We start from the raw sequence: 144,179 nt of genomic DNA on the forward strand, positions 1-144,179 counted from the left end.
TTCACCCTCAGTCGCCCTATAATATGTTCGCATGGCATTTTTATTTTGGTCTACTGACCATCTCATGCGAGTCTTTCTGTTTCCACCAGTAGCGGACTCCACATTTTTTTTTTTATTTTTTTATTTTTATTAACAATAGGCAGAGGTTTGGCCACAATCCCACCTGATGGGAAGCGGTGATGTGGCCTACTTGGTTGCACGTCTGCCTAGAAGGAGCCTATTCACCCTGGCTTTGAAGAGGTCCAAGTTGTATTGTTTAGGAAAAATGGTGTTAGGGAGTGAATTCCATTGCTTAGCTGTTTTTATGATGAAGGAAGACTCGAAGCGGCGAGTTCGAATATTGGGGATATCCACAATAAAAGGATGATATCCTTCGGAGCGCCTCGAGGTACGATTATGTAATGGAGATGGAGGAATTAAATTGTGTAATCCATACGCACATTCTCCGAAATGCAATCTGTAGAGCACCGAAAGACATGCCACCTCACGACGATGCTCAAGACTCAAGAGCCGAGCTTCAACTAAGGAAGGGTTGTTGATGATACGTTTGGCACGTCTTTCAATTGAATCCAAAGCCCCTAGGTGGCATTTAGCGGCGCCAGCCCACAAGTGACTGCAGTACTCCACACACGAACGGACTTGAGCTTGGTAAAGGTTAAGAAGCTGTCCCGGTGTGAAGTACTGCTTGACCTTGTTCAGAATTCCGAGCTTTTTTGCGGCCAGATGGGCCTTGGATTCAATAAACTGCCCAAAGTTGAGTGTAGACGAAAGGGAGACACCAAGCAACTCCAGACAGTCGGCTATTACTAGTGGCACATTTCGGAAGGTCGGAGTAGTTGATATAGAACTCCGTTTTGCGGAAAACAAACACGCTTGAGTTTTCGCTGCATTAAACCCAACAAGATTGGCATCGCCCCAATCGGACACAGCCTGAAGTGTAAGGTTTAAGCGATCGATCATTTCCTCCCGAAGACATTCAATTTCAACCTTTGAAGTACGGGCACTGGATTTATATCTCTCGACAATAGTGCTGTCATCTGCATAACTAAACATGTTGGGAGCAATCATGTCGTTAATGTGCAGAAGAAACAGTGTTGCCGAGAGAACGGACCCCTGCGGAACGCCGGCATTGATCGACATTGGCTCGGAGGAGCATCCGTCAACAACAACTCGTATAGACCGGTCCTGCAGAAAATCAGCGATCCAAGTGCAAAGGTCTCTTGGAATTCCATAAGAGGGGAGCTTGTTTAAGAGGCTATCGTGCCAAACCCTATCGAAAGCCTTTGAGATATCCAAAGAGACCGCAAGGGCCTCCCCGAATTCCTCAACGGCTTCTCCTAAAAGATGAGTCACATGCACCAAAAGATCGCCAGTTGATCTATTACGTCGAAAGCCGTATTGGCGGTCATTCAGCAGGTCGTTGGGTCATGCTGGGTCGTTGCCGGCCCTGCTGTCGTCAAGCTAACTGGTGGGGATGGTGGGTTCGACCGACCAGGTGGTCGGGTCGGTCGACCCCCAGGAAGCGGCCCTGATCGTATTCTGTTGTCTGCCATCCATTAACCAGGCTTTATACACTCGAGGGTCGCCCACTTCCCCGAGGAAACCGTTAATTGCATATATTTTTAGTACCCTATGTACTCCCCAGCTGAAGCACGGTTTGCACACTTGCTGGGAATGGGTACTGACTGGCTGCACGGGTTGGATAACTACTGTCACACAGTTATCCAGCCCGTGGGCGGTGGGGTCGTCACATCCCTACGCCTCTTATTATTATTGAAAAACTCTTATTTTATTATTATTTATTAATCATTTTTTACTTATTGAAAAACTCTATACCAATAAATAGTGATACCCACATAATATGAATCGAGGCTGCACCTTGTTTATAATGGCTAGAACGAAGTTTAATCGGGAGACATTGGTTAAACCTAGGTGGCCTTACAAAATTTGATGTTTACTAGCAAAATGCGTGTTAAAAAGCGCGGTTGATTTTATATTTCATCCAAACAATAAAAAACTATCGACAAATTTAAAGTGGATGAAATAATATTTTTATAACACATGTGAGGTAACACTTTGCAGATAAAACTGACAGAAATTAAATGTTAGCTATTAAAATGTCTCAATTTTAATAAAAACACTTAAGTTTAACCAATGACCATCAATTCAGATTTAACCAGCTATTGTGTTGGTATTTATAATAGGTAACATAAGCTATTTAATAACTAAGATACGCGGGTCATTTGAATTTGTTTAAACCTATATTTACATATCTACATACGAAATCACATTTCGAATCTTATAAGTAATCTATATTTACACAAATCTTTTCGTGTGCCCATATGTGATAATTATTAAATATAATACCCTTATATCGCCCAATAAATACATTTGTAGCTTGTGGTATCTACATTGTTTTGTACTAAAATTGTATGACATACATTCTAATCGTCATGGGGTCGTCCGTTATTTCATTAGACCCCCAAACCCCCTACCATCCCTATAATATAATCTTGATGATTTTAAATTATGGGTATAAAGTCCTAAGGTAATAAAATCGTGGAAAAGGTTATAAGAACTGTTTGTCTAAAGGCATCAAATATCAGAAAAGATTTGAAATTAAACACAATAATAAAAGAGTATAGATGAAAAGTTGGTAACTACATAAATACTTTCTTATTAGATGTTTGATATCATAGGTAATATTAGGTCAAATGAAAATTTTGAAATATTTTTGTTAAGTTTGAATTTTCGAAAGTGACCTAACTCAAAATTTTGCAAAAATGAGTTATACTCATAAAATGACTCAGAATAAGGTATTCTATCATTTAATAAATCAAAAACTATCCTATGTCACCTAGAAACCGAAAAACACGTATGTTGCGTCTCTTTATAATTTGCGTATTTTAAACGTCCCTCCGCTAAAATAGTGACCGTTTTAGTATTATGTCGGCACGGTGATTACATTTCTTAGTTTTAAAGTGATTTAATCCTGATTGCGGCGTTTATTTACCGAAAGGTAAGTAAATATTATGTCAATGTTCTAATCCTAACAAGACCTTTATTCGTATTAGGTCACTTTTGTACTAAAATGCAGTTTTTGAATTGTGACTTAAATCATATTAAGTCATTTTTGTATTATCAACTATTCTAAAGGTAACGACATATTTCTCGTTATGCCTGTACTTTATTAAATGCTTTCTTTGTTTAAGTGTATTATGTATAAATAGGCCGTTTTAATAATATTTTGATAAGTTAATTTTATGGCGTATTAAAGTTTATGTCATTGTTTCAATAATAATTTGTTTAAATATTTATGTTTAGGTCATTATTATGAAGAGATTAAAGATGATTTTATATTACAAATGGTTCAAGAAAATGAAAAAGAAAACGAAAAATTCATACCCAAAAAGTTATCATGAAATACAAGAGTTTCCTCGCTGAGTGATCATCATCATCTGAGGCTCTACAGCTGCTAGTGGGCCTTGGCCTGGTCCAGTATTTTCTTCCAGATCTCTCGGTCCTTTGTCTGAGTTCTCCAGATTTTCACAGCAATCATTAGATGCCATCCAACCATCGGAGCTTCGGCCCATCTGGTTTTCCATAGAGAAGACGCAGAGGTGCCTTCTTGTCGTCCATACGTGCCTCGTATCCGGCCCAGCGTAAACGGCCTAGTTTTATGGTCTATAAGACATTCGGCTCCTCGTACATTTCATAAAGCTCATGGTTATACCGCGTTCTCCAATGTCTATTTTCCAGCACAGCACCGAAAATCCGTCTGAGGATTTTTCGCTAGAACACCAGCAGGCAATCCTCATTTTTTTGCTCAGGACCCAACTTTCGGACCCGTATGTTAGTACTGGTCTTAGTAGGGTCTTTTATAGCAGTACCTTTATGTTTCGGCATAGCAGTTTCGATCAAAAATATCTTAGAAGGCCGAATCAGCCATAATTCGTTTAAATATTTCTGCAGATATTTCGTTCTGGTTTGTTATTAATTATGCCAGGTACACAAAGTCACGTACAGCCACGAACTTGACTTGTAGACCGAGCTTTTGGGCAGTTTGGTCTATAGTAATATATGCGTTAACAGCAGTAGAGGATCACTGCTGGTAGCGTCCTCCCGATCCAGGTCTATATCATCCGCGTATCTCAGTATTTGTATCTATTCGAAAAATAAAGTGCCCGATGTCTCAATTTCTGGAATCTCGGATGCATTTTTCTAAGGCTATGTTAATCAGAAGGCTGGAGAGCGCATCACCCTGCCTAAGGCCTTCCATTGCCCTAAAAGGTTGCAAGATACTGAATGGATCCGAACGACGCTTTTTTATTTTTTTAACGTCATTGCTGTAAGTGACGACACCAATTGTGGTGGAATGCCGATCTCAGTCAACGCTTGGTACAGGAAATTTCGGTGAACATTGTCGTATGCAGCCTTAAAATTCACGAAAATAATATGGTGTGTTATGACATTGAACTCAAGTGTTTTAAAATCTGATCAGTAGTCGAACGGTTAGGGCCCCAAGCGTACTGGTAGTCGCCTAGTTTGTCTTCTGTGTATGGAGATATTCTATTGAAAAGGACATAGGCGAAGATTTTATATGCCGTGTTTAAAAGAGATATACCGTGATAATTCTGGCAATCAAATATGTCACCTTTCTTGTGCTGTACACACCGCTGTAATATATACCCTATGTTACTGCGATGTTCCACTCATCGGGCGTATTAGATTATATTAGAAAAACTTAACTATAATTATTTTTCTTATGTCATTGTTGTGGCAACCCTGTACTTAGTCTGTGGTTCATGTACCTATGCAATGTGTAAGGCAATGTGCTTTTAGAAAGAATAAAGAAAAGTTAACAGGGCGTCGTTTCAGACTACTACACCTGGACTATCAGCTCATAAAATTTCTCCTTAAAGCTAGTTTCAGCATATTTAAGCAATTCCACAGAGATGTAATCAGTTCCTGGTGGCTTATGATTTTTGAGTTTCCTAATGGCCAATCTAACTTCGTCTATTTGTAGGCAGTGAGATATCTGGGATGTTAGTATAATTTTGTATGGCAGAAGGTGTTTCAGCAGTTTCTGTGCTATTTAGCAGTTCTTGGAAGTACTAATTCCATCTTTTAATAATATCGTTCTTACTATTTAGTAGCTCACTATCTTTACTTTTACAAGCTGAGGTTCTAGGTTTGAAATCTTTCCTACCTCTATTAGTTTGGCTGTAAAAGTTTCTCGAGTCCTTCGTTGAGAAACTTTTAGCAATCTCTTCAAGTTAGTTGACATCAACACATTTCTTCTTCTTTCTCTTGTGTAGTTATTTTTTTTCCTTCGTCGCGCTTTATGCTCTCTCTCGTCTGCAAGTGTAAGTCTGCTGTAACGATAGGTATGCTTCATTCTTTTCGTTAGTAACCTTTTGGCATTCGGCCACTTGTTTCTGCATCGTATCTCATTACCTAGATTTTCACTCGCAGCTGTTAGTAGAATTTTACTTAGTACTTCCCAGGATCTTACTTGCGTTTTGTTCGCTATTTATCTATCTGCTCTGAGCCAAAATTTTTAGATAAACTTTCACTTTAAGAGGTGCGAAATAAATCTACACTACATAGTATAAAACAAAGTCGCTTTTTCTGTTCCTATGTCCCTTTGTATGCTTAAATCTTTAAAACTACGGAACGGATTTTGATGCGGTTTTTTTTAATTCATAGAGTGATTAAATAGGAAGGTTTTAGTGTATAATTTATTAGGTTTGAAACAAAGTAGGCGAAGCCGCGGGCGGTAAGCTAGTAGGGGAGACCGGGTACAAAAGTAACACTTTGTACTTGTACCTTGATTTCTGACTGGGTGTAACTGTTATCACTAAATTAATATAACCATGTATAAATTTAGTTTATATTCTTTACACTAGCAACTCAATTTATTATATTATTTAGTGTTTTATATTAATAAATTAAATTAAAAAAAAAATCGTAAGTTGTTACTTTCGACCCCGTAAGCAGGTCGAAAGTAACACGTCGTGGGTCGAAAGTAACAAGACAAAGGGGTTGGTAATTAATACAATATTATGATGGTAAATCAACAAATTATTTGTTTAAAGACTTTGTATTAATAACACATATCAACTTTTGTATTTTAAATATAATACTTACAAATATAATAAAAAATATTCGAAGTTCAAGTAATGAGATTAATTAAGGGAATCATTCTTTTTATAATTAAAAATTCTGCATCCTGCATCCATCCACTAGCATTCCCAGCTCCAGAACAACCAACAAGACCCTCGGCAATACGAAAAAAGCGGAATGTGTTCTCCTAGAGCATTAATGGCAACAGCAACAGTTAGTAATTTTCCAGGCTCTGCTAAGGTTATGGCACCTACTTGTTTAACCCCTTTTTAATCTACAATTTTGCTAGGTTTTTGGACAGTGGTCACCCCTGTCTCGTCCATATTCCAAATATCTTTTGACTCAAATTGGTACCTTTCCCAATACCTCAGCAAGGTTATCAAAAAAATTATTCACATTATGCTAGTCGATGGAGATAACTGAAAAAAAACTGCAGAGCACTCGATTAAATAGTCGCGTAGATTACTTTACTTGTATTAGTAAATCTCGATCGACGCAAGGTAGCTGCACTAGTATTACCGGCTTTTATTTTTTTTATAAATCTATATAATGTTACATGGCAAATATTATTATATTTTTGCAAGGCCTCTAATTGTTGCACCATCTTTCAAAATGGTGCAACAATTAGAGGCCGTGTCGGTAATTCCTCGATCAGTAGTTCTAATGCGTTGTCGCGGCATTCTGTTGAAGTAAAGATGTACATAAAAATATACATAATCATAATGGGACAAAAATATCATGTTACTTTTGTACCCATAGGGCTATGTTACTTTTGTACCCGTCTATATTTTTGCCAAGACGTGCAACAAAACTTTAAAACGGAACGTGCTACATAAATATGATTATGAGCAATGTACAATTACTCTAATCAAGAATTGATATGCAAACATTCAGATTTCTATCATCCTTTTAAGACTACGTAAACGTTTAATAAAAAAATGTCGAAAATCTTACTTTTGATTCGTGAAAACACGTAGCGTCCTGTCACACAGCCTAACAGCGCGTTGCGCACGCGGCGAATGAATACAATTAAGGGGGACGTTCTCGGCTATCGCCTGACAGAGGCTAAGCGGTGTTCGCCCATTGGATAAATCTAGAGAGCATTTGTTACTTTCGACCCACCGTTACTTTTGTACCCGGTCTCCCCTAATATTATAAAGAGGAAAGGTTTGTATGTATGTATGGTTTTCACGCATAAACTACTGAACCGATTTTGATGAAATTTGGCACAGATAATCTTTAGACATTGAGAAAGAACATAGACTACCTTTTATTGTGAAATATGTACCACGGGCGGAGCCGGGGCGGACCGCTAGTTCCTAACTAAAACTGCACTTTTGTATTACTTTTTTTAATTAATTATACTGAAGTATAATTTTTTGTTGATTAATAATACCAATATTAGAGTTGATTGCCCATAGGTATTAAGTAAATAGTAAAAATGAGTCTTGAAACAAACAATAAATATAATTTCTTAGTTAACATTTGGTTTCATTAGACTACTTCCCATTAATATTTTAATACTAAGTTGACATAATTCAGGTTACGTCCAAATGCATGCATAGAACAAAAATACTAAAGTGACTCATTCCCAAACTAGTCAAAGATGAGTTACAAGTTTTCAGTACTAAAGTGACGCAATATCTAATGGTAATTTTTAAAAAAAGATAAAAAATATTTAAATTTAATTTAATTTATTTTTTATGGATTGTATGGGTGGATAATATCCTCTAAAATGATATCAGACTTTAATATCTTATATAACTTTGCATTCGAACAAATTATGACATGATTTGTAAATAGTTCTGTAAATTACGAACACTTTTTTGATGATTCCCAAAAAACACGAATTTCGTATTAGGTCACTTTCGTTCTCAGCGTGCGAATTATGATGTTAGACTATATTTTTACATATGAACACATGTTGTAACAACCCCAGAAATATACTTTTTTCGTGTTTTTTTGTAGTTGTGGCCTTATGAACGAGTACTTCATGGAATAACTCAATGTATTCACATAATTTTTTTTTTACTCTTTGCAATATAACGACTTATGCCCTTATGCACTATGTTCATAATCGCACAACACGACTTATATTATTGCCAGTTTTGGTTTTATAGAAATGATGTGACTTATTATGCTTGAAATTTGTGTACTTTATGACTCAATTGAGGCTTTTTAGTGGAAAAACTATGCACGTAGCTTGAAAAACGAATGAAATCAACGGGTTTTTTTTATCGTTATTAGATAATAAAAACAAAACATCATTTAGGTATTTATGCATTTAACCCTAGAAGTCCAATCTACGTAAATTTGACGTATGAACTCTTCTATATTTACCATCGAATCGCTGCAAAATCCAGAACCAACTTATTAGCCGTCGAGACCTAGCAGTACATAGTTGGCTCATCCATGTAAATTCCGCCATTTGGTTGTAAAGAGGATGTTGTGCGTCATTTTGACGTATAATTGGGCTTTTCGTAACTTTTAAAATTGTTTCAAATTTTTATTTTGTGATTTATTTGAATGATTTTTTTCCAAGTCACGTTTCACATGATATCTATAGTATTATACTATAGATTGAGTATAAAATGGGATCCAGACAACTTTAATACTAGGACGAAAAACCTTCAATTTTAGTAAATGACGATTATTGTCCTCCGCTGGATTTGGACTTCAAGCAAAGGGAGTGGGTGGCTGAAGATGTTGTCCGGAGTAAAACCGAATATGTTATGGGGTTTTGTTACCCATGTATAATGAAAGTCGTAGATTGTAAAATAAACCTTTAATCGATCTTTCAATAATACAGTACTATGTTGTTAATGCTATACAATGTTTCACCAGTCACCACAATGAGTCTAGTCTGTACAGGTTAGCAGGAGACAATCATTGAGTATTGTCCTAGTGAATCATTTTCACTATCGTCGAATCAATTTAAAATTCGATCAAGTGCGTTCCGTTTCGGAACGCCACAGATAATAAAATATAGATAATAAAAGTGGCAACGCCACAATGTCATGGTGGTATACATTGAGGATACAAGCACTATAAAGAGATAAGAGAAGCCCGAAAACCATATTCCTGTATGTTCAGTTAATACAGGAAAAGTTATAGGTGGTCAGTGGCGATATTTTACGGCATGATATAGAATTTTAACAATTTCTATATCATATAATATCAAAATAATGTAGATAAATGCTAATGCTTCCTTCTAGGGAAGCGCGCTCCATCATAGGCCACATCTCAGCTTACCATTAGGCGAGATCGTGGTCAAGCGCTTCCCTATCACACAATAAAAAATAAAAAAAATAAATAAATAAAATACAATGAGCCGCAAAGATTTTATGAAAAAATTAAGCACAGATTTGAAGGTGCCTTGGATGCAAATACGACTTGTGGCACGCACTTTGAAGAGACTCTACGTGACAATAGCCCAATTTTTTCAAAATATGTGGTACCAGAGTATCCATAAAATGTTTACGAAAATGCAGGACCAAAGAAGTATCGATATTGCGGATTTTTTTCCCATAAAAAAGGCAAATTACCAAAGCACAGTGGCTAAAACGCTCATAAATTGTCAAGACTGGTTATAAATACTTTTTTTTTATGCGACTATTATAGACTATAGTATTATTGTCTTGATTATTGTAGTTAGATAATTTTTTTGAAAAAAGATTAAAAACGAGTTATTTTTTAAAAACTTACCCAATTATAAGAAGAAAATATAAGTTTAACATTTTTTGTTGGCTTTTTTTAGATGATTCAATTATCGTTCTGTATTTATATAAACAAAGAGTATAATATCATTAAATGCACTTTATGTGTTAACTGTATTTTTAATATCTATTGCAAAAAATAGTTAATTTCCATAGAAATATATTAGTATCCCAAGTTAACTGATAAATACCTTTTTTTAAAAATATAAAGATTTGTTGTTGCAGATTTATTGAAAAAAAACGATTTAAAAATAATAAGGAATAGTGTGTGTTGTTTCCGTGCAGTATTCAATTAATAGACCAATAGCAACACGGCATTAATGCCAAACTGTCTCATGTCGTCACTTGAACCAATGACACTAAAAGAGTTGTTCCTTTATGCTCATGAAACTGTATATAATATTATGTAGTATTTAATAAACTATAATATTATGCTTTTAAAAATATACGTGTTTGTGAAAAAGTAAATTCTAGCCTATGTTCAAATAAAAATAGTAGGTAGCGTTTATTTCCCTCTGAGTAAGTAGTGTGTATTGTGTATCAAAAGTTAATTTTGTTAATTTTATTTAAAGTTAATTGTTAAAAGTTAATTGTGTTAATTTTATTTATTACGGATTCAACATCAAACAACTCTACGGTAAGTATCAAGGTGCGTATTAACTATAGAGCTATTATTTATTACCTTACCTAATACCTATAGGTATGTTATAGCTAATTGCTGCTGGGCGCTGGCTGCGATTTCGTCCATGTATCTACTGAAAGGTTTCATAACATAATATGAGCACAGGGGAATAAAATAAAAATACCAGTATGTACATCCAAAAATATTTATTTCAATTATTACAAATTATCCTTAATCTAATTTTGAAAATCTAACACTGAATTAGATTCCTTACAATAATATTATTCAAATTAATAACAAAATAACGTATTTTACGGCTAAATTAATATTGAACTAATTATCTAGTTAAAACACGAAAGCGCATTACCTTGTTATACCAAAAATTTTATATGATACAATATTTTCAACTGATATCGAAATGTACGAAAATAGTAATAATGTAATTGAACTGAGAACATAATGTATCTACTGAAAGGTTTCATGACATAATATGAGCACAGGGGAATAAAATAAAAATACCAGTATGTACATCCAAAAATATTTATTTCAATTATTACAAATTATCCTTAATCTAATTTTGAAAATCTAACACTGAATTAGATTCCTTACAATAATATTATTCAAATTAATAACAAAATAACGTATTTTACGGCTAAATTAATATTGAACTAATTATGTAGTTAAAACACGAAAGCGCATTACCTTGTTATACCAAAAATTTTATATGATACAATATTTTCAACTGATATCGAAATGTACGAAAATAGTAATAATGTAATTGAACTGAGAACATAATATTTTAATATTCAGACAAAGCTGTATTGTTTCGATATACGTAGTTTTTATTGTAAACTGCACATAATATTTTCATAGAAAAATACTGTAAAACAACAGATGATGAAATTTTCAAATAATTTGGAAAATCCAAAAGTGCACGCCTCATAATTTTTTTTTAATAAATATTTATTAATTATTATTTTTGTTTATTTAATAACAATTAAACCACATCGAATCAGACCCTGAAAAATGAAAGGGTTCTATTCCTGAGCATACTCAAGCGTAAGAGAAAAAAAAAGACTCGATTAGTAAAGTATTTCGGTCGCTATCGTGCTAACAAGAAAAAGGATCCGCACATACAGACACACGGACGTCCAAGACAGAACTTTTTTAAACTGTTTTTTAACTAGTTTAAATAACAAAAATGAACCGCTTGACAAATAGCAATTAATTGCTACACAAAGACAGCCTTATTGCTATTCGATTAAAAACGAAAAGTAATGCCTTAACTAGTGCATTTGAGGTTTAAAAAAAAACTTTTCGTAGGTTTTATTTAAGGTGATATTTGAGGTAATTTCTTAAAATAAAGTTGTGAACAATTCACAGTATACAGTTTTACGATATGAAGTTTTATGAAATGTTGCAGATTTAGTTTTATCGAATAAAAGGTAAATCGAGGCATTTAGTTTTGAATTTTTACAGAGAATTTATTGGGTCCTTATTTAGGCAGTTCATAATACAATGTCACAGATAATTAGCGTGTGTTCAAATAAACATCTAGCGTAAGATAAATCTTTGGAATCTACATTTGGTTTTAGTACATTAGATTGCTTTAAAATTAAGAACTATCCCATCAACGTTAGGGTACGTTAAATGTTAAGATATTAAGACTTTAAAAAAAAAAAACTGGAAATAATCTTAAGGTTAATAGCGCCTTTACAGTTTACATACTGTCGTCAGATAATGTCTGTTTAATTGAATAGAGAAAAGAAAAACCCATCCAGGTTTTCTGAAAGTTTTTGAAGTGAAACTTCTTTATCGGGGTTGGACAAAAATTTAGTGTAACATTTTTGCGTTACGCCGTAAGCGTGACATTTTTGCGTTACGCCGTACGCGTGACATTTTTGCGTTACGCCATACTCGTGACATTTTTAAGGTCATAAAGAAGTTTCACTTCTTACGTGTGTACTCTAGTACACGCATACATTTTTTTTCTTATCCCTATCACGCGTGATTTGATATATTTCTGTAAAGTTGCATATTGTAAATTATTTTTTGAAAAAATAAGGTCAAAAAGAAGTTTCATTTCTTACGTGTGTACACGTACGCGTAGCACACGCACACATTTTTTTTGGTTTTTAGCTTCAAATAAGTCCTAAACGTGGAGTATTCGATAGTACCTAATCGATTTACATTGTGTGCATTTAATGTAATTTCTTGATAATAGTTTTTGTGACTAGCTGCAGTTTGACATCAACTGAATACATCAATTAGGTAGTTGTACAGTAGTTGTTGAGCAGTTCATTCTTATTACGTTGAAACTAAAATTTAGCTCAGCCCTATTGCCGTTCGATATTAGATTCACAGATGAGTTTAAGCCTACACTTAATAATTGTTTTAAGTTGAGTTTTCAAATTTGCCGATAAAAAAAAAATTTGAAGGGTTTCTCGCGATTTTTTTGTAGGCAGATATGTTATCACATGATTACTTTAAATTCAAGTTGGTAAATATTCAGTTGAGAATAAGCTTTCACCACTTTGAGTGTTTTCTGCGGTTCAGTTACGAATTATTCGTTTTAAACTTTTTAAGATGTTATTTTTGTGCTGTTGTCACATTTGTTTGTCAATGATCATAACAACAAAATAAAACTGCTGTTAAAATTTGAGCAAGCTGCACAGGCTATCACTATGATAGACTTGGGAGGTATAATTCAGTAGAGTTGTAGTGGAGTATAGTTGTAGCATACTGATGGTTGTGTTGTCTCGTACGTTGTGAAGTAAATGTGTGTTGCGTGAAATAATATTGTGATGGTAATGTAGTTCGTCGAAGGATTGTGGTGTTCAATCTGGCATGAAGTCCAGGATAGTAGATGTGTTCTGACCGGTCAGGAGGACTGGGGCAGTATGGTAACCCTGTAAGGTCAGTGTGGGCCGAGGCAGGATAGTAGCTATTTTGGTATCCCGAGATGAATTACCGTAGTAATGTAGTGTGAGAAATGGCGTACGAGGACGCATGATTGTCGGTATGGCTGTATAGGAGATAACTTGAGTTTATTAAAATGAAAAACGATTAAGAATATTGATTCTGTTGGATGAGTAATAGTTCAGTTCAGGTTTCACTTTTTTTTACTGTTGAGCTATTGAATCCTGTAAACACCAATAATCACTTTGAAAAGACAGATTTTGTTTATACTATGTTCGGGTAACTTCACCTTGTTAATATATTGAGGATGCCTGAGGGCCAAGTACCACTTGAAGTTGGTTAGTGTTTGAAATTTGAGTTTGAGTTGAGTGGTAGCGATGAATCTTAGTTCGTTTGGTCAGAGAGTGCCAGTAGTCATTTCGTAGCCGTAGTCCGTTGAAATCGGTGTCTGCTATTAGGAGCTATGGCTGCTTATAGTGAACCGTGGATACGCGGTATTACCGTAGTCCGTTTGAAACCGGCGTCTGCTATTAGGAGTACAGATAGCTGCTTATAGTAAACCGTGGATACGCGGTGCGCGGGTGACGCTGGCGGAGGTTGGGTCTTGTAGAGACCATTGGAATATGGGAGTCCGTGGGACTCGGCATTCGGAGGAATGCGTGTGGAACAAACATGAGGTTTGTTGTGGGGCTTAGTGAAAAGCCAGAGTTTGCATTCGGAGGAATGCGTGTGTGTTGTTGGGCTTATTTTTTACTTTTTGTCAAGGTGTACAAGTTTATAATATTATTCTAAAACGTTAGAAGTGAATTGTAAATCCTTTGAAATAAATGTATCTAAATCTAATTTACTTTTTGGTTCTTATTTGATTAACTTTTCATCTGGGATTGTTAATATATTATATAATATAAAAATTTGTGTGATTTATTGGTAGGTATACTATCTGCACACCTTACTCTTTCAAATAAAGAAATAAGTAATTACTTATGTATTCAAATTCACATTGGCGTCCATATATTCTGTGCCTCCAGTGAATAAGGGATTCTAATTCAACCAACTACTACTAGCTACTCCGTATGTCTTTTGGGTAGACGGAGGCAAATAGGATTTTTATTCCAACTTTATCATTTGATATTTTGAAAATGTACGTTCGTGTACGGTACATTTTCATACCGTCAGAGTCATTTTGCAGATTATAGTGGTGCAGCACTGAACACTGTCTATTAGGTGGCTGGTGCTGCTGACCGGGCCTTCAGTTCCGCTTTCCAGAATACCTTCACCCTTCTAGGTGCTACTACTACTGAAATAGCGGTACTCTATCGCGTCGTTCAGGTCTCTAACTGACAGGATTTCTCATATTATCGTAACAACCTCGCTCGTTCTAACGAGAACAAATTATCGCCAAGGAATTCTGCTGCAGGATAATGGCAAGAGAGATTTTAAGCTTAACTATGCATTATTATGTTCAGGAATATGGTGGATTTTGAATACTATCGTCGTCTGAAAGTATCTCCTTTCGATTAACTTAATTAAGGATGCAGATCTGATCCCATCTTTGTTCCGTAGGAATGCTACGACAGTCTAAACGTTACACTGTACAAAGAAAATTGCCCTAAATATAGTCGGTTGTTCCAACATCCGTAATATGGCTAGCCTGCCTTGCTAGCCCTTGATTGTAACTGCTACCAATGGAGGCATTGCTCTTGTGTTGTCCACAGTTGTGCGAGTGCAAAAATGAAGAACTGAGCTCGTGGGGAGCTATGTCGAATGAATCTGTGTTAAGATTATGACAGTATAGGACAGTTAGCTGTGGATGCGAAGACAGGACATTACTTTATTCATCCGTAAACACGCGAGGCAGCCACGGACAGCGATATAGCAAGAACTAAACTAGCAAAGTTTAGTTCGCTTACCAGACTTTGTCATGTTTTAAATGCAGTATATCCTCTGTATAGCATTGCATTTATGACTATTGATAAACTTAATTCACCCGTAAACACGAGAAGCAGGCACGGATAGCGATATAGCAAGAACTAAACCAGCAAAGTTTAGTTCGCTTACCAGACTTATATTTTAAAAGCCGTATAGTCTGTACATTTCATTTATTGCCCCCCCCCCCCCCCTAAAAGCAAAGAAATGAGAAGTCATTTGGCAGAGCTTTCTCGTAAAGGGTAGGGGTTCCAAGTTTAAAGCAGATACGAATCTAACGCATTCTCATTTCAGTCACCTGTCGCGCCCACTGCACTCACACCTTACGCTGGCTGCAGCGAGGCTCTCCGCGAAGCCTTCTTACGGAGAAACATCCCATCGGAAGCTGTCGAACTAATGTTGGCATCGCTTTCCAGTAACACTAAGAATCAATATAACGTAACTTATAAACTATGGTGGCAATTTTGTCTAGATAGAAATATTTCCAATTTTGAAAGTACAGTAGCGACAGTTATATCGTTTTTAACAAATGAGTTTAACAAAGGGGCTTCATATGGTACTTTAAACTCGCACAGGTCTGCCTTGTCTTTAATCTTAGGAAATAATATCGGGTCGGATGAATGCATAAAACGACTCCTAAAGGGAGCATTCAAATTGAAACCCAGTAATCCTAAATACAATTATTCTTGGGACCCACAATTAGTTTTGAACCATATCTCAAGCTGGTTTCCTAATATAAACATTAATTTGGAGCAGTTGACTAAAAAATTAGTAATTTTACTTGCGCTGTGTACAGCACAGCGGTTCCAAACTTTATCCCTTATCAATCTTAATAATATTTATTTCTCAGACAGTGGAGCTAAGATTTTCATAACAGACTTGATAAAAACTTCGGCTCCGGGTAGAGATCAACCCCTTCTTATACTTCCATACTTTAAAGAAAATATAAGTATTTGTCCCGCTACTGCACTTTCTGATTATATCAATGTCACAAAACATTTGAGGAATGAGGAGGACAATAGATTAATACTAACTTTTAAAAAACCTAATAAACCCGCCACAACTCAAACAATCAGTCGTTGGATCAAAAACGTTTTATCGGAAAGTGGTGTCAACATTTCAATATTTAGTTCACATAGCACAAGACACGCTTCAACATCTACTGCTTGTGCTAGTGGTGTATGCGTTGATAATATACGTAAAACTGCTGGCTGGACTAAACATTCCGAAACCTTTGCAAGGTTCTATAAACTTAATGTAGTTAATGAAAACGAATTTGCAGAATCAATTTTGCAAGAATAATGTTTGATTATATTTTTGTTAATATACAAAATAAAACTAATAATATCTATATATGTTTTATTCTAAACTTGCACCCAAAATGATTCTTACAAAACTTTTATCTCTTAACATCTACATAGTAAATAATATCTGAAGAATGAAGCGATGAAATATAATATATGATCAAACGAACTTCAGAGTGAAGTTCGATCATTATTATATGAATCGCTTCATTCGAAGATATTAACACCCACCACACCCTAACCCAAAGTTTTGTAAGATTACAGACTCTAAAAATAACGAATATCGTACAAAGCGAGCAAATACTTGTCAGGTCGTAATACCCACAATTAAAAAAAAAATAAAATCTAAAGGCGTGCGTAGTTGCTAGCATTGAAAAAGGGAACTACATAGTAAATAATATCTTCGAATGAAACGATTCATATAATAATGATCAAACTTCACTCTGAAGTTCGTTTGATCATACATTAGTACATTTCGCATTCAAATCATTCAAAATTATTGTAAAATACACGATGAAATTCGAAAATTTAGTTAAAAACATACTTTGTATAGAACGAATTGTAAAAATGCGTTCACTCGACCTAAGTAAGTATCTAATATGATATCAATAAACTAATCTGAATTATTACTGACTCTACAATTCCTATTTTCATTAAGTATTCCAATTATCTTAATATTAGATACCCAATCTCGATTAAACGCGTTTCTATCTGTGCTTTTCCGTAAATCGTTGTTTCATTTTCGAATGTCACTTTTAAAGTAACAAAACACGGCTGACCTACCGTGTTTCGAACAAAATGCATGAAAACTTTCATTAGTAGATAGTTAAGTCTTGTATTTTAAAAGCATGCAATAATTTGTATTTCATTCAAAAACATAATTCGTTTATCGAAACGTTTTTTGCTTAAAACGGTTTCACAATGCATTTTTCTAATTATTATTTTCATTTCAATAATTAGTTACCAAGCCAAATTATTACAAACAATATTTTCGCTCCAACTCCAAGGTATCGTATTACGAGTAGGTACGAGTTAATTGTGTCTTTATGAAGTATAGTAATAAAAAAAAACAAAATAAATCTCGTGTAGAGCCATTTAAATCTCGATAATTATTTCTATTAATATTACCTATAGGTACAAACTTTTAGAACTGTCAATGAATGTCAATTGCGCGGCAAATTTGTATTTTTTTTTCTTTTGCACGCCTCATAAGCGAAGCGTTGAGGTGGGTACTACTGTCACTTCGCGAAAAACATCTGATTTTTCAAACTTAAAATGTCTTTATGTATCATACATTGCACTTGTAAGATAATACATACACACACATATTAAGAAAAAATACTATTTTTAACGTTCATGATATTTTTGATGTCATTTTTGTTATTTAAACTAGTTAAAAAACAGTTTAAAAAAGTTCTGTCTTGGACGTCCGTGTGTCTGTATGTGCGGATCCTTTTTCTTGTTAACACGATAGCGACCGAAATACTTTACTAATCGAGTCTTTTTTTTTCTCTTACGCTTGAGTATGCTCAGGAATAGAACCCTTTCATTTTTCAGGGTCTGATTCGATGTGGTTTAATTGTTATTAAATAAACAAAAATAATAATTAATAAATATTTATTAAAAAAAAATTATGAGGCGTGCACTTTTGGATTTTCCAAATTATTTGAAAATTTCATCATCTGTTGTTTTACAGTATTTTTCTATGAAAATATTATGTGCAGTTTACAATAAAAACTACGTATATCGAAACAATACAGCTTTGTCTGAATATTAAAATATTATGTTCTCAGTTCAATTACATTATTACTATTTTCGTACATTTCGATATCAGTTGAAAATATTGTATCATATAAAATTTTTGGTTAATGCAGCTGGTATAACAAGGTAATGCGCTTTCGTGTTTTAACTACATAATTAGTTCAATATTAATTTAGCCGTAAAATACGTTATTTTGTTATTAATTTGAATAATATTATTGTAAGGAATCTAATTCAGTGTTAGATTTTCAAAATTAGATTAAGGATAATTTGTAATAATTGAAATAAATATTTTTGGATGTACATACTGGTATTTTTATTTTATTCCCCTGTGCTCATATTATGTCATGAAACCTTTCAGTAGATACATGGACGAAATCGCAGCCAGCGCCCAGCAGCAATTAGCTATAACATACCTATAGGTATTAGGTAAGGTAATAAATAATAGCTCTATAGTTAATACGCACCTTGATACTTACCGTAGAGTTGTTTGATGTTGAATCCGTAATAAATAAAATTAACACAATACATAATTGAATGTTACTTTTGATACACAATACACACTACTTACTCAGAGGGAAATAAACGCTACCTACTATTTTTATTTGAACATAGGCTAGAATTTACTTTTTCACAAACACGTATATTTAGTTTATTAAATACTACATAATATTATATACAGTTTCATGAGCATAAAGGAACAACTCTTTTAGTGTCATTGGTTCAAGTGACGACATGAGACAGTTTGGCATTAATGCCGTGTTGCTATTGGTCTATTAATTGAATACTGCACGGAAACAACACACACTATTCCTTATTATTTTTAAATCGTTTTTTTCAATAAATCTGCAACAACAAATCTTTATATTTTTAAAAATAATTTGGAAAATCCAAAAGTGCACGCCTCATAATTTTTTTTTAATAAATATTTATTAATTATTATTTTTGTTTATTTAATAACAATTAAACCACATCGAATCAGACCCTGAAAAATGAAAGGGTTCTATTCCTGAGCATACTCAAGCGTAAGAGAAAAAAAAAGACTTGATTAGTAAAGTATTTCGGTCGCTATCGTGTTAACAAGAAAAAGGATCCGCACATACAGACACACGGACGTCCAAGACAGAACTTTTTTAAACTGTTTTTTAACTAGTTTAAATAACAAAAATGACATCAAAAATATCATGAACGTTAAAAATAGTGTTTTTTCTTAATATGTGTGTGTATGTATTATCTTACAAGTGCAATGTATGATACATAAAGACATTTTAAGTTTGAAAAATCAGATGTTTTGCGCGAAGTGACAGTAGTACCCACCTCAACGCTTCGCTTATGAGGCGTGCAAAAGGTATTTATCAGTTAACTTGGGATACTAATATATTTCTATGGAAATTAACTATTTTTTGCAATAGATATTAAAAATACAGTTAACACATTAAGTGCATTTAATGATATTATACTCTTTGTTTATATAAATACAGAACGATAATTGAATCATCTAAAAAAAGCCAACAAAAAATGTTAAACTTATATTTTCTTCTTATAATTGGGTAAGTTTTTAAAAAATAACTCGTTTTTAATCTTTTTTCAAAAAAATTATCTAACTACAATAATCAAGACAATAATACTATAGTCTATAATAGTCGCATAAAAAAAAAGTATTTATAACCAGTCTTGACAATTTATGAGCGTTTTAGCCACTGTGCTTTGGTAATTTGCCTTTTTATGGGAAAAAAATCCGCAATATCGATACTTCTTTGGTCCTGCATTTTCGTAAACATTTTATGGATACTCTGGTACCACATATTTTGAAAAAATTGGGCTATTGTCACGTAGAGTCTCTTCAAAGTGCGTGCCACAAGTCGTATTTGCATCCAAGGCACCTTCAAATCTGTGCTTAATTTTTTCATAAAATCTTTGCGGCTCATTGTATTTTATTTATTTATTTTTTTTATTTTTTATTGTGTGATAGGGAAGCGCTTGACCACGATCTCGCCTAATGGTAAGCTGAGATGTGGCCTATGATGGAGCGCGCTTCCCTAGAAGGAAGCATTAGCATTTATCTACATTATTTTGATATTATATGATATAGAAATTGTTAAAATTCTATATCATGCCGTAAAATATCGCCACTGACCACCTATAACTTTTCCTGTATTAACTGAACATACAGGAATATGGTTTTCGGGCTTCTCTTATCTCTTTATAGTGCTTGTATCCTCAATGTATACCACCATGACATTGTGGCGTTGCCACTTTTATTATCTATATTTTATTATGTGTGGCGTTCCGAAACGGAACGCACTTGATCGAATTTTAAATTGATTCGACGATAGTGAAAATGATTCACTAGGACAATAGTTAATACGCAAAACGCAATACGCAGTTGATACGTATTTAATACCAATACTCAATGATTGTCTCCTGCTAACCTGTACAGACTAGACTCATTGTGGTGACTGGTGAAACATTGTATAGCATTAACAACATAGTACTGTATTATTGAAAGATCGATTAAAGGTTTATTTTACAATCTACGGCTTTCATTATACATGGGTAACAAAACCCCATAACATATTCGGTTTTACTCCGGACAACATCTTCAGCCACCCAATCCCTTTGCTTGAAGTCCAAATCCAGCGGAGGACAATAATCGTCATTTACTAAAATTGAAGGTTTTTCGTCCTAGTATAAAAGTTGTCTGGATCCCATTTTATACTCAATCTATAGTATAATACTATAGATATCATGTGAAACGTGACTTGGAAAAAAATCATTCAAATAAATCACAAAATAAAAATTTGAAACAATTTTAAAAGTTACGAAAAGCCCAATTATACCTACGTCAAAATGACGCACAACATCCTCTTTACAACCAAATGGCGGAATTTACATGGATGAGCCAACTATGTACTGCTAGGTCTCGACGGCTAATGAGTTGGTTCTGGATTTTGCAGCGATTCGATGGTAAATATAGAAGAGTTCATACGTCAAATTTACGTAGATTGGACTTCTAGGGTTAAATGCATAAATACCTAAATGATGTTTTGTTTTTATTATCTAATAACGATAAAAAAACCCGTTGATTTCATTCGTTTTTCAAGCTACGTGCATAGTTTTTCCACTAAAAAGCCTCAATTGAGTCATAAAGTACACAAAAACACAAATTTCAAGCATAATAAGTCACATCATTTCTATAAAACCAAAACTGGCAATAATATAAGTCGTGTTGTGCGATTATGAACATAGTGCATAAGGGCATAAGTCGTTATATAGCTAACTTAATTGTCTTACCATTTAACAATACCTCAGTCATGAACCACAGATCCTCGCACTCCGATTCCCAATTTTGAATGCGATACGATGGAGTGTCGCGTGATATTGCAAAAAGTATTGTTATCGAGGGTACTTATAAAATTACTTAAAATTAATTAAGTTTAGGTAAGTTGATATTCAACTAATAATCCATCGTGCTATTATCTCGAATAGCCTCCTGGATAAGCAGGTAATTATTAAATAATTAAATAAACAATTATATACCAATAAAATAACCATTGTGACCTATTTATTTACAATTATGTATATGTAATGAAGTAACATTTAATAAACTACTTATATGCTTTTAAAATTCCGTAAAATTATCATAATTACATATATAAACTTCGGAGATCATAATTATATCTCTGGACTACTGGGTTTTTCTACTGCATTTAATTCTACTGATTCTTTGTCAATAGTATCAGATTTCGGGGCATCACACCCTCTTCGATCTGCCGATATAATTTCCTTCATTTTTTTCTCTAACTCCTGATAAAACTCTTCTGGGTCATCGTCATCTTTTCTTTTAGGTACCACTTCAATATTTAGCTCTGGTAAAGATTCACTCGAGTCAGTACTGCTGCGTCGCTCTCGCGATTCTGATGAGGGAGATAACCCTGAAAGTAAATGAACAATGATTTAGTTATTATACCTTTTCTTTATTTTTCCGATCGCATTGGAATCACTACATAGTATAAAACAAAGTCGCTTTCTCTGTCCCTATGTCCCTTTGTACGCTTAAATCTTTGAAACTACGCAACGGATTTTGATGCGGTTTTTTTAATAGATAGAGTGATTCAAGAGGAAGGTGTATATGTATAATAATTAAATTAAATAGTGGAGAAGTACTGTTATTTTTGAGGTTTCTAATGTGATGCCGTAAATAATTACATTTTTTCCTCTTACCTACATTGCAAACGCAGGCTAAACCCTACGAGTTTTATCAAAATAATGTACTAAGTATTGAAAAGGTCTACAGAAAAGTCCGTGATGGTATATATTATGTCTATCTCTTATGGATAACCCACAATAACTTTCTTTTGTCATTTACTTTAAAAATTGCGGGACGTAGCGTTTGCGGCGGTACCGGCCGGCCGCCATTGCACCCGTGCGAAGCCGGGGCGGGTAGCTAGTTTATATAATATAAAGAATAGTTTATGAGCAAACATAAACTACAAGTATCTTTTGCACATGATATCCCTCATAGAAGTGGACTTCATCACAGGGCCGTAGCTAGTCGAATTTGAGGTAGGGCAGCGGTTCATCATCATTATCTCCAGCAAAATTAGCCATAAGAGGTTAAAAAATACTAATAGCAGTACAGGCTTCTATTTTGATAAAATAAATATTGTCTCAACTTACTTGGTTCCTCCTCAAAATATTCTTCATTACTTAAGCGCGACATATTTAATTAATAGAGTTTTGTTTGATTTAACAATTAAATGAGATTATCGTGTTTAAAAAAATACTCTTGAAGAGGGTAGACGTGAATTAAAAGAATTCTAATTACGATGATCTGGGATCAGGAGTTGCCATTTGAAAAAAAAAGAAGAAGAAGAAGAATTACGATGATAGTCATGCCTAAACTGTGAACACGAAATGAAATGAGATAACTAAATAAACATTTAATTAAGTGTACAAATTGTATTTATCCATATAAAAATTCGCCAGTGTGATTCGTTTTTGGTTCAAGCAGTCACAAAATTCATCGATTTACCTATACTTTATATAATTATCTGTGTTCAGAGTATTCGGCCTGATTACCGGCTGTATGCCTATTTACCTAATATCGCTCATTTGCTTCTATAACGTGACAAAGTCAAAATCTCAATTGTTGGGAAAACGCATTTGAAAGTTTAAAATTCCTGTAACTTTTTAATTATTATGCTTAGACTATTCAGCTCAATATAACATATTAAAACGTTCTCGTTTTTTTGAATCAAATTATATTCAGAACTTTATTAGTAATTCGAGAATCAGTATGATCTTTTAATTTTTCTAGCATAAGTGAATTTTCATTATTTCCTGGGACAAGATTTACAATCTTCCTTCATTTCTTCATCAGACCTTCAGACCTTTCATCTGAAAAATAAATTAAGTAATCAGACAACATTTTTATCATTTATAATGCAACATTGTAGTGTATTCGTTGTAAAAATGTATTATTTTTCATGAAAAATGTGTTAACTTGAGATAACCAACATAAAGACAAAACATTTTGTACTTTTATTATCAACTGTAACGGAACATATTAAATTAACCAACAAAAAACATTGTTCATTTCAGCAACAACGGGACATTCCTATGTAAACCGTAGCATGCGAATACTATTTTTACTACAATAATGACCCACATGCAAATGTCCCGTTATAGTTGAAAATATAAATCACTAAAAAAACAAAAAGCTGTACTTACCTTTCAGCAAAACCGTGACACAATAAGCTGTTACGATTTTACCGCAATCGGGCAGCAGTTTCCTTCTCAAGGGAGTAGCAACAACTGACATGAACCGTTCTTGCATTAAATTCAAGAGCCTAAAGAGATTTCGCTAAACCGATAGTCGCCGACCTTTTCCCTCATAACTCGGTCATTTTTGGAGCTAGAAATATCGCGTTTTAGCAGAAAGTAGAGCGCGATGCGCCGGATTCTACTGTGTCATTATTCCATAACGATACATATGCTCGTTAACACGTTCTTGTCGCAAATTTTTTTATTTTATTTTATTTTATTAGTTTCCAAACAGCTTATACAACAATATAACAAACAAATTATTCAAGTACAATTAATAACGTTCTATGTATAAGCCTATTCTATGGATACACAAATGTTTAGAGTGTGAAAGATGTAAAAACAATTAAAAATACTGTTACCACAACAATAAAAAAAAAAAAAAAATACAATAAAAGATATACTTATAGGCTAACAAGATTCGACATAAATCCGTATGCTTCAGGTGCTACGCAGAGCAGTAAGTACTAGGCGACGAAAACTGGTTAGACTATTTGAAAAAATGTCAATAGTGTTATCTTTATTAACTATTTCGTTATATAGTCGGCATAACCTATATACTGGGTTATTATAAGAAATATATAAGCGAGTGGCGGGTATATAGAAGGGTTTAGCGTTCCGAGTGACACGAGCGTTACAATATAAAGAGAATTTACAAAGTATATCGGTGTGAATTAGGTTATTGATAATTTTATACATATAGGTTAAATCAATGAATTTACGTCGCATTTCAAGTGAATCCAAATTGAAATATTTAAGTCGAATGTCATAGGTGGGCAAGGATCTTCTAAGGTGTTCACGATTGCATAGAGAACGTAAAAATCGTTTTTGTACCGATTCGAGCTTGTCGATATGTGTTTTGTAGAATGGAGACCACACTGAGGAGCCATATTCAAGGGTGCTACGGACCAGAGATTTATAAAGAATTAGGACACTATTTTTATTTTTAAAAGATCTGGACATTCGTAATATAAAGCCTAAATTTTGATTGGCTTTTTTGACAGTAGATTCGACATGATCGATAAATGATAAACTTTTATCGAATGTCACCCCTAGATCTCGTATGAATTCTTTACGACCTAAGATAATATTTGAAATTTGATACGAAAAGTTAATACTGTTTACTTTATTAGTAAATGTGACAACATGACACTTAGAGGTATTTAATTTCATTAAATTTCTCTTACACCAGGCATGAAGAGCAATTAAGTCTTCTTGAAGCAACTGACAGTCAGCAATATTATCGACTTTTCTATATAGTTTCAGATCATCCGCATAAAGTAGACATTTACTACCTATATTAAATCGTAAGGGTGCATCATTTATAAAAACCGCGAACAAAAGAGGGCCAAGATGGGAACCTTGGGGAACACCGGAAGGAACAGAATAGGGTTCAGATAGGTAGCCGTTGAGAGCAACTATTTGAGTGCGGTTTTTAATGTACGAGATGATCCAACGCAATAAGTTCCCATGTATGCCACAAATCATCAGCTTTTTAATCAGGAGCTCATGGTTGACTTTATCGAACGCCTTCTGAAAGTCGGTGTAAATGACATCCACTTGTCCTTTGTTGTCCAAAGTTTCTAGGAGATAGTCAGCATATTCAGTTAAATTAGATGTTGTTGATTTACGCGCGACAAATCCATGTTGTTCAGAAATAAGTAAAGGTTTAACAAAATTATAAATTTGATTGTAAATAACACGTTCAAATATTTTAGCAAAGCAATTTAGTATGCAGATAGGTCTGTAATTACAACAGTCCGATCTATCGCCGGATTTGAATATTGGAATTACGTGAGCGATCTTCCAAAAGTCAGGAAAGATGCCTGTAGATAGAGATCTATTAAAAATTATATAAAGTGGTAAGGTGAGTTCGTTATAGCAAGATTTAACAAAATGAGATGGAATACCGTCCGGTCCAGGACCCTTGTTCGGATCCAATTGTTTAAGAAGTTTTTTAACATCATGCGCTTCAATTACTACTTTGTTAAGACAATTAGACCAATTGTTGTGGAAGGGATCCTCAACAATGGCATTATTTTCATATACAGAATGGAAATATTTAGCAAATGTTTGACAGATATCACTACCCTTAGTAGCAACAATGTTATTATATTTAACTAGTTGGGGAAAACTTGAACATTTATTTTTACTCTTTACGTAATTCCAGAATAATTTAATGTTACCTTTATGTAGACACGATTCAACATCTTTTAAATAATTGTTATAACACTCCTTCATCATCTTTTTAGACCTTTTACGCAAAAGAGAGAAAGTGTCATAATCACGTGGGTTTTTATACATTTTAAATTTATGATGAAATTTCTCTTTTTCCCGTAGGCATTTGATTAGAGAGTTACTAAACCAAATAGGTATTGATGAATTTCTTTGTTGCTTATAAGGTGTATTATTTTTAATGATGAGATTTAGAGTGTCATAAAACTGTGTTAGATTTTCATTTATATCCGCGGAGGAAAGGAGAACCTTCCTCAATATTCCTAAGTTCATCTTTACATTTATTTATATCACATTTTCTAAAATTTAAGATTTTATTATTCTTACATGGTTCGAGGGACGGGACGTGAATGTCATTCACACACACTTCAAAAGGTGGATGATGAACGTCCATTTTACTAAGTGCGATTGAGGGTTCAAGTGATACCGGAATCAAACGGGCAAAAAATAAATCCAGAGTGCGATTATTGTCATTTTTGATAAAGTTGTACTGGTTAAGGTTGCCATAAGTCATCAAGTCTAAAATTAAGTTGACTTTAACGTCATTAAACAAAGGTCTAGGAGTAGCAGTTTTCGTCGCGTTACAATTAATCCAATCTAAATTAGGAGTATTGAAATCCCCCAGTAAAATAAAAGAATCATCGGATCCTGACAAAATCTCAGTAGTATTATTATAGAAAGCTTTCAGTTTATCAATGGAAAGATCCGGTGGTAAGTACACTAGACATATTTTTATAATTTTGCTAATGTGTTTATTTTTAAAGTTAATTAAGCTTAGCCAAATACATTCCACATTAGTTTCCCATTCGAAAACTCTATTAACTATGTAATCTTTTTTTACTGCAATTAAAACACCTCCACCAGAAATTTTATGACTAGTGCACTTATCCCGATCTCTCCTGAAAATTCTATAGCGATTATCCAATATTTCACTATCTTTAATTGAAGGATCGAGATTAGTTTCTGTTAAACAGATAATATCGTAATTGCAGTTTAATACATTTAAAAAGAAATCCTGAAGCTTACTTCTAATTCTGTTTACATTCTGGTAAAAAATTAGCATAATGCAGCGGTTAAAAAAATAATAATAATAAAAATTAAATGTAGATGCAGATAATTATGTAAAGACTATGGCAGATTTTTAATCTTATCTAGACTATTAATGATTACAGCTGGAGAATGTTCGTTTTTTCTCATATAGACCTTCCCAAACTTAACCCACACGAACTTGTAATCAAGTGTCTTAGAAGCTTGTCTAGCCTCCATGAAAATATGTCTCATTTCTGGTGTGAGATTTTCAGCTACATAAACTTGTTTAACTTCACCTACAACACCGAGGTCAAGCGAGTTCAATACATTCCTGGAGTTAGATTTGTTGTAGCGATGCACTGCTGATAATATCATATCGCGATGCCTAGGAGTCATCAATGTAACCAAAATAGTGCGCGGGCGGTCGGTACTTTTCACCCGTTTGGCCACACGATAGCAAGAAATAACAGCATCGTTGGGAAGCGAGACAGATATTTTATCCAACAAGTTAGACACAATTGAACTTAAGTTCTCATCCTTTTTTTCAGGTACGCCATGTAATTCAAAATTATGTCTTCTGGATATTTGTTCCAATTGGTTAACCTTATTTTGAAGAGTTTTCAAATTATTGTCAATAGTAGAAGTACTGACTTTTAATTCAGTTGTAGTTAATGTCTGTGACGAGGAATCAGCTTGCATATCGTCGAACTTCTTCGAGAGAAATTCTAGTGAGCTTTCGTGTTCAACTAGTTTGTTTTTAATGTCCACAATTGAGTTCTTCGTACACTTCAGAGCGGCCTCATTACGATTGCTTATATCTTTTAATTTACTGGAGCATTCCACTACAGAGTCTAGATCGGTGCGAAGTGACTGAAAGCACTTTTTCATTTCGATTATTTCAGATTGTAAACAATCAAGAGCCCCACTGAAAGTGTCTATCTTCTCTTCTTGTTTGTCTAATCTCAATTGCATATCACTACGGAATGATTTGAGCTCCGACAAGATGGTAGAAAAATTCGCGGAGTCACCAATGGAGGAAGCAGCCACAGGGGACGTCACTGCACGAGGAGAAGGCCTAATAGGTGTGTTTGTGTTGTCACCACCCCTTCGAGAAGCAGCAACACAAGCGGGACATATCCAATTAGTACGGGCCACTTGTGAAGAATTGGTTGATAGAACGCATTCCGTATGATAAAGTGCACCACATTTAGTGCATTTGATTCTCTTATGCGTCACTAATACGTTCAAATTACATGCCAAACATTCTCCAGCCATAATTAATCAATGATCGTGTAGACACAGCATTAGCAGAAAATATTCATATAATTTTTTTATCTATGGCAACTTTTGTGTGAATTGGCAGTTGACACTTGACAGTGAGTTATGACAGTTGCAGATGTTATTGTTATTTTGTTGTTGAAAAACTAGGTTGTTCAAAATGAGCGATATGTAGTATAAAAAATTGTCCCTGGAGTAGCATAAATGGCGAAAAATCGCCTACGTTGGCAACACTGATTAAAAACAAAAATTAGCATCAAACTTGTGTTTAGCTATCGGTTTAAATGTGTGGGTTTGGCGACAGTGGTTTTCATATTAATAATTATGACACTATAGCACTTCTATTTGTTTTAATTGCTCCGAGGTTTTTACTGTTCTGTGCCCGAGACCAGTGTTGCCAGCAAGACTAACATAAAATTTGCTAAATGGCTGTTAAAATTTTGCCAAAATTTTGCTAAAGGATTTATAATTAAGCTAAATATTTTGCTAAAAATTTTTAATGTCAAATAAAACGACATTTTACTTAAAATTTTATATATCCAACACATTTATTTACACATAATATGTAAATAATGACATCATAAATAATAACATCTCTTATTCGAGTGTGTTATTATCAAATAAAATATTAATATCTTGGTCTTCATCCGCAGCCGATAATGTTGACGTAGACGTGGAAGCCTCATTGCCAAGACTATATATTTCCTTGGTGCCTATAGAGCGCAGTACATTATCCGGAACTGTGTAAGAGTAGCAGCATTTTCCTGCCCTCTTTAGGTCGAATCTTATGTATAAAATGGCATTTAAAGTTTTTACCGACAAACGGTTGCGAAGCTTAGTTTTGACGACATTCATTTGGCTAAAAACACGTTCTATTTCCGCGTTGGAATGTGGTAGTGATAATAATGATATTGCCAGCTGTGATAAATCTGCAAAAGGGTTATTACCAGCTGCGTCTTTATAATCCATTACTTCATTCCAGAATTCCAAGGTGGAAGTTGTGCATGTCCATGAAATGTCGACTAAATTTACGTATGCAAGGTAGCAAAACTGTAGTTGGTTGGTTTAACTATCTCATCGACGTTTGGGTCCGTTCAATGTAAAGATATTAAGATTTAAGACTGTTGAAAATAATCTTAAGGTTAATAGCGCCTTTACAGTTTACATACTATCGTCAGATAATGTCTGTTTAATTGCATAGAGAAAAGAAAAACCCATCCAGGTTTTCTGAAGGTTTTTGAAGTGAAACTTCTTTATCGGGGTTGAAAAAAAATTTAGCGTGACATTTTTCCGTTACGCACCATTTTTTTTCTTATCCCTATCACGCGTGATTCGACATATTTCTGTAAAGTTGCATATAGTAAATTATTTTTTTTGAAAAAATAAGGTCATAAAGAAGTTTCATTTCGTGCGTAGTACACGCACATATTCACACCTCGATCTAGAAATAAATGCATTAAAACAACACGTGCGCTATATGGAACAGCAGCGTCTGGATACCGTCATAGAAGTTGCCAACATTCCGTCTCGTCCTAATGAAGACCTTAATGACTTATGTAACAAGTTAGCTGATAACCTAAATCTAACCAAAGAAGGAATCTCCAACGTGAAGCGCCTGGAAGGAAGAAACGGACAGGATGGATGTATTCAACTGGAGTTCAAACAGGAGGAATTATGTAATATGTGGGTACGTGCTTCCAGACGCAGAGAGGTACTTGTGGGACAGGTGGTATGTGATGAAGCAGTACCAGCAGCTAAAACCAAAGTGATAGTACGCAAAGCCCTAACTAAAGCGAATAAAACCCTGCTGTGGCAAGCTAAGCAAAAATTAACACCAAATTATAAATATGTGTGGTTCCAGAATGGGAATATATTAATCCGTAAATCAGAGAATAATAAACCTATTGTGATCAGAAGCGAAACAGACATTGAAAATCTCCTCAACCAGGCAGCACCAGCACATCATCGGCGGTAATAGATATAGTATTTTATGTAGGTCACCATAGTTCAGTCGAATATCCCAAGCAATAATTTAGAACTTTTTAATTGTAGTACATATAACTCATTTTGTAAAAATGTTCCATCGTTAGCGAAATCTCAATTTAAGTTAAATTTAGTCCATATAAATGTAAGATCACTAATTAAAAATTTTTGTTATGTTTTAGAATTAATAAACAGTTCATGTTCACCAATAGATATTCTCATATTAACTGAAGTAAACATTAAAGATAATATCGCAAATATGTTCAATGTAAATGGCTATATAATGCACAAAAAGTTACGTAAGAATAAAAAAGGTGGCGGTATTATAATATACATACGGAACGTTCACGTATTTACATTCAAACATCACACTTTAAATCACTGTGAATCAATCATAGGTCATTTAACGACTAATCACAAATACGTTGCAACAATTTGTGCAATATATAGGCCACCCAACGAAAGTAAATACTTGTTCGTAAGGGAGATAAAGGATCTTTTATCTAGTAAACCTTTTAAACACTTAGATATTTTTGTTTTAGGAGACATGAACATAGATATAAAAATAAAGGGTAACATTCAAGATTTTTACATAAATAGCATGGCCGAGTGCGGTCTAACAAGTGTTATAACCGATTATACAAGAATTGAAATAAGAAACCAAATAATAACGCGTAGCGTAATCGATCACATTTTTGTAAGGACGCAATTGTTAGACCTGTACTCGGGCGCGCTCGGCACTGCAATGGCTGATCACCGTATGATCGTATTGTCGTGCATTGGACAATCATTAGCACATGTACAGGGTGACGTTAAAGTCATTCGAAAAATAGATAACAATAAACTTAATAATTTGCTTGATCATGTTAGCTGGGATGATTTTACGAATACAGAGTGTCCATATAAATTATATGATAACTTAAAAAATACCATCCAAAATTGTTATAATCAATCACAATTTGAACAAATAATTTCAACATCAAGTAAAAGAAACAAAGATCCTTGGATTACTAGCACCATAAAAACTATGTGTGAAAAAAAAGATTTATCTTTTATTGACTGGAAAAATGACCCGACTAATAAAATACTTCGATTAAAATACAATAAATTACGTAATAAAACGCGTAAATTCATAGAAAAATCAAGAAATAATTACTATCATAATCAAATAATTAATCAAAACTACAACAATAGTCACGCTTTATGGCAAATTTTGAATTCATTAACAGGTCGCTGCAAAAATTCAATAGACAACTGTATCTTAAAAGCATTTCATAAAAATAACATAGACATTAAAACAATTGCTAATAATTTTGCACAAGAATTTTATTATAGTATTAAAAAAATCATTCCTAAATGCAATAAGCGTCTATTATGTGAAAATGATTATTATTATCCACAAAATAAATCAATGCTACTTAAAAAAGCTAACAGAGATAAAGTATGTAATATAATTAAAAAACTTAATATCAATAAAGCTCCCGGATTCGACAACATTCGATGTATTGACATAAAAAATATATGCACTAAAATCGTAGATATTATAGTTAAATTTATTAATGCATCTATTGTTAATGCTAAATATCCTTTAGAGTTAAAAACTGGAATAATCCGACCTATTCACAAAAAGGGTACGCGAAGTGAGTATGAAAATTATCGCCCGATTACCATTCTTCCGGTATTAGACAAAATCGTGGAAAAATTTATAGCCGAACAAATGCAGAATTTCTATGCCGAAAATAAAATTTTATCTGTCTCTCAATTTGGATTTCAACCGTGTAAGTCAACTTCACAACTTTTGTCAAAATTTACAGATGAAGTAAACTCATGTCTCGATAACAAAAAACATGTACTGCTATTATTTATCGATTATAGTAGGGCATTCGATACACTCAGGCATGACACTCTTATACACAAACTAGACAACTCCGGTATCCGTGGACCTCTTCTGGGATGGTTTGTTATTCGCAAGGAAGACAAAAGAAGTGACTACATAAACCGGTTCCTTATCTATTCATGACATACAAATACAGGGTGTTCATTACAATGTTGTTTATTATGTTTATTTTATTGTTTTAATTAATTCGAGAAAATATCTTTTGTATATTATTTTGTAGTTTTTAATATTAACATCCTTCTTGACTTTTTGTGGCATAGAATTAAGTATAGTGGGTAATAAGAAATTAGCCGTACGCTTCCCATAAAGATTGTGTACTTTAGGAATAATTAATTTTTTATTAGTTATTTGTCTGGTAGCAAACTGATGCGAAATGGGATTTTGAAAGTTTATGTTATGAAATTGTTCTATGAGAAAAATCTTTTGAAACATTTGTCTTATTGGCAGTACATTACAATAGCTAAATAGTTCGAGAGGTTTATCTTTAAACTTGTTTTTAATATTAATAGGTACAATTTTTTTTATTAGTCTTAGTTGTAAATTTGTGATTCTATCAATGTAAGTATTAAATGTACGTCCATAACTTGTGATACCGTATTGTATTATTGATTCTGCCAATGATCTATAGATACCGAGAAGAATTTTGTATGGTACTTTATTTCTGATGATATATAATTTTGAGAGTATGGCCCTAAGTTTATCACACAGATGGTCTATATGATGGTTCCAATTAAATCTGTTATCAACAATCAGTCCTAAGTAAGTATAATAAGGCACTTGGTCCACACATTCACACGAGCAGTCCGGGTTATAATATGTAGCTTTGTGAAGACATACGTGATTGTGTGCCGTGATTTTAAAATTATTAAAGTTTTTCAAATGACTCGAGTGTACATGTACTATTTTTGTTTTCTTAACATTTATGACAAGACCCGCATCGTGCGACCACATTAGGATACGCGTAAAATCTTCCTGTAACTGTTGAGCTGCAGTATTAATATTTTTGTCTGAGGCTATTAGACAGGTGTCATCAGCATATTGATAGATAGAACAATGGTTGATGACATGTTCCATATCATTTACATACGCCAAGTACAATAAAGGTCCTAACACCGAGCCCTGTGCTGTACCCTCGGTGATGGTCATTTCATTGCTCATTTCATCGCCTACTTTAACACGAAATTTTCTATTAGCAAGATAATCTTTAAACCATCCCAGAAGAGGTCCACGGATACCGGAGTTGTCTAGTTTGTGTATAAGAGTGTCATGCCTGAGTGTATCGAATGCCCTACTATAATCGATAAATAATAGCAGTACATGTTTTTTGTTATCGAGACATGAGTTTACTTCATCTGTAAATTTTGACAAAAGTTGTGAAGTTGACTTACACGGTTGAAATCCAAATTGAGAGACAGATAAAATTTTATTTTCGGCATAGAAATTCTGCATTTGTTCGGCTATAAATTTTTCCACGATTTTGTCTAATACCGGAAGAATGGTAATCGGGCGATAATTTTCATACTCACTTCGCGTACCCTTTTTGTGAATAGGTCGGATTATTCCAGTTTTTAACTCTAAAGGATATTTAGCATTAACAATAGATGCATTAATAAATTTAACTATAATATCTACGATTTTAGTGCATATATTTTTTATGTCAATACATCGAATGTTGTCGAATGCGGGAGCTTTATTGATATTAAGTTTTTTAATTATATTACATACTTTATCTCTGTTAGCTTTTTTAAGTAGCATTGATTTATTTTGTGGATAATAATAATCATTTTCACATAATAGACGCTTATTGCATTTAGGAATGATTTTTTTAATACTATAATAAAATTCTTGTGCAAAATTATTAGCAATTGTTTTAATGTCTATGTTATTTTTATGAAATGCTTTTAAGATACAGTTGTCTATTGAATTTTTGCAGCGACCTGTTAATGAATTCAAAATTTGCCATAAAGCGTGACTATTGTTGTAGTTTTGATTAATTATTTGATTATGATAGTAATTATTTCTTGATTTTTCTATGAATTTACGCGTTTTATTACGTAATTTATTGTATTTTAATCGAAGTATTTTATTAGTCGGGTCATTTTTCCAGTCAATAAAAGATAAATCTTTTTTTTCACACATAGTTTTTATGGTGCTAGTAATCCAAGGATCTTTGTTTCTTTTACTTGATGTTGAAATTATTTGTTCAAATTGTGATTGATTATAACAATTTTGGATGGTATTTTTTAAGTTATCATATAATTTATATGGACACTCTGTATTCGTAAAATCATCCCAGCTAACATGATCAAGCAAATTATTAAGTTTATTGTTATCTATTTTTCGAATGACTTTAACGTCACCCTGTACATGTGCTAATGATTGTCCAATGCACGACAATACGATCATACGGTGATCAGCCATTGCAGTGCCGAGCGCGCCCGAGTACAGGTCTAACAATTGCGTCCTTACAAAAATGTGATCGATTACGCTACGCGTTATTATTTGGTTTCTTATTTCAATTCTTGTATAATCGGTTATAACACTTGTTAGACCGCACTCGGCCATGCTATTTATGTAAAAATCTTGAATGTTACCCTTTATTTTTATATCTATGTTCATGTCTCCTAAAACAAAAATATCTAAGTGTTTAAAAGGTTTACTAGATAAAAGATCCTTTATCTCCCTTACGAACAAGTATTTACTTTCGTTGGGTGGCCTATATATTGCACAAATTGTTGCAACGTATTTGTGATTAGTCGTTAAATGACCTATGATTGATTCACAGTGATTTAAAGTGTGATGTTTGAATGTAAATACGTGAACGTTCCGTATGTATATTATAATACCGGCACCTTTTTTATTCTTACGTAACTTTTTGTGCATTATATAGCCATTTACATTGAACATATTTGCGATATTATCTTTAATGTTTACTTCAGTTAATATGAGAATATCTATTGGTGAACATGAACTGTTTATTAATTCTAAAACATAACAAAAATTTTTAATTAGTGATCTTACATTTATATGGACTAAATTTAACTTAAATTGAGATTTCGCTAACGATGGAACATTTTTACAAAATGAGTTATATGTACTACAATTAAAAAGTTCTAAATTATTGCTTGGGATATTCGACTGAACTATGGTGACCTACATAAAATACTATATCTATTACCGCCGATGATGTGCTGGTGCTGCCTGGTTGAGGAGATTTTCAATGTCTGTTTCGCTTCTGATCACAATAGGTTTATTATTCTCTGATTTACGGATTAATATATTCCCATTCTGGAACCACACATATTTATAATTTGGTGTTAATTTTTGCTTAGCTTGCCACAGCAGGGTTTTATTCGCTTTAGTTAGGGCTTTGCGTACTATCACTTTGGTTTTAGCTGCTGGTACTGCTTCATCACATACCACCTGTCCCACAAGTACCTCTCTGCGTCTGGAAGCACGTACCCACATATTACATAATTCCTCCTGTTTGAACTCCAGTTGAATACATCCATCCTGTCCGTTTCTTCCTTCCAGGCGCTTCACGTTGGAGATTCCTTCTTTGGTTAGATTTAGGTTATCAGCTAACTTGTTACATAAGTCATTAAGGTCTTCATTAGGACGAGACGGAATGTTGGCAACTTCTATGACGGTATCCAGACGCTGCTGTTCCATATAGCGCACGTGTTGTTTTAATGCATTTATTTCTAGATCGAGGTGTGAATATGTGCGTGTACTACGCACGAAATGAAACTTCTTTATGACCTTATTTTTTCAAAAAAAATAATTTACTATATGCAACTTTACAGAAATATGTCGAATCACGCGTGATAGGGATAAGAAAAAAAATGGTGCGTAACGGAAAAATGTCACGCTAAATTTTTTTTCAACCCCGATAAAGAACTTTCACTTCAAAAACCTTCAGAAAACCTGGATGGGTTTTTCTTTTCTCTATGCAATTAAACAGACATTATCTGACGATAGTATGTAAACTGTAAAGGCGCTATTAACCTTAAGATTATTTTCAACAGTCTTAAATCTTAATATCTTTACATTGAACGGACCCAAACGTCGATGAGATAGTTAAAATAATTTTAAAGCAATCAAGTTACGTACTCAAACTAAATCTAGACCCGTATTCCAATCATAACATTTATCTTAGGCCAGCTGTTTATTTGAACACGCTAATTATCTGCGACATTGTATTATGAACTGCCTAAATAAGGACCTAATAAATTCTCCCAAGTAAAAATTCAAAACTAAATGCCTCGATTTACCTTTTATTCGATCAAAGTAAATCTGTAACATTTCATAAAACTTCATATCGTAAAACTGTATACTGTGAATTGTTCACAACTTTATTTTAAGAAATTACCTCAAATATCACCTTAAATAAAACCTACGAAAAGTTTTTTTTTTAAACCTCTAATGCACTAGTTAAGGCATTACTTTTCGTTTTTAATCGAATAGCAATAAGGCTGTCTTTGTGTAGCAATTAATTGTTATTTGTCAAGGGTTATAGCCTAAATAAAAACTAACGCAGGTAGTTTAAGAAATTAATGCGGGTAGTCAAGAAACTAACGCGGGTAGTTAAGAAACTAATTTGAAAGTAATTCGCATACTGTTTTTGTTCTGATACACGGACAAGTGAATGTTTATTGTTTACGTTCGATTGAAGGATCTGGATGCAGTGTACCAATTAATGTGCTTTCTTTGTTAGTGTTAGCTCACAAAATAACAAACATTAAAGCAATTCGTTACTTAATTTATCTTGATGGCAGTGCTTACGCCACAAAGTATTTTTTAAAATTACGTGAATTACCTACTAAAGTGAACCCGTCCCTGAATAAGTGAAATAGGTACTGTTAATTTATCACTGCGTAACTAAGATGGGCTGAATGTAATGGAATAAGTTTTAACTAACTACAAAACCGTAAAGCAATATCGCACGACCTAATAACAACAACACTGCGTAAATAAGTTGAGTTAAATGTAATGCAATACGATTTAACTATACACTGGTCTGTAGGCTACAACTTTTAACAAAATCTAATCGTTACATTCGGTACAACCTGTAAATCAGCACTGTTTTTAACCGACTTCAAAAAAAAGGAGGAGGTTATCAATTCGGCCGGTATGTTTTTTTTTTTTTTTTTATGTATGTACACCGATTACTCAGAGGTTTCTGAACCGATTTACGTGATTCTTTTTTTGTTCGATGCGGGATGGTGTCGAATTGGTCCCATAAAAATTTTATTCGGATAGGCCCCGTAGTTTTATTTTATGAGCATTTTTGTCTGTATTTGTAAATGTTGCAAGTGCAAGTTTGAAGTCGGTTGTTTTTAACGCAGTTATTGACTTGTTGTGCAGCATTTTGCCGCGGCTGTGACCATTTTCCTCAATTAATTTATAATAAATTTTGTAACTAATGTTTTTGGCAATAAATTTCTTTTTCTTTCGAATAAGTTACTTGAAGTTAACTACATTTTGAAAACCTACTTTCTTTATCTTACTGTACACTCAAAGTGGAATGTTATCTACTGACCGGTTTTGTATGAGATTGAAGGATAGTTGCACGACACGTCGACACGTCGCTCTGGTTCCGGTGATCTCAGGCTCGACGTGTTGATGGTAGTGATGGTAGCGCGACGCCCGGCGTGATATTGCGGTGCCTGGCGTGGATGCGCAACGCCTGGCGTGGTGTCGCGGAGCCCAGCTTGGTGCCGCGGCGCACAGTATGGATGCAGCACCACATGGCGCCACGCATGACGCTCGACGCTCGACGCATGATGCTCGACGCATGATGCTCGACGATCGACGCATGATGCTCGAAGCCGGACGCTCGACGCAATGGCACGGTGCACGACATGATGACACGGCGCTGCTCTCGATGATACGGCTTCCGACGCGGTGATGCGAGCGGCAGTGTCATCCGTGCAGCGCGAGGCGAAGTTGCCACCCTGCCCGCACATAACGAGCTCTCCCTTTGTCTCCGGCTGCTCAGTGACACGTATGCTCGTAGATCTGTAGGATGCTTCTTCCCGTTGAAACTGGATCGAAGTGCCACGTGGTTGCGGCGCTTTGACTTTTAATCAGGTTATCGTATATCGTATCGAGGTTATCGCCACGTGTTTTCTCATTTGCTCGATTTGATCCCAATTCTGATGTCGGAGCAAGGTGTAGATTGTGAATCTATTTTCAAGCTGTGGGCGTTGCGTTGGGTAATCGAGCAAAGAAACACCTCAAACTCAATCATTTCTTTATTTACCACCGATTCGGAAAGCAGTATCTACAGAGAAGAACCGGCAAGAAACTCCATAGTTGCTCTTTTAATCATGTCAGTTTTACAATACAGTCATTTTAAATACAATCACTTTAAATACAATCAATTTTAATAACCGTTACGTTACACATTTAAATTAAACACTAGCAGAGAAATGGTTAACAGTTCCTAGTAGTGGAAGATCCGAACTCTTCGATGTTCGAATGTGAAGTGCCGTCCCGAGGGCGAGCCTTCACGGGCTCGACCCGGTACAAGCATGAAGTAAGCCGCCAACTTCACTGTGCTGCCACCTCCCTGGAACTCGTGCTTAGAGTCGTTTTACATCCGCGCTATTGACCGTCTCCGACACGGCCATCCTGCGCTGAACACGTCCTCGTGTTTGTGGGTGCTGTAACACAGAAAACATCTCGCACAGTACATGCTCTTCGGCCAATCCTGACAAATTTTTACAATTAAACTCTGATATTTAATTTTTAGGCTTTTAAACCACAAAACTGAAAAACTAAATCCTTATGATCACTTAGTTGTCCGTAAGTCTATCAGTCTATCTATCAAGACCTTTGAAATTCATATCGCATACCATCGTCCCGTTAAGCTTTGAAAAGTTATAACAGTCGATCAAAAGATAGCAGTTTTCGACATTCGCAGCGGACACATGGAATCGATACCTTCAGGATATTTCTTGTGAACACAGAATCATGAAATTTGTACAAGAAACGTCTTATAGCAAAGAATCTCATAAAACAAAATTTAAGTTCATATGAAAACACTAAACAGGTTTTTTTCTTAATTTGAATATCCTAAAATAATTTCCAACTTCAACCCTTTGAAATTAACCATTTTGATTAAAATAATGAAACATTGAATTCTGATCATTTCAATTAAATTTATGAACTACTACTAAAAGAAAATAACGCATAAGCGACCAAACACCACTTTCACTGCTATTGTCATCAGAAGATCATTATTAAAGTATCACAAAAAAACTAGAGCATGAATCTTATCCGAGGCCTGTGGCTTTTCACTAAGCCCATCATCACACACGCATTCCACCGAATGCCAACTCTGGCTTTTCACTAAGCCCATCATCACACACGCATTCCACCGAATGCCAACTATGGCTTTTCACTAAGCCCAACAACACACACGCATTCCTCCGAATGCAAACTCTGGCTTTTCACTAAGCCCCACAACAAACCTCATGTTTGTTCCACACGCATTCCTCCGAATGCCGAGTCCCACGGACTCCATATTCCATATCTAATGGTCTCTACAAGACCCAACCTCCGCCAGCGTCACCCGCGCACCGCGCATCCACGGTTTACTATAAGCAGCTATCTGTACTCCTAATAGCAGACGCCGGCTTCAACGGACTACGGTAATACCGCGCATCCACGGTTTACTATAAGCAGCCATAATCCCCTTATAGCAGACACCGACTTCAACGGACTACGGCTACGAAATGACTACTGGCACACTGACCAATCGAACTAAGATTCACCGCTATCACTCAACTCAAACTCAAGTTTCAAACATTAATCAACTTCAAGTGGTACTTGGCCCTCAGGCATTCTCAATATATTGACAAAGTGAAGTTACCCGAACATTGTATAAACAACATCTTTCTTTTCAAAGTGATTATTGGTGTTTATAGGATTCAATAGCTCAACAGTTAAAAAAAATGAAATCTTATCTGAACTGAATATTACTCATCCAACAGTATATTAAAACTCAAGTTATCTCCTATACAGCCATACTGACAATCATGTGTCCCCGTACGCCATTTCTCACACTACATTACTACGGTAATTCATCTCGGGATACCAAAATAACTACCATCCTGCCTCAGCCCACACTGACCTTACAGGGTTACCATACTGCCCCGGTCCTCCTGACCGGTCAGAACACACATCTACTATCCTGGACCTCATGCCAGATAGAACACCACCATCCTTCGATGAACTACATTACCATCACAATATTATTTCACGCAACACACATTTACTTCACAACGTACGAGACAACACAACCATCAGTATGCTACAACTATATATCGTCGATGTACGTACGACTATGTATTTGGGCTTAGTGAAATCACATATAAATCACACATGTATTGTGTTAATTTTATTTATTACGGATTCAACATCAAACAACTCTACGGTAAGTATCAAGGTGCGTATTAACTATAGAGCTATTATTTATTACCTTACCTAATACCTATAGGTATGTTATAGCTAATTGCTGCTGGGCGCTGGCTGCGATTTCGTCCATGTATCTACTGAAAGGTTTCATGACATAATATGAGCACAGGGGAATAAAATAAAAATACCAGTATGTACATCCAAAAATATTTATTTCAATTATTACAAATTATCCTTAATCTAATTTTGAAAATCTAACACTGAATTAGATTCCTTACAATAATATTATTCAAATTAATAACAAAATAACGTATTTTACGGCTAAATTAATATTGAACTAATTATGTAGTTAAAACACGAAAGCGCATTACCTTGTTATACCAAAAATTTTATATGATACAATATTTTCAACTGATATCGAAATGTACGAAAATAGTAATAATGTAATTGAACTGAGAACATAATATTTTAATATTCAGACAAAGCTGTATTGTTTCGATATACGTAGTTTTTATTGTAAACTGCACATATTTTCATAGAAAAATACTGTAAAACAACAGATGATGAAATTTTCAAAGAGAATAAAAAAATACAAATTTGCCGCGCAATTGACATTAATTGACAGTTTTAAAAGTTTGTACCTATAGGTAATATTAATAGAAATAATTATCGAGATTTAAATGGCTCTACACGAGATTTATTTTGTTTTTTTTATTACTATACTTCATAAAGACACAATTAACTCGTACCTACTCGTAATACGATACCTTGGAGTTGGAGCGAAAATATTGTTTGTAATAATTTGGCTAGGTAACTAATTATTGAAATGAAAATAATAATTAGAAAAATGCATTGTGAAACCGTTTTAAGCAAAAAACGTTTCGATAAACGAATTATGTTTTTGAATGAAATACAAATTATTGCATGCTTTTAAAATACAAGACTTAACTATCTACTAATGAAAGTTTTCATGCATTTTGTTCGAAACACGGTAGGTCAGCCGTGTTTTGTTACTTTAAAAGTGATGTAGGGGCTTGTTATGTGCGGGTGTAATAAAAGATGTAATAACTACGCAAAGGTTATATTTCGTTAACTACATATATATATTCGTATGTAATTAATATTCGACCTAATGCGACCAACCCGCGTCCCGACAAGCCCTTAACTAACTGTGCATAACGCACAAACTGTTTATATACGAGTTACCGTGTGAACCTATGGTGGGAACTTTCTTAGTAGGTACTACACTTGAAATATTTCGGTAACTCGTAAATTGGCTTGTCGTCGCTACATCATTCCCCCCTTAACCCGCGAGCACTCGCGCTATGAGCATTTTGCTCACAGTAAATTTAAAACATCCGCCATTTTGTCAAAATTATTCGTACGTACATCGTTCATTTGGTAGCTGAGTTTTGTTCCGTCCCCCACCCCTGTATGCAGTTCACTTCTCGAAAGTGTGCGCCAGTCACTTGGACGAGGTGGTTTGTTGCGCCGTGTACCATCAGGCGGCGTTTTGCTCATCGCGCGGGTATCGACGCAAGTACTTTTTTTTACTCATGACTTTATTTTTTTTCATCTTAGCGACTGTTTTACTGCTACTTTTATGTAATATTATGATTTTACATTACTGAAATAGTAATCTATTATGAATTTCTGTTATAGATGGATCGTGATCGAAGGGATGAACAAATTTTATTTTATTTTAGACCAAAACCTAGTAGTATCTTTGGTTTTCATAAGAGCAAGGTTCTGGTATCTTACGTACCAAACAAGAAGAATAAAAAAATGTTCTTATGATAAGTACACTTCATAACGACGACCAAATCGATCCAACAACTGGAACTACCGCGAAACCAGAAATTATCACCTTTTATAATAAACCGAAAGGAGGTGTTGATGTTGTGGATCGACTAAAAGAAGAGTATTCTGTGGCAAGAGTGGCATGTAGATGGCCGCTGAGATTATTTTTCACGATCCTAAACATAGCCGGAATCAACAGTCAAATCATTTACAAAGAAAATACGGGTATAATCATCACGCGCAAAGACTACTTGAAACAACTAGCTTTTCAACTAACACAGCCACATATCCAAAGAAGAAGCACCTTCCAAAATATTTCATATCCTCTTCAGCAAGTGTTGAATCGTTTTTTTACCAGAATCTGAGTTACCAGAAGAAGAAAAACCAAATGGTATCTGCGCGGTTTGCCCAAGACGCAAAAATCGCAAGACCAAAAAGAGCTGCATTTACTGCCAAAAATTTTTATGTACCGAGCATAGTCGTACAGTATGTGATATGTGTAAAGCTCGCGTATACGACGAAGATTAGTTATTTATATTTAGTTAAGTTTTTTTTTTGAAAAGTTTTTTTTGTCGAATTTTTTCCGTAAGACTGCCTTACAAGACTGGCAAATTAGTTTCTATGATTGTCAATTAAAATAAAAAAGATTAATATTGTTAACTCTTTGAATATATATTTTGTAGAATAAATAATGTGTATTTTATTGAATAAAATGTTTTTTTATTCATATTTTTTGGTAAAACATGCATTTATTGACATTCATAAACGTGAGCAAAATGCTCTACACGCGAGTGCTGATGTAATTTCTTGAGGCGCGAGTGCTGGCGGGTTAAAATAAAAAGGGTATACAAGTAAAAAAATCTTACAATAAAATTAAACAATAAACAAAGGGGTATATATAAAGTGTCGCTATATAAGATTACAAAATGTTTACAATATAAAGTATAAAAAATGTTCACAATATAAATCAATCATAACGTATACAAGTGGTTACAGTTAACACCTAATTTCGTTAAACTATTTATGTTATTACAAAAACTCGGTTGGGTCTTCTAAGTGGCGTGCGATTATTGTTACACGTCAATTAACACTTAGTAACGTCAACATTTCAAATCTCAATACGTTCTTTACACTTGTATCGTTTAATATTACAAAGGCTATTACTATACACTCATAAGCCATAAATCAAAAGTACTTAAATTTCTAAGTAGTAAACATTTCAATCAAAACTCAACACAAACATAAATTTGAAATACCATACTTAAAACGTTAAACAATGAACTCGTTTCAAAATTACTTAAGTTCTATTATTTATTAAATACGATGTGTTGATTAGTAAGTATTTATTATACATTTCTAAGAAGACTTAATAATACTTATAATCATCGTAATTCTAATAAATATAAAATAGTTGAAAAAATTACAAATACAATACTATTACCTAAATCGTACTGGTAATCGTATAGCTCTTCCACTACGCGTGGTATGTGTATTAGGCAATTCGCTACTTGGAATTTGTAACGGAACCTCAGTATCTGCCCCAGATGTCGTATCACTATCATCATTCAAATAATATGCAGGTTTTAGACGGTCTACAGATATACTAACTTTCCTGCCAGTCATTTGAATATAAAATACCTTTTCCTCTCGACTCAACACACGATAAGGACCGTCGTATGTTGGTTGTAAAGGCTTACGTACTGCGTCGTTTCTTACAAAAACATAATCGCACTTTTGCAAATCGGGGTGAATAAATATGTTCCGTCTTTCATTCTGCCTAATAGCTACTGACTGATATTTCCTAATAGAGTCTCGTAATTTACTTACATACTCAAGACTGCTATCTATTTCAAAACTCGATTTTTTATCGTAATAATCACCTGGTAATCGTAAAGTTGTTCCGTACGTTATTTCTGCTGCGCTTATGCCGGTATCACTTCTTACTGCTGTTCTAAGTCCTAGCAACACAGTTGGTAATTCCGTAACCCAAGAAGATGATATATTGCATAAGCGAGCCGTTAATGCCGCTTTAAGCGACCTATGCCAACGCTCTACCGCCCCGTTACTCTGTGGGTGGTAAGGTGTCGTACGCAACTTATTAATACCTAATAACTTCATTAGTGTAGCAAATAATTGACTTTCGAATTGGCGTCCTTGATCGCTTATTAGCTTTTTCGGACAACCGAAACGAGAGATCCATCCTTCATATATTACACGCGAAATCGTTTCAGCAGTTATATCTCTCGTAGGAAAACATTCTGGCCATCGCGTCCCCCTATCACTATGGTTAGGCAATACGTCCTAAAACCTTCGGGTGAAGTGGGTAAAGGTCCAATTAAATCAACATGAATATGTTCAAACCTATCGCACTGCAGAAACGATCCTAAACCTGACATTGTATGTCGATTAACCTTCGATCGTTGACATTCAATGCATGTTTTAACTTTTAACCCATTGGCCAACGTGACGAATCATATTTGGCCAATAAAAACGATTTTGAATCAATTTGCGTGTAGTCCTTATTCCGGGATGACATAAATTATGTACACTATCAAAGGCAATACGTCGAAATTTATCAGTCAAGTAGGGTCTAATTTTATCATTATCTAAATTACAATAAATAAATGTACCACTTTCAGGTAACATTATTTTCTTTAACCTATTATTAGCGTCTTTCAAATTAGATAATTGTAACATATAAGAATCTTGTTGTTGATCCTTAGCAAGTTCTGCATAATCTATTACAGTGGGACAACTTATTGTTGCGACTCGTGATAACGAATCTGCAATGACATTATCTTGCCCACTTACGTGCCTCAAATCCGTTGTGAACTCACTAATGAATATCAAGTGTCGTGTACGTCTGGGTAACTCTTTCTCGCTATTTACTTTAGAAAATGCATAAATTAACGGTTTGTGATCCGTATACACCGTTAACTGTCGTCCTTCGACCATATTCCGAAAATGACGAATAGCTAAGTAAATTGCTAATAACTCCCTATCATACGTACTATACTTGCGTTCAGTCTTAGATAGATTCTTAGAAAAATAACCTACATGAGTATCCGATGCGTCCGTCATAAGTGCGAGCGATGCATCGGCCTTAGGGTGCTAAAAAAATCTGCACTTTATAAACAAAAATATAAGTTGAGTTACCTTGGCGATAATAAATAACCATTTATACGGTCGCCGTAAACTAAGATCTAAAGTCATTAACTTAGTACCAAATGTCTTAATTACACTAAACTACACTTTATAATCACTACACAGTACACTCACTCGCGGATTGGTTATTTTTCGACACTGGTAAAATTATTAAAAGTCGGCTCTCCTGCTGCTTCTGCCACGCACAAGGTTGACGATAGTACAATCTGGCGATATGCTTAAAGCAGTAATGAAAAAACATAGCCAATTGGGATTTTTCTGTTTTGATATCCCTGCACGATCGCGACTTCGGGATGCGGAGCGATGCGCGCGATTCCCATACCTTCGACCACTAAACGATCTGCCTCTCGAGCCTGCACATTCCAGCTGGTTTACCCGCTGCTTTAATTGTGCTAACTGCTCGAGAAGGTTTAACTGTACCGACGAAACTGCTCTAACTGGAACTGCCGGATTCATTTTGAATTAAATTTTTATTTAATCAATAAATTAAATAATCACACAAACGAAATCTATGCAATTCACTATAATAATGTTCACTTTTCGTCGGGGGTCACCAATGTAGGGGCTTGTTATGTGCGGGTGTAATAAAAGATGTAATAACTACGCAAAGGTTAACTACATATATATATTCGTATGTAATTAATATTCGACCTAATGCGACCAACCCGCGTCCCGACAAGCCCTTAACTAACTGTGCATAACGCACAAACTGTTTATATACGAGTTACCGTGTGAACCTATGGTGGGAACTTTCTTAGTAGGTACTACACTTGAGTCTTATACGCGCCGCTACGCTGACCGGTTCTGCTGTGCAATACATCTCGTGCAATAATTACAATGTCAAAGTGTGATAACTGTAACAAGGGCCTAACGAAAAGAACACCAGGATTGGAATGCAGCAAGTGCGGAAAGGTTGTTCATGCAACCCAATCATGTACTGGACTGTCCTCCAAACAGCTCTCCGCCTTGCGTGGCGCCGGGAGCCTGGAATGGACCTGTGACGATTGTCAAATTAACTCGCCTCACAAAAAATCATCTTTTATAATACCTTTAGAGGAGGAAGAAGATGATACTATTTCAGAAGGGAACCAAGGTACAAGTTGTATAGATACTAACAAATTCCTAAAAGATATTACTTTAGAAATGAAAAGAATACTTAAGAAGGAGCTTCAGCCCATCGAAACATCGTTAAGCTTCTGCTGTGACAAAATCGACGAACTAACAAGAACTGTTGAAGCCCAAAATAAACAAATAAAAGAGCTAGAGAAAAAATATACTAACCTCAAAAACGAAAAATCACACCTCGATCTAGAAATAAATGCATTAAAACAACACGTGCGCTATATGGAACAGCAGCGTCTGGATACCGTCATAGAAGTTGCCAACATTCCGTCTCGTCCTAATGAAGACCTTAATGACTTATGTAACAAGTTAGCTGATAACCTAAATCTAACCAAAGAAGGAATCTCCAACGTGAAGCGCCTGGAAGGAAGAAACGGACAGGATGGATGTATTCAACTGGAGTTCAAACAGGAGGAATTATGTAATATGTGGGTACGTGCTTCCAGACGCAGAGAGGTACTTGTGGGACAGGTGGTATGTGATGAAGCAGTACCAGCAGCTAAAACCAAAGTGATAGTACGCAAAGCCCTAACTAAAGCGAATAAAACCCTGCTGTGGCAAGCTAAGCAAAAATTAACACCAAATTATAAATATGTGTGGTTCCAGAATGGGAATATATTAATCCGTAAATCAGAGAATAATAAACCTATTGTGATCAGAAGCGAAACAGACATTGAAAATCTCCTCAACCAGGCAGCACCAGCACATCATCGGCGGTAATAGATGTAGTATTTTATGTAGGTCACCATAGTTCAGTCGAATATCCCAAGCAATAATTTAGAACTTTTTAATTGTAGTACATATAACTCATTTTGTAAAAATGTTCCATCGTTAGCGAAATCTCAATTTAAGTTAAATTTAGTCCATATAAATGTAAGATCACTAATTAAAAATTTTTGTTATGTTTTAGAATTAATAAACAGTTCATGTTCACCAATAGATATTCTCATATTAACTGAAGTAAACATTAAAGATAATATCGCAAATATGTTCAATGTAAATGGCTATATAATGCACAAAAAGTTACGTAAGAATAAAAAAGGTGGCGGTATTATAATATACATACGGAACGTTCACGTATTTACATTCAAACATCACACTTTAAATCACTGTGAATCAATCATAGGTCATTTAACGACTAATCACAAATACGTTGCAACAATTTGTGCAATATATAGGCCACCCAACGAAAGTAAATACTTGTTCGTAAGGGAGATAAAGGATCTTTTATCTAGTAAACCTTTTAAACACTTAGATATTTTTGTTTTAGGAGACATGAACATAGATATAAAAATAAAGGGTAACATTCAAGATTTTTACATAAATAGCATGGCCGAGTGCGGTCTAACAAGTGTTATAACCGATTATACAAGAATTGAAATAAGAAACCAAATAATAACGCGTAGCGTAATCGATCACATTTTTGTAAGGACGCAATTGTTAGACCTGTACTCGGGCGCGCTCGGCACTGCAATGGCTGATCACCGTATGATCGTATTGTCGTGCATTGGACAATCATTAGCACATGTACAGGGTGACGTTAAAGTCATTCGAAAAATAGATAACAATAAACTTAATAATTTGCTTGATCATGTTAGCTGGGATGATTTTACGAATACAGAGTGTCCATATAAATTATATGATAACTTAAAAAATACCATCCAAAATTGTTATAATCAATCACAATTTGAACAAATAATTTCAACATCAAGTAAAAGAAACAAAGATCCTTGGATTACTAGCACCATAAAAACTATGTGTGAAAAAAAAGATTTATCTTTTATTGACTGGAAAAATGACCCGACTAATAAAATACTTCGATTAAAATACAATAAATTACGTAATAAAACGCGTAAATTCATAGAAAAATCAAGAAATAATTACTATCATAATCAAATTAATCAAAACTACAACAATAGTCACGCTTTATGGCAAATTTTGAATTCATTAACAGGTCGCTGCAAAAATTCAATAGACAACTGTATCTTAAAAGCATTTCATAAAAATAACATAGACATTAAAACAATTGCTAATAATTTTGCACAAGAATTTTATTATAGTATTAAAAAAATCATTCCTAAATGCAATAAGCGTCTATTATGTGAAAATGATTATTATTATCCACAAAATAAATCAATGCTACTTAAAAAAGCTAACAACAAAAAACTTAATATCAATAAAGCTCCCGGATTCGACAACATTCGATGTATTGACATAAAAAATATATGCACTAAAATCGTAGATATTATAGTTAAATTTATTAATGCATCTATTGTTAATGCTAAATATCCTTTAGAGTTAAAAACTGGAATAATCCGACCTATTCACAAAAAGGGTACGCGAAGTGAGTATGAAAATTATCGCCCGATTACCATTCTTCCGGTATTAGACAAAATCGTGGAAAAATTTATAGCCGAACAAATGCAGAATTTCTATGCCGAAAATAAAATTTTATCTGTCTCTCAATTTGGATTTCAACCGTGTAAGTCAACTTCACAACTTTTGTCAAAATTTACAGATGAAGTAAACTCATGTCTCGATAACAAAAAACATGTACTGCTATTATTTATCGATTATAGTAGGGCATTCGATACACTCAGGCATGACACTCTTATACACAAACTAGACAACTCCGGTATCCGTGGACCTCTTCTGGGATGGTTTAAAGATTATCTTGCTAATAGAAAATTTCGTGTTAAAGTAGGCGATGAAATGAGCAATGAAATGACCATCACCGAGGGTACAGCACAGGGCTCGGTGTTAGGACCTTTATTGTACTTGGCGTATGTAAATGATATGGAACATGTCATCAACCACTGTTCTATCTATCAATATGCTGATGACACCTGTCTAATAGCCTCAGACAAAAATATTAATACTGCAGCTCAACAGTTACAGGAAGATTTTACGCGTATCCTAATGTGGTCGCACGATGCGGGTCTTGTCATAAATGTTAAGAAAACAAAAATAGTACATGTACACTCGAGTCATTTGAAAAACTTTAATAATTTTAAAATCACGGCACACAATCACGTATGTCTTCACAAAGCTACATATTATAACCCGGACTGCTCGTGTGAATGTGTGGACCAAGTGCCTTATTATACTTACTTAGGACTGATTGTTGATAACAGATTTAATTGGAACCATCATATAGACCATCTGTGTGATAAACTTAGGGCCATACTCTCAAAATTATATATCATCAGAAATAAAGTACCATACAAAATTCTTCTCGGTATCTATAGATCATTGGCAGAATCAATAATACAATACGGTATCACAAGTTATGGACGTACATTTAATACTTACATTGATAGAATCATAAATTTACAACTAAGACTAATAAAAAAAATTGTACCTATTAATATTAAAAACAAGTTTAAAGATAAACCTCTCGAACTATTTAGCTATTGTAATGTACTGCCAATAAGACAAATGTTTCAAAAGATTTTTCTCATAGAACAATTTCATAACATAAACTTTCAAAATCCCATTTCGCATCAGTTTGCTACCAGACAAATAACTAATAAAAAATTAATTATTCCTAAAGTACACAATCTTTATGGGAAGCGTACGGCTAATTTCTTATTACCCACTATACTTAATTCTATGCCACAAAAAGTCAAGAAGGATGTTAATATTAAAAACTACAAAATAATATACAAAAGATATTTTCTCGACTTTGGTCCTGCATTTTCGTAAACATTTTATGGATACTCTGGTACCACATATTTTGAAAAAATTGGGCTATTGTCACGTAGAGTCTCTTCAAAGTGCGTGCCACAAGTCGTATTTGCATCCAAGGCACCTTCAAATCTGTGCTTAATTTTTTCATAAAATCTTTGCGGCTCATTGTATTTTATTTATTTATTTTTTTTATTTTTTATTGTGTGATAGGGAAGCGCTTGACCACGATCTCGCCTAATGGTAAGCTGAGATGTGGCCTATGATGGAGCGCGCTTCCCTAGAAGGAAGCATTAGCATTTATCTACATTATTTTGATATTATATGATATAGAAATTGTTAAAATTCTATATCATGCCGTAAAATATCGCCACTGACCACCTATAACTTTTCCTGTATTAACTGAACATACAGGAATATGGTTTTCGGGCTTCTCTTATCTCTTTGTATCCTCAATGTATACCACCATGACATTGTGGCGTTGCCACTTTTATTATCTATATTTTATTATCTGTGGCGTTCCGAAACGGAACGCACTTGATCGAATTTTAAATTGATTCGACGATAGTGAAAATGATTCACTAGGACAATAGTTATAGATATCATGTGAAACGTGACTTGGAAAAAAATCATTCAAATAAATCACAAAATAAAAATTTGAAACAATTTTAAAAGTTACGAAAAGCCCAATTATACGTCAAAATGACGCACAACATCCTCTTTACAACCAAATGGCGGAATTTACATGGATGAGCCAACTATGTACTGCTAGGTCTCGACGGCTAATGAGTTGATTCTGGATTTTGCAGCGATTCGATGGTAAATATAGAAGAGTTCATACGTCAAATTTACGTAGATTGGACTTCTAGGGTTAAATGCATAAATACCTAAATGATGTTTTGTTTTTATTATCTAATAACGATAAAAAAACCCGTTGATTTCATTCGTTTTTCAAGCTACGTGCATAGTTTTTCCACTAAAAAGCCTCAATTGAGTCATAAAGTACACAAATTTCAAGCATAATAAGTCACATCATTTCTATAAAACCAAAACTGGCAATAATATAAGTCGTGTTGTGCGATTATGAACATAGTGCATAAGGGCATAAGTCGTTATATTATATATAAATAGCTAACTTAATTGTCTTACCATTTAACAATACCTCAGTCATGACCCACAGATCCTCGCACTCCGATTCCCAATTTTGAATGCGATACGATGGAGTGTCGCGTGATATTGCAAAAAGTATTGTTATCGAGGGTACTTATAAAATTACTTACGTTTATCGAAACGTTTTTTGCTTAAAACGGTTTCACAATGCATTTTTCTAATTATTATTTTCATTTCAATAATTAGTTACCTAGCCAAATTATTACAAACAATATTTTCACTCCAACTCCAAGGTATCGTATTACGAGTAGGTACGAGTTAATTGTGTCTTTATGAAGTATAGTAATAAAAAAAACAAAATAAATCTCGTGTAGAGCCATTTAAATCTCGATAATTATTTCTATTAATATTACCTATAGGTACAAACTTTTAGAACTGTCAATTAATGTCGATTGCGCGGCAAATTTGTATTTTTTTTTCTTTTTGAAAATTTCATCATCTGTTGTTTTACAGTATTTTTTTAATCATAATGATTAAAAGTATTAGAACTTATGAGATTGGTTCAAGTGTACCTTAGTTAACCTTTTGGGCTTGAAAAGTTAAAGTTACTACAATTTCCACTATCTTTAGCGTAAATCTGCGAAAGCGCCAGTAACGACTTTCAATTACGCATTTAGATGTTACTTACAAAATGAAGCAACAGCTGATCCCGACGAGGCAAAAATACCTCAAACTCAAACCTTTATTTATTCAATTAGAACTCTGCAGAAGCACAATTGAACCATCTTAACATAGAATTGCCACCTGTCTCAACTCACACAGTATTAACCCAACCGGACAAGAAGAGACCTTGGTCCTTACTTTTGGGGTCAGAAATAAATTTAAAAGGTCACCCCTTGAATAAGGCAATAAAATATCAAAACAGGTAAACGGTTTTAATTATAATACAGATTTTTAACATCCAACCAAACCGTGCGGTATCTATTAATGTTTAGAGCCAACGCCACCAATCATAATCTAAACATGGCTAGTACTTTCAGTACAATGCATGAATTATTTATTTAAAACTGATAGGTCATAAACTCTGTACTGGAAACAAATATACTGAACTCAAGAGACTAAAATGATAAGGAGCTTATCTGTGTCCCAAAACTGCAATTACTACAGCCAAGTACGTTACTTTTAATCAATTCGGTTTTAAAATATAATTATGATTTACATCAGAACTTATATACCGAAAGCCTCGGGCTGACTTATTTATAATAATTGAGTATTTGAATGAAAAATTTTTTTGTGATAAATGGAAAGATCATATATTAGTTTTATAACAAAACTGTTTTTATTTTTATTTTTTTTGCAATAATTCAAAAGTTATTTCAAAATAAAAATTAGTCTTTGAATCCAGTACCGAAGACACGCCGACAACTCCCGAAGCGTCACCCGAATGCGTGTGACGTCATAATGTTAGTTTTCACTCATTGCAGTTGATAGAAAAATAAATATGTATTGTAGTTTGAAAAACTAAACAGGATAATAAGATAAATTCATGAAATTATTGTATTGTTACCGGGTTTTTATAAGTATACAAAATTTAAATTAAATCCGTCGGTTTATAGTGGGTCTAAATCGAATCGAAAGGAGAATTGGTTACTTACAAACATATGTTTTAAGCTGATCCTGGCGATCCTTATCAGTATAAAAGGATAAATTTATGATATTATTGTATTGTCATCGGACCTTGATAGAACAAAACCCGTCGGTTTTAAGTGGGTCAAAATCGGGTCGAAACTTCGAAAGGAGTCGGTTACATACAAACATACAGATGAAGCTAATAAAAGCGTGTTAATAATAAATACAGGGTTTTGATCTATTTAATTTTGTTGTCATTATTAAATTACATATTAATTATATTAATTTTAATTATATTATTTAAATTTATATTAAAAATGGCGAACCTCAAAAGTTATCGTTTTGTACCATTATGTACGAATACTACAAAGGCAACTCCTGACAAAAATCGGTGATCATAAATATATCAACATCAAGAATATTATTTTCGTAACTAACTAACTAATTCGGAACCAACAAACAAATCGTATCTTAGCAATAAATCAATATTATTGTAATAGCCGTAAACGTTATAACATTATGACGTCACAACTATATGGTGACCAGTCATGGCGCGTTTGTAGTCACGTGATTCTAATTTAAATTTCATCAATTTTTAATTGCTTATAATTAACGGAAAAAAATGTTTTTGAAGTTATTTGTATTAAATATCAATATTATTAATAATAAAGTTTCAAAATACATAAAAAAAATCAATAATTTTTTTTTATTCAAATACTCAATTGTGTTTGTGCATAACACTAGGCAGTCAACAGCTATATGAACGTCAGATAGGAAAAGAGCCAAATTTATCCAGTCAGTAACAAAGGATTTTAACTATAGGTACTTTATTCTAATTCAACCAACTACTGCTAGCTACTCCGTATGTCTTTTGGGTAGACGGAGGCAAATAGGATTTTTATTCCAACTATATCATTTGATATTTTGAAAATGTACGTTCGTGTACGGTAGGTACATTTTCATACCGTCAGAGTCATTTTGCAGATTATAGTGGTGCAGCACTGAACACTGTCTATTAGGTGGCTGGTGCTGCCGACCGGGCCTTCAGTTCCGCTTTCCAGAATACCTTCACCCTTCTAGGTGCTACTACTACTGAAATAGCGGTACTCTATCGCGTCGTTCAGGTCTCTAACTGACAGGATTTCTCATATTATCGTAACAACCTCGCTCGTTCTAACGAGAACAAATTATCGCCAAGGAATTCTGCTGCAGGATAATGGCAAGAGAGATTATAAGCTTAACTATGCATTATTATGTTCAGGAATATGGTGGATTTTGAATACTATCGTCGTCTGAAAGTATCTCCTTTCGATAAACTTCATTAAGGATGCAGATCTGATCCCATCTTTGTTCCGTAGGAATGCTACGACAGTCTAAACGTTACACTGTACAAAGAAAATTGCCCTAAATATAGTCGGTTGTTCCAACATCCGTAATATGGCTAGCCTGCCTTGCTAGCCCTTGATTGTAACTGCTACCAATGGAGGCATTGCTCTTGTGTTGTCCACAGTTGTGCGAGTGCAAAAATGAAGAACTGAGCTCGTGGGGAGCTATGTCGAATGAATCTGTGTTAAGATTATGACAGTATAGGACAGTTAGCTGTGGATGCGAAGACAGGACATTACTTTATTCATCCGTAAACACGCGAGGCAGCCACGGACAGCGATATAGCAAGAACTAAACTAGCAAAGTTTAGTTCGCTTACCAGACTTTGTCATGTTTTAAATGCAGTATATCCTCTGTATAGCATTGCATTTATGACTATTGATAAACTTAATTCACCCGTAAACACGAGAAGCAGGCACGGATAGCGATATAGCAAGAACTAAACCAGCAAAGTTTAGTTCGCTTACCAGACTTATATTTTAAAAGCCGTATAGTCTGTACATTTCATTTATTGCCCCCCCCCCCCCCCCTAAAAGCAAAGAAATGAGAAGTCATTTGGCGGAGCTTTCTCGTAAAGGGTAGGGGTTCCAAGTTTAAAGCAGATACGAATCTAACGCATTCTCATTTCAGTCACCTGTCGCACCCACTGCACTCACACCTTACGCTGGCTGCAGCGAGGCTCTCCGCGAAGCCTTCTTACGGAGAAACATCCCATCGGAAGCTGTCGAACTAATGTTGGCATCGCTTTCCAGTAACACTAAGAAGCAATATAACGTAACTTATAAACTATGGTGGCAATTTTGTCTAGATAGAAATATTTCCAATTTTGAAAGTACAGTAGCGACAGTTATATCGTTTTTAACAAATGAGTTTAACAAAGGGGCTTCATATGGTACTTTAAACTCGCACAGGTCTGCCTTGTCTTTAATCTTAGGAAATAATATCGGGTCGGATGAATGCATAAAACGACTCCTAAAGGGAGCATTCAAATTGAAACCCAGTAATCCTAAATACAATAATTATTCTTGGGACCCACAATTAGTTTTGAACCATATCTCAAGCTGGTTTCCTAATATAAACATTAATTTGGAGCAGTTGACTAAAAAAATAGTAATTTTACTTGCGCTGTGTACAGCACAGCGGGTCCAAACTTTATCCCTTATCAATCTTAATAATATTTATTTCTCAGACAGTGGAGCTAAGATTTTCATAACAGACTTGATAAAAACTTCGGCTCCGGGTAGAGATCAACCCCTTCTTATACTTCCATACTTTAAAGAAAATATAAGTATTTGTCCCGCTACTGCACTTTCTGATTATATCAATGTCACAAAACATTTGAGGAATGAGGAGGACAATAGATTAATACTAACTTTTAAAAAACCTAATAAACCCGCCACAACTCAAACAATCAGTCTTTGGATCAAAAACGTGTTATCGGAAAGTGGTGTGTTGTGTTTTTTATTTCATTCCCACTTCTGTTCCTAAATTCAGAAGAGGGATAGTGATTCTCACGCGTCCTTAACCGTTTGCTTTCTGAAAATGGCAGTTTGACTCTTCAAACGAATTAGTTCATTACACTTTTAAATTACCCTCAATAATACTTTATAAACTTTTCATTGTTTCGTTTAAGTGAAATTAAAATAGTAGTTGTGTGGCTAAGTATATAACGCAAAATTTTGGTGAGTATATTCCGATCATTTGCTATCTAAGGAGAAGCGAGCTTCTTATCAATTTATAGCTTAAAGCAGCTTTGGTATAGTAATTGAAGCATTTATTTAAACCTTTTGTGATTTATGTGTTTTGTTTAACAAAATTACAGCATATGATTTAATTACGCTTATTTCACCTTTGTATAGTACGATACGTATTCTTTTTTAAATGTACCCGCAACTTAGTTTTTTTCTTTACGTTAACGAAATATTAAGTTAATAGTTTTTTTTTCTTCATATTTAATTTTTATCGTTTCCTTGTATCGACATTTTCCTCCATTGTAAAAAAAAAAAAAAATTACGTACGAGATGCCTAATAAGAAGCACAAAGACCGAAGCCGTTCTAGGAATCGTAGTGCTACACCTCCTATACGCAGCCGACGACGGTATAGTCCTTTCAACGATGCATTAACACAACAAATGCAACAAATTTCAGATAGACTAAAGTCGTTAGAAGAACGTCACTCTTCTCCGTCACGACGAGGATCCAACACTGGCGGTGTGACAACAACGCCGCCGAGGTCACGGATCGTCGAGCCCGTCGCTGTGCATCCGGAGCCTGCGGCGCACTCAGGGTCGGCGGTCCCTTCTTCACCGGGACATTCCGGGAGCGCCACAGTCGGCTGCGATCGTAACGCTACTAATCGTATTGTTGATGCTATACGATCAATCAATACGACGGTGAGGTTGAGCCAATCTTATTACATTTCAAATTTTGATCCGAGTATAAACGATATAGAAACCTGGTGTGAGGAGGTCGATTGCGCTAAGGTTATAAATCAATGGAATGATAATGAGTGTCTATCTCGTATAGGTAATTGTTTAAAGGGAGATGCTAGGACCTGGCTCAATGAATGGGTAACATCAGACCGTAGTTGGAGCAATTTTAAAAAAGAATTTAAACCTTTGTGTCCTAAGAAACCTGATATCGCGAATATTTTATATGACGTTATGAGTACCAATTCTGATAAATACCTAACGTATGCAGACTATGCTCGTCGCTCTCTTCTAAGGTTGCGTGTTGTTAGGGGGTTAAGTGACGAACTTATATCTGCAATAATAATACGAGGGATTACGGATCCGCAGATTCGCGCTGCAGCCATTAATGCAAAGCTAACGACAAATGAATTGGTTGAATTCTTTTCAATTTACGTTAAATCCAATTCCTCCTCAAACAGACATTTTGATCACAGGTCGCGCTATGATCGTTCTTTAAAATCTGAACATGTAGTTAATAATCGTAAACGACGATTTAACGAACAGAAATGTTTCTTGTGCGGTCAACATGGTCATACACAATCAAATTGTTCTAAAAAAGCTAAGTCGATTCTTTCTAATCAAAGTAATGACCATAAATATTTTTCTATTAATAATTCGAATAAATCTGTATTGTGTGATTTCTGCAAAAAGCCCGGCCATAAAACTGAGGCGTGTTTTGCAAAATTAAAGTCGGGAGGCACGTAATACAAACAATGTTAATTTTTGCGAAGAAAACCCGGACAGTAAGAATAAAGATTGTTGTAGCTGTCATCCAGGGAATCCCAGTCGATGTCTTAATCGATAGCGGCTCTAGTATATCATTATTTTCCTTATCATTATTAAAGCATTTGAAATGTGCGCGAATGCCTGCATTTAGGATCTTGCGTGGTATTGGTGGGCAGGAAATTGAATCGACTTATTTTGTCACTTTACCAATAGAGTTTAATGAAATTACTTTAGAAGTAGATTTACACGTAGTTAGTTCAAAATTGATGAATACACCAATCATCATTGGCACCGATATATTAAATCGTGAAGCCCTAGTTTACGTCGATGATGTCCTCATTATGAGCGGTACGGTTGAGGAGGGTTTGTCGATTTTACGTAGAGTTCTTAAAACTCTTACAAGCGCGGAGTTTTCCATAAATTTAAAGAAATGCTCTTTTCTATCTACTTAAATCGAATATTTGGGACGTACGATTAGTCAGGGTCAGGTACGACCGAGTGGTCAAAAGATTAAAGCTTTGGTCGAAGCACCGATTCCAAAGACCGTTAAACAAACCAGACAGTTCAAGTTATTTTCGACGTTACATAGCTGGCTTTGCTATAAAGGCTGTGCCTATTACAAAGTTGACGAAAAAAGGGGTACCTTTTATTTGGAGTAGTGAACAAGAAGAAGCACGCCAAGTAATTATTTCTCATCTTACCAGTGAACCTGTGTTAGCTATGTATGATCCGGCTTTACCTATTGAAGTTCATATAGATGCCAGCTGTATAGGATATGGTGCAGTGCTTCTTCAGGTTCATGAAAAGGGGCATAAGCGGGTGGTGAGTTACTTCAGTAAACAAACTCAAGGTGCTGAGCCAAGGTATCATTCCTATGAGCTGGAAACTTGAAACTTTAGCCGTTGTAAAGGCCTTGCAAAATTATAGACACTATCTGGTTGGTGTTATTATTTGTAAAAAAAAATACATTGACCATTGTTTGATATGTATAGCACATAAAAACGCACATTTTTCCAAATACTGTCTTTTGTAATTTGTATCCTATGTTTGGTCAAGATTCCACTGAATTAAAAATATTTTTTTATAATGTTATCTCTTTGTTTGGGACCTCTAAAATTATTTGTGGCAGATCGGGGTCGAATGTTTCAGAGTTCAGAAATAACAAAACTTTTTACTGACTTGGGCATTGACATGCATCTCATAACACCAGAGATGCATAATTCAAACGGGCAGGTTGAACGTTATTGTCGAACCTTACTCAACATGGTTCGTATAGAATGCAATCACCGACAAAATGATTGGTCTGATGTCATATGGCGACTACAGCTGGTTCTGAACATTACAAAACAGAAAACTACAAGCTTTTCACCTCTGAATCTATTGGTGGGTATTAAAGCTGCGTGACCTGTTTTACGTTACCTCATTGGTGACATCGCACTAGAAGGCTCTCGTCCCAATCGCGACGCATTACGAGAAATGCGTAGACAACGTGTTTCTGAGCGTTTAAAAAAAATATAACCAACGTTGGCAAGACAAAACTGTGAATGCTAGCCGAAAGGCATCACGGTTATTTGAAATTAATTCTTTGCTTTTTGTTATAAAACAGGCTCAAACAACTGGCAAACTCGACTCGGGTATGCGCGGCCCATATCGCGTGGTCAAAACGCTTCCCCACGGTCGATACGAGCTGCAGTTACTGGAGGGCTCTTATGGCAAATCGACGCAAGCTGCGACAGAATTCATGGTGCCGTGGCGTGGGGAGTGGACTCCTGAGACATGTGCTGCGTTTTTTGAGGGTGAGCTGATCCCTAATTTGTGATAAGCGAACGACGTGCCTATGTCACAAATTATAGTTTTCCCATGATAAGCTAACGTCGTGCCTATGTCATGTGGTTGTTTTATTTTCTATGTGTAACGTATAGTATGCTAACGTCGTGCCTATGCTATACAATTGTCTTGGACTCATGATAAGCTAACGTCGTGCCTATGTCATGTGGTTGTTTTATTTTCTATGTGTAACGTATAGTATGCTAACGTCGTGCCTATGCTATACAATTGCCTTGGACTCATGATAAGCTAACGTCGTGCCTATGTCATGTGGTTGTTTTATTTTCTATGTGTAACGTATAGTATGCTAACGTCGTGCCTATGCTATACAATTGTCTTGGACTCATGATAAGCTAACGTCGTGCCTATGTCATGTGGTCGTTTTATTTTATATGCGTAATGTATAATATGCTAACGTCGTGCCTATGTTATACATTTGTCTTGGACTCATGATATGCTAACGTCGTGCCTATGTCATGTGGTCGTTTTATTTTATATGCGTAACGTATAATATGCTAACGTCGTGCCTATGTTATACGTCATTTGTTTTGGACTCATGATATGCTAACGTCGTGCCTATGTCATATGGTCGTTTTATTTTATATGCGTAAAGTATAATACGCGAACGTTGTGCCCATGTTATACTGTCATTGGTGTCAGAGATAGCGAACGTAGTGCTTCCTCTCTGTGTATTGCGCTTACCTGTTATAAGGGGAGTGTAATGTTTATTAGTTGCTAATACCTTATCATTAATCCTTCCCAGATGCTGCCAGTATTGAAGATGAGGAGTCCACAAATGACCCAGTCGTTGTTGTTGAACCTGCATCAGGCACTTCGAGAGGAGCCTGTACTTCTCCGCATAAAACAAAGGAGAACGAGGACGTCCTCCAGTCAGGAGAGGCCGTGTTAGACAAAAACTAAAACAGCGCCAATAGAGGGGATGACAAGTGGTGGCGGATTGCAGATAAAAGCGCTGGCGCGCTCATTCGCGGCACCATTCGTCGCGAGTCAATTGACATACTACAACTCTGCCCGTTTGTGAAGTCAACTGCCTAGTTATTTTCCTTTGTATAAGATTTTTTTTACTGTAATGTTTAAAGAAATTATTGTGGAATTAGTGTAAAATTATTTTATAATTTTGTATTTTGTATTTCGTGTTCTTGGTTTTAAATTTAAATGGTATTAGTGTTAATAAAGTTATTAACGAGTTTTGTAAATAATTGTAACGTTGTGTTTTTTATTTCATTCCCACTTCTGTTCCTAAATATACAATATTTTCAACTGATATCGAAATGTACGAAAATAGTAATAATGTAATTGAACTGAGAACATAATATTTTAATATTCAGACAAAGCTGTATTGTTTCGATATACGTAGTTTTTATTGTAAACTGCACATATTTTCATAGAAAAATACTGTAAAACAACAGATGATGAAATTTTCAAAAAGAAAAAAAAAATACAAATTTGCCGCGCAATTGACATTAATTGACAGTTTTAAAAGTCGTATTTGCATCCAAGGCACCTTCAAATCTGTGCTTAATTTTTTCATAAAATCTTTGCGGCTCATTGTATTTTATTTATTTATTTATTTTTTTATTTTTTATTGTGTGATAGGGAAGCGCTTGACCACGATCTCGCCTAATGGTAAGCTGAGATGTGGCCTATGATGGAGCGCGCTTCCCTAGAAGGAAGCATTAGCATTTATCTACATTATTTTGATATTATATGATATAGAAATTGTTAAAATTCTATATCATGCCGTAAAATATCGCCACTGACCACCTATAACTTTTCCTGTATTAACTGAACATACAGGAATATGGTTTTCGGGCTTCTCTTATCTCTTTATAGTGCTTGTATCCTCAATGTATACCACCATGACATTGTGGCGTTGCCACTTTTATTATCTATATTTTATTATCTGTGGCGTTCCGAAACGGAACGCACTTGATCGAATTTTAAATTGATTCGACGATAGTGAAAATGATTCACTAGGACAATAGTTAAATATTCAGACAAAGCTGTATTGTTTCGATATACGTAGTTTTTATTGTAAACTGCACATATTTTCATAGAAAAATACTGTAAAACAACAGATGATGAAATTTTCAAAAAGAAAAAAAAAAATACAAATTTGCCGCGCAATTGACATTAATTGACAGTTTTAAAAGTTTGTACCTATAGGTAATATTAATAGAAATAATTATCGAGATTTAAATGGCTCTACACGAGATTTATTTTGTTTTTTTTATTACTATACTTCATAAAGACACAATTAACTCGTACCTACTCGTAATACGATACCTTGGAGTTGGAGCGAAAATATTGTTTGTAATAATTTGGCTAGGTAACTAATTATTGAAATGAAAATAATAATTAGAAAAATGCATTGTGAAACCGTTTTAAGCAAAAAACGTTTCGATAAACGAATTATGTTTTTGAATGAAATACAAATTATTGCATGCTTTTAAAATACAAGACTTAACTATCTACTAATGAAAGTTTTCATGCATTTTGTTCGAAACACGGTAGGTCAGCCGTGTTTTGTTACTTTAAAAGTGACATTCGAAAATGAAACAATGATTTACGGAAAAGCACAGATAGAAACGCGTTTAATCGAGATTGGGTATCTAATATTAAGATAATTGGAATACTTAATGAAAATAGGAATTGTAGAGTCAGTAATAATTCAGATTAGTTTATTGATATCATATTAGATACTTACTTAGGTCGAGTGAACGCGTTTTTACAATTCGTTCTATACAAAGTATGTTTTTAACTAAATTTTCGAATTTCATCGTGTATTTTACAATAATTTTGAATGATTTGAATGCGAAATGTACTAATGTATGATCAAACGAACTTCAGAGTGAAGTTTGATCATTATTATATGAATCGTTTCATTCGAAGATATTATTTACTATGTAGTTCCCTTTTTCAATGCTAGCAACTACGCACGCCTTTAGATTTTATTTTTTTTTAATTGTGGGTATTACGACCTGACAAGTATTTGCTCGCTTTGTACGATATTCGTTATTTTTAGAGTCTGTAATCTTACAAAACTTTGGGTTAGGGTGTGGTGGGTGTTAATATCTTCGAATGAAGCGATTCATATAATAATGATCGAACTTCACTCTGAAGTTCGTTTGATCATATATTATATTTCATCGCTTCATTCTTCAGATATTATTCACTATGTAGATGTTAAGAGATAAAAGTTTTGTAAGAATCATTTTGGGTGCAAGTTTAGAATAAAACATATATAGATATTATTAGTTTTATTTTGTATATTAACAAAAATATAATCAAACATTAAACAAGCCGGGTCATTTTGACCCAACCTCAATGACGCCGGGTTAAAACGGTTTCACAATGCATTTTTCTAATTATTATTTTCATTTCAATAATTAGTTACCTAGCCAAATTATTACAAACAATATTTTCGCTCCAACTCCAAGGTATCGTATTATGAGTAGGTACGAGTTAACACTAGAGCGCTCGCGCCTAAAATTTTCCTTGAGTGCACGCGTGGGTCACATATGTCACCCAATACGACGCACGTTTTTTTCATAAAAATCGTAGTTAAAAAAGTAAACGAAGTACTTATTTATGAATCAACTTTATTTTTAAGTGATGAAACAAAAAAATATCAATATTTTCTCATTTTACTTAAATTATGAGCTAAACATAAACCTCTGTGAAAAGTAACTAATTTATTACTTATTGTGATCAATCAGTTTTTTTTACTTTGGAAACTACAAATTTGGTAAAAATAATCATCTAATTATAAAGTTTAAGAATAAGTTGTTCTTATCCAATAAAATTTTATTGTCAACTAGGTTTCCGCCCGCGGCTTCGCTCGCGCCGTCAAAGAAAACCCGCATAGTTCCCGCTCCCGTGGGATTTCCGGGATTTTCCCGGGATAAAAAGTAGCCTATGTCCTTCCTCGGGTATCAAAATATCTCCATACCAAATTTCATAAAAATTGGTTCAGTAGTTTAGGCGTGATTGAGTAACAGACAGACAGACAGAGTTACTTTCGCATTTATAATATTATAGTATGGATAAAAAATAAGTATGTCCTAGCACTCGAATATGAGTATTTTATTTCGATTTTCGTTACCCATATATTAATAATTTCTTAAAAGTATAAATTGATCATAAGAGCAGTAACAAATAAAAGCGGTATACTTGATTTTCACTCGTAATTGTATGATTTCAAAAACTTCCTAGAACGCTCGCGCGGGGGACCTGCGTCACCCATGTACTTTTATATTTTCGCAGTGTACACTTCGTTGCACCAAGGAAGCTGATACGCTGCTAAAATGTCCGGTGATTGGTAGTCGGGGAATACCTGAGACAACAACACTCAAGCACGATTGTTTAAAAAAATATTTAGCAATATATAGCACTGGGTGACCTATGTCCCACGCGCGTGCGCTCTAGTGTTAATTGTGTCTTTATGAAGTATAGTAATAAAAAAAACAAAATAAATCCTACTATTTTCGTACATTTCGATATCAGTTGAAAATATTGTATCATATAAAATTTTTGGTTAATGCAGCTGGTATAACAAGGTAATGCGCTTTCGTGTTTTAACTACATAATTAGTTCAATATTAATTTAGCCGTAAAATACGTTATTTTGTTATTAATTTGAATAATATTATTGTAAGGAATCTAATTCAGTGTTAGATTTTCAAAATTAGATTAAGGATAATTTGTAATAATTGAAATAAATATTTTTGGATGTACATACTGGTATTTTTATTTTATTCCCCTGTGCTCATATTATGTCATGAAACCTTTCAGTAGATACATGGACGAAATCGCAGCCAGCGCCCAGCAGCAATTAGCTATAACATACCTATAGGTATTAGGTAAGGTAATAAATAATAATTTGGAAAATCCAAAAGTGCACGCCTCATAATTTTTTTTTAATAAATATTTATTAATTATTATTTTTGTTTATTTAATAACAATTAAACCACATCGAATCAGACCCTGAAAAATGAAAGGGTTCTATTCCTGAGCATACTCAAGCGTAAGAGAAAAAAAAAGACTCGATTAGTAAAGTATTTCGGTCGCTATCGTGTTAACAAGAAAAAGGATCCGCACATACAGACACACGGACGTCCAAGACAGAACTTTTTTAAACTGTTTTTTAACTAGTTTAAATAACAAAAATGACATCAAAAATATCATGAACGTTAAAAATAGTGTTTTTTCTTAATATGTGTGTGTATGTATTATCTTACAAGTGCAATGTATGATACATAAAGACATTTTAAATTTGAAAAATCAGATGTTTTGCGCGAAGTGACAGTAGTACCCACCTCAACGCTTCGCTTATGAGGCGTGCAATAGCTCTATAGTTAATACGCACCTTGATACTTACCGTAGAGTTGTTTGATGTTGAATCCGTAATAAATAAAATTAACACAATACATAATTGAATGTTACGTTTGATACACAATACACACTACTTACTCAGAGCCGTATAGTCTGTACATTTCATTTATTGCCCCCCCCCCCCCCCTAAAAGCAAAGAAATGAGAAGTCATTTGGCAGAGCTTTCTCGTAAAGGGTAGGGGTTCCAAGTTTAAAGCAGATACGAATCTAACGCATTCTCATTTCAGTCACCTGTCGCGCCCACTGCACTCACACCTTACGCTGGCTGCAGCGAGGCTCTCCGCGAAGCCTTCTTACGGAGAAACATCCCATCGGAAGCTGTCGAACTAATGTTGGCATCGCTTTCCAGTAACACTAAGAAGCAATATAACGTAACTTATAAACTATGGTGGCAATTTTGTCTAGATAGAAATATTTCCAATTTTGAAAGTACAGTAGCGACAGTTATATCGTTTTTAACAAATGAGTTTAACAAAGGGGCTTCATATGGTACTTTAAACTCGCACAGGTCTGCCTTGTCTTTAATCTTAGGAAATAATATCGGGTCGGATGAATGCATAAAACGACTCCTAAAGGGAGCATTCAAATTGAAACCCAGTAATCCTAAATACAATAATTATTCTTGGGACCCACAATTAGTTTTGAACCATATCTCAAGCTGGTTTCCTAATATAAACATTAATTTGGAGCAGTTGACTAAAAAAATAGTAATTTTACTTGCGCTGTGTACAGCACAGCGGGTCCAAACTTTATCCCTTATCAATCTTAATAATATTTATTTCTCAGACAGTGGAGCTAAGATTTTCATAACAGACTTGATAAAAACTTCGGCTCCGGGTAGAGATCAACCCCTTCTTATACTTCCATACTTTAAAGAAAATATAAGTATTTGTCCCGCTACTGCACTTTCTGATTATATCAATGTCACAAAACATTTGAGGAATGAGGAGGACAATAGATTAATACTAACTTTTAAAAAACCTAATAAACCCGCCACAACTCAAACAATCAGTCTTTGGATCAAAAACGTGTTATCGGAAAGTGGTGTCAACATTTCAATATTTAGTTCACATAGCACAAGACACGCTTCAACATCTACTGCTTGTGCTAGTGGTGTATGCGTTGATAATATACGTAAAACTGCTGGCTGGAGTGTGTTATTATCAAATAAAATATTAATATCTTGGTCTTCATCCGCAGCCGATAATGTTGACGTAGACGTGGAAGCCTCATTGCCAAGACTATATATTTCCTTGGTGCCTATAGAGCGCAGTACATTATCCGGAACTGTGTAAGAGTAGCAGCATTTTCCTGCCCTCTTTAGGTCGAATCTTATGTATAAAATGGCATTTAAAGTTTTTACCGACAAACGGTTGCGAAGCTTAGTTTTGACGACATTCATTTGGCTAAAAACACGTTCTATTTCCGCGTTGGAATGTGGTAGTGATAATAATGATATTGCCAGCTGTGATAAATCTGCAAAAGGGTTATTACCAGCTGCGTCTTTCAACACAACTATCAGTATGCTACAACCCTACTCAACTAGAACTCTACTGAACTATACCTCCCAAATCTATCATTGTGCTAGCCTGTGCAGCTTGCTCAAATGTTAACAGCAGTTTTATTTTGTTGTTATGATCATTGACAAACAAATGTGACAACAGCACAAAAATAACATCTTAAAAAGTTTAAAACGAATAATTCGTAACTGAACCGCAGAAAACACTCAAAAAGTGGTGAAAGCTTATTCTCAACTAAATATTTACCAACTTGAATTTAAAGTAATCATGTGATAACATAATATCTGCCTACAAAAAAAAATCGCGAGAAACCCTTCAAAACTTTTTTTTTTTTATCGGCCAATTTGCATATGGCTAAATTCCTTAACGTTATGTTTACTTTTGAAAACTCAACTTAAAACAATTAATAAGTGTAGGCTTAAACTCATCTGTGAATCTAATATCGAACGGCAAAAGGGCTGAGCTAAATTTTAGTTTCAACGTAATAAGAATGAACTACTCAACAACTACTGTACAACTACCTAATTGATGTATTCAGTTGACGTCAAACTGCAGCTAGTCACAAAAACTATTATCAAGAAATTACATTAAATGCACACAATGTAAATCGATTAGGTACTATCGAATACTCCACGTTTAGGACTTATTTGAAGCTAAAAACCAAAAAAAAAAAATGTGTGCGTGTGCTACGCGTACGTGTACACACGTAAGAAATGAAACTTCTTTATGACCTTATTTTTTCAAAAAATAATTTACAATATGCAACTTTACAGAAATATGTCAAATCACGCGTGATAGGGATAAGAAAAAAAATGTATGCGTGTACTAGAGTACACACGTAAGAAGTGAAACTTCTTTATGACCTTAAAAATGTCACGAGTATGGCGTAACGCAAAAATGTCACGCGTACGGCGTAACGCAAAAATGTTACCCTAAATTTTTGTCCAACCCCGATAAAGAAGTTTCACTTCAAAAACTTTCAGAAAACCTGGATGGGTTTTTCTTTTCTCTATTCAATTAAACAGACATTATCTGACGATTGTATGTAAACTGTAAAGGCGCTATTAACCTTAAGATTATTTTCATATTCTTTTTTTTTTTTAACCGTCTTAATATCTTAACATTTAACTAACCTAACGTTGATGGGATAGTTAACGAGTTCTTAATTTTAAAGCAATCTAATGTACTAAAACCAAATGTAGATCCAATTATAAGATTTATCTTACGCCAGATGTTTATTTGAACACACGCTAATTATCTGTGACATTGTATTATGAACTGCCTAAATAAGGACCTAATAAATTCTCTGTAAAAATTCAAAACTAAATGCCTCGATTTACCTTTTATTCGATAAAACTAAATCTGCAACATTTCATAAAACTTCATATCGTAAAAACTGTATACTGTGAATTGTTCACAACTTTATTTTAAGAAATTACCTCAAATATCACCTTAAATAAAACCTACGAAAAGTTTTTAAACCTCTAATGCAGTAGTTAACGCATTACTTTTCGTTTTTAATCGAATAGCAATAAGGCTGTCTTTGTGTAGCAATTAATTGCTATTTGTCAAGGGTTAGCCTAAATAAAAAGTAACGCAGGTAGTTTAAGAAATTAATGCGGGTAGTCAAGAAACTAACGCGGGTAGTTAAGAAACTAATTTAAAAGTAATTCGCATACTGTTTTTGTTCTGATACACGGACAAGTGAATGTTTATTGTTTACGTTCGATTGAAGAATCTGGATGCAGTGTACAAATTAATGTGCTTTCTTTCTTTAGTGTTAGCTCACAAAATAACAAACATTAAAGCAGTTCGTTACTTAATTTATCTTGATGGCAGTGCTTACGCCACAAAGTATTTTTAAAATTACGTGAATTACCTACTAAAGTAAACCCGTCCCTGAATAAGTGAAATAGGTACTGTTAATTTATCACTGCGTAACTAAGATGGGCTGAATGTAGTGGAATAAGTTTTAACTAACTACAAAACCGTAACGCAATATCGCATGACCTAATAATAACAGATTTAACTATACACTGGTCTTGTAGGCTACAACTTTTAAAACAAAATCTAATCGTTACATTCGGTACAACCTGTAAATCAGCACTGTTTTTGTGCAGCATTTTGCCGAGGCTGTGACCATTTTCCTCAATTAATTTTAAAATAAATTTTGTAACTAATGTTTTTGGCAATAAATTTCTTTTTCTTTCGAATAAGTTACTACATTTTGAAATCCTATTTTCTTTATCTGACTGTACACTCAAAGTGAAATGTTATCTACTGACCGGTTTTGTATGAGATTGAAGGATAGTTGCACGACACGTCGACACGTCGCTCTGGTTCCGGTGATCTCAGGCTCGACGTGTTGATAGTAGTGATGGTAGCGCGACGCCCGGCGTGGTATTGCGGCGCCTGGCGTGGATGCGCAACGCCTGGCGTGGTGTCGCGGAGCCCAGCTTGGTGCCGCGGCGCACAGTATGGATGCAGCACCACATGGCGCCACGCATGACGCTCGACGCTCGACGCATGATGCTCGACGCATGATGCTCGACGATCGACGCATGATGCTCGAAGCCGGACGCTCGACGCAATGGCACGGTGCACGACATGATGACATGGCGCTGCTCTCGATGATACGGCTTCCGACGCGGTGATGCGAGCGGCAGTGTCATCCGTGCAGCGCGAGGCGAAGTTGCCACCCTGCCCGCACATAACGAGCTCTCCCTTTGTCACTGGCTGCTCAGTGACACGTATGCTCGTAGATCTGTAGGATGCTTCTTCCCGTTGAAACTGGATCGAAGTGCCACGTGGTTGCGGCGCTTTGACTTTTAATCAGGTTATCGTATATCGTATCGAGGTTATCGCCACGTGTTTTCTCATTTGCTCGATTTGATCCCAATTCTGATGTCGGAGCAAGGTGTAGAATGTGAATCTATTTTCAAGCTGTGGGCGTTGCGTTGGGTAATCGAGCAAAGAAACACCTCAAACTCAATCATTTCTTTATTTACCACCGATTCGGAAAGCAGTATCTACAGAGAAGAACCGGCAAGAAACTCCATAGTTGCTCTTTTTAATCATGTCAGTTTTAATACAATCACTTTAAATACAATCACTTAATAACCGTTACGTTACACATTTAAATTAAACACTAGCAAAGAAAAGGTTAACAGTTCCTAGTAGTGGAAGGTCCGAACTCTTCGATGTTCGAATGTGAAGTGCCGTCCCGAGGGCGAGCCTTCACGGGCTCGACCCGGTACAAGCATGAAGTAAGCCGCCAACTTCACTGTGCTGCCACCTCCCGGAACTCGTGCTTAGAGTCGTTTTACATCCGCGCTATTGACCGTCTCCGACATATATTTTTCAATAATTGATTATATAGATTTTTTAATAATTGCGTAATTCGTCTCTTAATTCAGCGAGTCGCCTGTCAAATTGAACTGCGTAGCGTTTGCCTATGTGTGTTTGCTACGCCAGCAGCAGCTACGTATGCTACGACACGTACGTAGCATACGTAGCTTAGCGTAACGAACGTAGCAGTTGTAAATAATCGAAGTAGGATGATCTTACGACTAAACTGCATTACTCTGGATTTTATGCACTAAAGAAACCTTTTTAGTACAGGCTGAACATAATATTTATGCTTTGTTAATTTCGTAGGCAGCTTTTTAAGTATAGGTAACTAGTATAATTATGGCATACAATTGCAAATTCCCTGCCTTGAAGAGATACTAAATGCGAAACAGAGCAGTTTTGAAGACGCTAATACCCTTAGTAGTATAATTAAGAGGCAATCCTAAAATGCGCAAATGATTTCATGAGATGCAGCGAAGCGTAAGCACCGTAGGATTGAGCATTCAATATTTACAAGTATTATGATACATTACAAGTGATTTGTGTAATACCAGATACCTCTTAATTATTGTGGTCTCATTTTATAGTACGTTTTTTTTTGTTTCTTTTATTTTAAGAGGATAATCCAAAAACTGCTTTTCTCTTTAACGTTTTAGTTGTAGACGTGGATATAATTGTTTTATACGAATGAATAAACTTTCATATATTTAATATTATATAAATATATACTATATCATATATACATATTCTACAAATACAATTAATTCACATAATATAATTTTGGATTTATTGTGGCAATTAATATAATATTGCTATTTTTACTTCTTCCTTCCAGAAAATTTGTTAGTTAAGTTCTCACACGTTATTTGCATTTAAAAAAGTATGTTTTTCAGTGAATATCAAGTTAAGTCCTAAATCTTTTTGAGGGAAATGAGACACATACATTTCATTATATTTCTTTACTTAACATTTTTCTTGTGAAATCTTCCCATGAGATAGTATATTTATTAAAAAGTTATTTATCAGGATGTTTGGCCTGAGTCGATCAATTTTATTAGTTTTCTAGTATTGAACAAATAACTCTTAGAATACTTTTTACATTTTATGTACATTTAAAGTATGTTAATTTGATGATTATCTCCTACACTAATTAATGAACACATGTAGTGCAATCTAACAGTCTTATGACCTTGAAATTTTGAAAGTACATAATATAATTAGACGTGACAAATTAAAACCCCAAAAACGTAATGGTTCACATACAAAACACCACTCATCAAAAAATTTTGAAGACTTAAATATGTGTCGATTCTATTTTAAATCGTGTATTTCATCCAGCTTCATATTTCAATCAATTAATGTCTAATAATTATTATATAGATGGATCTGTATATACAAATGGAATATCAATCACTCACACTTTCATCAGATTTAAATAAGTGTAACTGTTACGGTTTTTGATAACAGAAGTACACCAAAAAAGGCTATTCTAGGGTAAGCTGTTATTCAATGAACTTTCCGGGACGTGTTATATTCCAAAATTCATACATTGTTCAAGTTAAACGTATGCAAAAAGTATATTAAAGTACCGTTATTTACTGATTGGAACGATGTTGAACATAAAATGATAGTACAATTTTTTTCATTCAATCCTCCACTCATTGGCTTGGGTTATAACTCGAGATTTATAGTAGAGTATGATCATAGTGTCTCCTTATAATATAATAACTAGGTATATGATGGCTTGTCCTGTCTGTATAACGTGTTAATAAAAAAAAATTGGTTGTCTGTAAAGTCGGTTTACTGACGATAGTTGAACGTGACAACGTCCGATTGTGCTTCTTTGTCGCTCTTTCCGCGCTCTCGCTTGCACTTCAAGACTTACATGGAACGCCTCAGAGCGAGGTAACGCTGCATGAGTCATGTTTTTTCGTGCGTGCAGCCGGCTATATCGAATTATAAGACGTTGTCACGTCAAAAAAATTGGTTGTCTGTAAAGTCGGTTTACTGACGATAGCTGTTGAACGTGACAACGTCCGATTGTGCTTCTTTGTCGCTCGTTCCGCGCTCTCGCTCGCACTTCAAGCCTTACATGGAACGCCTCAGATGAGTCAGAGCGAGGTAACGCCGCATGAGTCATGTTTTTTCGTGCGAGCAGCCAGCTTTATCGAATTATAAGACGTTGTCACGTCAAAAACGAAAAATTACTTATTGTTAATTATAAAGGAACTTGATGAAATTTTGAAATATACATACGCCAAAAGATTGTCTTTAATTTAAACAGTCTTGTATCGAATCTATATATATTTTTTTGTTATATTTTGCATGAACAATAAAGACAGACCCCTGTGAAACTGACATGTTTGCTTTATATACGTTTTTATTAACACGTTACATGTTATATCTTCTACAATGACATGTCGAATTCTACAGATTCTTACGCCTATTATGATGTTCTTATATTATAAGCGCGATTTGCTTTAACCCTGTCACAATAAGGGGTGTTTGAATTCTGCTACTTCTAGATGCTTCTGGCTGTAATTTGACTGGATTTTAACGTTAACGAAAATTAAAATAGCCTTACCTAACTTATAATATCTATTAGGACAGTCTTTTATACCCCAAATAGGATACATCAAATCCTTTATATTACTTAACTATCATAAGTGTTGTGCACATAATCCCATCAAATCTTAACTATATTGTGATACGCACCAGAGTTTATGATTTTTAAATGTTATATTTACAATGACGTCATGAATGAGAATGATTTATGAATAATGATTTCGATCGAATATCTTTCTTTAAGTTCTAGGCTTCATATGTTTTCTAATTAATGGGTATTTTTGTATTTCCAGTAATTGTTAAACGATTAGTTATGTGATGTTTTTATTATTTACCTGGTGGATGGAATTAAGATTAGCTTTTGAACTTTTGAAACACCTATTCGTCGATAACGTTCAAATGTTATTTATGTTCAAGGAATTGATTAATAAATATGTAACTTTTATACGCAGCAATGCATAAAGTTATCTTTGATGTGTTGAATTAAATTTCTTGACATTTTCTTGAAACACAAAAGAGAAAATAAACCATAATCGGGATTGTAAACCCCTTTTTACTTTTCAATATCGTAATCGAAAAAGTCATAAAATAAATGTATTTTAATACTTTAGATATTTAAACATTTTCAACGTAGTAGAGGCACTACTCGCCGACGCGAAGATTGTGAAGAGTGCCCATAAGAAGTTTATTTCTTAGTAACTATTTTTTTAAGTAATTCACATCGATATTGTGTTCAATCCCCATTGTGTTGCTATCGATAATGAGTAATGATGTATGCATGACTTTTTTTGTATTTTTTTTTATTTATTTAGTAACTTTTACAAAATTTACAATATATTCTAGAGTAATCGATATTATAGTGTGATGACAATTTGTAATGTTCCTATCAATAATAAGTAATAACGGGGTGATTTTTTTTTCATTTTATTATGTTTTTTTTTCTTATCAACTAGAATACAATTAGTATGATTTTTATGGTAATTAACCTAGACAGTTTAGTGTGTTTCTATTGTGTTCTTATCAATAATATTGAGACAGCGTGACTTTTTTTTTGTTTTTTTTTTTCATTTTTTTGGGCTGATGAATGAATGAATGAATGAACTAGATATAAATGAACAATAATTTAGCTCTATAGGAACAAATAACGTACTCACAGTGTACATGATATACAATCTTTACAATCTACTTGTGTGCAAGCCCTTGAAATATCCCACTTTTTTATTTAAGTACTTTATTCAAGTACCTTATCTTCTAGTTTTATTTCAAGACACGACTAAGTAGAAAGTGTCACTGAAATTTAGATAGAGTTTTTCAATAAGCACGTATTAGTATGTAGATTTTGGAAGCTTATGCCGGAAATTTCGTATCGATGCCATCTATAGTTAGGTATAAAATATATATTTTTATTGGTTGCTTATATGATAAATCAGTATGTATGCCAAATTACAGGAATAAACAATTTACGACGCTCTGTAGGGAACGCGAGGAAGCTGGGAGCGCTGCTTAACCGGTATTCCTCGGTAATGAGAGATCATCTCCTCAAGCTCTCTCCTGATTTTTTCCATGTCCTGGGCAGCTATTTCCTCAGTTTCCTCCGCTCCGATCGCATTGATCTCCACCCCGGTGTTCTCCTCATAAAGGACTGACACATCGGGTGGGTCATCAACGCGCGTCGGTTCAGGGGCTTCCGCGGAAACAGCCGCACATCCTAGTTGTTCGAGTTCGGAGGCGCTAAAGATGTTCCTGCGCAAGATGTATCGAACTCGGTCAACCAGATTTTGTTCAGTGAGGGCGATGTTGGGTTCCAAGGTGTTGAATTCGCGAAGCAGTCTCACTCGGTATCCAGTCCGGTTGGTTTCACCCTCAGTCGCCCTATAATATGTTCGCATGGCATTTTTATTTTGGTCTACTGACCATCTCATGCGAGTCTTTCTGTTTCCACCAGTAGCGGACTCCACATTTTTTTTTTTATTTTTTTATTTTTATTAACAATAGGCAGAGGTTTGGCCACAATCCCACCTGATGGGAAGCGGTGATGTGGCCTACTTGGTTGCACGTCTGCCTAGAAGGAGCCTATTCACCCTGGCTTTGAAGAGGTCCAAGTTGTATTGTTTAGGAAAAATGGTGTTAGGGAGTGAATTCCATTGCTTAGCTGTTTTTATGATGAAGGAAGACTCGAAGCGGCGAGTTCGAATATTGGGGATATCCACAATAAAAGGATGATATCCTTCGGAGCGCCTCGAGGTACGATTATGTAATGGAGATGGAGGAATTAAATTGTGTAATCCATACGCACATTCTCCGAAATGCAATCTGTAGAGCACCGAAAGACATGCCACCTCACGACGATGCTCAAGACTCAAGAGCCGAGCTTCAACTAAGGAAGGGTTGTTGATGATACGTTTGGCACGTCTTTCAATTGAATCCAAAGCCCCTAGGTGGCATTTAGCGGCGCCAGCCCACAAGTGACTGCAGTACTCCACACACGAACGGACTTGAGCTTGGTAAAGGTTAAGAAGCTGTCCCGGTGTGAAGTACTGCTTGACCTTGTTCAGAATTCCGAGCTTTTTTGCGGCCAGATGGGCCTTGGATTCAATAAACTGCCCAAAGTTGAGTGTAGACGAAAGGGAGACACCAAGCAACTCCAGACAGTCGGCTATTACTAGTGGCACATTTCGGAAGGTCGGAGTAGTTGATATAGAACTCCGTTTTGCGGAAAACAAACACGCTTGAGTTTTCGCTGCATTAAACCCAACAAGATTGGCATCGCCCCAATCGGACACAGCCTGAAGTGTAAGGTTTAAGCGATCGATCATTTCCTCCCGAAGACATTCAATTTCAACCTTTGAAGTACGGGCACTGGATTTATATCTCTCGACAATAGTGCTGTCATCTGCATAACTAAACATGTTGGGAGCAATCATGTCGTTAATGTGCAGAAGAAACAGTGTTGCCGAGAGAACGGACCCCTGCGGAACGCCGGCATTGATCGACATTGGCTCGGAGGAGCATCCGTCAACAACAACTCGTATAGACCGGTCCTGCAGAAAATCAGCGATCCAAGTGCAAAGGTCTCTTGGAATTCCATAAGAGGGGAGCTTGTTTAAGAGGCTATCGTGCCAAACCCTATCGAAAGCCTTTGAGATATCCAAAGAGACCGCAAGGGCCTCCCCGAATTCCTCAACGGCTTCTCCTAAAAGATGAGTCACATGCACCAAAAGATCGCCAGTTGATCTATTACGTCGAAAGCCGTATTGGCGGTCATTCAGCAGGTCGTTGGGTCATGCTGGGTCGTTGCCGGCCCTGCTGTCGTCAAGCTAACTGGTGGGGATGGTGGGTTCGACCGACCAGGTGGTCGGGTCGGTCGACCCCCAGGAAGCGGCCCTGATCGTATTCTGTTGTCTGCCATCCATTAACCAGGCTTTATACACTCGAGGGTCGCCCACTTCCCCGAGGAAACCGTTAATTGCATATATTTTTAGTACCCTATGTACTCCCCAGCTGAAGCACGGTTTGCACACTTGCTGGGAATGGGTACTGACTGGCTGCACGGGTTGGATAACTACTGTCACACAGTTATCCAGCCCGTGGGCGGTGGGGTCGTCACATCCCTACGCCTCTTATTATTATTGAAAAACTCTTATTTTATTATTATTTATTAATCATTTTTTACTTATTGAAAAACTCTATACCAATAAATAGTGATACCCACATAATATGAATCGAGGCTGCACCTTGTTTATAATGGCTAGAACGAAGTTTAATCGGGAGACATTGGTTAAACCTAGGTGGCCTTACAAAATTTGATGTTTACTAGCAAAATGCGTGTTAAAAAGCGCGGTTGATTTTATATTTCATCCAAACAATAAAAAACTATCGACAAATTTAAAGTGGATGAAATAATATTTTTATAACACATGTGAGGTAACACTTTGCAGATAAAACTGACAGAAATTAAATGTTAGCTATTAAAATGTCTCAATTTTAATAAAAACACTTAAGTTTAACCAATGACCATCAATTCAGATTTAACCAGCTATTGTGTTGGTATTTATAATAGGTAACATAAGCTATTTAATAACTAAGATACGCGGGTCATTTGAATTTGTTTAAACCTATATTTACATATCTACATACGAAATCACATTTCGAATCTTATAAGTAATCTATATTTACACAAATCTTTTCGTGTGCCCATATGTGATAATTATTAAATATAATACCCTTATATCGCCCAATAAATACATTTGTAGCTTGTGGTATCTACATTGTTTTGTACTAAAATTGTATGACATACATTCTAATCGTCATGGGGTCGTCCGTTATTTCATTAGACCCCCAAACCCCCTACCATCCCTATAATATAATCTTGATGATTTTAAATTATGGGTATAAAGTCCTAAGGTAATAAAATCGTGGAAAAGGTTATAAGAACTGTTTGTCTAAAGGCATCAAATATCAGAAAAGATTTGAAATTAAACACAATAATAAAAGAGTATAGATGAAAAGTTGGTAACTACATAAATACTTTCTTATTAGATGTTTGATATCATAGGTAATATTAGGTCAAATGAAAATTTTGAAATATTTTTGTTAAGTTTGAATTTTCGATTTATTTATTTATAAGATTGAATTTTATAAATTGTTGTAATAACTTTTGAAAATCACTTTAATATTGATCTTTTCTGCCGGTATTTGACTCTTTGTTTTTCAATGTTTTCACACAGGGATGGTTCTTATCTACCCTCAATATTTACGACCAACTCGCCCCCGCCCAACCTACAAACCGACCACGCCTACAAATTCACGTGTATTTCTTATATAACGCAGATAATATGAGAATTTTAGACTTTTGAAACAATTGTTAGAATCGAACGCCACATTGCTGGTATGTAGATACTATTTTAGATCTCTCATTCATATGTTAACCCCTCTTAATTAAATTGACATATATGTATTTGTTTTGTGTTATCTTAGGTGAACACCTACCTTATTATTACCTATATATAAAAATATACCTTATATTTAAAAATACACGTGATCTCATTTCTTCCCCCCTAGCACCTGCCCCGCCCCATAATGTTTAATGCAGTATTTTATCCAGTGTGGAAATGACAGCGCTCTACAGGGTTAGGTAATGAAAATTAGAGGTAGAACAAATACTGTTAGGATGCCTACAAGAGGTTATGCGCTAATTTTCATTAACCCTGTATTAGTAGTCGAGCGCCATCACTTGCCCACATTGGAAATAATACTCCTATAAAACATGGTAACCCCTCTATTGACAATTCGTGACATTCTTCCGACTACTAACTACTACTTAACCAACTTCCCCCCCCCCTCCCCCCTCCGCGTTCGACCTTGAATAAAACAAATGGACGATCCCGTGACTCGAAACGCACACATTCACACGCCTTATTAGTCTTGACTAATCTAGAAACTAATACACCACAAAACTTGAAAAAAGTACCCTGGACGTATCATTTCATTCACTCAGCTCGATCTTACCTAATATCTACGCAAAATTATATTGAAAAAAGGAAAGTAAACTAATTATTGTGCTATGTTAATGGTCTGTATGAATTCGCTTTATATTTATTATTCGCTAAAACTTCCGTAAAGTTTTGACGAACATAATTCACAAAAATTTAAGATGAACAAAAAGATTATATTTGTCAAAGCAGCTACGTATTAACATTAGATATTATTCTATAACTAGAGGTCCGCCCCGGCTTCGCCCGTGGTACATATTTCGCAATAAAAAGTAGCCTATGTCCTTTCTCGGGTATCAAAATATCTCCATACCAAATGTCATGCAAATTGGTTCAGTAGTTTAGACGTGATTGAGTAACAGACAGACAGACAGAGTTACTTTCGCATTTATAATATTAGTATGAATATGTTCACACTACAATATTAGGCCCCGCGTTTCGCAAAATTGCCTAAATGATGTTTTGTTTTTATTATCTAATAACGATAAAAAAAACCCGTTGATTTCATTCGTTTTTCAAGCTACGTGCATAGTTTTTCCACTAAAAAGCCTCAATTGAGTCATAAAGTACACAAATTTCAAGCATAATAAGTCACATCATTTCTATAAAACCAAAACTGGCAATAATATAAGTCGTGTTGTGCGATTATGAACATAGTGCATAAGGGCATAAGTCGTTATATTGCAAAGAGTAAAAAAAAAATTATGTGAATACATTGAGTTATTCCATGAAGTACTCGTTCATAAGGCCACAACTACAAAAAAACACGAAAAAAGTATATTTCTGGGGTTGTTACAACATGTGTTCATATGTAAAAATATAGTCTAACATCATAATTCGCACGCTGAGAACGAAAGTGACCTAATACGAAATTCGTGTTTTTTGGGAATCATCAAAAAAGTGTTCGTAATTTACAGAACTATTTACAAATCATGTCATAATTTGTTCGAATGCAAAGTTATATAAGATATTAAAGTCTGATATCATTTTAGAGGATATTATCCACCCATACAATCCATAAAAAATAAATTAAATTAAATTTAAATATTTTTTATCTTTTTTTAAAAATTACCATTAGATATTGCGTCACTTTAGTACTGAAAACTTGTAACTCATCTTTGACTAGTTTGGGAATGAGTCACTTTAGTATTTTTGTTCTATGCATGCATTTGGACGTAACCTGAATTATGTCAACTTAGTATTAAAATATTAATGGGAAGTAGTCTAATGAAACCAAATGTTAACTAAGAAATTATATTTATTGTTTGTTTCAAGACTCATTTTTACTATTTACTTAATACCTATGGGCAATCAACTCTAATATTGGTATTATTAATCAACAAAAAATTATACTTCAGTATAATTAATTAAAAAAAGTAATACAAAAGTGCAGTTTTAGTTAGGAACTAGCGGTCCGCCCCGGCTCCGCCCGTGGTACATATTTCACAATAAAAGGTAGTCTATGTTCTTTCTCAATGTCTAAAGATTATCTGTGCCAAATTTCATCAAAATCGGTTCAGTAGTTTATGCGTGAAAACCATACATACATACAAACCTTTCCTCTTTATAATATTAGGGGAGACCGGGTACAAAAGTAACGGTGGGTCGAAAGTAACAAATGCTCTCTAGATTTATCCAATGGGCGAACACCGCTTAGCCTCTGTCAGGCGATAGCCGAGAACGTCCCCCTTAATTGTATTCATTCGCCGCGTGCGCAACGCGCTGTTAGGCTGTGTGACAGGACGCTACGTGTTTTCACGAATCAAAAGTAAGATTTTCGACATTTTTTTATTAAACGTTTACGTAGTCTTAAAAGGATGATAGAAATCTGAATGTTTGCATATCAATTCTTGATTAGAGTAATTGTACATTGCTCATAATCATATTTATGTAGCACGTTCCGTTTTAAAGTTTTGTTGCACGTCTTGGCAAAAATATAGACGGGTACAAAAGTAACATAGCCCTATGGGTACAAAAGTAACATGATATTTTTGTCCCATTATGATTATGTATATTTTTATGTACATCTTTACTTCAACAGAATGCCGCGACAACGCATTAGAACTACTGATCGAGGAATTACCGACACGGCCTCTAATTGTTGCACCATTTTGAAAGATGGTGCAACAATTAGAGGCCTTGCAAAAATATAATAATATTTGCCATGTAACATTATATAGATTTATAAAAAAAATAAAAGCCGGTAATACTAGTGCAGCTACCTTGCGTCGATCGAGATTTACTAATACAAGTAAAGTAATCTACGCGACTATTTAATCGAGTGCTCTGCAGTTTTTTTTCAGTTATCTCCATCGACTAGCATAATGTGAATAATTTTTTTGATAACCTTGCTGAGGTATTGGGAAAGGTACCAATTTGAGTCAAAAGATATTTGGAATATGGACGAGACAGGGGTGACCACTGTCCAAAAACCTAGCAAAATTGTAGATTAAAAAGGGGTTAAACAAGTAGGTGCCATAACCTTAGCAGAGCCTGGAAAATTACTAACTGTTGCTGTTGCCATTAATGCTCTAGGAGAACACATTCCGCTTTTTTCGTATTGCCGAGGGTCTTGTTGGTTGTTCTGGAGCTGGGAATGCTAGTGGATGGATGCAGGATGCAGAATTTTTAATTATAAAAAGAATGATTCCCTTAATTAATCTCATTACTTGAACTTCGAATATTTTTTATTATATTTGTAAGTATTATATTTAAAATACAAAAGTTGATATGTGTTATTAATACAAAGTCTTTAAACAAATAATTTGTTGATTTACCATCATAATATTGTATTAATTACCAACCCCTTTGTCTTGTTACTTTCGACCCACGACGTGTTACTTTCGACCTGCTTACGGGGTCGAAAGTAACAACTTACGATTTTTTTTTTAATTTAATTTATTAATATAAAACACTAAATAATATAATAAATTGAGTTGCTAGTGTAAAGAATATAAACTAAATTTATACATGGTTATATTAATTTAGTGATAACCTGCCTATGTTATACATTTGTCTTGGACTCATGATATGCTAACGTCGTGCCTATGTCATGTGGTCGTTTTATTTTATATGCGTAACGTATAATATGCTAACGTCGTGCCTATGTTATACGTCATTTGTTTTGGACTCATGATATGCTAACGTCGTGCCTATGTCATATGGTCGTTTTATTTTATATGCGTAAAGTATAATACGCGAACGTTGTGCCCATGTTATACTGTCATTGGTGTCAGAGATAGCGAACGTAGTGCTTCCTCTCTGTGTATTGCGCTTACCTGTTATAAGGGGAGTGTAATGTTTATTAGTTGCTAATACCTTATCATTAATCCTTCCCAGATGCTGCCAGTATTGAAGATGAGGAGTCCACAAATGACCCAGTCGTTGTTGTTGAACCTGCATCAGGCACTTCGAGAGGAGCCTGTACTTCTCCGCATAAAACAAAGGAGAACGAGGACGTCCTCCAGTCAGGAGAGGCCGTGTTAGACAAAAACTAAAACAGCGCCAATAGAGGGGATGACAAGTGGTGGCGGATTGCAGATAAAAGCGCTAGGCGTAGTTTTATTTTGTATATTAACAAAAATATAATCAAACATTATTCTTGCAAAATTGATTCTGCAAATTCGTTTTCATTAACTACATTAAGTTTATAAAACCTTGCAAAGGTTTCGGAATGTTTAGTCCAGCCAGCAGTTTTACGTATATTATCAACGCATACACCACTAGCACAAGCAGTAGATGTTGAAGCGTGTCTTGTGCTATGTGAACTAAATATTGAAATGTTGACACCACTTTCCGATAACACGTTTTTGATCCAACGACTGATTGTGTGAGTTGTGGCGGGTTTATTAGGTTTTTTAAAAGTTAGTATTAATCTATTGTCCTCCTCATTCCTCAAATGTTTTGTGACATTGATATAATCAGAAAGTGCAGTAGCGGGACAAATACTTATATTTTCTTTAAAGTATGGAAGTATAAGAAGGGGTTGATCTCTACCCGGAGCCGAAGTTTTTATCAAGTCTGTTATGAAAATCTTAGCTCCACTGTCTGAGAAATAAATATTATTAAGATTGATAAGGGATAAAGTTTGGAACCGCTGTGCTGTACACAGCGCAAGTAAAATTACTAATTTTTTAGTCAACTGCTCCAAATTAATGTTTATATTAGGAAACCAGCTTGAGATATGGTTCAAAACTAATTGTGGGTCCCAAGAATAATTGTATTTAGGATTACTGGGTTTCAATTTGAATGCTCCCTTTAGGAGTCGTTTTATGCATTCATCCGACCCGATATTATTTCCTAAGATTAAAGACAAGGCAGACCTGTGCGAGTTTAAAGTACCATATGAAGCCCCTTTGTTAAACTCATTTGTTAAAAACGATATAACTGTCGCTACTGTACTTTCAAAATTGGAAATATTTCTATCTAGACAAAATTGCCACCATAGTTTATAAGTTACGTTATATTGATTCTTAGTGTTACTGGAAAGCGATGCCAACATTAGTTCGACAGCTTCCGATGGGATGTTTCTCCGTAAGAAGGCTTCGCGGAGAGCCTCGCTGCAGCCAGCGTAAGGTGTGAGTGCAGTGGGCGCGACAGGTGACTGAAATGAGAATGCGTTAGATTCGTATCTGCTTTAAACTTGGAACCCCTACCCTTTACGAGAAAGCTCTGCCAAATGACTTCTCATTTCTTTGCTTTTAGGGGGGGGGGGGGGCAATAAATGAAATGTACAGACTATACGGCTTTTAAAATATAAGTCTGGTAAGCGAACTAAACTTTGCTGGTTTAGTTCTTGCTATATCGCTATCCGTGCCTGCTTCTCGTGTTTACGGGTGAATTAAGTTTATCAATAGTCATAAATGCAATGCTATACAGAGGATATACTGCATTTAAAACATGACAAAGTCTGGTAAGCGAACTAAACTTTGCTAGTTTAGTTCTTGCTATATCGCTGTCCGTGGCTGCCTCGCGTGTTTACGGATGAATAAAGTAATGTCCTGTCTTCGCATCCACAGCTAACTGTCCTATACTGCCATAATCTTAACACAGATTCATTCGACATAGCTCCCCACGAGCTCAGTTCTTCATTTTTGCACTCGCACAACTGTGGACAACACAAGAGCAATGCCTCCATTGGTAGCAGTTACAATCAAGGGCTAGCAAGGCAGGCTAGCCATATTACGGATGTTGGAACAACCGACTATATTTAGGGCAATTTTCTTTGTACAGTGTAACGTTTAGACTGTCGTAGCATTCCTACGGAACAAAGATGGGATCAGATCTGCATCCTTAATGAAGTTAATCGAAAGGAGATACTTTCAGACGACGATAGTATTCAAAATCCACCATATTCCTGAACATAATAATGCATAGTTAAGCTTAAAATCTCTCTTGCCATTATCCTGCAGCAGAATTCCTTGGCGATAATTTGTTCTCGTTAGAACGAGCGAGGTTGTTACGATAATATGAGAAATCCTGTCAGTTAGAGACCTGAACGACGCGATAGAGTACCGCTATTTCAGTAGTAGTAGCACCTAGAAGGGTGAAGGTATTCTGGAAAGCGGAACTGAAGGCCCGGTCAGCAGCACCAGCCACCTAATAGACAGTGTTCAGTGCTGCACCACTATAATCTGCAAAATGACTCTGACGGTATGAAAATGTACCGTACACGAACGTACATTTTCAAAATATCAAATGATAAAGTTGGAATAAAAATCCTATTTGCCTCCGTCTACCCAAAAGACATACGGAGTAGCTAGTAGTAGTTGGTTGAATTAGAATCCCTTATTCACTGGAGGCACAGAATATATGGACGCCAATGTGAATTTGAATACATAAGTAATTACTTATTTCTTTATTTGAAAGAGTAAGGTGTGCAGATAGTATACCTACCAATAAATCACACAAATTTTTATATTATATAATATATTAACAATCCCAGATGAAAAGTTAATCAAATAAGAACCAAAAAGTAAATTAGATTTAGATACATTTATTTCAAAGGATTTACAATTCACTTCTAACGTTTTAGAATAATATTATAAACTTGTACACCTTGACAAAAAGTAAAAAATTGCGGGTGAGTTTATTTGAAAGAGTAGTAGTAGTAGTAAGAGTAGTAGTAGTAGAGTAGAGTATTCCGATGTAAATGTCTCGTTAAATAGTACGTGGTTAGAATTCTGGAAGTAGGATCAGAAATTTAAAGGAAAATGGTATGGAAATATTCAAGAAGATTTACAGAGAAGACCTTGGTATGATGAGCTGGATGTAACTAGTCGTGAGTTTATCATCACAATCAACAGATTAAGATTTGGCCACAATAAACCAATAAATCACTTCACACCTTGCAAGACTGAACATAATTAATAGCAATATATGCACTTTCTGTAATGAGAAGATCGGCGATATGAAATTATTATGAACCATCAACCTTATTACGTGTACGGTACGTGTTTGAAGGATTAAAGTAAGAATATAGCCCAAATTTATGCATCAGTAATCAGGAAGGTCTGTAATCTTGAGTTTCTGAAACATACAACTGAAATATAGTATTAATTATATCTTCGTATGAAAAAAGTAAATAAACACTGATCAGCTGATTATAATCAACACTAGCTCCATCTGTTGGTACTGACCGGCTTCTAGAATACCGACATCTATCGATACTGTGCAGAACTACTTAAAAATAATTGATTATGCCTAAGTGTGGTGGATGCGGTAAATTCTTATCGCCGGCAGATGCCGCTAAATGTGATAAATGTAAAGGCGTCTATCACCGTGCATGTGTGGGTTTATCTACTACGGGAATAACTCCGACGTTATGGCAGTGTCCCGAATGTAAAAAAAATATTGCACGTGATAATTCATCTGACACCCCGGTGAGGCGACATGATCATGTGCAGAACACCTCTCCCTCGCCCAATAGCACAGCCGGTCGGGATGCTTCTGTGAACTTTTGTCTGGAACTAAAAAAAATCAAAGATGAGATATTGCGCGAAGTTCGTTCTGAATTTAAGACACTGCATGATGAGTTGACGGAATTTAGGTCCAGCATGTTAGAGTACGGCTGTCGTATCGGTGCCCTAGAGGAACGTATGACCGTCCTCGAAAATATGCATACGCAGACGTCTTCCGAAAGCGCATCCCAGAGTTTCAATAATATTATAAAACAATTAAAAAGTGACATTAACGACAGAGATCAGGAGCTATTGGCGAATGACATAGAGATTTCTAACTTGCCCGAGACCAGTGGAGAAAACCCAATACACACGACTATCTTAATTGCTTCGAAAATTGGAATCCAAATTGAACCGCACGATATCGTGTGCGCTGAGCGTATCGGAGCGCGGCCGGCAGAGGGCGCGGCGGCCGCGGCGCCCCGTCCGCGGCGGCTAGTCGTGCGGCTCGCGCGCCGCCAGCTGCGCGACGATCTGCTGAGGAGTGCACGCGTGCGCCGCGGCGCCACCACTGCGGACTTGGATATGACGGGTCCTCCCAGGCGCTTCTATATTAACGAACGTCTCACTAAATTTAATCGCCAGTTGTTTCGGATGGCGCGCGAAGCGGGCACTAGTCGTGGTTGGCGTTATGTCTGGTCAAAGCGGGGTCGCATATTCGCTAGAAACAAACCAGACGATTCTGTATGCTTTATCCGTTGCGAAGAAGATATACAACGTATATTTGGCGGAGCATAATATAGAGTTTATCATTAAATCAATTATTAAAGCTTTTAGTACAAATTTAACAATAATTCATAGAATTTTACGTTTCATCCTTGTTTTTAACCGCTACGCAATCTTCGTATTGTATTCTTGTTATGTTATCAAATTATACTCGTTAGTGCTTATATACCTTCAGATTATTATTATCTTAATGGAATCAGTATCAATAATGTGTGTGCCCCGCAGTGCCTTGCCTAATATTAATTTACATTTTCATACATACACCTATATAAAACGCCTCCATTATAATTGTTCATGTGATAATTACTATAAACATTTCATTTATTTTTTGTATATTGGTTTGTTTATTTATTACTTGTTACTACTTTTGTGTCACTCGTATTATAAGGAATTAAAATATTTTTTGCCGTTGTTATTAAGACATTATAATATGAAATATCTTAACGATCATCCTTTTTTAAGTTCTGACTCAATGTGCTTTTATTGTATTGTTATGTTGAAAATTGTTGTGAATAATTATGTTATTTTTCTAATATTTGAATTGTTGTTGTATTTTGAATTATTAGTAACAGACAATTTAATGTTTAAACGTATTGAATCGCATAAGTACATTTGTATATATTTTACACATTACACTTTCCACCACAAACTGAACCTTTATTTTTTAACAGCTGGTTTTATTATTGTAGTGCAATTGATGATATTGAGATATAACAATTTAAATGGATATTTATATAAAATACATATTTACTATTACCATATTATCGTTTTATGTACAACATTTTACTCTTTATTATACTTATTATATTTTTTATTTAATTTGATGTTATTATTATTACTACCGTTAGTGAATAATATTAACAATGGTGTTGAATAACCTTATAGTTGGATTGCATAATGTGGGTTCACTGGGCACATTTCATGATGACTTTATTGCGATGGTTGTGCGATATAATTTTGATATTTTTGCCATCAATGAAACGTGGTTACGGGCAGAAGATGTCGGTCGCGCTCCGGTTGTTCCCGGATACCGACTACGGCATGTCCCGCGGCCCGCGACGGTGCGTTCGGGCCGTGGTGGGGGTGTAGGCTTCTATGTCAAGCGTGGCTTAAATGTTAGAGTCATACCAATTAATTCCACATGTGAATCTGTTGAACAAATGTGGTTGCGGTTAGTAGTAAATGGGAGGCATATTGCGGTCGGAACAGCCTATCGCCCTCCGTGGCTTAATTTGGACCTATTTCTGGACACAATGACTGATACTATAAGTAGCCTTGATAAATTTGATAACTGTCTATTACTGGGTGATTTCAATGTTAACATGATTGAATGCCACGAATCTAAAACTTTAAAAATAAACGAATTTCTTTCCTCTCTTAGCCTCACCCAGCTTGTTACTGTACCTACCCACTTTACAGACAATAGTCAGACATTAATCGATTTGGTTTGCACTGATTTACAGGCAAAGAGAGTTGCAGTCGAGCCATATAGATGTTCCCTTGGTCATTCCGTTATTGTGTGCGAATTCAACATAAAGCGTAATAAAATTAAACCATACGTCACTACATTCCGTCCTCTCAAAAATATATGTCGGGAAAGTTTGAACAGGGACCTGGGTAAAATAGATTGGAGTAGTTTCATGTCTCTAGATTCTGTCAATGCAATGGTCGAGTCGTTTTCAAAGTGCATGATTACATTGTTCGACTTACATGCGCCTACTAAGACAAGTATAATCAGAGAGCCCCCACATCCTTGGTTAACTGATACAATAAAAATCATCATGAAGTTACGTGATGATGCATTACTTAAGTATCGAAAAAATAGAACAGATTCTAAAAAAAAATATTACCATGAATTGAAATCTCTTGTTATGTCCTCCTTGCACAGTGAAAAAGTTGCCTTTTTTCGTCATAATATAAATAATAAAATAGATAAACCACAAATTCTTTGGAACAATATAAAATCCCATGTTTTGCCTAGGAAACAATTAAATGTACTTCCACCTCATTTGTCCTGTCCCAATAATCTTAACCAACATTTTCTACAAGTCCCAGGTAGGGCTATTGTTAATTTGACGACCATAACATATTTCGAATCGCACCTACATGGCGAGGCGGTTTTCGAATTAGCAACGGTTTCTCAAGACATTGTATCTAGGTACTTGCTTAAACTTAAATCGAACGCTGAGGGTCACGATAAAATTAATTTGAATATGTTGATACTAACACTCCCTTATACCTTGGAACCTATAACCCATATCATAAATAGTTCAATACAAAAGTCAATATTTCCTAGTTTATGGAAAATGGCATTAGTTCGACCATTACCTAAAACAAGTAGCCTAACTTCTTACAAAGACTTGAGGCCGATAAGTATTTTACCATGTATGTCTAAATTACTAGAAAGAGTTGTTTGTAGGCAACTCACAGACTTTATTGAGAAAAATGACTTGCTCCCCGTGTTTCAGTCAGGGTTCAGAAAGTGCCATAGCACTACAACAACTTTGTTGGACGTCACTGACAATATATTGGCCGCTCAGGACAAGGGCATGTGCACTCTCCTTGTATTGCTTGATTTTTCCCGAGCTTTCGACTGTATTAATATTCCCCTGCTTTTGTCGAAACTACATTATTATGGTTTTAGCCAGAGTACAGTGCTCTGGTTTCATAGTTATCTATCTAATCGACAACAGAGGGTTGAAATTCGGTCGGATGATGGCAGTATCCAATTGTCAAGTTTTAGCCTACTTGAAAGAGGTGTGCCCCAAGGCTCTATTTTGGGCCCTATTTTATTTATTCTTTACTCAGCTGATATAATAAATTCTATTAAAAATTGTAAGTTTCATATTTATGCCGATGACACTCAGGTATACATTTCATTCTTCCCCACTGATTTACACAATGCCGTTAAATACTTGAACGATGACCTCGCAAGTATTGCAGAATGGGCTGAGACCAATGCATTAGTGCTGAATCCTGACAAGACGAAGTATATGTTATTCGGTTCAAAAAAGCATATTAAATCTCTACCATCTTTTGACGTCAAGCTCATGGGTAAGGCAATCCAAAAAGTTGACGAGGCACGAAATCTGGGCTTGTATGTCGATAGCTCATTAAGGTACGAAAAGCACGTAACCGATGTGGTTCGTAATTGTTTTTTCCGGTTGAGAACCTTATATAGAGTGCGTCCATACTTGTCTGAGGATCTTCGAGTACGTCTGGTGGAGTCTCTAGTTCTTTCAAAACTTAATTACGCTGATACTGTTTATGGTCCACGTCTCCTGGCCAGAACAGATCGGCTGATACAAAGAGTACAGAATGCGTGTGCACGGTACTGCTACACTATACCACCACGTAGACATGTCACACCTTTCCTAAATAAGCAGGGTGTTCTTAAACTACAAGCAAGACGCCAACTACATCTGGCCTGTCTCATGTTCGGTATTGCCAAGACCCGTATGCCTATATATCTGTACGAAAAGCTCAGCTGGACAACGAGCAGTCGAGATGTTGCATGCAGAAGCTGTGCTCAGCCACTTATCATTCCTCAACATAGTACTTCCACTTTTAGAGGCAGCTTCCGCTATGCAGCATCGAAAATATGGAATGACTTGCCGCCACCGATTAGGTTATTGTTAAACATTAATACATTCAAAAAACATCTTAAGAACTACTTAATCGATGAACAGCGAAGGTTAGATTAATGTCCAATGCTTATTTTTTCGTTTTTGTTTTTTTTTATCTATTGGTATGGGTCAATCCTATCTTAAGTCTATTTATTTTATAGAACTTTTTATTTGGATGTTTGTGTGGGTACGTTTTTTCACGGTATGATATATATGTATGTAATATTATGTTTATCACATTATTTTTAATTAATTATTATTATTGCGTCGCTTCACATCCGTGAGTCGAAACTAGGTTCTAGTTGAAAACCAGCGCTAGGCTCATGCCTGGCACAAGCTGAACTAGGTCCTTTTTGGCGGTACTGCGGACACAATTTGTTTTAATATTTTTTATTTTTTTTTCGTGTTGAATTTTTTGTGTTATTTGTATGTATTCTTTTTTTTATTGTCTACTTTTTGATGTGTCACGCTGTGTTGTCAAATAAATGTTTTTCTTTCTTTCTTCTTCTTTCTTTCTTATTATTTTCTTTGTTTTCATAATCTTCAACAGTCAACTGTTAAAACCATGCCAAACGCCCAAACAGCCAAAATACGCAAGTCGCAACTTGTAGGTACGCAACATTGATTTGAATTTTGACGTCTATCAAATTTATCTTCGAAGAGAGGTAACCTGCTTAGAAAGTGAAACATCGATTATAGTGAATTAATCGATACTGACTAGAAACATGTGTCGCTCGAACTTGATACACATGTCAATTTTAAAATTCATCAAGCGAATCCCTTTTAAAGTAGTATACTTTCTTTCGTAAATTTAAGGAGCAAAAAAAGGGCAAGTATAATAAAAAAACACAACGCATTTATTATTATGATGATTTTTATTCACTGCATTCGATTACTGATGTCAGATTTCGATTTCTAGAGTAACGTCTCGGGCAGTGTTGCCAATTTGGCATAATTTATGCTAAATTTAGCATATTTTTACATTGTTTAGCATTTTTATTTGTTGTCTAGCATATAGCTTATTTTTTAGCATATAAAATATTATAATATAATAAAAGTTAAACCATATGAAACCAACTACAGTTTTGCTACCTTGCATACGTAAATTTAGTCGACATTTCATGGACATGCACAACTTCCACCTTGGAATTCTGGAATGAAGTAATGGATTATAAAGACGCAGCTGGTAATAACCCTTTTGCAGATTTATCACAGCTGGCAATATCATTATTATCACTACCACATTCCAACGCGGAAATAGAACGTGTTTTTAGCCAAATGAATGTCGTCAAAACTAAGCTTCGCAACCGTTTATCGGTAAAAACTTTAAATGCCATTTTATACATAAGATTCGACCTAAAGAGGGCAGGAAAATGCTGCTACTCTTACACAGTTCCGGATAATGTACTGCGCTCTATAGGCACCAAGGAAATATATAGTCTTGGCAATGAGGCTTCCACGTCTACGTCAACATTATCGGCTGCGGATGAAGACCAAGATATTAATATTTTATTTGATAATAACACACTCGAATAAGAGATGTTATTATTTATGATGTCATTATTTACATATTATGTGTAAATAAATGTGTTGGATATATAAAATTTTAAGTAAAATGTCGTTTTATTTGACATTAAAAATTTTTAGCAAAATATTTAGCTTAATTATAAATCCTTTAGCAAAATTTTGGCAAAATTTTAACAGCCATTTAGCAAATTTTATGTTAGTCTTGCTGGCAACACTGGTCTCGGGCACAGAACAGTAAAAACCTCGGAGCAATTAAAACAAATAGAAGTGCTATAGTGTCATAATTATTAATATGAAAACCACTGTCGCCAAACCCACACATTTAAACCGATAGCTAAACACAAGTTTGATGCTAATTTTTGTTTTTAATCAGTGTTGCCAACGTAGGAGATTTTTCGCCATTTATGCTACTCCAGGGACAATTTTTTATACTACATATTAGGTAAATAGGCATACAGCCGGTAATCAGGCCGAATACTCTGAACACAGATAATTATATAAAGTATAGGTAAATCGATGAATTTTGTGACTGCTTGAACCAAAAACGAATCACACTGGCGAATTTTTATATGGATAAATACAATTTGTACACTTAATTAAATGTTTATTTAGTTATCTCATTTCATTTCGTGTTCACAGTTTAGGCATGACTATCATCGTAATTCTTCTTCTTCTTCTTTTTTTTTCAAATGGCAACTCCTGATCCCAGATCATCGTAATTAGAATTCTTTTAATTCACGTCTACCCTCTTCAAGAGTATTTTTTTAAACACGATAATCTCATTTAATTGTTAAATCAAACAAAACTCTATTAATTAAATATGTCGCGCTTAAGTAATGAAGAATATTTTGAGGAGGAACCAAGTAAGTTGAGACAATATTTATTTTATCAAAATAGAAGCCTGTACTGCTATTAGTATTTTTTAACCTCTTATGGCTAATTTTGCTGGAGATAATGATGATGAACCGCTGCCCTACCTCAAATTCGACTAGCTACGGCCCTGTGATGAAGTCCACTTCTATGAGGGATATCATGTGCAAAAGATACTTGTAGTTTATGTTTGAACATAAACTATTCTTTATATATAAACTAGCTACCCGCCCCGGCTTCGCACGGGTGCAATGGCGGCCGGCCGGTACCGCCGCAAACGCTACGTCCCGCAATTTTTAAAGTAAATGACAAAAGAAAGTTATTGTGGGTTATCCATAAGAGATAGACATAATATATACCATCACGGACTTTTCTGTAGACCTTTTCAATACTTAGTACATTATTTTGATAAAACTCGTAGGGTTTATGGATGGATGGATGTATGGATGTTTGTTACTCTTTCACGTAAAAACTACTGAACCGATTACAATGAAATTTAGCACACATATAGAGGGTAACTTGGATTAACACATAGGATAGGTTTTATCCCGGAAATCCCACGGGAACGGGAACTATGCGGGTTTTCCTTTGAAAACGCAGGCGAAGCCGCGGGCGGAAATCTAGTATACCAATAAAATAACCATTGTGACCTATTTATTTACAATTATGTATATGTAATGAAGTAACATTTAGTAAACTACTTATATGCTTTTAAAATTCCGTAAAATTATCATAATTATATAAACTTCGGAGATCATAATTATATCTCTGGACTACTGGGTTTTTCTACTGCATTTAATTCTACTGATTCTTTGTCAATAGTATCAGATTTCGGGGCATCACACCCTCTTCGATCTGCCGATATAATTTCCTTCATTTTTTTCTCTAACTCCTGATAAAACTCTTCTGGGTCATCGTCATCTTTTCTTTTAGGTACCACTTCAATATTTAGCTCTGGTAAAGATTCACTCGAGTCAGTACTGCTGCGTCGCTCTCGCGATTCTGATGAGGGAGATAACCCTGAAAGTAAATGAACAATGATTTAGTTATTATACCTTTTCTTTATTTTTCCGATCGCATTGGAATCACTACATAGTATAAAACAAAGTCGCTTTCTCTGTCCCTATGTCCCTTTGTACGCTTAAATCTTTGAAACTACGCAGTGTACGCTACGATGTGACAAAACACATTTAATTCTACTGATTCTTTGTCAATAGTATCAGATTTCGGGGCATCACACCCTCTTCGATCTGCCGATATAATTTCCTTCATTTTTTTCTCTAACTCCTGATAAAACTCTTCTGGGTCATCGTCATCTTTTCTTTTAGGTACCACTTCAATATTTAGCTCTGGTAAAGATTCACTCGAGTCAGTACTGCTGCGTCGCTCTCGCGATTCTGATGAGGGAGATAACCCTGAAAGTAAATGAACAATGATTTAGTTATTATACCTTTTCTTTATTTTTCCGATCGCATTGGAATCACTACATAGTATAAAACAAAGTCGCTTTCTCTGTCCCTATGTCCCTTTGTACGCTTAAATCTTTGAAACTACGCAACGGATTTTGATGCGGTTTTTTTAATAGATAGAGTGATTCAAGAGGAAGGTGTATATGTATAATAATTAAATTAAATAGTGGAGAAGTACTGTTATTTTTGAGGTTTCTAATGTGATGCCGTAAATAATTACATTTTTTCCTCTTACCTACATTGCAAACGCAGGCTAAACCCTACGAGTTTTATCAAAATAATGTACTAAGTATTGAAAAGGTCTACAGAAAAGTCCGTGATGGTATATATTATGTCTATCTCTTATGGATAACCCACAATAACTTTCTTTTGTCATTTACTTTAAAAATTGCGGGACGTAGCGTTTGCGGCGGTACCGGCCGGCCGCCATTGCACCCGTGCGAAGCCGGGGCGGGTAGCTAGTTTATATATAAAGAATAGTTTATGTTCAAACATAAACTACAAGTATCTTTTGCACATGATATCCCTCATAGAAGTGGACTTCATCACAGGGCCGTAGCTAGTCGAATTTGAGGTAGGGCAGCGGTTCATCATCATTATCTCCAGCAAAATTAGCCATAAGAGGTTAAAAAATACTAATAGCAGTACAGGCTTCTATTTTGATAAAATAAATATTGTCTCAACTTACTTGGTTCCTCCTCAAAATATTCTTCATTACTTAAGCGCGACATATTTAATTAATAGAGTTTTGTTTGATTTAACAATTAAATGAGATTATCGTGTTTAAAAAAATACTCTTGAAGAGGGTAGACGTGAATTAAAAGAATTCTAATTACGATGATCTGGGATCAGGAGTTGCCATTTGAAAAAAAAAGAAGAAGAAGAAGAATTACGATGATAGTCATGCCTAAACTGTGAACACGAAATGAAATGAGATAACTAAATAAACATTTAATTAAGTGTACAAATTGTATTTATCCATATAAAAATTCACCAGTGTGATTCGTTTTTGGTTCAAGCAGTCACAAAATTCATCGATTTACCTATACTTTATATAATTATCTGTGTTCAGAGTATTCGGCCTGATTACCGGCTGTATGCCTATTTACCTAATATGTAGTATAAAAAATTGTCCCTGGAGTAGCATAAATGGCGAAAAATCTCCTACGTTGGCAACACTGATTAAAAACAAAAATTAGCATCAAACTTGTGTTTAGCTATCGGTTTAAATGTGTGGGTTTGGCGACAGTGGTTTTCATATTAATAATTATGACACTATAGCACTTCTATTTGTTTTAATTGCTCCGAGGTTTTTACTGTTCTGTGCCCGAGACCAGTGTTGCCAGCAAGACTAACATAAAATTTGCTAAATGGCTGTTAAAATTTTGCCAAAATTTTGCTAAAGGATTTATAATTAAGCTAAATATTTTGCTAAAAATTTTTAATGTCAAATAAAACGACATTTTACTTAAAATTTTATATATCCAACACATTTATTTACACATAATATGTAAATAATGACATCATAAATAATAACATCTCTTATTCGAGTGTGTTATTATCAAATAAAATATTAATATCTTGGTCTTCATCCGCAGCCGATAATGTTGACGTAGACGTGGAAGCCTCATTGCCAAGACTATATATTTCCTTGGTGCCTATAGAGCGCAGTACATTATCCGGAACTGTGTAAGAGTAGCAGCATTTTCCTGCCCTCTTTAGGTCGAATCTTATGTATAAAATGGCATTTAAAGTTTTTACCGATAAACGGTTGCGAAGCTTAGTTTTGACGACATTCATTTGGCTAAAAACACGTTCTATTTCCGCGTTGGAATGTGGTAGTGATAATAATGATATTGCCAGCTGTGATAAATCTGCAAAAGGGTTATTACCAGCTGCGTCTTTATAATCCATTACTTCATTCCAGAATTCCAAGGTGGAAGTTGTGCATGTCCATGAAATGTCGACTAAATTTACGTATGCAAGGTAGCAAAACTGTAGTTGGTTTCATATGGTTTAACTTTTATTATATTATAATATTTTATATGCTAAAAAATAAGCTATATGCTAGACAACAAATAAAAATGCTAAACAATGTAAAAATATGCTAAATTTAGCATAAATTATGCCAAATTGGCAACACTGCCCGAGACGTTACTCTAGAAATCGAAATCTGACATCAGTAATCGAATGCAGTGAATAAAAATCATCATAATAATAAATGCGTTGTGTTTTTGCACGCCTCATAAGCGAAGCGTTGAGGTGGGTACTACTGTCACTTCGCGCAAAACATCTGATTTTTCAAACTTAAAATGTCTTTATGTATCATACATTGCACTTGTAAGATAATACATACACACACATATTAAGAAAAAACACTATTTTTAACGTTCATGATATTTTTGATGTCATTTTTGTTATTTAAACTAGTTAAAAAACAGTTTAAAAAAGTTCTGTCTTGGACGTCCGTGTGTCTGTATGTGCGGATCCTTTTTCTTGTTAACACGATAGCGACCGAAATACTTTACTAATCGAGTCTTTTTTTTTCTCTTACGCTTGAGTATGCTCAGGAATAGAACCCTTTCATTTTTCAGGGTCTGATTCGATGTGGTTTAATTGTTATTAAATAAACAAAAATAATAATTAATAAATATTTATTAAAAAAAAAATTATGAGGCGTGCACTTTTGGATTTTCCAAATTATTTTATTATACTTGCCCTTTTTTGCTCCTTAAATTTACGAAAGAAAGTATACTACTTTAAAAGGGATTCGCTTGATGAATTTTAAAATTGACATGTGTATCAAGTTCGAGCGACACATGTTTCTAGTCAGTACCGATTAATTCACTATAATCGATGTTTCACTTTCTAAGCAGGTTACCTCTCTTCGAAGATAAATTTGATAGACGTCAAAATTCAAATCAATGTTGCGTACCTACAAGTTGCGACTTGCGTATTTTGGCTGTTTGGGCGTTTGGCATGGTTTTAACAGTTGACTGTTGAAGATTATGAAAACAAAGAAAATAATAAGGTTGATGGTTCATAATAATTTCATATCGCCGATCTTCTCATTACAGAAAGTGCATATATTGCTATTAATTATGTTCAGTCTTGCAAGGTGTGAAGTGATTTATTGGTTTATTGTGGCCAAATCTTAATCTGTTGATTGTGATGATAAACTCACGACTAGTTACATCCAGCTCATCATACCAAGGTCTTCTCTGTAAATCTTCTTGAATATTTCCATACCATTTTCCTTTAAATTTCTGATCCTACTTCCAGAATTCTAACCACGTACTATTTAACGAGACATTTACATCGGAATACTCTACTCTACTACTACTACTCTTACTACTACTACTACTCTTTCAAATAAACTCACCCGCAATTTTTTACTTTTTGTCAAGGTGTACAAGTTTATAATATTATTCTAAAACGTTAGAAGTGAATTGTAAATCCTTTGAAATAAATGTATCTAAATCTAATTTACTTTTTGGTTCTTATTTGATTAACTTTTCATCTGGGATTGTTAATGTATTATATAATATAAAAATTTGTGTGATTTATTGGTAGGTATACTATCTGCACACCTTACTCTTTCAAATAAAGAAATAAGTAATTACTTATGTATTCAAATTCACATTGGCGTCCATATATTCTGTGCCTCCAGTGAATAAGGGAATAACTCAAAAACAGCACTTTTCAGGAGAGACAAAAAACTATATATCAATACTAAATCTTTATTAATTCAAAATTTTAAGCTTGTATGTGTAAGATAATTCGCACGCTGAGAACGAAAGTGACCTAACTCAAAATTTTGCAAAAATGAGTTATACTCATAAAATGACTCAGAATAAGGTATTCTATCATTTAATAAATCAAAAACTATCCTATGTCACCTAGAAACCGAAAAACACGTATGTTGCGTCTCTTTATAATTTGCGTATTTTAAACGTCCCTCCGCTAAAATAGTGACCGTTTTAGTATTATGTCGGCACGGTGATTACATTTCTTAGTTTTAAAGTGATTTAATCCTGATTGCGGCGTTTATTTACCGAAAGGTAAGTAAATATTATGTCAATGTTCTAATCCTAACAAGACCTTTATTCGTATTAGGTCACTTTTGTACTAAAATGCAGTTTTTGAATTGTGACTTAAATCATATTAAGTCATTTTTGTATTATCAACTATTCTAAAGGTAACGACATATTTCTCGTTATGCCTGTACTTTATTAAATGCTTTCTTTGTTTAAGTGTATTATGTATAAATAGGCCGTTTTAATAATATTTTGATAAGTTAATTTTATGGCGTATTAAAGTTTATGTCATTGTTTCAATAATAATTTGTTTAAATATTTATGTTTAGGTCATTATTATGAAGAGATTAAAGATGATTTTATATTACAAATGGTTCAAGAAAATGAAAAAGAAAACGAAAAATTCATACCCAAAAAGTTATCATGAAATACAAGAGTTTCCTCGCTGAGTGATCATCATCATCTGAGGCTCTACAGCTGCTAGTGGGCCTTGGCCTGGTCCAGTATTTTCTTCCAGATCTCTCGGTCCTTTGTCTGAGTTCTCCAGATTTTCACAGCAATCATTAGATGCCATCCAACCATCGGAGCTTCGGCCCATCTGGTTTTCCATAGAGAAGACGCAGAGGTGCCTTCTTGTCGTCCATACGTGCCTCGTATCCGGCCCAGCGTAAACGGCCTAGTTTTATGGTCTATAAGACATTCGGCTCCTCGTACATTTCATAAAGCTCATGGTTATACCGCGTTCTCCAATGTCTATTTTCCAGCACAGCACCGAAAATCCGTCTGAGGATTTTTCGCTAGAACACCAGCAGGCAATCCTCATTTTTTTGCTCAGGACCCAACTTTCGGACCCGTATGTTAGTACTGGTCTTAGTAGGGTCTTTTATAGCAGTACCTTTATGTTTCGGCATAGCAGTTTCGATCAAAAATATCTTAGAAGGCCGAATCAGCCATAATTCGTTTAAATATTTCTGCAGATATTTCGTTCTGGTTTGTTATTAATTATGCCAGGTACACAAAGTCACGTACAGCCACGAACTTGACTTGTAGACCGAGCTTTTGGGCAGTTTGGTCTATAGTAATATATGCGTTAACAGCAGTAGAGGATCACTGCTGGTAGCGTCCTCCCGATCCAGGTCTATATCATCCGCGTATCTCAGTATTTGTATCTATTCGAAAAATAAAGTGCCCGATGTCTCAATTTCTGGAATCTCGGATGCATTTTTCTAAGGCTATGTTAATCAGAAGGCTGGAGAGCGCATCACCCTGCCTAAGGCCTTCCATTGCCCTAAAAGGTTGCAAGATACTGAATGGATCCGAACGACGCTTTTTTATTTTTTTAACGTCATTGCTGTAAGTGACGACACCAATTGTGGTGGAATGCCGATCTCAGTCAACGCTTGGTACAGGAAATTTCGGTGAACATTGTCGTATGCAGCCTTAAAATTCACGAAAATAATATGGTGTGTTATGACATTGAACTCAAGTGTTTTAAAATCTGATCAGTAGTCGAACGGTTAGGGCCCCAAGCGTACTGGTAGTCGCCTAGTTTGTCTTCTGTGTATGGAGATATTCTATTGAAAAGGACATAGGCGAAGATTTTATATGCCGTGTTTAAAAGAGATATACCGTGATAATTCTGGCAATCAAATATGTCACCTTTCTTGTGCTGTACACACCGCTGTAATATATACCCTATGTTACTGCGATGTTCCACTCATCGGGCGTATTAGATTATATTAGAAAAACTTAACTATAATTATTTTTCTTATGTCATTGTTGTGGCAACCCTGTACTTAGTCTGTGGTTCATGTACCTATGCAATGTGTAAGGCAATGTGCTTTTAGAAAGAATAAAGAAAAGTTAACAGGGCGTCGTTTCAGACTACTACACCTGGACTATCAGCTCATAAAATTTCTCCTTAAAGCTAGTTTCAGCATATTTAAGCAATTCCACAGAGATGTAATCAGTTCCTGGTGGCTTATGATTTTTGAGTTTCCTAATGGCCAATCTAACTTCGTCTATTTGTAGGCAGTGAGATATCTGGGATGTTAGTATAATTTTGTATGGCAGAAGGTGTTTCAGCAGTTTCTGTGCTATTTAGCAGTTCTTGGAAGTACTAATTCCATCTTTTAATAATATCGTTCTTACTATTTAGTAGCTCACTATCTTTACTTTTACAAGCTGAGGTTCTAGGTTTGAAATCTTTCCTACCTCTATTAGTTTGGCTGTAAAAGTTTCTCGAGTCCTTCGTTGAGAAACTTTTAGCAATCTCTTCAAGTTAGTTGACATCAACACATTTCTTCTTCTTTCTCTTGTGTAGTTATTTTTTTTCCTTCGTCGCGCTTTATGCTCTCTCTCGTCTGCAAGTGTAAGTCTGCTGTAACGATAGGTATGCTTCATTCTTTTCGTTAGTAACCTTTTGGCATTCGGCCACTTGTTTCTGCATCGTATCTCATTACCTAGATTTTCACTCGCAGCTGTTAGTAGAATTTTACTTAGTACTTCCCAGGATCTTACTTGCGTTTTGTTCGCTATTTATCTATCTGCTCTGAGCCAAAATTTTTAGATAAACTTTCACTTTAAGAGGTGCGAAATAAATCTACACTACATAGTATAAATAGTATAGTACTACTAATAGTACTTTTTCGTGGGTAGGTGCAAATAAACGAACACGTGTTTTTTTGCGCTCTCAAAATATTTTTAATTTTAAAGTAATTTTTCTATAATTATATCTACAAATTTACATATGATTTAATAATTCAAAGTGCCTACCAGCATATCCTTAAATAATCTCCAATATATTAGTTAATTTAATCACTTCACAAGATTGTCAACACCATGGACTCACTGAAACACACTATGGAAGAAATGACTGCTCATTTCAATAAAAGGATGGCAGAATTCCAACGGGAGCTCACTTGTAATCCTGTTCCTCCAGCATCCTCAAGTCCTACCTCCAGACTGGCCGCTGAGTTTGAAGCATTTCGTGAATTCGTTATCTCATCCCTACAATCTCTGCAATCTCAAGTAGAACTCTTATCCAAGCTGTACGAACAACAGGAGATGCGTTCCAGGAGAAAGATGTTGCTTCTACATGGTGTCACCGAGAATAATAACGAGGATGTATCTGTCGCTCTTATCAATATTATCTCCGATAAACTTAACATTCCAAATGTTACTAAGGACTCCATTAGCCGCTGCCATAGATTTGGTCGAGTAAGGGATGATAAACCAAGACCCATAGTTGTGAAGTTCCATGATATCCGTACACGTGACAGCACCTGGGCTGCTAAGTCTCGTTTAAAGAAGACTGGAATAACCATTTCAGAATTTTTAACGAAGGGACGTCACAATACATTTATGGCTGCCAGGGAACGCTTTGGGGTTTCTCAATGCTGGACCCGGGATGGATACATATTTGTGATTTCAACCGATGGTTCTAAGCACCGGATAAGTTGTCTCGCTGATCTGGAAGGTATTCCCTCTGCCACAACTGCACCATCATCGGGTACCGCTAGTGGCAGTGCCGTTCCACAAAAAGATACTAAAGGAAACCCTGCTGCACGAACCAAGAGGTATCAAAAAACAAAGTAAATATACGAGTGTTACTTGTTTCACTAATTATTTTAATAATTTATCTTCACTTGTTGCTTTGCCTTATTCGTTTTTTAGTATTATATCAATAGTTATTGTTTCCTCTTTAGCTTTCCGATTAGTGATTCTTCATGTTAACCTTTGATTTATCGACTATCGTCTATCGTTCTATAAATACCTCACAATTTGTACTTTTTATTTCAATTTATTTACCTACATTTATTTTCTCAACATATTGATGTATCATAATTCATATGTCAAATGTCAAATTGTCAAATGTCACTATTGAATTGTCATATGTCACTATTGAATTGTCATTTGTCGTGAGCCATAGACTATAGTATCTTTTTGATTTCTTAATAATTTTGATACCTGGCAATTTTGACTGGTTTTTTATATTCAATTATAGTTAACTATTATACATAAATATTGTAAATCAATACGCTGGTGGGTGCAAACTATAAATTTTGTTTTTAGCTGTTATTTTTATTATATATCTATATATTTATATTTATCGAATATAATATTATATATATATTTATATTTTTAGAATTACTATAAGCATAATATGTCTTTAAACAATAGCTTAAGTAGTAGCGATAGTTATTGTTCTATAACGTCTTCTAATTCCAACCCTAGCGATGACAGTTCCCACAGCACTTCCTCTGTATCCTTGCAATCTGTACTCTCCACACACTTTTCCGATTCCATAAAATCCTTTAATGCCGTTCATATCAATGCACAGAGTATACCGGCTCACTATCCCGATTTATTAGCTTCCTTTGACTGTCCCAACCTACATGCTATCCTCGTCTCCGAATCCTGGCTTAAACCCTGCCTGCCGTCTATCTCCTATTCCCTTCCCGGTTTCCATCTCATTAGAAATGATCGCCTTGGTAGAGGCGGTGGTGGTGTCGCCATCTACTTACGTTCCCATTTACCTTTCTCGATTATTAGTTCTTCACCCCAACCCCCTCCTAGCGATGAAGCTGAACATTTACTCCTAGAAGTTTCCCTTTCCCATACCAAAATCCTTCTTGCCGTATTTTATAGTCCTGATCTTACCGTAAACTATTTTCCTTCCTTTGACCAAATCCTCGAGAGATTCTCTCCTTCCTACGAGCACATAATTATAATGGGCGACTTCAACACTTGTCTTCTTAGAGGCGATCATCGTTCTAGACAACTCCTTTCCATTGTAAATTCCTATAACCTGCACATCCCGCCATTAAATCCTACACATCATTTCCCAAACTGTCCCCCTTCCTTACTTGACCTTATCATGATATCCTCTCCAGATCATTTATTGAAATCCGGTCAGCATCCTGCCGAAGGCTTTTCCTATCACGACCTCTTGTTCCTGTCATACAACATCCGTCCCCCAAAACTAAAGCCCAAAATCCTGATGCAACGGAACCTGGCGGGTGTGGATAGGGAATTGCTCTGTGCGGATGCCGAAAAAGTAGATTGGCCTAGCATTTTTGATCTACAATCGATTGACCAAAAAGTTGATGTATTAAACTCCTTTTTAATCCAGCTCTATGACAAACATGCTCCATTAAGGCCAGTCAAACTAAAACACTTACCAGCACCATGGCTGACGCAGGAATTAAAAACGGCTCTGAACAGGAAAAATCGAGCAAAGGCGAAACTGAAAGTGGACAACTCTGAGATTAACAAGGAGAGATTTAAATCTATTCGTAACCGCTGTAATACTATGTGTAGGGATGCACAACAACGCTACATTCATAAAACGATCGAAAACGGCGATCCAACAAAAGTATGGAAATTTCTTAAAACTCTTGGAGTTGGTAAAACATCTCAAAATTCTCTGCCTGTTAACCTTAATATCGACTTATTAAACTGTCATTTTTCAAAAACTTCATTTGCTCTTGATGCAAACAATAAGAAAAGTACTTTAGATTATCTTTCTACTAAACCAGCTCCAAATTTTCCTCCGTTTTCTTTCAAACAATTTACTGTCTGTGATGTTAAGAAGAACATTATGTCTATTTCATCGAAAGCCGTCGGTAATGACAGCATTGGTCGTGATATGATTATTCCAATCCTTGATATAATTGCTCCAGTGTTAACTCATATTCTCAATGTATCCTTATCCTCTCACGAGTTTCCTATGGCCTGGAAAGAAGCATTTGTTATTCCTCTACCTAAAAAAGCCAATCCATCCATGTTTTCCGATTTTCGTCCCATCTGTGTCCTACCCTTCCTTTCTAAAATCCTTGAACGACTTGTCCAACAACAATTATGTTCATTTTTAAATAAACATAACTTGTTTAATCCTTTCCAATCCGGATTCCGTCCCGGTCATAGCACGACTTCTGCTCTAATTAAAATTACTGATGATATTCGATATGCAATGGATCACAAGCAACTCACTGTACTCACACTGTTAGATTTCAGTAACGCATTTAATACCGTCGATCATGACATATTACTGAGTTTGCTTGGTTCTCTTAACATATCTCCAGCAGTAATTGAATGGTTTCGGAGTTATCTCCAGGGGCGTCGACAGAGGATCAAAATTGACGATCACTTGTCATCATGGTGTAATATCTCCATCGGCGTTCCACAAGGTAGCGTGTTGTCTCCAATCCTTTTTTCTATTTTTATCAATTCTATTTCAGACAATTTATCTTCTCCCTACCATATGTATGCAGATGATTTGCAGATCTATACTCATGCTTCACTTCCTCAACTTCCAGAAGCTATTGAGCAGGTTAATAACGATTTGGCAAAAATCACTCATTGGTCTAATAACTTTGGCCTGTTAGTAAACCCAGCAAAAACGCAAACTATAATTATTGGCAGCTCTAAACTGACAAATAAGATAGACTGGAGCTCCGTTCCGAAGATAACTCTGGATGGAACTGTGATACCTTTCAGTAACTCTGTCAAAAATCTTGGTATTCATTTTGACACAAATATGACCTGGAAGGTTCAACTTGAAGTTGTACGTAAGAAGTTGTTTGGCGCTGCAGGATCGATACGCAGGCTGCGCAACTTCCTGCCCATACCTACTAGGATTTCGCTTGCAGAGACCTTACTCTTTCCCATCCTTGACTACGCCGACTCCTGTTACCCCGATTTAACCGAGTTACAACTCGATTCTCTTGACCGCCTTCAAAATCTTTGCATTCGGTTCGTATTTGGTCTCCGGAAATACGACCACGTTTCCAAATTCCGCAAAAAACTTGAATGGCTTCCTATACGTTTTCGCCGGTATGCTCATATGTTGCATTCGTTATACGGTATTTTGTTTGATCCTAAGACCCCTTCCTATCTTAAAGACAATTTCAAATTCCTCAACGAGCATTCCCTCACTCTCCGTTCCTCCAACCTTTTAACCTTAAGTATTCCTTCTCACCGTTCCAACTTCTTCCATTCCTCCTACACTGTCACCGTTATTAACCTATGGAATTCTTTACCTGAAGAAATAAAACGAGCTCAATCGATTTTTATTTTCAAAAAGAAAGTTAAAAACTATTATTTAACTCTGTCACAGGCTAGGTATTAACTCTGTCGACTTATTTATAATTGAGTGCTTATAAAATATGTATGTATGTATATATGTATGTATGTATGTATGCTTGTATATATTATTTAAGTATGTATTCTTATTTATTATCTAATATGTGTATTGTGTATATAATATATTATTATTTGTGTATGTATATAATAATGTAAGCTGCATATATGTAGATATAGTATATATATATAATAAGACTATTATTCTGGCACTTTTATTTATTTTGCACCACCATGTTATTGACTTATTTATTTTCCTCATCTTTTCTGGGTTGCCTGGTAGAGATCGCTGCCAGCGATAAGGCCGCCTACTGTACATTGTTATATTGTATTTTTAATTTTGTAAAATGTATTCTTTATGGTGTACAATAAAGTATTTTTCATTCATTTCATTCATTCATTCATTCATTCATTCATTCATTCATTCATTATAAAACAAAGTCGCTTTTTCTGTTCCTATGTCCCTTTGTATGCTTAAATCTTTAAAACTACGGAACGGATTTTGATGCGGTTTTTTTTAATTCATAGAGTGATTAAATAGGAAGGTTTTAGTGTATAATTTATTAGGTTTGAAACAAAGTAGGCGAAGCCGCGGGCGGTAAGCTAGTAGGGGAGACCGGGTACAAAAGTAACACTTTGTACTTGTACCTTGATTTCTGACTGGGTGTAACTGTTATCACTAAATTAATATAACCATGTATAAATTTAGTTTATATTCTTTACACTAGCAACTCAATTTATTATATTATTTAGTGTTTTATATTAATAAATTAAATTAAAAAAAAAATCGTAAGTTGTTACTTTCGACCCCGTAAGCAGGTCGAAAGTAACACGTCGTGGGTCGAAAGTAACAAGACAAAGGGGTTGGTAATTAATACAATATTATGATGGTAAATCAACAAATTATTTGTTTAAAGACTTTGTATTAATAACACATATCAACTTTTGTATTTTAAATATAATACTTACAAATATAATAAAAAATATTCGAAGTTCAAGTAATGAGATTAATTAAGGGAATCATTCTTTTTATAATTAAAAATTCTGCATCCTGCATCCATCCACTAGCATTCCCAGCTCCAGAACAACCAACAAGACCCTCGGCAATACGAAAAAAGCGGAATGTGTTCTCCTAGAGCATTAATGGCAACAGCAACAGTTAGTAATTTTCCAGGCTCTGCTAAGGTTATGGCACCTACTTGTTTAACCCCTTTTTAGGGTTCCGTAGCCAAAATGGCAAAAACGGAACCCTTATAGTTTCGTCATGTCCGTCTGTCCGTCTGTCCGTCTGTCCGTCTGTCACAGCCGATTTACTCGGAAACTATAAGTACTACAGTGATGAAATTTGATGGGAATATGTGTTGTATGAACCGCTACAAAAATATGACACTAAATAGTAAAAAAAAGAATTGGGGGTGGGGCCCCCCATACATGTAACTGAGGGATGAAATTTTTTTTTTCGATGTACATACCCGTGTGGGGTATCAATGGAAAGGTCTTTTAAAATGATATAAAGTTTTCTAAAAAACATTTTTCTTAAAGTGAACGGTTTTTGAGATATCAGCTCTCAAAGTCGTAAAAAGTATGTCCCCCCCCCTCTATTTTTATAACTACGGGGTATAAAATTCTAAAAAAAATAGAGGTGATGCATGCTAATTAACTCTTTCAACGATTTTTGGTTTGATCAAAGTATCTCTTATAGTTTTTGAGATAGGTTGATTTAACTGTAATTTATTATATTTGCTGCTACGGAACCCTTTGTGCGCGAGCCCGACTCGCACTTGGCCGGTTTTATAATTGCTTATAATTAACGGAAAAAAATGTTTTTGAAGTTATTTGTATTAAATATCAATATTATTAATAATAAAGTTTCAAAATACATAAAAAAAATCAATAATTTTTTTTTATTCAAATACTCAATTGTGTTTGTGCATAACACTAGGCAGTCAACAGCTATATGAACGTCAGATAGGAAAAGAGCCAAATTTATCCAGTCAGTAACAAAGGATTTTAACTATAGGTACTTTATTCTAATTCAACCAACTACTACTAGCTACTCCGTATGTCTTTTGGGTAGACGGAGGCAAATAGGATTTTTATTCCAACTATATCATTTGATATTTTGAAAATGTACGTTCGTGTACGGTAGGTACATTTTCATACCGTCAGAGTCATTTTGCAGATTATAGTGGTGCAGCACTGAACACTGTCTATTAGGTGGCTGGTGCTGCCGACCGGGCCTTCAGTTCCGCTTTCCAGAATACCTTCACCCTTCTAGGTGCTACTACTACTGAAATAGCGGTACTCTATCGCGTCGTTCAGGTCTCTAACTGACAGGATTTCTCATATTATCGTAACAACCTCGCTCGTTCTAACGAGAACAAATTATCGCCAAGGAATTCTGCTGCAGGATAATGGCAAGAGAGATTATAAGCTTAACTATGCATTATTATGTTCAGGAATATGGTGGATTTTGAATACTATCGTCGTCTGAAAGTATCTCCTTTCGATAAACTTCATTAAGGATGCAGATCTGATCCCATCTTTGTTCCGTAGGAATGCTACGACAGTCTAAACGTTACACTGTACAAAGAAAATTGCCCTAAATATAGTCGGTTGTTCCAACATCCGTAATATGGCTAGCCTGCCTTGCTAGCCCTTGATTGTAACTGCTACCAATGGAGGCATTGCTCTTGTGTTGTCCACAGTTGTGCGAGTGCAAAAATGAAGAACTGAGCTCGTGGGGAGCTATGTCGAATGAATCTGTGTTAAGATTATGACAGTATAGGACAGTTAGCTGTGGATGCGAAGACAGGACATTACTTTATTCATCCGTAAACACGCGAGGCAGCCACGGACAGCGATATAGCAAGAACTAAACTAGCAAAGTTTAGTTCGCTTACCAGACTTTGTCATGTTTTAAATGCAGTATATCCTCTGTATAGCATTGCATTTATGACTATTGATAAACTTAATTCACCCGTAAACACGAGAAGCAGGCACGGATAGCGATATAGCAAGAACTAAACCAGCAAAGTTTAGTTCGCTTACCAGACTTATATTTTAAAAGCCGTATAGTCTGTACATTTCATTTATTGCCCCCCCCCCCCCCCCTAAAAGCAAAGAAATGAGAAGTCATTTGGCGGAGCTTTCTCGTAAAGGGTAGGGGTTCCAAGTTTAAAGCAGATACGAATCTAACGCATTCTCATTTCAGTCACCTGTCGCACCCACTGCACTCACACCTTACGCTGGCTGCAGCGAGGCTCTCCGCGAAGCCTTCTTACGGAGAAACATCCCATCGGAAGCTGTCGAACTAATGTTGGCATCGCTTTCCAGTAACACTAAGAAGCAATATAACGTAACTTATAAACTATGGTGGCAATTTTGTCTAGATAGAAATATTTCCAATTTTGAAAGTACAGTAGCGACAGTTATATCGTTTTTAACAAATGAGTTTAACAAAGGGGCTTCATATGGTACTTTAAACTCGCACAGGTCTGCCTTGTCTTTAATCTTAGGAAATAATATCGGGTCGGATGAATGCATAAAACGACTCCTAAAGGGAGCATTCAAATTGAAACCCAGTAATCCTAAATACAATAATTATTCTTGGGACCCACAATTAGTTTTGAACCATATCTCAAGCTGGTTTCCTAATATAAACATTAATTTGGAGCAGTTGACTAAAAAAATAGTAATTTTACTTGCGCTGTGTACAGCACAGCGGGTCCAAACTTTATCCCTTATCAATCTTAATAATATTTATTTCTCAGACAGTGGAGCTAAGATTTTCATAACAGACTTGATAAAAACTTCGGCTCCGGGTAGAGATCAACCCCTTCTTATACTTCCATACTTTAAAGAAAATATAAGTATTTGTCCCGCTACTGCACTTTCTGATTATATCAATGTCACAAAACATTTGAGGAATGAGGAGGACAATAGATTAATACTAACTTTTAAAAAACCTAATAAACCCGCCACAACTCAAACAATCAGTCTTTGGATCAAAAACGTGTTATCGGAAAGTGGTGTGTTGTGTTTTTTATTTCATTCCCACTTCTGTTCCTAAATTCAGAAGAGGGATAGTGATTCTCACGCGTCCTTAACCGTTTGCTTTCTGAAAATGGCAGTTTGACTCTTCAAACGAATTAGTTCATTACACTTTTAAATTACCCTCAATAATACTTTATAAACTTTTCATTGTTTCGTTTAAGTGAAATTAAAATAGTAGTTGTGTGGCTAAGTATATAACGCAAAATTTTGGTGAGTATATTCCGATCATTTGCTATCTAAGGAGAAGCGAGCTTCTTATCAATTTATAGCTTAAAGCAGCTTTGGTATAGTAATTGAAGCATTTATTTAAACCTTTTGTGATTTATGTGTTTTGTTTAACAAAATTACAGCATATGATTTAATTACGCTTATTTCACCTTTGTATAGTACGATACGTATTCTTTTTTAAATGTACCCGCAACTTAGTTTTTTTCTTTACGTTAACGAAATATTAAGTTAATAGTTTTTTTTTCTTCATATTTAATTTTTATCGTTTCCTTGTATCGACATTTTCCTCCATTGTAAAAAAAAAAAAAAATTACGTACGAGATGCCTAATAAGAAGCACAAAGACCGAAGCCGTTCTAGGAATCGTAGTGCTACACCTCCTATACGCAGCCGACGACGGTATAGTCCTTTCAACGATGCATTAACACAACAAATGCAACAAATTTCAGATAGACTAAAGTCGTTAGAAGAACGTCACTCTTCTCCGTCACGACGAGGATCCAACACTGGCGGTGTGACAACAACGCCGCCGAGGTCACGGATCGTCGAGCCCGTCGCTGTGCATCCGGAGCCTGCGGCGCACTCAGGGTCGGCGGTCCCTTCTTCACCGGGACATTCCGGGAGCGCCACAGTCGGCTGCGATCGTAACGCTACTAATCGTATTGTTGATGCTATACGATCAATCAATACGACGGTGAGGTTGAGCCAATCTTATTACATTTCAAATTTTGATCCGAGTATAAACGATATAGAAACCTGGTGTGAGGAGGTCGATTGCGCTAAGGTTATAAATCAATGGAATGATAATGAGTGTCTATCTCGTATAGGTAATTGTTTAAAGGGAGATGCTAGGACCTGGCTCAATGAATGGGTAACATCAGACCGTAGTTGGAGCAATTTTAAAAAAGAATTTAAACCTTTGTGTCCTAAGAAACCTGATATCGCGAATATTTTATATGACGTTATGAGTACCAATTCTGATAAATACCTAACGTATGCAGACTATGCTCGTCGCTCTCTTCTAAGGTTGCGTGTTGTTAGGGGGTTAAGTGACGAACTTATATCTGCAATAATAATACGAGGGATTACGGATCCGCAGATTCGCGCTGCAGCCATTAATGCAAAGCTAACGACAAATGAATTGGTTGAATTCTTTTCAATTTACGTTAAATCCAATTCCTCCTCAAACAGACATTTTGATCACAGGTCGCGCTATGATCGTTCTTTAAAATCTGAACATGTAGTTAATAATCGTAAACGACGATTTAACGAACAGAAATGTTTCTTGTGCGGTCAACATGGTCATACACAATCAAATTGTTCTAAAAAAGCTAAGTCGATTCTTTCTAATCAAAGTAATGACCATAAATATTTTTCTATTAATAATTCGAATAAATCTGTATTGTGTGATTTCTGCAAAAAGCCCGGCCATAAAACTGAGGCGTGTTTTGCAAAATTAAAGTCGGGAGGCACGTAATACAAACAATGTTAATTTTTGCGAAGAAAACCCGGACAGTAAGAATAAAGATTGTTGTAGCTGTCATCCAGGGAATCCCAGTCGATGTCTTAATCGATAGCGGCTCTAGTATATCATTATTTTCCTTATCATTATTAAAGCATTTGAAATGTGCGCGAATGCCTGCATTTAGGATCTTGCGTGGTATTGGTGGGCAGGAAATTGAATCGACTTATTTTGTCACTTTACCAATAGAGTTTAATGAAATTACTTTAGAAGTAGATTTACACGTAGTTAGTTCAAAATTGATGAATACACCAATCATCATTGGCACCGATATATTAAATCGTGAAGCCCTAGTTTACGTCGATGATGTCCTCATTATGAGCGGTACGGTTGAGGAGGGTTTGTCGATTTTACGTAGAGTTCTTAAAACTCTTACAAGCGCGGAGTTTTCCATAAATTTAAAGAAATGCTCTTTTCTATCTACTTAAATCGAATATTTGGGACGTACGATTAGTCAGGGTCAGGTACGACCGAGTGGTCAAAAGATTAAAGCTTTGGTCGAAGCACCGATTCCAAAGACCGTTAAACAAACCAGACAGTTCAAGTTATTTTCGACGTTACATAGCTGGCTTTGCTATAAAGGCTGTGCCTATTACAAAGTTGACGAAAAAAGGGGTACCTTTTATTTGGAGTAGTGAACAAGAAGAAGCACGCCAAGTAATTATTTCTCATCTTACCAGTGAACCTGTGTTAGCTATGTATGATCCGGCTTTACCTATTGAAGTTCATATAGATGCCAGCTGTATAGGATATGGTGCAGTGCTTCTTCAGGTTCATGAAAAGGGGCATAAGCGGGTGGTGAGTTACTTCAGTAAACAAACTCAAGGTGCTGAGCCAAGGTATCATTCCTATGAGCTGGAAACTTGAAACTTTAGCCGTTGTAAAGGCCTTGCAAAATTATAGACACTATCTGGTTGGTGTTATTATTTGTAAAAAAAAATACATTGACCATTGTTTGATATGTATAGCACATAAAAACGCACATTTTTCCAAATACTGTCTTTTGTAATTTGTATCCTATGTTTGGTCAAGATTCCACTGAATTAAAAATATTTTTTTATAATGTTATCTCTTTGTTTGGGACCTCTAAAATTATTTGTGGCAGATCGGGGTCGAATGTTTCAGAGTTCAGAAATAACAAAACTTTTTACTGACTTGGGCATTGACATGCATCTCATAACACCAGAGATGCATAATTCAAACGGGCAGGTTGAACGTTATTGTCGAACCTTACTCAACATGGTTCGTATAGAATGCAATCACCGACAAAATGATTGGTCTGATGTCATATGGCGACTACAGCTGGTTCTGAACATTACAAAACAGAAAACTACAAGCTTTTCACCTCTGAATCTATTGGTGGGTATTAAAGCTGCGTGACCTGTTTTACGTTACCTCATTGGTGACATCGCACTAGAAGGCTCTCGTCCCAATCGCGACGCATTACGAGAAATGCGTAGACAACGTGTTTCTGAGCGTTTAAAAAAAATATAACCAACGTTGGCAAGACAAAACTGTGAATGCTAGCCGAAAGGCATCACGGTTATTTGAAATTAATTCTTTGCTTTTTGTTATAAAACAGGCTCAAACAACTGGCAAACTCGACTCGGGTATGCGCGGCCCATATCGCGTGGTCAAAACGCTTCCCCACGGTCGATACGAGCTGCAGTTACTGGAGGGCTCTTATGGCAAATCGACGCAAGCTGCGACAGAATTCATGGTGCCGTGGCGTGGGGAGTGGACTCCTGAGACATGTGCTGCGTTTTTTGAGGGTGAGCTGATCCCTAATTTGTGATAAGCGAACGACGTGCCTATGTCACAAATTATAGTTTTCCCATGATAAGCTAACGTCGTGCCTATGTCATGTGGTTGTTTTATTTTCTATGTGTAACGTATAGTATGCTAACGTCGTGCCTATGCTATACAATTGTCTTGGACTCATGATAAGCTAACGTCGTGCCTATGTCATGTGGTTGTTTTATTTTCTATGTGTAACGTATAGTATGCTAACGTCGTGCCTATGCTATACAATTGCCTTGGACTCATGATAAGCTAACGTCGTGCCTATGTCATGTGGTTGTTTTATTTTCTATGTGTAACGTATAGTATGCTAACGTCGTGCCTATGCTATACAATTGTCTTGGACTCATGATAAGCTAACGTCGTGCCTATGTCATGTGGTCGTTTTATTTTATATGCGTAATGTATAATATGCTAACGTCGTGCCTATGTTATACATTTGTCTTGGACTCATGATATGCTAACGTCGTGCCTATGTCATGTGGTCGTTTTATTTTATATGCGTAACGTATAATATGCTAACGTCGTGCCTATGTTATACGTCATTTGTTTTGGACTCATGATATGCTAACGTCGTGCCTATGTCATATGGTCGTTTTATTTTATATGCGTAAAGTATAATACGCGAACGTTGTGCCCATGTTATACTGTCATTGGTGTCAGAGATAGCGAACGTAGTGCTTCCTCTCTGTGTATTGCGCTTACCTGTTATAAGGGGAGTGTAATGTTTATTAGTTGCTAATACCTTATCATTAATCCTTCCCAGATGCTGCCAGTATTGAAGATGAGGAGTCCACAAATGACCCAGTCGTTGTTGTTGAACCTGCATCAGGCACTTCGAGAGGAGCCTGTACTTCTCCGCATAAAACAAAGGAGAACGAGGACGTCCTCCAGTCAGGAGAGGCCGTGTTAGACAAAAACTAAAACAGCGCCAATAGAGGGGATGACAAGTGGTGGCGGATTGCAGATAAAAGCGCTGGCGCGCTCATTCGCGGCACCATTCGTCGCGAGTCAATTGACATACTACAACTCTGCCCGTTTGTGAAGTCAACTGCCTAGTTATTTTCCTTTGTATAAGATTTTTTTACTGTAATGTTTAAAGAAATTATTGTGGAATTAGTGTAAAATTATTTTATAATTTTGTATTTTGTATTTCGTGTTCTTGGTTTTAAATTTAAATGGTATTAGTGTTAATAAAGTTATTAACGAGTTTTGTAAATAATTGTAACGTTGTGTTTTTTATTTCATTCCCACTTCTGTTCCTAAATATACAATATTTTCAACTGATATCGAAATGTACGAAAATAGTAATAATGTAATTGAACTGAGAACATAATATTTTAATATTCAGACAAAGCTGTATTGTTTCGATATACGTAGTTTTTATTGTAAACTGCACATATTTTCATAGAAAAATACTGTAAAACAACAGATGATGAAATTTTCAAAAAGAAAAAAAAAATACAAATTTGCCGCGCAATTGACATTAATTGACAGTTTTAAAAGTCGTATTTGCATCCAAGGCACCTTCAAATCTGTGCTTAATTTTTTCATAAAATCTTTGCGGCTCATTGTATTTTATTTATTTATTTATTTTTTTATTTTTTATTGTGTGATAGGGAAGCGCTTGACCACGATCTCGCCTAATGGTAAGCTGAGATGTGGCCTATGATGGAGCGCGCTTCCCTAGAAGGAAGCATTAGCATTTATCTACATTATTTTGATATTATATGATATAGAAATTGTTAAAATTCTATATCATGCCGTAAAATATCGCCACTGACCACCTATAACTTTTCCTGTATTAACTGAACATACAGGAATATGGTTTTCGGGCTTCTCTTATCTCTTTATAGTGCTTGTATCCTCAATGTATACCACCATGACATTGTGGCGTTGCCACTTTTATTATCTATATTTTATTATCTGTGGCGTTCCGAAACGGAACGCACTTGATCGAATTTTAAATTGATTCGACGATAGTGAAAATGATTCACTAGGACAATAGTTAAATATTCAGACAAAGCTGTATTGTTTCGATATACGTAGTTTTTATTGTAAACTGCACATATTTTCATAGAAAAATACTGTAAAACAACAGATGATGAAATTTTCAAAAAGAAAAAAAAAAATACAAATTTGCCGCGCAATTGACATTAATTGACAGTTTTAAAAGTTTGTACCTATAGGTAATATTAATAGAAATAATTATCGAGATTTAAATGGCTCTACACGAGATTTATTTTGTTTTTTTTATTACTATACTTCATAAAGACACAATTAACTCGTACCTACTCGTAATACGATACCTTGGAGTTGGAGCGAAAATATTGTTTGTAATAATTTGGCTAGGTAACTAATTATTGAAATGAAAATAATAATTAGAAAAATGCATTGTGAAACCGTTTTAAGCAAAAAACGTTTCGATAAACGAATTATGTTTTTGAATGAAATACAAATTATTGCATGCTTTTAAAATACAAGACTTAACTATCTACTAATGAAAGTTTTCATGCATTTTGTTCGAAACACGGTAGGTCAGCCGTGTTTTGTTACTTTAAAAGTGACATTCGAAAATGAAACAATGATTTACGGAAAAGCACAGATAGAAACGCGTTTAATCGAGATTGGGTATCTAATATTAAGATAATTGGAATACTTAATGAAAATAGGAATTGTAGAGTCAGTAATAATTCAGATTAGTTTATTGATATCATATTAGATACTTACTTAGGTCGAGTGAACGCGTTTTTACAATTCGTTCTATACAAAGTATGTTTTTAACTAAATTTTCGAATTTCATCGTGTATTTTACAATAATTTTGAATGATTTGAATGCGAAATGTACTAATGTATGATCAAACGAACTTCAGAGTGAAGTTTGATCATTATTATATGAATCGTTTCATTCGAAGATATTATTTACTATGTAGTTCCCTTTTTCAATGCTAGCAACTACGCACGCCTTTAGATTTTATTTTTTTTTAATTGTGGGTATTACGACCTGACAAGTATTTGCTCGCTTTGTACGATATTCGTTATTTTTAGAGTCTGTAATCTTACAAAACTTTGGGTTAGGGTGTGGTGGGTGTTAATATCTTCGAATGAAGCGATTCATATAATAATGATCGAACTTCACTCTGAAGTTCGTTTGATCATATATTATATTTCATCGCTTCATTCTTCAGATATTATTCACTATGTAGATGTTAAGAGATAAAAGTTTTGTAAGAATCATTTTGGGTGCAAGTTTAGAATAAAACATATATAGATATTATTAGTTTTATTTTGTATATTAACAAAAATATAATCAAACATTAAACAAGCCGGGTCATTTTGACCCAACCTCAATGACGCCGGGTTAAAACGGTTTCACAATGCATTTTTCTAATTATTATTTTCATTTCAATAATTAGTTACCTAGCCAAATTATTACAAACAATATTTTCGCTCCAACTCCAAGGTATCGTATTATGAGTAGGTACGAGTTAACACTAGAGCGCTCGCGCCTAAAATTTTCCTTGAGTGCACGCGTGGGTCACATATGTCACCCAATACGACGCACGTTTTTTTCATAAAAATCGTAGTTAAAAAAGTAAACGAAGTACTTATTTATGAATCAACTTTATTTTTAAGTGATGAAACAAAAAAATATCAATATTTTCTCATTTTACTTAAATTATGAGCTAAACATAAACCTCTGTGAAAAGTAACTAATTTATTACTTATTGTGATCAATCAGTTTTTTTTACTTTGGAAACTACAAATTTGGTAAAAATAATCATCTAATTATAAAGTTTAAGAATAAGTTGTTCTTATCCAATAAAATTTTATTGTCAACTAGGTTTCCGCCCGCGGCTTCGCTCGCGCCGTCAAAGAAAACCCGCATAGTTCCCGCTCCCGTGGGATTTCCGGGATTTTCCCGGGATAAAAAGTAGCCTATGTCCTTCCTCGGGTATCAAAATATCTCCATACCAAATTTCATAAAAATTGGTTCAGTAGTTTAGGCGTGATTGAGTAACAGACAGACAGACAGAGTTACTTTCGCATTTATAATATTATAGTATGGATAAAAAATAAGTATGTCCTAGCACTCGAATATGAGTATTTTATTTCGATTTTCGTTACCCATATATTAATAATTTCTTAAAAGTATAAATTGATCATAAGAGCAGTAACAAATAAAAGCGGTATACTTGATTTTCACTCGTAATTGTATGATTTCAAAAACTTCCTAGAACGCTCGCGCGGGGGACCTGCGTCACCCATGTACTTTTATATTTTCGCAGTGTACACTTCGTTGCACCAAGGAAGCTGATACGCTGCTAAAATGTCCGGTGATTGGTAGTCGGGGAATACCTGAGACAACAACACTCAAGCACGATTGTTTAAAAAAATATTTAGCAATATATAGCACTGGGTGACCTATGTCCCACGCGCGTGCGCTCTAGTGTTAATTGTGTCTTTATGAAGTATAGTAATAAAAAAAACAAAATAAATCCTACTATTTTCGTACATTTCGATATCAGTTGAAAATATTGTATCATATAAAATTTTTGGTTAATGCAGCTGGTATAACAAGGTAATGCGCTTTCGTGTTTTAACTACATAATTAGTTCAATATTAATTTAGCCGTAAAATACGTTATTTTGTTATTAATTTGAATAATATTATTGTAAGGAATCTAATTCAGTGTTAGATTTTCAAAATTAGATTAAGGATAATTTGTAATAATTGAAATAAATATTTTTGGATGTACATACTGGTATTTTTATTTTATTCCCCTGTGCTCATATTATGTCATGAAACCTTTCAGTAGATACATGGACGAAATCGCAGCCAGCGCCCAGCAGCAATTAGCTATAACATACCTATAGGTATTAGGTAAGGTAATAAATAATAATTTGGAAAATCCAAAAGTGCACGCCTCATAATTTTTTTTTAATAAATATTTATTAATTATTATTTTTGTTTATTTAATAACAATTAAACCACATCGAATCAGACCCTGAAAAATGAAAGGGTTCTATTCCTGAGCATACTCAAGCGTAAGAGAAAAAAAAAGACTCGATTAGTAAAGTATTTCGGTCGCTATCGTGTTAACAAGAAAAAGGATCCGCACATACAGACACACGGACGTCCAAGACAGAACTTTTTTAAACTGTTTTTTAACTAGTTTAAATAACAAAAATGACATCAAAAATATCATGAACGTTAAAAATAGTGTTTTTTCTTAATATGTGTGTGTATGTATTATCTTACAAGTGCAATGTATGATACATAAAGACATTTTAAATTTGAAAAATCAGATGTTTTGCGCGAAGTGACAGTAGTACCCACCTCAACGCTTCGCTTATGAGGCGTGCAATAGCTCTATAGTTAATACGCACCTTGATACTTACCGTAGAGTTGTTTGATGTTGAATCCGTAATAAATAAAATTAACACAATACATAATTGAATGTTACGTTTGATACACAATACACACTACTTACTCAGAGCCGTATAGTCTGTACATTTCATTTATTGCCCCCCCCCCCCCCCTAAAAGCAAAGAAATGAGAAGTCATTTGGCAGAGCTTTCTCGTAAAGGGTAGGGGTTCCAAGTTTAAAGCAGATACGAATCTAACGCATTCTCATTTCAGTCACCTGTCGCGCCCACTGCACTCACACCTTACGCTGGCTGCAGCGAGGCTCTCCGCGAAGCCTTCTTACGGAGAAACATCCCATCGGAAGCTGTCGAACTAATGTTGGCATCGCTTTCCAGTAACACTAAGAAGCAATATAACGTAACTTATAAACTATGGTGGCAATTTTGTCTAGATAGAAATATTTCCAATTTTGAAAGTACAGTAGCGACAGTTATATCGTTTTTAACAAATGAGTTTAACAAAGGGGCTTCATATGGTACTTTAAACTCGCACAGGTCTGCCTTGTCTTTAATCTTAGGAAATAATATCGGGTCGGATGAATGCATAAAACGACTCCTAAAGGGAGCATTCAAATTGAAACCCAGTAATCCTAAATACAATAATTATTCTTGGGACCCACAATTAGTTTTGAACCATATCTCAAGCTGGTTTCCTAATATAAACATTAATTTGGAGCAGTTGACTAAAAAAATAGTAATTTTACTTGCGCTGTGTACAGCACAGCGGGTCCAAACTTTATCCCTTATCAATCTTAATAATATTTATTTCTCAGACAGTGGAGCTAAGATTTTCATAACAGACTTGATAAAAACTTCGGCTCCGGGTAGAGATCAACCCCTTCTTATACTTCCATACTTTAAAGAAAATATAAGTATTTGTCCCGCTACTGCACTTTCTGATTATATCAATGTCACAAAACATTTGAGGAATGAGGAGGACAATAGATTAATACTAACTTTTAAAAAACCTAATAAACCCGCCACAACTCAAACAATCAGTCTTTGGATCAAAAACGTGTTATCGGAAAGTGGTGTCAACATTTCAATATTTAGTTCACATAGCACAAGACACGCTTCAACATCTACTGCTTGTGCTAGTGGTGTATGCGTTGATAATATACGTAAAACTGCTGGCTGGAGTGTGTTATTATCAAATAAAATATTAATATCTTGGTCTTCATCCGCAGCCGATAATGTTGACGTAGACGTGGAAGCCTCATTGCCAAGACTATATATTTCCTTGGTGCCTATAGAGCGCAGTACATTATCCGGAACTGTGTAAGAGTAGCAGCATTTTCCTGCCCTCTTTAGGTCGAATCTTATGTATAAAATGGCATTTAAAGTTTTTACCGACAAACGGTTGCGAAGCTTAGTTTTGACGACATTCATTTGGCTAAAAACACGTTCTATTTCCGCGTTGGAATGTGGTAGTGATAATAATGATATTGCCAGCTGTGATAAATCTGCAAAAGGGTTATTACCAGCTGCGTCTTTCAACACAACTATCAGTATGCTACAACCCTACTCAACTAGAACTCTACTGAACTATACCTCCCAAATCTATCATTGTGCTAGCCTGTGCAGCTTGCTCAAATGTTAACAGCAGTTTTATTTTGTTGTTATGATCATTGACAAACAAATGTGACAACAGCACAAAAATAACATCTTAAAAAGTTTAAAACGAATAATTCGTAACTGAACCGCAGAAAACACTCAAAAAGTGGTGAAAGCTTATTCTCAACTAAATATTTACCAACTTGAATTTAAAGTAATCATGTGATAACATAATATCTGCCTACAAAAAAAAATCGCGAGAAACCCTTCAAAACTTTTTTTTTTTATCGGCCAATTTGCATATGGCTAAATTCCTTAACGTTATGTTTACTTTTGAAAACTCAACTTAAAACAATTAATAAGTGTAGGCTTAAACTCATCTGTGAATCTAATATCGAACGGCAAAAGGGCTGAGCTAAATTTTAGTTTCAACGTAATAAGAATGAACTACTCAACAACTACTGTACAACTACCTAATTGATGTATTCAGTTGACGTCAAACTGCAGCTAGTCACAAAAACTATTATCAAGAAATTACATTAAATGCACACAATGTAAATCGATTAGGTACTATCGAATACTCCACGTTTAGGACTTATTTGAAGCTAAAAACCAAAAAAAAAAAATGTGTGCGTGTGCTACGCGTACGTGTACACACGTAAGAAATGAAACTTCTTTATGACCTTATTTTTTCAAAAAATAATTTACAATATGCAACTTTACAGAAATATGTCAAATCACGCGTGATAGGGATAAGAAAAAAAATGTATGCGTGTACTAGAGTACACACGTAAGAAGTGAAACTTCTTTATGACCTTAAAAATGTCACGAGTATGGAGTAACGCAAAAATGTCACGCGTACGGCGTAACGCAAAAATGTTACCCTAAATTTTTGTCCAACCCCGATAAAGAAGTTTCACTTCAAAAACTTTCAGAAAACCTGGATGGGTTTTTCTTTTCTCTATTCAATTAAACAGACATTATCTGACGATTGTATGTAAACTGTAAAGGCGCTATTAACCTTAAGATTATTTTCATATTCTTTTTTTTTTTTAACCGTCTTAATATCTTAACATTTAACTAACCTAACGTTGATGGGATAGTTAACGAGTTCTTAATTTTAAAGCAATCTAATGTACTAAAACCAAATGTAGATCCAATTATAAGATTTATCTTACGCCAGATGTTTATTTGAACACACGCTAATTATCTGTGACATTGTATTATGAACTGCCTAAATAAGGACCTAATAAATTCTCTGTAAAAATTCAAAACTAAATGCCTCGATTTACCTTTTATTCGATAAAACTAAATCTGCAACATTTCATAAAACTTCATATCGTAAAAACTGTATACTGTGAATTGTTCACAACTTTATTTTAAGAAATTACCTCAAATATCACCTTAAATAAAACCTACGAAAAGTTTTTAAACCTCTAATGCAGTAGTTAACGCATTACTTTTCGTTTTTAATCGAATAGCAATAAGGCTGTCTTTGTGTAGCAATTAATTGCTATTTGTCAAGGGTTAGCCTAAATAAAAAGTAACGCAGGTAGTTTAAGAAATTAATGCGGGTAGTCAAGAAACTAACGCGGGTAGTTAAGAAACTAATTTAAAAGTAATTCGCATACTGTTTTTGTTCTGATACACGGACAAGTGAATGAAGGATATCATCCTTTTATTGTGGATATCCCCAATATTCGAACTCGCCGCTTCGAGTCTTCCTTCATCATAAAAACAGCTAAGCAATGGAATTCACTCCCTAACACCATTTTTCCTAAACAATACAACTTGGACCTCTTCAAAGCCAGGGTGAATAGGCTCCTTCTAGGCAGACGTGCAACCAAGTAGGCCACATCACCGCTTCCCATCAGGTGGGATTGTGGCCAAACCTCTGCCTATTGTTAATAAAAATAAAAAAATAAAAAAAAAAATGTGGAGTCCGCTACTGGTGGAAACAGAAAGACTCGCATGAGATGGTCAGTAGACCAAAATAAAAATGCCATGCGAACATATTATAGGGCGACTGAGGGTGAAACCAACCGGACTGGATACCGAGTGAGACTGCTTCGCGAATTCAACACCTTGGAACCCAACATCGCCCTCACTGAACAAAATCTGGTTGACCGAGTTCGATACATCTTGCGCAGGAACATCTTTAGCGCCTCCGAACTCGAACAACTAGGATGTGCGGCTGTTTCCGCGGAAGCCCCTGAACCGACGCGCGTTGATGACCCACCCGATGTGTCAGTCCTTTATGAGGAGAACACCGGGGTGGAGATCAATGCGATCGGAGCGGAGGAAACTGAGGAAATAGCTGCCCAGGACATGGAAAAAATCAGGAGAGAGCTTGAGGAGATGATCTCTCATTACCGAGGAATACCGGTTAAGCAGCGCTCCCAGCTTCCTCGCGTTCCCTACAGAGCGTCGTAAATTGTTTATTCCTGTAATTTGGCATACATACTGATTTATCATATAAGCAACCAATAAAAATATATATTTTATACCTAACTATAGATGGCATCGATACGAAATTTCCGGCATAAGCTTCCAAAATCTACATACTAATACGTGCTTATTGAAAAACTCTATCTAAATTTCAGTGACACTTTCTACTTAGTCGTGTCTTGAAATAAAACTAGAAGATAAGGTACTTGAATAAAGTACTTAAATAAAAAAGTGGGATATTTCAAGGGCTTGCACACAAGTAGATTGTAAAGATTGTATATCATGTACACTGTGAGTACGTTATTTGTTCCTATAGAGCTAAATTATTGTTCATTTATATCTAGTTCATTCATTCATTCATTCATCAGCCCAAAAAAATGAAAAAAAAAAACAAAAAAAAAGTCACGCTGTCTCAATATTATTGATAAGAACACAATAGAAACACACTAAACTGTCTAGGTTAATTACCATAAAAATCATACTAATTGTATTCTAGTTGATAAGAAAAAAAAACATAATAAAATGAAAAAAAAATCACCCCGTTATTACTTATTATTGATAGGAACATTACAAATTGTCATCACACTATAATATCGATTACTCTAGAATATATTGTAAATTTTGTAAAAGTTACTAAATAAATAAAAAAAAATACAAAAAAAGTCATGCATACATCATTACTCATTATCGATAGCAACACAATGGGGATTGAACACAATATCGATGTGAATTACTTAAAAAAATAGTTACTAAGAAATAAACTTCTTATGGGCACTCTTCACAATCTTCGCGTCGGCGAGTAGTGCCTCTACTACGTTGAAAATGTTTAAATATCTAAAGTATTAAAATACATTTATTTTATGACTTTTTCGATTACGATATTGAAAAGTAAAAAGGGGTTTACAATCCCGATTATGGTTTATTTTCTCTTTTGTGTTTCAAGAAAATGTCAAGAAATTTAATTCAACACATCAAAGATAACTTTATGCATTGCTGCGTATAAAAGTTACATATTTATTAATCAATTCCTTGAACATAAATAACATTTGAACGTTATCGACGAATAGGTGTTTCAAAAGTTCAAAAGCTAATCTTAATTCCATCCACCAGGTAAATAATAAAAACATCACATAACTAATCGTTTAACAATTACTGGAAATACAAAAATACCCATTAATTAGAAAACATATGAAGCCTAGAACTTAAAGAAAGATATTCGATCGAAATCATTATTCATAAATCATTCTCATTCATGACGTCATTGTAAATATAACATTTAAAAATCATAAACTCTGGTGCGTATCACAATATAGTTAAGATTTGATGGGATTATGTGCACAACACTTATGATAGTTAAGTAATATAAAGGATTTGATGTATCCTATTTGGGGTATAAAAGACTGTCCTAATAGATATTATAAGTTAGGTAAGGCTATTTTAATTTTCGTTAACGTTAAAATCCAGTCAAATTACAGCCAGAAGCATCTAGAAGTAGCAGAATTCAAACACCCCTTATTGTGACAGGGTTAAAGCAAATCGCGCTTATAATATAAGAACATCATAATAGGCGTAAGAATCTGTAGAATTCGACATGTCATTGTAGAAGATATAACATGTAACGTGTTAATAAAAACGTATATAAAGCAAACATGTCAGTTTCACAGGGGTCTGTCTTTATTGTTCATGCAAAATATAACAAAAAAATATATATAGATTCGATACAAGACTGTTTAAATTAAAGACAATCTTTTGGCGTATGTATATTTCAAAATTTCATCAAGTTCCTTTATAATTAACAATAAGTAATTTTTCGTTTTTGACGTGACAACGTCTTATAATTCGATAAAGCTGGCTGCTCGCACGAAAAAACATGACTCATGCGGCGTTACCTCGCTCTGACTCATCTGAGGCGTTCCATGTAAGGCTTGAAGTGCGAGCGAGAGCGCGGAACGAGCGACAAAGAAGCACAATCGGACGTTGTCACGTTCAACAGCTATCGTCAGTAAACCGACTTTACAGACAACCAATTTTTTTGACGTGACAACGTCTTATAATTCGATATAGCCGGCTGCACGCACGAAAAAACATGACTCATGCAGCGTTACCTCGCTCTGAGGCGTTCCATGTAAGTCTTGAAGTGCAAGCGAGAGCGCGGAAAGAGCGACAAAGAAGCACAATCGGACGTTGTCACGTTCAACTATCGTCAGTAAACCGACTTTACAGACAACCAATTTTTTTTTATTAACACGTTATACAGACAGGACAAGCCATCATATACCTAGTTATTATATTATAAGGAGACACTATGATCATACTCTACTATAAATCTCGAGTTATAACCCAAGCCAATGAGTGGAGGATTGAATGAAAAAAATTGTACTATCATTTTATGTTCAACATCGTTCCAATCAGTAAATAACGGTACTTTAATATACTTTTTGCATACGTTTAACTTGAACAATGTATGAATTTTGGAATATAACACGTCCCGGAAAGTTCATTGAATAACAGCTTACCCTAGAATAGCCTTTTTTGGTGTACTTCTGTTATCAAAAACCGTAACAGTTACACTTATTTAAATCTGATGAAAGTGTGAGTGATTGATATTCCATTTGTATATACAGATCCATCTATATAATAATTATTAGACATTAATTGATTGAAATATGAAGCTGGATGAAATACACGATTTAAAATAGAATCGACACATATTTAAGTCTTCAAAATTTTTTGATGAGTGGTGTTTTGTATGTGAACCATTACGTTTTTGGGGTTTTAATTTGTCACGTCTAATTATATTATGTACTTTCAAAATTTCAAGGTCATAAGACTGTTAGATTGCACTACATGTGTTCATTAATTAGTGTAGGAGATAATCATCAAATTAACATACTTTAAATGTACATAAAATGTAAAAAGTATTCTAAGAGTTATTTGTTCAATACTAGAAAACTAATAAAATTGATCGACTCAGGCCAAACATCCTGATAAATAACTTTTTAATAAATAAGCTGTTGGGTTGTGGAATGAAACGCCTTCTTCACAACTGATATTTTAATATTCCTCCTTGTTACATTCACTTTTTACTATAATATTCGCAATCTTTCACAATCTTAAATAATAGATTTAAATAACCCTAAAACAAGCATGAGGCACGGCTAAGGCACTGACTTGTTGACCGCACTGGTCGGCTGTTCAGGATCAATTGCTAGCTGATCGTTTCTTCAAAAAATGTGAGCGATCGACTGACAACTAACCGACTGGAGGGGAGGTTAAGTTGTCAGGCGGTAGATTATAAATAACAGAAAACCTTGTCTATGGAAAATAATGTACTATGTATGATTTTAAGATTTGTAACAGCTCGGCCATCCGATCTTCAACGAGTGCCTTCGTTGGCTTAAATTAAATTTAAACAAAAATAAAATGTTAAAATATGGAAAACAAAATGCAACCATACTTACATGAAATTGAAACAAATACTTATAATAATATGTATTTACAACTAGTTCCCGAAGTTTGAATTGGTATGATTAGCTTTTACAAATAATCAAAATTACACAAGGAAACAAGCCTAGAATAAGATTTACAAATTTCGAAAAAAAAAGAAAATAAATAAATATATATATCTCTATTGGAACTACTTCGACAATCGCTACAAACATTTGTATAACAAAAACTCACTTCTCTATCCGTTTGATTAGGACTAATTCAAATTCAAATAATTTATTGCTCACCAATACATTTTTACATATTAGTGACCTTATGCAGGTATTGCAATACAATCATAATGTTATATTTATATTACATAATACTATCTCATACATTTAAATTTGACAATAATTAGATCACAAAAATAACAATGTACAATAATAATTGTTGCTTTCTTATGGGCGGCACACCATTGTACCCAGCATGCCCTCAACAGTAATCAAAATCACTCAGAACTCACTGCTTGCACATAGACTGCATATTGTTACTCTTTGGGCGGCACATCATTGTACCCAGCATGCCCTCAACAGTAATAAAAATCACTCAGTACTCATTGCTTGCACATAGACTGCATATTGTTACTCTTTGGGCGGCACATCATGCCCGGCATGCCCACAGTATGTAAGCTATTCGTTTTGGGCGGCACATCATTGTGCCCGGCATACCCATAATAATCATACAAAATCACTCGGTACTCACTGTTCACACATATACTGCATTTTGGTTCTCGTTGGGCGGCATATTGTGCCCGGCACGCCCACAATATGCAAGCTATTTCAAATTCCATGTGTTTGTTATAAACGTCGATCATTCTTCGTTCATACCAAACACGTAGACTTGACTCGTCATTTATAGAAGGATGTGTATTACAACATACATAAAGAACTTTAAACTACCTAATGTGTATGTATAAAATTTAATTATTTTGATTCTCAATGGCATCAGAACAACTATCATCACCGTCATTATCGCTATCAGACATCGATTTAAAATTTAACCAAGGGTGCATTTTGTCGGCTGCCACGACAGCTTCGTACCGCCTACCTTTTCGAGATAAAGGGGTATCCTCTACCACATAACGGTCGTTTGGTAAAACTTTAATTACGCGGTACGGTCCCTGTAGTTTGGGTTCCAACTTTTTAGACTGCCCGCTGCCAGATGCAACTGCTCTCAAAATTCGCACTAGATCACCTACTTTATATACTTTTGCCGCTTTTCTTTTTCTATTATACCGTTCTTCACTGACCTTCGCTTGCTGTTTCATCAGGCAGCGTGCATCTAATCTAATATCGTCAATCTTACCGTCTACTATTCCATGTCCTACATCCGAAATTACTTCACTTAATATACCTTGCGAAGGATTTGTAACTCTACGCCCAAATAATAATTCACTAGGAGTTTTTTTTGTGACGTCGTGTATTGTCGTATTAATGCCTAACTGTATATCCGATAGATTATCATCCCATGTTCTAGGATCTTTGCCATGGTTCATGGTTCCCAATGATGCCAATATAGTTCGGTTTGACCTTTCTACTTGACCATTTGCTCGCGGCGTGGCTACTGCATTCATAACATGCTTTATGCCTAAGGCCTGTATAAACTTCCTAAACCTCTTGCTGGTAAAACAGCTACCTCTATCAGAAATGAGGCGTGTTGGAGTACCAAAATACCCAATAAGATTTTTTTTAATTACTTTTATAGTTTCCGACGTTTTGGTACTTTTGACGGCAGCCAAAGAAACAAATTTAGTAAAGGCATCGATGATTACTAAGATATATGAGTTCCCCTTCTTACTCTTAATGAAAGGCCAAACATGGTCCACGTGGACCGTGTGAAAGGGGATTTCTACTTTTTCTATGGAATGTAGGTGACCTTGTCGAGCACCACCTGGCATCTTATGGTGAGCACATTCTAAACATGCTGAAACATATTTGGTGACAAAGGTTCTCATTTTAGGAAACCAATATAATGCCCGAATACGATCTAAAGTCTTTTCTAACCCAAAATGGCCTACGTCATCGTGATTGGCTTTAACAATTTGCCAGCGTGCGCCTCTAGGCACTACCCATTTGATATTATCATCAGCTATGATCCTGTATACACGTCCATTTTTTAATTTGTAATTTTGAAATGTACTTACTATGTTGGGGGATTCTGGATCACTTAATATTTCTTTAATACGCCTTATATCGTCATCTGAAGATTGAACAGTAGTAATCCAATCTTCAGCAGTAACACTAAGTATATCAATAACGTGCAAATCGTCTACTTTTGAGTCTGATGGAGCTCGACTCAGGGCATCCACATGTGACATCTTATCTCCTGGTCGATACTCAATTTCACAGTCATATTCTTGTAACTGCACCCACCATCTTGCAATTTTCGGGATCACATCTCGTTTTGTAAGTGTGGTGCGTAATGAATTACAATCTGTTAGTATTTTGAAGCGTAGGCCTAACAAGTAGACCCTAAACTTGTTTAATGACGCTATCACAGCTAGAGTTTCTAACTCAAACGAGTGAAGTTTCTGCTCTTCTACCGTGGTTTGACGACTGTAGTATGCTACAACTCTCCATAAACCTTTCTCGTCTTTCTGAAGAAGAATACCCGCGATGCCGAATCTACACGCATCCGTGTGTAACTGAGTTTCTAAATTTTTGTCGTATAGTGCGAGAATTGGTCTGCTGGTCAATCGTTTTTTTAATCTCTGTAAATGCAGTTGCTTCTTCTTCCCCCCATTTCCAAGGCGCATTTTTCTTTAGAAGACCCGTCAATGGTTTTACTATCAGAGCAAAATCCTTGACAAATCTTCTAAAGAAGCTGGCAAGACCTAAAAATCGTCTAACGTCATGCTGATTTAAGGGAGTAGGAAATTTTGAGACTGCTCCAGTTTTCGCAGAGCCTGGTTGGATACCATTACCACTTATTTCAAACCCTAAAAAGTCTAATTTATCAAACATAAATTTACATTTCTGCATTTTCAGTGTTAAGCCTCCTTCTTTTAATAAGTTCAAAACTTCTTCTAGTCTTTGCAGCGCTTCATCAAAGCAACGCGCGGGTATCAAAACATCATCCATATACACAATTACATAACTTAACCGTGCTTTATTAAGAATCTTATGCATGGCTCTTTGGAAAACCGAAGGAGCGTTTGCTAAGCCAAATGGCATTCTGGTGTATTCATATTGTCCATCTGGCGTAACAAACGCGGTCTTCTCTTGAGACTTCTCCGAGATGGGAATCTGATAGTACCCTGAAGCCAAATCCAGCGATATGAACATCTTATGGCCCGCTAATTGATCAAGAAGGTCTTCTACCCTAGGGAGAGGATAATGGTCTCACTTAGTCCTGCTGTTTAAGGCTCTGTAGTCAACACACATTCGCCTCTCACCACTTTTCTTTCTTACCAATACAATGGGGCTCGCGTAAGGTGATGAAGGTATATAAAGATGCCTACAAAAAAAAATCGCGAGAAACCCTTCAAAACTTTTTTTTTTTTATCGGCCAATTTGCATATGGCTAAATTCCTTAACGTTATGTTTACTTTTGAAAACTCAACTTAAAACAATTAATAAGTGTAGGCTTAAACTCATCTGTGAATCTAATATCGAACGGCAAAAGGGCTGAGCTAAATTTTAGTTTCAACGTAATAAGAATGAACTACTCAACAACTACTGTACAACTACCTAATTGATGTATTCAGTTGACGTCAAACTGCAGCTAGTCACAAAAACTATTATCAAGAAATTACATTAAATGCACACAATGTAAATCGATTAGGTACTATCGAATACTCCACGTTTAGGACTTATTTGAAGCTAAAAACCAAAAAAAAAAAATGTGTGCGTGTGCTACGCGTACGTGTACACACGTAAGAAATGAAACTTCTTTATGACCTTATTTTTTCAAAAAATAATTTACAATATGCAACTTTACAGAAATATGTCAAATCACGCGTGATAGGGATAAGAAAAAAAATGTATGCGTGTACTAGAGTACACACGTAAGAAGTGAAACTTCTTTATGACCTTAAAAATGTCACGAGTATGGCGTAACGCAAAAATGTCACGCGTACGGCGTAACGCAAAAATGTTACCCTAAATTTTTGTCCAACCCCGATAAAGAAGTTTCACTTCAAAAACTTTCAGAAAACCTGGATGGGTTTTTCTTTTCTCTATTCAATTAAACAGACATTATCTGACGATTGTATGTAAACTGTAAAGGCGCTATTAACCTTAAGATTATTTTCATATTCTTTTTTTTTTTTAACCGTCTTAATATCTTAACATTTAACTAACCTAACGTTGATGGGATAGTTAACGAGTTCTTAATTTTAAAGCAATCTAATGTACTAAAACCAAATGTAGATCCAATTATAAGATTTATCTTACGCCAGATGTTTATTTGAACACACGCTAATTATCTGTGACATTGTATTATGAACTGCCTAAATAAGGACCTAATAAATTCTCTGTAAAAATTCAAAACTAAATGCCTCGATTTACCTTTTATTCGATAAAACTAAATCTGCAACATTTCATAAAACTTCATATCGTAAAAACTGTATACTGTGAATTGTTCACAACTTTATTTTAAGAAATTACCTCAAATATCACCTTAAATAAAACCTACGAAAAGTTTTTAAACCTCTAATGCAGTAGTTAACGCATTACTTTTCGTTTTTAATCGAATAGCAATAAGGCTGTCTTTGTGTAGCAATTAATTGCTATTTGTCAAGGGTTAGCCTAAATAAAAAGTAACGCAGGTAGTTTAAGAAATTAATGCGGGTAGTCAAGAAACTAACGCGGGTAGTTAAGAAACTAATTTAAAAGTAATTCGCATACTGTTTTTGTTCTGATACACGGACAAGTGAATGTTTATTGTTTACGTTCGATTGAAGAATCTGGATGCAGTGTACAAATTAATGTGCTTTCTTTCTTTAGTGTTAGCTCACAAAATAACAAACATTAAAGCAGTTCGTTACTTAATTTATCTTGATGGCAGTGCTTACGCCACAAAGTATTTTTAAAATTACGTGAATTACCTACTAAAGTAAACCCGTCCCTGAATAAGTGAAATAGGTACTGTTAATTTATCACTGCGTAACTAAGATGGGCTGAATGTAGTGGAATAAGTTTTAACTAACTACAAAACCGTAACGCAATATCGCATGACCTAATAATAACAGATTTAACTATACACTGGTCTTGTAGGCTACAACTTTTAAAACAAAATCTAATCGTTACATTCGGTACAACCTGTAAATCAGCACTGTTTTTGTGCAGCATTTTGCCGAGGCTGTGACCATTTTCCTCAATTAATTTTAAAATAAATTTTGTAACTAATGTTTTTGGCAATAAATTTCTTTTTCTTTCGAATAAGTTACTACATTTTGAAATCCTATTTTCTTTATCTGACTGTACACTCAAAGTGAAATGTTATCTACTGACCGGTTTTGTATGAGATTGAAGGATAGTTGCACGACACGTCGACACGTCGCTCTGGTTCCGGTGATCTCAGGCTCGACGTGTTGATAGTAGTGATGGTAGCGCGACGCCCGGCGTGGTATTGCGGCGCCTGGCGTGGATGCGCAACGCCTGGCGTGGTGTCGCGGAGCCCAGCTTGGTGCCGCGGCGCACAGTATGGATGCAGCACCACATGGCGCCACGCATGACGCTCGACGCTCGACGCATGATGCTCGACGCATGATGCTCGACGATCGACGCATGATGCTCGAAGCCGGACGCTCGACGCAATGGCACGGTGCACGACATGATGACATGGCGCTGCTCTCGATGATACGGCTTCCGACGCGGTGATGCGAGCGGCAGTGTCATCCGTGCAGCGCGAGGCGAAGTTGCCACCCTGCCCGCACATAACGAGCTCTCCCTTTGTCACTGGCTGCTCAGTGACACGTATGCTCGTAGATCTGTAGGATGCTTCTTCCCGTTGAAACTGGATCGAAGTGCCACGTGGTTGCGGCGCTTTGACTTTTAATCAGGTTATCGTATATCTTATCGAGGTTATCGCCACGTGTTTTCTCATTTGCTCGATTTGATCCCAATTCTGATGTCGGAGCAAGGTGTAGAATGTGAATCTATTTTCAAGCTGTGGGCGTTGCGTTGGGTAATCGAGCAAAGAAACACCTCAAACTCAATCATTTCTTTATTTACCACCGATTCGGAAAGCAGTATCTACAGAGAAGAACCGGCAAGAAACTCCATAGTTGCTCTTTTTAATCATGTCAGTTTTAATACAATCACTTTAAATACAATCACTTAATAACCGTTACGTTACACATTTAAATTAAACACTAGCAAAGAAAAGGTTAACAGTTCCTAGTAGTGGAAGGTCCGAACTCTTCGATGTTCGAATGTGAAGTGCCGTCCCGAGGGCGAGCCTTCACGGGCTCGACCCGGTACAAGCATGAAGTAAGCCGCCAACTTCACTGTGCTGCCACCTCCCGGAACTCGTGCTTAGAGTCGTTTTACATCCGCGCTATTGACCGTCTCCGACATATATTTTTCAATAATTGATTATATAGATTTTTTAATAATTGCGTAATTCGTCTCTTAATTCAGCGAGTCGCCTGTCAAATTGAACTGCGTAGCGTTTGCCTATGTGTGTTTGCTACGCCAGCAGCAGCTACGTATGCTACGACACGTACGTAGCATACGTAGCTTAGCGTAACGAACGTAGCAGTTGTAAATAATCGAAGTAGGATGATCTTACGACTAAACTGCATTACTCTGGATTTTATGCACTAAAGAAACCTTTTTAGTACAGGCTGAAACTGAGTTTTGCTACCTTGCATACGTAAATTTAGTCGACATTTCATGGACATGCACAACTTCCACCTTGGAATTCTGGAATGAAGTAATGGATTATAAAGACGCAGCTGGTAATAACCCTTTTGCAGATTTATCACAGCTGGCAATATCATTATTATCACTACCACATTCCAACGCGGAAATAGAACGTGTTTTTAGCCAAATGAATGTCGTCAAAACTAAGCTTCGCAACCGTTTGTCGGTAAAAACTTTAAATGCCATTTTATACATAAGATTCGACCTAAAGAGGGCAGGAAAATGCTGCTACTCTTACACAGTTCCGGATAATGTACTGCGCTCTATAGGCACCAAGGAAATATATAGTCTTGGCAATGAGGCTTCCACGTCTACGTCAACATTATCGGCTGCGGATGAAGACCAAGATATTAATATTTTATTTGATAATAACACACTCCAGCCAGCAGTTTTACGTATATTATCAACGCATACACCACTAGCACAAGCAGTAGATGTTGAAGCGTGTCTTGTGCTATGTGAACTAAATATTGAAATGTTGACACCACTTTCCGATAACACGTTTTTGATCCAAAGACTGATTGTTTGAGTTGTGGCGGGTTTATTAGGTTTTTTAAAAGTTAGTATTAATCTATTGTCCTCCTCATTCCTCAAATGTTTTGTGACATTGATATAATCAGAAAGTGCAGTAGCGGGACAAATACTTATATTTTCTTTAAAATATGGAAGTATAAGAAGGGGTTGATCTCTACCCGGAGCCGAAGTTTTTATCAAGTCTGTTATGAAAATCTTAGCTCCACTGTCTGAGAAATAAATATTATTAAGATTGATAAGGGATAAAGTTTGGACCCGCTGTGCTGTACACAGCGCAAGTAAAATTACTATTTTTTTAGTCAACTGCTCCAAATTAATGTTTATATTAGGAAACCAGCTTGAGATATGGTTCAAAACTAATTGTGGGTCCCAAGAATAATTATTGTATTTAGGATTACTGGGTTTCAATTTGAATGCTCCCTTTAGGAGTCGTTTTATGCATTCATCCGACCCGATATTATTTCCTAAAATTAAAGACAAGGCAGACCTGTGCGAGTTTAAAGTACCATATGAAGCCCCTTTGTTAAACTCATTTGTTAAAAACGATATAACTGTCGCTACTGTACTTTCAAAATTGGAAATATTTCTATCTAGACAAAATTGCCACCATAGTTTATAAGTTACGTTATATTGCTTCTTAGTGTTACTGGAAAGCGATGCCAACATTAGTTCGACAGCTTCCGATGGGATGTTTCTCCGTAAGAAGGCTTCGCGGAGAGCCTCGCTGCAGCCAGCGTAAGGTGTGAGTGCAGTGGGCGCGACAGGTGACTGAAATGAGAATGCGTTAGATTCGTATCTGCTTTAAACTTGGAACCCCTACCCTTTACGAGAAAGCTCTGCCAAATGACTTCTCATTTCTTTGCTTTTAGGGGGGGGGGGGGGGCAATAAATGAAATGTACAGACTATACGGCTCTGAGTAAGTAGTGTGTATTGTGTATCAAACGTAACATTCAATTATGTATTGTGTTAATTTTATTTATTACGGATTCAACATCAAACAACTCTACGGTAAGTATCAAGGTGCGTATTAACTATAGAGCTATTGCACGCCTCATAAGCGAAGCGTTGAGGTGGGTACTACTGTCACTTCGCGCAAAACATCTGATTTTTCAAATTTAAAATGTCTTTATGTATCATACATTGCACTTGTAAGATAATACATACACACACATATTAAGAAAAAACACTATTTTTAACGTTCATGATATTTTTGATGTCATTTTTGTTATTTAAACTAGTTAAAAAACAGTTTAAAAAAGTTCTGTCTTGGACGTCCGTGTGTCTGTATGTGCGGATCCTTTTTCTTGTTAACACGATAGCGACCGAAATACTTTACTAATCGAGTCTTTTTTTTTCTCTTACGCTTGAGTATGCTCAGGAATAAAACCCTTTCATTTTTCAGGGTCTGATTCGATGTGGTTTAATTGTTATTAAATAAACAAAAATAATAATTAATAAATATTTATTAAAAAAAAATTATGAGGCGTGCACTTTTGGATTTTCCAAATTATTATTTATTACCTTACCTAATACCTATAGGTATGTTATAGCTAATTGCTGCTGGGCGCTGGCTGCGATTTCGTCCATGTATCTACTGAAAGGTTTCATGACATAATATGAGCACAGGGGAATAAAATAAAAATACCAGTATGTACATCCAAAAATATTTATTTCAATTATTACAAATTATCCTTAATCTAATTTTGAAAATCTAACACTGAATTAGATTCCTTACAATAATATTATTCAAATTAATAACAAAATAACGTATTTTACGGCTAAATTAATATTGAACTAATTATGTAGTTAAAACACGAAAGCGCATTACCTTGTTATACCAGCTGCATTAACCAAAAATTTTATATGATACAATATTTTCAACTGATATCGAAATGTACGAAAATAGTAGGATTTATTTTGTTTTTTTTATTACTATACTTCATAAAGACACAATTAACACTAGAGCGCACGCGCGTGGGACATAGGTCACCCAGTGCTATATATTGCTAAATATTTTTTTAAACAATCGTGCTTGAGTGTTGTTGTCTCAGGTATTCCCCGACTACCAATCACCGGACATTTTAGCAGCGTATCAGCTTCCTTGGTGCAACGAAGTGTACACTGCGAAAATATAAAAGTACATGGGTGACGCAGGTCCCCCGCGCGAGCGTTCTAGGAAGTTTTTGAAATCATACAATTACGAGTGAAAATCAAGTATACCGCTTTTATTTGTTACTGCTCTTATGATCAATTTATACTTTTAAGAAATTATTAATATATGGGTAACGAAAATCGAAATAAAATACTCATATTCGAGTGCTAGGACATACTTATTTTTTATCCATACTATAATATTATAAATGCGAAAGTAACTCTGTCTGTCTGTCTGTTACTCAATCACGCCTAAACTACTGAACCAATTTTTATGAAATTTGGTATGGAGATATTTTGATACCCGAGGAAGGACATAGGCTACTTTTTATCCCGGGAAAATCCCGGAAATCCCACGGGAGCGGGAACTATGCGGGTTTTCTTTGACGGCGCGAGCGAAGCCGCGGGCGGAAACCTAGTTGACAATAAAATTTTATTGGATAAGAACAACTTATTCTTAAACTTTATAATTAGATGATTATTTTTACCAAATTTGTAGTTTCCAAAGTAAAAAAAACTGATTGATCACAATAAGTAATAAATTAGTTACTTTTCACAGAGGTTTATGTTTAGCTCATAATTTAAGTAAAATGAGAAAATATTGATATTTTTTTGTTTCATCACTTAAAAATAAAGTTGATTCATAAATAAGTACTTCGTTTACTTTTTTAACTACGATTTTTATGAAAAAAACGTGCGTCGTATTGGGTGACATATGTGACCCACGCGTGCACTCAAGGAAAATTTTAGGCGCGAGCGCTCTAGTGTTAACTCGTACCTACTCATAATACGATACCTTGGAGTTGGAGCGAAAATATTGTTTGTAATAATTTGGCTAGGTAACTAATTATTGAAATGAAAATAATAATTAGAAAAATGCATTGTGAAACCGTTTTAACCCGGCGTCATTGAGGTTGGGTCAAAATGACCCGGCTTGTTTAATGTTTGATTATATTTTTGTTAATATACAAAATAAAACTAATAATATCTATATATGTTTTATTCTAAACTTGCACCCAAAATGATTCTTACAAAACTTTTATCTCTTAACATCTACATAGTGAATAATATCTGAAGAATGAAGCGATGAAATATAATATATGATCAAACGAACTTCAGAGTGAAGTTCGATCATTATTATATGAATCGCTTCATTCGAAGATATTAACACCCACCACACCCTAACCCAAAGTTTTGTAAGATTACAGACTCTAAAAATAACGAATATCGTACAAAGCGAGCAAATACTTGTCAGGTCGTAATACCCATAATTAAAAAAAAATAAAATCTAAAGGCGTGCGTAGTTGCTAGCATTGAAAAAGGGAACTACATAGTAAATAATATCTTCGAATGAAACGATTCATATAATAATGATCAAACTTCACTCTGAAGTTCGTTTGATCATACATTAGTACATTTCGCATTCAAATCATTCAAAATTATTGTAAAATACACGATGAAATTCGAAAATTTAGTTAAAAACATACTTTGTATAGAACGAATTGTAAAAACGCGTTCACTCGACCTAAGTAAGTATCTAATATGATATCAATAAACTAATCTGAATTATTACTGACTCTACAATTCCTATTTTCATTAAGTATTCCAATTATCTTAATATTAGATACCCAATCTCGATTAAACGCGTTTCTATCTGTGCTTTTCCGTAAATCATTGTTTCATTTTCGAATGTCACTTTTAAAGTAACAAAACACGGCTGACCTACCGTGTTTCGAACAAAATGCATGAAAACTTTCATTAGTAGATAGTTAAGTCTTGTATTTTAAAAGCATGCAATAATTTGTATTTCATTCAAAAACATAATTCGTTTATCGAAACGTTTTTTGCTTAAAACGGTTTCACAATGCATTTTTCTAATTATTATTTTCATTTCAATAATTAGTTACCTAGCCAAATTATTACAAACAATATTTTCGCTCCAACTCCAAGGTATCGTATTACGAGTAGGTACGAGTTAATTGTGTCTTTATGAAGTATAGTAATAAAAAAAACAAAATAAATCTCGTGTAGAGCCATTTAAATCTCGATAATTATTTCTATTAATATTACCTATAGGTACAAACTTTTAAAACTGTCAATTAATGTCAATTGCGCGGCAAATTTGTATTTTTTTTTTTCTTTTTGAAAATTTCATCATCTGTTGTTTTACAGTATTTTTCTATGAAAATATGTGCAGTTTACAATAAAAACTACGTATATCGAAACAATACAGCTTTGTCTGAATATTTAACTATTGTCCTAGTGAATCATTTTCACTATCGTCGAATCAATTTAAAATTCGATCAAGTGCGTTCCGTTTCGGAACGCCACAGATAATAAAATATAGATAATAAAAGTGGCAACGCCACAATGTCATGGTGGTATACATTGAGGATACAAGCACTATAAAGAGATAAGAGAAGCCCGAAAACCATATTCCTGTATGTTCAGTTAATACAGGAAAAGTTATAGGTGGTCAGTGGCGATATTTTACGGCATGATATAGAATTTTAACAATTTCTATATCATATAATATCAAAATAATGTAGATAAATGCTAATGCTTCCTTCTAGGGAAGCGCGCTCCATCATAGGCCACATCTCAGCTTACCATTAGGCGAGATCGTGGTCAAGCGCTTCCCTATCACACAATAAAAAATAAAAAAATAAATAAATAAATAAAATACAATGAGCCGCAAAGATTTTATGAAAAAATTAAGCACAGATTTGAAGGTGCCTTGGATGCAAATACGACTTTTAAAACTGTCAATTAATGTCAATTGCGCGGCAAATTTGTATTTTTTTTTTCTTTTTGAAAATTTCATCATCTGTTGTTTTACAGTATTTTTCTATGAAAATATGTGCAGTTTACAATAAAAACTACGTATATCGAAACAATACAGCTTTGTCTGAATATTAAAATATTATGTTCTCAGTTCAATTACATTATTACTATTTTCGTACATTTCGATATCAGTTGAAAATATTGTATATTTAGGAACAGAAGTGGGAATGAAATAAAAAACACAACGTTACAATTATTTACAAAACTCGTTAATAACTTTATTAACACTAATACCATTTAAATTTAAAACCAAGAACACGAAATACAAAATACAAAATTATAAAATAATTTTACACTAATTCCACAATAATTTCTTTAAACATTACAGTAAAAAAATCTTATACAAAGGAAAATAACTAGGCAGTTGACTTCACAAACGGGCAGAGTTGTAGTATGTCAATTGACTCGCGACGAATGGTGCCGCGAATGAGCGCGCCAGCGCTTTTATCTGCAATCCGCCACCACTTGTCATCCCCTCTATTGGCGCTGTTTTAGTTTTTGTCTAACACGGCCTCTCCTGACTGGAGGACGTCCTCGTTCTCCTTTGTTTTATGCGGAGAAGTACAGGCTCCTCTCGAAGTGCCTGATGCAGGTTCAACAACAACGACTGGGTCATTTGTGGACTCCTCATCTTCAATACTGGCAGCATCTGGGAAGGATTAATGATAAGGTATTAGCAACTAATAAACATTACACTCCCCTTATAACAGGTAAGCGCAATACACAGAGAGGAAGCACTACGTTCGCTATCTCTGACACCAATGACAGTATAACATGGGCACAACGTTCGCGTATTATACTTTACGCATATAAAATAAAACGACCATATGACATAGGCACGACGTTAGCATATCATGAGTCCAAAACAAATGACGTATAACATAGGCACGACGTTAGCATATTATACGTTACGCATATAAAATAAAACGACCACATGACATAGGCACGACGTTAGCATATCATGAGTCCAAGACAAATGTATAACATAGGCACGACGTTAGCATATTATACATTACGCATATAAAATAAAACGACCACATGACATAGGCACGACGTTAGCTTATCATGAGTCCAAGACAATTGTATAGCATAGGCACGACGTTAGCATACTATACGTTACACATAGAAAATAAAACAACCACATGACATAGGCACGACGTTAGCTTATCATGAGTCCAAGGCAATTGTATAGCATAGGCACGACGTTAGCATACTATACGTTACACATAGAAAATAAAACAACCACATGACATAGGCACGACGTTAGCTTATCATGAGTCCAAGACAATTGTATAGCATAGGCACGACGTTAGCATACTATACGTTACACATAGAAAATAAAACAACCACATGACATAGGCACGACGTTAGCTTATCATGGGAAAACTATAATTTGTGACATAGGCACGTCGTTCGCTTATCACAAATTAGGGATCAGCTCACCCTCAAAAAACGCAGCACATGTCTCAGGAGTCCACTCCCCACGCCACGGCACCATGAATTCTGTCGCAGCTTGCGTCGATTTGCCATAAGAGCCCTCCAGTAACTGCAGCTCGTATCGACCGTGGGGAAGCGTTTTGACCACGCGATATGGGCCGCGCATACCCGAGTCGAGTTTGCCAGTTGTTTGAGCCTGTTTTATAACAAAAAGCAAAGAATTAATTTCAAATAACCGTGATGCCTTTCGGCTAGCATTCACAGTTTTGTCTTGCCAACGTTGGTTATATTTTTTTTAAACGCTCAGAAACACGTTGTCTACGCATTTCTCGTAATGCGTCGCGATTGGGACGAGAGCCTTCTAGTGCGATGTCACCAATGAGGTAACGTAAAACAGGTCACGCAGCTTTAATACCCACCAATAGATTCAGAGGTGAAAAGCTTGTAGTTTTCTGTTTTGTAATGTTCAGAACCAGCTGTAGTCGCCATATGACATCAGACCAATCATTTTGTCGGTGATTGCATTCTATACGAACCATGTTGAGTAAGGTTCGACAATAACGTTCAACCTGCCCGTTTGAATTATGCATCTCTGGTGTTATGAGATGCATGTCAATGCCCAAGTCAGTAAAAAGTTTTGTTATTTCTGAACTCTGAAACATTCGACCCCGATCTGCCACAAATAATTTTAGAGGTCCCAAACAAAGAGATAACATTATAAAAAAATATTTTTAATTCAGTGGAATCTTGACCAAACATAGGATACAAATTACAAAAGACAGTATTTGGAAAAATGTGCGTTTTTATGTGCTATACATATCAAACAATGGTCAATGTATTTTTTTTTACAAATAATAACACCAACCAGATAGTGTCTATAATTTTGCAAGGCCTTTACAACGGCTAAAGTTTCAAGTTTCCAGCTCATAGGAATGATACCTTGGCTCAGCACCTTGAGTTTGTTTACTGAAGTAACTCACCACCCGCTTATGCCCCTTTTCATGAACCTGAAGAAGCACTGCACCATATCCTATACAGCTGGCATCTATATGAACTTCAATAGGTAAAGCCGGATCATACATAGCTAACACAGGTTCACTGGTAAGATGAGAAATAATTACTTGGCGTGCTTCTTCTTGTTCACTACTCCAAATAAAAGGTACCCCTTTTTTCGTCAACTTTGTAATAGGCACAGCCTTTATAGCAAAGCCAGCTATGTAACGTCGAAAATAACTTGAACTGTCTGGTTTGTTTAACGGTCTTTGGAATCGGTGCTTCGACCAAAGCTTTAATCTTTTGACCACTCGGTCGTACCTGACCCTGACTAATCGTACGTCCCAAATATTCGATTTAAGTAGATAGAAAAGAGCATTTCTTTAAATTTATGGAAAACTCCGCGCTTGTAAGAGTTTTAAGAACTCTACGTAAAATCGACAAACCCTCCTCAACCGTACCGCTCATAATGAGGACATCATCGACGTAAACTAGGGCTTCACGATTTAATATATCGGTGCCAATGATGATTGGTGTATTCATCAATTTTGAACTAACTACGTGTAAATCTACTTCTAAAGTAATTTCATTAAACTCTATTGGTAAAGTGACAAAATAAGTCGATTCAATTTCCTGCCCACCAATACCACGCAAGATCCTAAATGCAGGCATTCGCGCACATTTCAAATGCTTTAATAATGATAAGGAAAATAATGATATACTAGAGCCGCTATCGATTAAGACATCGACTGGGATTCCCTGGATGACAGCTACAACAATCTTTATTCTTACTGTCCGGGTTTTCTTCGCAAAAATTAACATTGTTTGTATTACGTGCCTCCCGACTTTAATTTTGCAAAACACGCCTCAGTTTTATGGCCGGGTTTTTTGCAGAAATCACACAATACAGATTTATTCGAATTATTAATAGAAAAATATTTATGGTCATTACTTTGATTAGAAAGAATCGACTTAGCTTTTTTAGAACAATTTGATTGTGTATGACCATGTTGACCGCACAAGAAACATTTCTGTTCGTTAAATCGTCGTTTACGATTATTAACTACATGTTCAGATTTTAAAGAACGATCATAGCGCGACCTGTGATCAAAATGTCTGTTTGAGGAGGAATTGGATTTAACGTAAATTGAAAAGAATTCAACCAATTCATTTGTCGTTAGCTTTGCATTAATGGCTGCAGCGCGAATCTGCGGATCCGTAATCCCTCGTATTATTATTGCAGATATAAGTTCGTCACTTAACCCCCTAACAACACGCAACCTTAGAAGAGAGCGACGAGCATAGTCTGCATACGTTAGGTATTTATCAGAATTGGTACTCATAACGTCATATAAAATATTCGCGATATCAGGTTTCTTAGGACACAAAGGTTTAAATTCTTTTTTAAAATTGCTCCAACTACGGTCTGATGTTACCCATTCATTGAGCCAGGTCCTAGCATCTCCCTTTAAACAATTACCTATACGAGATAGACACTCATTATCATTCCATTGATTTATAACCTTAGCGCAATCGACCTCCTCACACCAGGTTTCTATATCGTTTATACTCGGATCAAAATTTGAAATGTAATAAGATTGGCTCAACCTCACCGTCGTATTGATTGATCGTATAGCATCAACAATACGATTAGTAGCGTTACGATCGCAGCCGACTGTGGCGCTCCCGGAATGTCCCGGTGAAGAAGGGACCGCCGACCCTGAGTGCGCCGCAGGCTCCGGATGCACAGCGACGGGCTCGACGATCCGTGACCTCGGCGGCGTTGTTGTCACACCGCCAGTGTTGGATCCTCGTCGTGACGGAGAAGAGTGACGTTCTTCTAACGACTTTAGTCTATCTGAAATTTGTTGCATTTGTTGTGTTAATGCATCGTTGAAAGGACTATACCGTCGTCGGCTGCGTATAGGAGGTGTAGCACTACGATTCCTAGAACGGCTTCGGTCTTTGTGCTTCTTATTAGGCATCTCGTACGTAATTTTTTTTTTTTTTTACAATGGAGGAAAATGTCGATACAAGGAAACGATAAAAATTAAATATGAAGAAAAAAAAACTATTAACTTAATATTTCGTTAACGTAAAGAAAAAAACTAAGTTGCGGGTACATTTAAAAAAGAATACGTATCGTACTATACAAAGGTGAAATAAGCGTAATTAAATCATATGCTGTAATTTTGTTAAACAAAACACATAAATCACAAAAGGTTTAAATAAATGCTTCAATTACTATACCAAAGCTGCTTTAAGCTATAAATTGATAAGAAGCTCGCTTCTCCTTAGATAGCAAATGATCGGAATATACTCACCAAAATTTTGCGTTATATACTTAGCCACACAACTACTATTTTAATTTCACTTAAACGAAACAATGAAAAGTTTATAAAGTATTATTGAGGGTAATTTAAAAGTGTAATGAACTAATTCGTTTGAAGAGTCAAACTGCCATTTTCAGAAAGCAAACGGTTAAGGACGCGTGAGAATCACTATCCCTCTTCTGAATTTAGGAACAGAAGTGGGAATGAAATAAAAAACACAACACACCACTTTCCGATAACACGTTTTTGATCCAAAGACTGATTGTTTGAGTTGTGGCGGGTTTATTAGGTTTTTTAAAAGTTAGTATTAATCTATTGTCCTCCTCATTCCTCAAATGTTTTGTGACATTGATATAATCAGAAAGTGCAGTAGCGGGACAAATACTTATATTTTCTTTAAAGTATGGAAGTATAAGAAGGGGTTGATCTCTACCCGGAGCCGAAGTTTTTATCAAGTCTGTTATGAAAATCTTAGCTCCACTGTCTGAGAAATAAATATTATTAAGATTGATAAGGGATAAAGTTTGGACCCGCTGTGCTGTACACAGCGCAAGTAAAATTACTATTTTTTTAGTCAACTGCTCCAAATTAATGTTTATATTAGGAAACCAGCTTGAGATATGGTTCAAAACTAATTGTGGGTCCCAAGAATAATTATTGTATTTAGGATTACTGGGTTTCAATTTGAATGCTCCCTTTAGGAGTCGTTTTATGCATTCATCCGACCCGATATTATTTCCTAAGATTAAAGACAAGGCAGACCTGTGCGAGTTTAAAGTACCATATGAAGCCCCTTTGTTAAACTCATTTGTTAAAAACGATATAACTGTCGCTACTGTACTTTCAAAATTGGAAATATTTCTATCTAGACAAAATTGCCACCATAGTTTATAAGTTACGTTATATTGCTTCTTAGTGTTACTGGAAAGCGATGCCAACATTAGTTCGACAGCTTCCGATGGGATGTTTCTCCGTAAGAAGGCTTCGCGGAGAGCCTCGCTGCAGCCAGCGTAAGGTGTGAGTGCAGTGGGTGCGACAGGTGACTGAAATGAGAATGCGTTAGATTCGTATCTGCTTTAAACTTGGAACCCCTACCCTTTACGAGAAAGCTCCGCCAAATGACTTCTCATTTCTTTGCTTTTAGGGGGGGGGGGGGGGCAATAAATGAAATGTACAGACTATACGGCTTTTAAAATATAAGTCTGGTAAGCGAACTAAACTTTGCTGGTTTAGTTCTTGCTATATCGCTATCCGTGCCTGCTTCTCGTGTTTACGGGTGAATTAAGTTTATCAATAGTCATAAATGCAATGCTATACAGAGGATATACTGCATTTAAAACATGACAAAGTCTGGTAAGCGAACTAAACTTTGCTAGTTTAGTTCTTGCTATATCGCTGTCCGTGGCTGCCTCGCGTGTTTACGGATGAATAAAGTAATGTCCTGTCTTCGCATCCACAGCTAACTGTCCTATACTGTCATAATCTTAACACAGATTCATTCGACATAGCTCCCCACGAGCTCAGTTCTTCATTTTTGCACTCGCACAACTGTGGACAACACAAGAGCAATGCCTCCATTGGTAGCAGTTACAATCAAGGGCTAGCAAGGCAGGCTAGCCATATTACGGATGTTGGAACAACCGACTATATTTAGGGCAATTTTCTTTGTACAGTGTAACGTTTAGACTGTCGTAGCATTCCTACGGAACAAAGATGGGATCAGATCTGCATCCTTAATGAAGTTTATCGAAAGGAGATACTTTCAGACGACGATAGTATTCAAAATCCACCATATTCCTGAACATAATAATGCATAGTTAAGCTTATA

At 35.3% G+C, this 144,179-nt stretch overlaps 9 protein-coding genes and 2 pseudogenes across 9 annotated transcripts in view; 6 read left to right on the forward strand and 5 right to left on the reverse strand.

Moving 5' to 3' along the window:
* LOC149895175 (uncharacterized) overlaps window positions 1-1,557 on the reverse strand; it is a 1,953-nt gene extending 396 nt beyond the window's left edge. Inside the window, exons 1-3 of the mRNA XM_090119173.1 lie at window positions 1,467-1,557; window positions 191-1,337; window positions 1-16 (exon numbers count right to left, since the gene is read on the reverse strand). The exon at window positions 1-16 is cut by the window's left edge and continues 396 nt beyond it. Of these exons, the coding sequence (XP_089975299.1) occupies window positions 1-16; window positions 191-1,337; window positions 1,467-1,557 (1,254 nt within the window). The remainder of the gene's footprint in view (window positions 17-190; window positions 1,338-1,466) is intronic.
* Window positions 1,558-56,950: 55,393 nt separating this feature from the next.
* On the forward strand, window positions 56,951-61,194 carry LOC149895176 (uncharacterized). Its single transcript, XM_090119225.1, has one exon. It carries the CDS (start codon window positions 56,966-56,968, stop codon window positions 58,118-58,120), a length of 1,155 nt encoding a protein of 384 aa, XP_089975351.1. The 5' UTR covers window positions 56,951-56,965; the 3' UTR covers window positions 58,121-61,194.
* On the forward strand, window positions 59,228-61,194 carry LOC149895177 (uncharacterized; annotated as a pseudogene).
* Window positions 61,195-74,278: 13,084 nt separating this feature from the next.
* On the reverse strand, window positions 74,279-76,231 carry LOC149895178 (uncharacterized). The gene is made up of 3 exons (XM_090119174.1): window positions 76,141-76,231; window positions 74,865-76,011; window positions 74,279-74,690 (listed from the first exon to the last, which is right to left on the reverse strand). The coding sequence occupies exons 1-3, from the start codon at window positions 76,229-76,231 to the stop codon at window positions 74,279-74,281; spliced, it is 1,650 nt and encodes a 549-aa protein (XP_089975300.1).
* Window positions 76,232-84,987: 8,756 nt separating this feature from the next.
* LOC149895179 (uncharacterized) lies at window positions 84,988-87,672 on the forward strand. The gene has a single exon (XM_090119304.1). The coding sequence runs from the start codon at window positions 85,009-85,011 to the stop codon at window positions 86,005-86,007; it is 999 nt and encodes a 332-aa protein (XP_089975430.1). The 5' UTR covers window positions 84,988-85,008; the 3' UTR covers window positions 86,008-87,672.
* Window positions 87,673-100,365: 12,693 nt separating this feature from the next.
* On the forward strand, window positions 100,366-101,121 carry LOC149895180 (uncharacterized). Its single transcript, XM_090119175.1, has one exon. The coding sequence runs from the start codon at window positions 100,366-100,368 to the stop codon at window positions 101,119-101,121; it is 756 nt and encodes a 251-aa protein (XP_089975301.1).
* An 8,136-nt stretch (window positions 101,122-109,257) lies between these two features.
* On the forward strand, window positions 109,258-113,494 carry LOC149895181 (uncharacterized). Its single transcript, XM_090119228.1, has one exon. The coding sequence runs from the start codon at window positions 109,273-109,275 to the stop codon at window positions 110,425-110,427; it is 1,155 nt and encodes a 384-aa protein (XP_089975354.1). The 5' UTR covers window positions 109,258-109,272; the 3' UTR covers window positions 110,428-113,494.
* On the forward strand, window positions 111,535-113,494 carry LOC149895182 (uncharacterized; annotated as a pseudogene).
* A 12,614-nt stretch (window positions 113,495-126,108) lies between these two features.
* LOC149895183 (uncharacterized) lies at window positions 126,109-126,684 on the reverse strand. Its single transcript, XM_090119177.1, has one exon. The coding sequence runs from the start codon at window positions 126,682-126,684 to the stop codon at window positions 126,109-126,111; it is 576 nt and encodes a 191-aa protein (XP_089975303.1).
* An 11,091-nt stretch (window positions 126,685-137,775) lies between these two features.
* On the reverse strand, window positions 137,776-139,812 carry LOC149895184 (uncharacterized). The gene is made up of 2 exons (XM_090119219.1): window positions 139,032-139,812; window positions 137,776-138,237 (listed from the first exon to the last, which is right to left on the reverse strand). Exons 1-2 carry the CDS (start codon window positions 139,189-139,191, stop codon window positions 138,080-138,082), a joined length of 318 nt encoding a protein of 105 aa, XP_089975345.1. The 5' UTR covers window positions 139,192-139,812; the 3' UTR covers window positions 137,776-138,079.
* A 123-nt stretch (window positions 139,813-139,935) lies between these two features.
* Window positions 139,936-142,018, reverse strand: LOC149895185 (uncharacterized). Its single transcript, XM_090119218.1, has one exon. It carries the CDS (start codon window positions 142,001-142,003, stop codon window positions 140,849-140,851), a length of 1,155 nt encoding a protein of 384 aa, XP_089975344.1. The 5' UTR covers window positions 142,004-142,018; the 3' UTR covers window positions 139,936-140,848.
* Window positions 142,019-144,179: the final 2,161 nt, after the last annotated feature.

This window comes from Colias eurytheme, chromosome 32 (assembly GCF_061535395.1).
Source record: "Colias eurytheme isolate Ceu_HAF_F1 chromosome 32, ilColEury1 Martin Lab GWU primary, whole genome shotgun sequence".
NCBI classification, from domain to species: Eukaryota; Metazoa; Arthropoda; class Insecta; order Lepidoptera; family Pieridae; genus Colias; species Colias eurytheme.

Bases quoted from the DNA above. Each gene is read 5' to 3' on its own strand.
- LOC149895176 (XM_090119225.1), top strand. From the start codon at position 56,966: ATGCCTAATAAGAAGCACAAAGACCGAAGCCGTTCTAGGAATCGTAGT.
- LOC149895178 (XM_090119174.1), bottom strand. From the start codon at position 76,231: ATGGATGGCAGACAACAGAATACGATCAGGGCCGCTTCCTGGGGGTCG. The intron at 76,012-76,140 runs GTTAGCTTGACG...CTCATCTTTTAG, and splicing joins CGAACCCACCATCCCCACCA to GAGAAGCCGTTGAGGAATTC. The intron at 74,691-74,864 runs GTAGGCCACATC...AACATATTATAG, and splicing joins CTAGGCAGACGTGCAACCAA to GGCGACTGAGGGTGAAACCA.
- LOC149895179 (XM_090119304.1), top strand. From the start codon at position 85,009: ATGCCTAAGTGTGGTGGATGCGGTAAATTCTTATCGCCGGCAGATGCC.
- LOC149895180 (XM_090119175.1), top strand. From the start codon at position 100,366: ATGGACTCACTGAAACACACTATGGAAGAAATGACTGCTCATTTCAAT.
- LOC149895181 (XM_090119228.1), top strand. From the start codon at position 109,273: ATGCCTAATAAGAAGCACAAAGACCGAAGCCGTTCTAGGAATCGTAGT.
- LOC149895183 (XM_090119177.1), bottom strand. From the start codon at position 126,684: ATGAACCATGGCAAAGATCCTAGAACATGGGATGATAATCTATCGGAT.
- LOC149895184 (XM_090119219.1), bottom strand. From the start codon at position 139,191: ATGCGCGGCCCATATCGCGTGGTCAAAACGCTTCCCCACGGTCGATAC. The intron at 138,238-139,031 runs GTGAGCTGATCC...AATCCTTCCCAG, and splicing joins ATGTGCTGCGTTTTTTGAGG to ATGCTGCCAGTATTGAAGAT.
- LOC149895185 (XM_090119218.1), bottom strand. From the start codon at position 142,003: ATGCCTAATAAGAAGCACAAAGACCGAAGCCGTTCTAGGAATCGTAGT.